Here is a 121896-nt window from a genome sequence, read left to right on the forward strand (position 1 = left end):
TAGCACTGCACTGTCCCCTAAGCACTGCCAAGAGCAATACTGAATCACAGAGTTGGGAGTAGCCCCTGAGCACAGCTGGTGCGACCCCAAAAAACCAAGGTCAAACTATATATACTTCCCCACCTCAGTTGCTAAGGTCTGTATAAATAGCTCTCGATTCTAATAAGACCATGGTACCATGATCCTCAGCTCTCAGTGCTATTTTTCTCTATGCTAAGATCAATCTCATAGTTGCTCAGAGGCACTATGATTAGACTTGGAATGAAGCTCAGAGGAAGAGACCTCGCCTCTATGGACTTGATCTTGGTGCCACAAAATAAAAAAAAAACAACAACAGCAACAACAGACAAATCATCGTGAATTTATTATGCTACAAAAAGAAAAAGAGATATACTATCTATCCAAATGCAACTGCTTTTTGATCACACAGATTTCTCTCTCTCTCTCTCTCTCTCTCTCTCTCTCTCTCTCTCTCTCTCTCTCTCTCTCTCTCTCTCTCTCTCTCTCATTGTTTATTTGTTTTAGGCCATACCAGCAGTGCCCAGACAGGCTTATTCCTGGCTCTGCACTCAGGGATCATTCCTGGTGAAGCTTAGGAGACCAGATAGGGTGCCAGGGATCAAACCTGGCATTTGATCTGGCAGTTGCATTTGGATAGATAGTATAACTCTTTTTCTTTTCGTAGCATAATAAGTTCACTATGATTTGTCTGTTTTTTTTTTTATTTTCTTTTGTGGCACAAGATCAGTTATAAGGCAAGAACTTTATCTGCTATACTGTCACTTCAGCCCCATCACACAGAATTTTTCTTTGATACTAAGAACTATTTTGAACTTTTTTAGACATAACAGGTTTTCAGGCTTTTTTTTTCTTCTTTCAGTGCAATAGTCTTATGAGACCTATAAAAAGAAAACATTATAGAAACGCACAATTAAATCAGTCCTCTGCTAACACTTCTTTGCATTCATGAACTAGGTCTTCCAGATGGCTTTCATTGCTAAGTTGTCAATGTCCTTGTTTTTTCATTGGTGTTAAATGAGGGAAAAAAAAAAACATGTATATTAACATTGTTGAAACATGATATGTGCCCTTGGCAAAACCAACTGACAGAAACAGGAAGAAAATTGCAAAGCAATTGTTTTACAATTTATTTATGATTGTGTCAATATGTTTATTTAAGTTTGACTAACAAATGTATGCCTACGCAAAACATGAGAAACAAAGAACAAATAAAAATCACACTCCCCCAAAAAGTAACAGACTGGAAAGCTTGCTCAATGAGTTAGTGGGAATGATTTTCCAGCAAGAATCCACAGTTGGGTCCCTTGCACCTCATGGTCCCCTAAGCACTGCAAGGAGCTTCTCTTGAGCACCAAGCCAGGAGTATCTCCTGAACAGTACTGGGGCTAGCCAAGTAAACATAAATTAAATTAAAATAAAGAGTAAAGGCAAAAAGAAAGAAACAAACAAAAAACCAGAAGTAAATTGGCCGGAAGTGACTTGAATGTGAGACCCCCTTCTGTGTGTCCTCTCTTTAACATGCTTCATAAAAACTCTCATTGCCTGGGGCATAATTTCAGAGCCTAAAGATAAGTCACATATTTTTATCTCAAAACTGAAACTTTGAAGTTTTGACTTTATTGCGTACAAGAGTTTCTTGCCCCAGGGAAAGAATGACAATGGATCCTCCAGATGGGGTCATTTCATGGCTTTTTTCAACTGTCTGGATGTTGCCCCCTTTCCCTCCTCTACACACACACACACACACACACACACACACACACACACAATCCTTCAGCACACAGTACCCCATGCTGGTTGTAGTATCACCAAATTTTATGCCTGTTTCCCCACTCAGGAGTCTTTAAGACACAGGGTTTGGGAAAGACCAAATATATGCGCAACAGAACATCATGTTCTGACCCTGGTAGCAGGAGGCAGCCCACAATCTTTGGTACATCTTCACATGCATTAACTAGAGGCAGGACCCCTCTGATACCGGCATTAGCAAGTGTTGGACCATTGCAAGTGAGCTCTAGATAGCAGATTTGGTGCCAGGAACCCTGAGGAGGCTCAAGAGACAAACTTCCTTGGGACAGCATGGCAGAGTCAGCTGAGTCACTCTTAGCTGAACCAAAGAGTGGCTCTTGAAGCCTGATCACCCAGCTAGGAGTGGTAACCCCACATTTCTCCAGAAAGGCCAGAGAAGCCACCCCCTTGGGAATCAGTTTTTCCCCCCAACTAAATCTGCATTTCAGCTCTGAAACTGACCAGTGTTGTTCCAGGTGAGTCTGGAACCCCTGCTTCCTCTCCTATGAAATGGTGGAGAAAATAAAACCAAGACGAGGCCAGGAAAACATACAGTAGTCTAGAGCACATGCTGATTTGTCACGGCCTTTTTGTCTGGACACTTCATGGAGTTCTCTGGTCCTCTATGAAAGTGCGTGCAGGGTTCAGCAAATGACGGAGACACACAGTTGTTGTGCTGAATCATAATTGTGTGTGTTTATTGAATGCTATAGGAATGTATTTCAACCATGAATTTTACGTGTGAGAGACTGCCTACATCAGCTTTCCTGCAAGGTTAAAAAAATTGTACTTTCTTGTTAGCAAAAGTTTATCAGTACATACTGTTTGATCTATAAGTTTCTTCACAACAGACAATTCACAGGCCTTTAGTGTGGGTTACAAATCTTCGGAATGAGGCTGGAGCGATAGTACAGTGGTAGGGCCTTTGCTTTGCACGAGGCTGGCCCAGGACTGACCAGGTATCAATCCCTGGTATCCCATATGGTTCCCCGAGCCAGGAGTGATTTCTGAGTGCATAACAGGAGTGACCCCTGAGCGTTACTGGGTGTGGCCCAAAAAACAATTATTTAACCAAAAAAAAAAAATCTTCTAAACGATAAGCTCCAGTTAAAAGACAGAGGGGAGTTAAGCCAGAGGCTTCTCTGGAACCCAGTGGCAAATGTTAACATCTCAAAGTTTTTTACTCCTAGGCTGGAACCTGGGCGTCAATTCTGATATAAATTAAAATATTATCAAGTTTTCCAGATGTTCTTGTAAAGGACTTCTTTCATCTGAGTGAGCAAACTTTAAAAATACAGAACATCTGGGCCAGAGCAATGGCACAGTGGGAGGTCATTTGCCTTGCAAATGGCTAATCCAGGATAAACGCGGTTCAATCCCCCAGCGTCCAATATGGTCCCCCAAGCCAGAAGTGATTTCTGAGCACATAGTCAAGAGTAACCCCTGTGGGTTACTCCCTGTGGTTACACCCGGTGTGGTCTCCTCCCCCCAAAAATACAGAACATCTTTTTTTTTTTTTTTTTTTTTTTTTGGTTTTTGGGCCACACCCGGCGGTGCTCAGGGGTTACTCCTGGCTGTCTGCTCAGAAATTGCTCCTGGAAGGCACGGGGGACCATATGGGACACCGGGATTCGAACCAACCACCTTTGGTCCTGGATCGGCTGCTTGCAAGGCAAACGCCGCTGTGCTATCTCTCCTGGATCGGCTGCTTGCAAGGCAAACGCCGCTGTGCTATCTCTCCGGGACCAATACAGAACATCTTTTAAAAGACTAACTTTACTTTGAGAATTAGAAAGTTACTTTTTTTGTTTTTGGGTCACACCTGGCAGCGCTCAGGGGTTACTCCTGGCTCTACGCTCAGAAATTGCTCCTGGCAGGCTCGGGGGACCGACCATATAGGATGCTGGGATTCCAACTACCGTCCTTCTGCATGCAAGGTAAACGCTCCACCTCCATGCCATCTCTCTGGTCCCTAGAAAGTTATTTTTATGTTCCTCTTGATGCTGATTTTCTCAGTTAAAGTGATATTTAATCAAGGCCATATCTATATGTACTAACTTCATCATCTAGAGGTAAATGCTAAACTATATACATATTTTAGCAGCAGGGAGATTCTTTATTTATTAGGCCAAATAAATGTTCACAACTATTGTTTGCAACTATTACTAAGCATGAGAAATACCACCCTTACTGTTTGTGTGTGTGTGTGTGTGTGATTTTTGGGTCACACCCGGCAGTGCTCAGGGGTTATTCCTGGCTCCAGGCTCAAAAATTGCTCCCAGGGGCCGGAGAGATAGCATGGAGGTAAGGCGTTTGCCTTTCATGCAGAAGAACAGTGGTTCGAATCCCGGCATCCCATATGGTCCCCTGTGCCTGCCGGGGGCGATTTCTGAGCTTAGAGCCAGGAGTAACCCCTGAGGGCTGCCAGGTGTGACCCAAAAACCAAAGCAAAAAACAAAAAACAAAAAAAAAATTGCTCCTGGCAGGCATGGGGAACCATATGGGACGCTGAGATTCAAACCGATGACCTCCTGCATTACTTCCACGCCTTACCTCCACGCTACCTCTCCGGCCCCCACCCTTACTTTTCAAGTCACCTCTTTGAAGTCTTTTCTCAGCCATTTGTGCTGGAGTCCAGCAGACCTTCTGATTTTAACTTTCCTTAAATAATGGCAGCAGTACTAACTTGTTCCATGCCCTGTGCAACATGTCTTCCAAAGAGTCACCAGTTGTAGTCCTATAGTCCCTGAGTCATGCCCTGATGATCCCTGGCACCTGAACCTGAACAGCAAAGAATTCTGAGGCCCGAGGCATGGAATCTCTCTCTCCTCATAGCTGAGTATCACAAGAACTTGGCCCAAAAGACCCCTCCAAAAGGAACTAATAGTAAATTAAAAAACAAAACAAAAACAAAAAACTAAGAAGGTCATTAAGGGCTAGAGACACAGAAGAGGGGTTGAAACATTTGTCATAAATATGGCCAACCCAGTTCAATGTCTGTTTTTACTTGTTGTTTTTGTTTAAAACAAAACAGTTTTGGGCCCGGAGAGATAGCACAGCGACGTTTGCCTTGCAAGCAGCCGATCCAGGACCAAAGGTGGTTGGTTCGAATCCCGGTGTCCCACATGGTTCCCCATGCCTGCCAGGAGCTATTTCTGAGCAAACAGCCAGGAGTAACCCCTGAGCAACGCCGGGTGTGGCACCCCCCACCACCAAAAAAAAAAAAAAACAGTTTTGGAGCCACATCCAGTGGTGCTCAGGGGTTACTCCTGGCTCTGCACTCAGAAATCACTCCTGGCAGGCTCGGGAGACTATATGGGATGCCGGGAGGGGTAGCTGGTGGGGAGGATTGAACCTGGATCTGTCCTGGTTTGGCTACATGCAAGGCAAACATCCTACTTCTGTGCTATCGCTCGAGCCCCCAGCATTTCAATGTCTGGCACTGAACCCAACCAGGACTAATCCCTGAGCACTTCTGGGTGTGGCATCCAAAGAAGAAGAATAGGAGAAAGAGGAGGAGAGAAGATACAGGAGAAGAGGGAAGAAAGAGGAGATTAATAAAAAAAAATTAGTTTGACTACAGAGGCAGGGCTGCATCCAGAAGACTCCACATGACAGTTTCTCTTCAGCTGGTATGTTGGGGGCTCTGGGCAGGACAGCTAGCCATAGGCCCCCTGGGCTGACCACTTAATCCAAAGGACTGAGATCCCCCCCCCACACCAGACGGGTCTTCAGGGCCACACCTGGTTAATCAGGCCCTGGGGGGAGGAGGGGAGAGAAATTCCTCCCCTATGCATCCACAAACTACAGAGGCAGGGCTGCACCCAGAAGACTCCACATGCCAGTTCTTCTGTTTCTCTTCAGCTGGTATGTTGGGGGCTCTGGGCAGGACAGCTAGCCATAGGCCCCCTGGACTGACCACTTAGTCCAGGGGGCTGAGATCCCCCACCCCAGACTGGACCCCATTCAGGAGTTCTCTTCTTACTATTATTCATTTTCAAAAGCACGCGGGCGCATTTACTTTTTAACAACACCCCAAAATATTCTTAATTCTCGACTGTTTTTAGGGAAAAAAATGGAATTCCCTAGATTTGGAGGATAATATTCAAATAGGTCTCTAAAATCAGTGTATATGTAGACGTGACTTCCTATGCAGTGGTCCTCTCTGACTCTGACTGCCAAGCCTAATCCATAAACAATTCATCTATGCAATGTATATAACCCCTCTGATATATTTCCCCTCCTCCACACAGAGCCCCTTCTACTCCCTCATCTCCCAATCTGGACTCGTTATCTTCCCCTCAATTAACCCCCTTTACCCTCAGTTCTTTAATTTGTTAGGCACCAAGACCAACCTCCTGCCCCAACAGATTCTGCCCTTTCGCACACCCCTACAAAGCTCATTATTACTCCTTAACTCTCTCATCCCCAACCATCTGTACCCCACATTTACCCTCTTTAACTTCAGTACTACACAGTTCTAATCACAGACCAAAGTCGTGCATTGGATTTAACAACCCCCAACTATTTCAAAAGACATAAAATGGACACACATGTCTTTTGAATATTTTATGTGTATTTTCTTTAACAGCTATAACTCTTTCTAAATATTATTTTACCATGACGATTCTACCCACTGTTTATCTTGTCTCCTCTTTGTAAGCTGTTCAATAAGGAATTTTGGTGGACGAGCCCCTCAGTTTAATGCTTATGATTGAACCATGTCATGGGAATTGTTGGACTTGTTCTTATGACCCCCATATGCACTGATAACGCCACATGGCATTGTTCCTTGTTTGCATAGGCTCATTAAAATGGAAAAAATACTATACATACAAATAAGTTCTTATCTAATAGAGATTGGAACACACAAATCTCGTAGTGCAATGGGGCCTTACACCCTGAACATTGATATAATGACCTGGCACAGGCCTCAGAAGAATGGGCATCCTCCATTCACCCCTGAACCAAGGAAGCTATCTACGAAACATCCAAGGTTTTTTATAACAACACCTGGAAGCAATCCTCTACCAGGGAAGACAATACCACGGCTCTGACATCGACCTACTCAAAAGAGACTTCCCTTAACACTAAGAAGACTTGACAACAACAACGACCTGCTTACAGGACAGGGTTCTCTGAATTGCCCTTTAATTGTGAGGTGGAGTGAGAGGACGCTCTGCACCATCCTAACTGCAATATAGGATATGCAGATTCCAGGATCTTTAATACAGAAACATGATACCAACAACAGAGACTGTGTGAAAAATAAAAGTGTATTGGCACTACAGACAATGACCTGGATTGGACAAACTAGTTTGCCTGGAGCCTAGAGTTAGTCTTATGCCAGGAAACTTCAGGGGTAGGATCTCCTTGTATTTAGGCCAAGGCTTTTCCTTTCTAAGTCCCTCATATTTTGGTGGGCCTATGCAAACAATAATTGCCACTCTAACACCATTTTTACTGTGCTCTTTTGACTCTAATCCTTAAGAAAAACAACCCACTTAAATCTTTGAGGTTAACTTAAACTAATATGCATGTGCATGGAAATGTAAAAAAAGTACTTTGCCTTCAATGTTTAAGGAGTTACATAAGTTTTATGTCTTTAGATTGCTTTGTGTGCTGCTAAGAAATATTATGTACTACAATCTGAGGGCTTGAGGGACAAAGTAATTGTACATGGGTTCTGTTTTATTTTTCTTAATGTTCTTTGGCTAAAAGTTCAAAGTTAAGATATCAGCAATGGGACTACTGAGAATTCTGTTTGTGGGTGATTGTCCTTCCACTGTAACTTTACCTTGTCCTCTTTCTTTGCATCTTTGTTCTCATAATTAAAAATAAAAAATTAATAAAAAAAATTAGTTTGAGAGTTGAAAGCCAGGAAGAGTTCAAAGGACTGGCATACAACCCTTTATGTGGGAGTCCCAACTCTGATCCTCGGCCCTGCATGACTCCTAAGCATAAGCCAGGAGAGGCTCTGGGTACCCCCAGATGTGCTCCCCGCAAAATAAATAAAATAATAAGCTTGAAAATAGTACTTACAAGGCACTCAGAGCACAGTCAGCACCTGAATAGAGTTTGCACTGAGGCTGAAGGTTAGAAGAGAGTGACGCTGGCCCACAGTTCAACAGGAAGGAAGCTTACAAGAGATGCAAAGTGGATAGGAAGGTTCGTCATTTCCAGCCAGGAGCAATTGGTGCTCTGGAGGCAGAGGATATCATGTACATTTTGTGCATGGCAGATATTATATATAATTAATATATTTAACTATCTTTATTTACTTATCTGTATGACAGAGATGATATTGGGCCTATGACAAAGCTATTAAAGCGTCAAGTGTATATATATACACACTATATATGTATATAGACACACATGTATGTGTCTATATGTGTACATTTTTGTCTGTAATGTCCCCTGCCTCCAACCCAACAATGGGAACAACTGAGCAGTGAGTCCTTTCTGTCTCTTTGCTTAAAGAAGGCAGGTTTCCAGGGACTTCCCTGAGTGATTTTTCTTTTTTCTTAGGGCCATACCTGGTTCTGCTCAGGGGGTATTCCTGACTGTGCTCAGGGACCACTTTTGGTGTGACTCAGGGGATCATTTATAGTATCAGAAATTGAACTCAGATTAGCTGCATGCAAGACAAGTGACCTACCAACTATATTATCTCTCCAGACCCACTAAGTGAGTTGTTGTTTTCTCTGAAAAAAAAAAAAGATAAATGTAGCAAATAAATTTGGGAAATTCTAATTTAGGGCAATATATCCTTAGACGTGTAATATATATTTTATGTATATATAACCATGTATAATAAGTTTATACATTTGCTCTGATGGCTGTATCTATTACAGAAATTTATTTTGGGTCATATCTACATGTGAAGAAAAAAGAATTCAAAACAAGCAGCAAGGTTCACAGAGAATTGTAAGCCTGCATTCCTTGTTCCCTTTTGCTTCAGGCACTGCACGTATCATGCAAAACACAGCTAGATCTAGGACTTCTCTCATTTCACCTGAGAGATCTAGGACCTCTCTCCCTTCAGGTGAAACAGAGGCACTGAGGACAGAGCTGAGACTGGCTAGCCTGGAACTTCAGTCCATTCCTGTACACCAGGGGTTGGTTCTCAGCCTCCCTACGCTAGGACACTTCAGGCTGGACACTTCTATATCAAAATGGGCCTGAGGATGTGGTTTTATTTTTTTTCCCCGCGCCATGGTTGAATGCTTAAGCTCCCATGGAGGCCTCAATCCATCAAAGGCCCTGCAGGAGTTTCAGACTGGAGTCTTGCTTGAGTGGGGAAGAAAGACATAAACATGGCTGGGCCCGCCTCTCCCCAGGGTCCAGAATAAATACATGCAGGCTGCTCAGAGCTCTAGTTGGCTTGAAGTGCTTCTCCACTACTTTATTTTATTTTTTTTATTTTTGAGCCACCCCTGACGGTGCTCAGGGGTTACTCCTGGCTTTGTGCTACGAAATTGCTCCTGGCAATCCTGGGGGATTATATGGGATGCTGGGATTCGAACCAACATATGTCCTGGTGGGCCACTTACAAGGCAAACGCTCTATTGCTGTGCTATCTCTCTGGTCCCCATCCTCCACCACTTCTGTCTGATCCTGCTTCTAGCCGACTGACTGACAGATCAAGGAGAACTTTGTATTTTTTTACATAAATTTCTTTATGTAAAATAAATATTTATGCAAAATAACTATTTATTATTTTATGATCATTATTTTATTGGCATTTATCAACGAAATATTCATTAATTAAATAGTAATCAAGGAGAACTTTTTACATAAATCTATTTATGTAAAATAAATATTCATTATTTTATTCATTATTATTTATCAATTAAATATTAATCATTTAATTATTTAATTTAATTGATTAAATAGAGAGAGATCTACTGGTCTTTCCAATCCCTTCAGGCTTCAGATGGCACCACAGAAGACTAATCCAGGAAGGATAAAAAAGGGGTCAGCCGCCCATCCCGAGGGTAAGTAAACCAGCCAAGCACAGGCAGGCCTGGCCGCGACTTCCGGGGGCGTGGCCACCCGGGCCCCGCCCCTTCCCAACACGCGCTGGACGGAGGGCGGGATGGGCGTGTCCACAAACACAACCACGCCCATCACTGACGTCACAGCACCGCCCCGCGCGGGCTCCTCCCCCCTGCCCGGGCCCGGGCTGGCTCCGCGGAGAGTCCGGGGCGCTCAGAGCCGCCTCTCCTCGCCGCGCCTCCCGACGGTCGGTAGGTGGTCCCGGGGGGCGGCGCCGAGGGTCGGGGTGTCTGCTGCAAGGCGCGGGGAGCTGTCCGCGAGTCGGCCCCGGGGCCCGGGGAGTGCTGGGCCCGCTCGGCTTCCCCACCCCGGGCCCGGCGTGGCTGGTTGGCAGCGGGGAAGGGTGCACGGATTGCGGGGCTCCCCGATCGCCCACCCGCCCTGGCTTCCCCGCACCCCCAGGATGACCCCAAGGCTCTCTCTGGCTTCCCTGCACCCCCAGGCGACTCGGGGAGCCTGGTGGGGGATGGGGGCCGGCGTGTCACCAATGCCCGGAGCCCCGATCTATCTATCCCTTTGCTGGTGCTCCGGGGACCCCCAGATCCTCCCACTTGCTCCGGGCGTTCGAGGGGTGCAGGGGCTCGTGGAAGTTAACTTGGATCCAGCCGTGGAGTTGCGAGGTGTGTCTGGAGTGGAGGCACTGGTGGGGAGCAAGGGCTAGGGGAACTCTTATTAGTGTTTTTTTTTGGGGGGGGGAGCCTAAAGGATTTGGGGGATGAGATCAGAATCTCCTGCCTCACCAAGCCATCACCTTCTGAAAAGGAGGCCCTGGGAGTGGCTGCCAGAGCCCAGGGGGATAGTTATTACCAGGGTTGGGCGCTTCTGGCCTAGCAAAGTGCTTATTAGATGGGACAGAGATCACTGGCTGACTTCCCCCTCACTCTGAGGCCTGGCCTAGCCCCTCCGGATTAAGGAGGTCTGTCTGGGAATCAGAGTTAGAAGGCACAGATGTGGAAACTGAGGCTCATAGCCGTGTCCATGACCCTCGCTCCATCTTACTAGCTAGGCTAGGAAACAGTTGGAATTCTCCCTTGAGCCTCCCTGCCTTCAGGTATCTGGATAATATTTGAGGAACTAGTGAACCACTATTCATCCTTCAAAACCCTTTTATTTTTTTTGCAGAGGACACTTCTGCTAAACCTTCTCTGGCACCACCCAGGCATGCATAGTTGGTTGCCAACCCCACAGAGGGCCTGGCCCCTGCCTTCACTCTCCTTGCAGATCTGGTGCATTCCTCCCCCATCATGACCCATGCATTCGGGTTCCATCAGGCAATGGGACTGACAGTTAGGGTAGGCCAGGGTGGGGACAGATTCCATGTAGACTCACCTGGCCTCAGTTTCCCCTCTGGGGAGTGGATTCTTTCCCTTCATTCCTGTGGCTTTACTTGGTTTACTTTACTTAGTTTTGTTGTTCTTTACTTGGTTGGCAAGGTTGTGAGTAGCTGCTTTTTCAAAGAAGTGTTTTATTTGTACTGCTCTTTGATTCTTCAGTGGGCAGGATTTTTAGTCTCCTCCTAGAATGGCACAAACCATCACCACTATCTCATTCTAGAACCCTTTCTCCATTTCTCCCTGAAAAAAACAAAAAACAAATGAAACAAAACAGTACATCCATCAGTGAACTCACTTCCATTCCTCCTTCCCCAGCCCATCACAACCGACCACCTGCCTGCTTTCATCTTCTTGGTTTGCCAGTGAAATGCTGGGCATTTTTCATCGGGGGAACCAAGCACTGTTTTGTCGTTTGTAACTGACAGTTTGCTTCAGCCGTTTCAAAGGATGGTCTTCTTGAGCTAGAAGTTTTATCAGGACTTTGTGGCCTTCTTTGCACTATCTACTTCCTTTGTGTGGATGAATGATACCCCCCTGGCCTGGCTCTACCACATCTTATTTATGAATATCTTTGCTGATGGGTGTTTGCGCCCCCCCCACATCAACCCACTTTTTAACTGTTCTGAATAATGCTGCCATGTTGCTTTGTGAACACACGTATGCATGGACTAATGATAATTCCCCGTTTGACCCTTTTTTTGAGGACCTGCCAAAGGCTCTTCCGAAGCAACTGGATCTTTTCACAAGCCCAGCAGAGCCCAAGAGGGAGGGTCCTGTGATCTTAGCGCTGTTCTGTCTCTTCTTGCAGTAATGCAGTGGAATGGAAGGTCCAAATCACTTGACTTAGATGTGCTGGCTAGAAATTATTTTTACTGAAGTGTGCGGCCGGGACCTCCCAGGCAGATGCAGGAATCAGGTGGGTCACCAGGATCCTCGCAGGGACCAGCATAGAGGAGATAGACCCCCCTTAGTCTCCTGCTTCTGTCCTTCTATTACTCCCAGCATGCCTTTCCAAGGGCCTGCCAGCAGATGCTGAGGGCCATTAGCTTACAGTGCCCACACAGGACCCAGAAAATCAGGCATTTGTGAGCTGGTCCAAGGGATAGTCTAATGCTTGGACCTTTTCTCTTCACACCCCCAGTGGGGGCCCACACAACTGTGGTTCTACAGAAGCCAGGCTGGGCCCCTAAGAACTTTCTACATCTCAAGCCTTGCCTCCCCGTTCCCTGTTTTTGTTTTGTTTTGTTTTGTTTTGGTTTTTGGGCCACACCCGGTGGTGCTCAGGGGTTACTCCTGGCTGTCTGCTCAGAAATAGTTCCTGGCAGGCATGGGGGACCATATGGGACACCGGGATTCGAACCAACCACCTTTGGTCCTGAATCGGCTGCTTGCAAGGCAAACACCGCTGTGCTATCTCTCCAGGCCCCCGTTCCCTGTTTTTAACTGCTCCATGAGAAGCCCCGAGGACAGACAGTTAGATCCTAGACACATATTTACACATACATGCATGAGCACACACACACACATGTTCATGTGCTCATGTGTCTCTTCTTGGGTCTCATCTCCCCTAGGGCTGTGATCTGTGAGGATCTTTGGGAATGATTCACTCCTAGCAGCCTGAGCATTGCTCGAGCCAACCCCCAGAAATTGCAGGGCTAGTCCTCAGAGAGCAGGGCCCACATCCATGCCCTAGGAAGTCATCGGAGATGTCACAGAGGAAGATGTGTCATGCCCACGCCCAGGCTATAGGCATCATGGCTCAGGCCTGCATGCTTTTTCAGTCAGCAGACTTTTGCCCCAAGGTCCAGTGGCCAGGAGGTGCTTCTGAGCCCAGGCTGTGGTTGTGTCCCCTTTGCTCTTCACCTTGTATGGTTTCTGATTCTGAGTGGGGGTAGTTGGAAGGACAGTTCCATTCAGTCTATCCTTTGTGACCCAAGCCTCCCCAGCAGGCTCAAAGCAGTCTGAGCACATGGCAGCCAAGCTCAGGATGCAGTGGGCATCCATCTAAGTCTACGCTGTGCTGGGTGGTGAGACTCTTTTCCAGGTTCACTCAACTAAGTGCTATGGGAAGGACTGGATTTGAATCCAGAGTCTAAACTCTTAAAGGAACCTCTTCCCTTTCTGACCCTGCCTCGATGGCCTGCATAATGCAATCAGTTGGAGAATGGCAAGGGGCCCTTCTCCCGGCTGAGGACGTGTTACTGATGTTCTTCCTGTCCTGGCCCCTCTGCCATAATGCTTCCTGGGGACACACAACAAACAGGACCTTGGCTCTGAGATTTTACTTCCTGCCAACGGCCCAGTCCCTTTTTCTTCTCCTGAGCAGTGGGAGGCAGGGGCTGGGCCAGAATTGAGAAACAGCCAAGTTCTACCAGTCCTGTTGCCTGTTGCCCCCTAGGCAGGCTTTTGGCTCTTCCAGATAAGAAGCAAGAGGTGAAGAAAGAGTTGAACCCTCTAAGATCTATTACTTAGAGAATGAAAACAGGCCCACAGGGAAGCCCCTAGTCAGAGGAGTCCTGAAGGGGACACAGATGAGAAGTGTTGTCTCCCTGTTCTTAATTTTTTTTTTTTTTTGAGTGACTTGGGAACCCCGCCACCTAGCTGTGCTCATGTGCTCAGGGATCACTCCTGGCGAGGCCATTTGCTGTGCTAGAGGGTGAACCCCAAGTGAGCTTGTGAAGGCAAGTATCCTACCCACTGTGCTATCTCATTGGCCCCATTTCTGTCCTTTTATACTTGAATTTGCAGGGAGGAGAGTGGGTACAGCTCAACATTCTTGTTCCACTTGGGGCAGGCAGAGTGTGACGATGGGACACTTACTGTGTGGATTGCCCTGTGGCTGCCCATTCACTGTGCTTGCTCTCAGGTCACCTCCTTTCTGGAACCTTCCTTAGCCCTGACCATTGGCTCTTGTGTCACCACCCTCAAAACCACTGTGTGACACTGGGCTTTCCCTACTCTGGAAATGGAAGTGGGGAGGGGGGTGCTCCTAGAGACACTGCCCGTGTATGGCTGTACCCACACCTCCAGGAGGGATGTGCTCCTGCTCAGCTCGGTCAAGTGTTCATTGAAACTGGGCCTTGTTCCAGTGATCTTAGAGAAGAACTCCTGCCTCTTGCTTCCTGTGGCAACTCAGGCTACACTGGGTGGGTGGAGGCTCAGTGCTACCCTTTGCATGCTTGGTCCTTCCTACTTTCTGCTGTTTTGATAACCTAAGTTCTGTGACACCACCCCCACCCCCTGGGGCAGGAGGTGGGGGGTGGTGTCACAGAATTTAGGGTATCAAGACAGCTGATCTTCAGGACTCAGTGCACTGGACTTGGTGTCCCTAACATAGCAATGCAGTATCTATAAAAATAATCAGCTCTGAAACCGTGACTAATTGCCCTGCTGTCTGGGTGTCCTGGAACTTGGCTGAGCCCCAAGAAACCTGTCCCCACTTTTTAAGCCCACAGGATTGTAATACACCCACTCAGGTCCTCCTGGCATGCTCACCTGGCCTCTGGTCCCCCTAGGTCCCACTTTCCCTTCCCACCATCCCATCCCCTTCTCCATTCTCACAAGGCATCAAAGAGGCCTTGGCAGTGGACCCTCATGACACCCCCCTATTTCCTGGAAACTGAAACTCAGAGACAGGTGCCACTTCCTGGCTCTTACACAGCCCTCATGTGACAGCACTGGGAGTTGAACCCAGGTCCACTGAATTCTGGAAGCCACCTTGTAGGACACTCCCCTCTGGGTCTGGGGCCCACCTATGTCTTGTCTTAGACATGTAGTGCAGGGCCTAAAGACCACCCCTGAAGACATGAGGCCCCATCCCAGAGCTGGGCCTAAGACTGTCCAAGTCTCACTCGTGGCCCTTCCAAGTTTTTAATAAAGTTTTATTGACACCCAGTTTCACTCAGGTGTTTGCATTTCCTCTCTGCTTCCTGCTAACGTGGAAAGGTTGAGCTGTTGTATCAGCTCAATTTTGTGTGACCCACAGAGCTGGAAACAGGCCACTTGGTGGAATGATCCTATGAGCTGTTGGTTTTCTCCATGTTATCCCATTTTTTGGTCCTGAAGCCTGAGGTGATGTAAAACATGGTCATAGTTAGTCCTTGAGCACTGCAGGGTCAGAGCTCTTTCTGTGCCTTTTTCCTTAGCTCAGTCCTATCATGGTCACATTACTGATTGGTTTTGGGGTTGTATAGGTGAGAATACTGAGGTTTGTGAGGCTTCAGGGCAGAAGGAGGTGACATCTGCTTAACCTGTGCTGTTCTCTGAGACTTCGCCACAAAGCACGGAGGATTTCTATGTAGAGTTTAAGCTGTTCCAGGGAACTTGTATGTGGGATTTGTCTTCATCTCTATATTCCCCCTTTTTGTTTTTGCTGTCATTTCGTTTGGGACCCAAACCCTGTGGTGCTCGGGGGTTACTTCAGGCTGGTACACTCAGAGATTCACCTGATCGTATGTATATAGGATGCCAGGGATTGAACCTGGCTTGGCCGTTTGCAAGGCAAACACCCCTACCTGCTGTGCTATCATTCTGGTCTCTGTTCTTTCATTTTGTTGACAAATGCCTGGGCCATCTAAGTGTTGGGGCCATTCAAGACCTATAGGTTGCAGGGAAATGCTGACACCAAGACCATGCAGGGTGCTTGCTATGTACTGTAGGGGACAGAGGTCCAGGGATGAGAGGTAGTCGGCAAGGCTTCTTGGAGGAGGGTTTGCAAATAGTACCAGTCAGAGCAGGCTGGGCAGAAGAGGCAAAAAGGGTTTCTAGGGAGAGGGAGCCACAGGTGCAAAGGTGTGGAAGTAGGTGAGACCGAGTTTACGAGGCGTGGGTTAGGTGACTGTGAATTGAGTCACAGCATAACCTGCTTCAGAGCCCAGATCCCCTGAGAATGAAGCTTTCCTGTCCCAATCTTGGCTCCTTTTAGTACTCACAGGCCCAGTTGGGGGTTCAGCCAGCAGGATCCATGTCTGCCCAGGGCTTCCTTGGCATCTCTCTCTGCAGTTTATTTGAGTTTGGGCTGGTTTTCCCATTGAGGTCTGTTTTTTGGAGGGGAGGAGAGTTTCCCTTGAAACACCACCTTGCATCCATGTCATTTGAGTTCAGTGGGTGAGAATCACGGAGAATCACGGGACTGTTGCCAGGGTCTGGGCAGAGGTGGGATTTGGGGGAAGCTAAGGATCGAGGTGATGGGGTGCTTGAAGGAGGACGCATCCAACAATGACCTCGCTGTCTGCGTTCTGCTCCTTCCCAGAAGCCTCAGGAGGCTGCTTCGAGGAGTGGGCATGTCTTTCGGGTACTCATGCGTGCCACTCGTGGTCCCTGTATCAGCCACTCCTGGAACATGTCTGTGCCTTTCTTCATTTCTCGTCTTCTCCACGTGTGTCTCGCCTCCCTCTGTTTGTGTCTCACCCCACCGTGCCTGACTCGAACCCCTATCTTCTCCCCCATGCCCCGTGTGTCGTCCCCCCCCCCCCCATCTCCCATTTCCCTGCTCTTTCTCTTCGGCTGCCTGTCTCTCTGGTGCTCCCCACCTACATTACTTCCCCTTCCTCCCTGCTCCCCAAGCCCTGTGAAGCCAGAACTGCCCTTCCTTTCTCTCAGTACAACCTCGGGGCCCACTTCCCCACTTCCTTTGGCCCTGAGTAGCAGCCTGCATCAAGCCCTCTCCGAGCCTTCTCAGCAAACTCCCCAACCCCACCAGCCCCCATCTGTGGCTCAGTGAATCACTCCTACCCACCCACCCACAGGCCCAGGCCCCGCCCCTCCACCCCTAAGACTGGGGAGTGTGGAGGGGACGGAAGCCACAGGGTTGGCAGCTTGAGGGCTGATGCCTCTTTGGTTTGGGTTGGGTTTGAGGTCCTCAGCACCAAGGGGAGCTGGTTACCCAGCCTCCTCCAAGGGCCCCAGCCCACTGAATTGCATGGTGACAGCGATCCCTTTCTTCCCTTCTTTTCTGTGTCATGCCACTGCTCCCCACACACTCTCTCTGCCCAGGCTGCACCTGCTAAACGTTGCCTCCCTTTTATACTCAGCTCAGCTTCTGGGGGGTTGGCTCTGGTTTGGAAGGAACACCTGGCAGCATTCAGAGGGCTGCTCCCAGCTTCATGTTTGGAGGTGGGGCCCCTATAGTGCTCAAGGTGGGGTCCATGCATGCTGGGGAATCCAATCTAGGCTTCCTGCATGCCAGTCATGTGCTTCTTCCTTGGAGCCATCTCTCCAGCTCACCCCTGCTCCTTCATCCAGCCTGAATCATGGGGCTCCTTCCTGATCACATGACTTATGGAGGGGGTGGAAGATTTGGGCCATGTGTGGCAGTGCTCAGAGGCTCACTCCTGACTGCAGTTAGAGGTCACTCCTGATGGGCTTGGGGGGGACCCTTGGGGGAGCCAGGGCTCAAACCCAGGTCACCAGCATGCAAGGCAAGTGCATCCACAGTACTATTACTCCAGCCCTATCACAGGACTCATTAATGCTCCCAGTCAGGCTCTCATTTCTTTCTAGCAGTTATCCAGGTCTTGAGTGTCACTCTTCCAGGCTGCACTCAGAGCTTCTGGGAGCTCACTGTGTCATCGCTGTTGGAAGGCCGATCCACCTGGTCTGGGCACTGGGTCTCAGTGAAGGCTCCCAGGCAAGTGTGGGCTTGTCATCTCAAATCTTGGTCCCTGACCACCTGTCTTTGTGAATTTTCTCCATTGTACCCTTTGCCACTTCTCTTGAAGATCACATAGTAATCAGTCATGGCAAATTAACATGTATTCATTTCGTGATCATTTCATTTGTCATTTTGTTGGCACAGGCAATGTAAAGCAAATTTGTTATGTGCCTGCTAGGGGACAGGCCTGGGAGAGGGTGAGACATTGGTGAAGGGAAGGTGACACTGGTGGTGAGCTGGTGCTGACACATTATATGCCTGAAACAACTGTATTATGAATGAATAGCTTTGTAAATCACAGTGTTCAAACAGAATGGGAAAAAAATTTAATTAAAAAAATTAACATAGGGCCCGGAGAGATAGCACAGCGGTGTTTGCCTTGCAAGCAGCCGATCCAGGACCAAAGGTGGTTGGTTCGAATCCCGGTGTCCCATATGGTCCCCCGTGCCTGCCAGGAGCTATTTCTGAGCAGACAGCCAGGAGTAACCCCTGAGCACCGCCGGGTGTGGCCCAAAAAAAAAAAATTTAACATAGGGTCAGAGCAATAGTATAGCAGGTAGGGCTTTTGCCTTGCAATCAGCTGACCCACATTCAATCCTCAGCACCCTATATTGTCTCCTGAGTCCCCAAGGAGTGATCCTTGAGTGCAGAGCCAGGAGTAAGCCCTGAGCATTGCTGGGTATGACCCTAACACCAAAGTAAAATAAGATAAAAATTTCAAAATAAAATAAAGTAAAAGCAAAACAAAAATTATAGTCTTGGGGTCAAAGTGATACAGCGGTACAGCAGGTAGGGTGTTTGCCCTGTGTAAGTTCGACCGGGCTTGATCTTCTGCACCCCAGATTGCCCCTCGAACCCTACCTAGAATGATCCCTGAGTAAGCCCTGAACATCACTGAGTATGGTCTCAATTCTGTCCCCCCAGATTGTACTGTTGTACATCCCTTTCAATGTGTGTGTGGGGTGAGGTGTGGTGTGGAGAGTGCTCACACCTAGCAGTGCTCAGGGGCTACTCCCTGCCTTGGATGCTCCTGGCAATGCTAGGTACTGAACCTGGAGCATCTGCATCCAAAACTTATGCTCAACCTGTGAGCAGGTCCTGCCCTTGGGGCTGTGGGGCAGATTCTGTGAGATGTCCTGAGTCAGCAAATACTGAGCCACCCCCCATGCAGGACTCTGGGTGTCCAGCAGAGAGAGGACCACACTGTCCCAGCCCCTGGGCATTGAGAAATGGAGGCCCAACGAGAAAGGGATTTGCATTTGCTCAGGAAGTAGATCAAACTCAGAGAAGAGAGAGATACAGATGTGAAAGAGGATTTTTGGTAGGAAATGACTCACCCAGTTCTGGGCACCAAGAAGTTGCATGATTCGCCCTCTGCACTCGAAGTCTAGGAAGCGGCTTATTGTGGTTTATTGTGCTGAGTCGAGCCAGGCTGCTAGCCACAGTTTAGGTGCCTGCGTTGGGGGATCACGGCAGAATCTCGAGGGGATGGGGACAGGAGACTGTGGTGCTGTGGTCCCAGCCCAAGCTCAAGCAGAGCTGACCCACCTTCTCCCCCATTTTGTTCTTTTTGGTTTTTTTGTTTTGTTAGGGGAGGGAAAAGGAGGGGAGGGGAATGGGACCCCCATTTTGTTCTATTCAGGCTCCCAAGGCTTTGAAGAGAACTAGGTACCCCCATCAGTGTGAGGATCCAGTTTACACCCAGGCTGCTAGCTTTGCAGTGGTCACCGGGTGGTCGCTGGGTGGTCTCTAAGTATCTCAAAGCTTCATCAGAGGACACAGAAGATGGTCGGGGAGCTGTCTATGTGTTTGATGCACCCATCTAGCACGGATCAGGCCCCAAGTTGGATCCCTGGTAGCTCCTAGCCCAATGAGTTCCCCCAAATGTTCCCGGGATTGCCATCACTGCTGGACCCAAACATCGACCCGAGAATGACTGCTCATGGCTCCTGGGCTGCTGAACACTGTGTGTGAGGCCTCCTCTCTTCCTCCACATCAGAAACACAGAGATGATAGTGCCCTGCCTCTGGGGAGCATGCTGATTGGGGGTGGTCCCCAAGGTTCATTTGACACTGCAGTCAGCACAGTGTTGGTAGCTGAGATGTGGGGAGAAAAGGGAGGAGGTGAGAGGAGGGACTGTCTTTCCCCTCAGGAAGCATTTATAGATTACACACACACACACACACACACACACACACACACACGCTGAAGTGCAATCCTCCCATCACACACACACACACACACACACACACACACACACACACGCTGAAGTGCAATCCTCCCATCCTTCCCAGGCTTTCTCGAACTCCAATTTCCAGGGGAGACCACATGAGCATTCAACCCCTTATGTGATGAGTCTGAAGGGCGGGATTGAGGACCCAATGGAGGGTTCCAGGAGAGGGAGCGACCAGATTGTATGACCCTGAGGGTATCACACATAAACAAGGATTGTGTCAAGCTCCCCATTTTGCAGATAATAAAACCGAGAGCTCAGGAACCCACAACTTCTGGTGATGACCAGGCAGATCTGCAGGCGGCAGTGCTTGAGACCCAGAACCCTTCCAACACCCCTCTCCCTCGGAGAGCACCCTTCTTCAGGAAGGCCAGTCACAGTCCTACAGATGGGCTTAAGAAGGAGACACAGCTGGGAAAGGCGCCTCTCGGAGCTCCTGGATTCCTTCCTTCAGTTGTTAGTGCTCTTGAAGAACCTCTTGACCCCCTGTGCCTGCTTTGAGAGCTGGAGAGGAGAGGAGAGTAGGGGGTGGGGGGAGTCTTTCAGATGTGACCAAGAGGGAGACAAGTGGGGGACAGGTGAGTCCCATCCCCACCTATGCCCCAGAAACTTGATTCCCAGGTGGGTGCTGGCCCAGAGCTAGGCCTGAAATTTGCTCTTAATCTCCCTGACCCCATCTCATTCCTCACCCCATCCCCCCTTCACCTGCATAGAGGATTATTGGGACGAACCCCAGTGCCTCCTGGAGAAGCTGCAAAATAAGGCTCAGAAACCCAGAGCTGGAACATTGCATTTAGCCAGGAGCTGGCGTCTTTGTTCCTGGTCAGGCCATTTGCAAAACCTCCATAGCAGAAAAGTGAGAGCTTATGTCATCAGGGAGGGCAAGAAACTACAGTGGGGGTAGGGAAAAGGGAAGTTGGCCAAAAGCTTTTCTATGCAAAAGATATCAGAACCCCTTAACTGTGTTTGGTAAGAAAATTCTTACCAAAAAAAAAAAAAAAAGATTTTAGCATCTGGGCAGAAAGATCCATGCTTTACATGTGGCTGCTTCGACTGTGACCCAGGTTCAAACCCCCTGCCCCACAGATGAGCCACTGAGCACCATCTTCTGTGTCCCCCACCCTGAAAATAAATTATAATAATAGAGGGGGATTTTTGTTTTGTTTTTTTTGGGCCTCAGTCAGCAGCACTCAGGGGTTACTTCTGGCTCTGTGCTCAGAAATTGCTCCTGACTCAGGGAACCATATAGGGTGCCAGGGATAGAACCCAGGTCTGCCCTGGGTCAGCCCTGTGCAAGGCAAATGCTCTACCACTGTGCTATCTCTCCTGCCCCCAATAATAGAGTTTTTATAAAAAGAATATTCTAGAGTCAGCTTCCCATGTGGAAAAAGCTCAAACTCATATCCTTGGGAGGGGGGGATGGAAGAGAGGGTGGCGAGCTGGCCCTTTTCCTCACCCCAAGTCTTCATTGGAGATTAAAAACTCATTTTGCTAAGTTTTCACAGAACACACTCAGAGGACAGATCATTCTGGGGCTGGGGAGAAACTTCTCTGAGTAGTGAGTCTACCTGAGGTGAAAAAGAGTCCTTGAGGACAGCCCAGCAGTAGAGCAGGTGGTGCTGTCTGGGATATGGGAGGCCTTGGGTAAGATTCCTGCCACCACGTAGTTCATTTCCCCCACCCTCAGCACCAATGTGTGTGACCCAAGATAAAACAACAACAACAACAACAAAACAAAATGTCCATCAATAAGGGGATAGAGAAATAAAAGTTGTACATTAGGAACAAAATTAAATCTTCTTAGATGCCTGTCATTAGTCTATGGGTGGCTTGAATCCAGAATAATTACTTAACAGAAAAACTCAGGTGCTCATTGAGTCAGGAAATAGTCTGAAATCACATTGCCTTCTGGTCTGGCTGTGTCCATCTTCTCAAACATGGCGGGTTTCAAACTGGAGACAAATACCAGGTAGCACTGGCAGTTGAACTACCATGGCATACACTACTTCCATGTATGAGGACACTATTACTTTGAATCTATCAAGCTGGTAGTCTTTTTTATTTTTATTATTATTATTTATTTATTTATTTATTTATTTATTTTTTTGGTTTGGGGCCACACCTGGTGACACTCAGGGTTACTTCTGGCTATACGCTCAGAAATTGCTCCTAACTTGGAGGACTATATGGGATGCCAGGGATCAAACCAAGGTCCATTCTGGGTCAGCCACATCCAAGGCAAGTGCCCTACCGCTCTGGCCCCACTGGTAGTCTTTCTATGTGGAATCTCCTGAGTCACATCCTGACATGGAGTAAGAGGCCCTGGCATGTGCATATACTTGTGTGTTAGAGGGCAGGGGACCTTGTATGGCCAAAGGAGAGCGAGACAGATGATGTGGAGGTAGAGGCAAGAGACACAGACTGATGCCAGATGGTGCCTGTGCTCTGGGTGCCAGAACGAGCTGTGTTAGGCGACAGGGTGGCTGGAGAGGAAGACAAGCAGACAACGTCACCTCCCAGGCCACTGATCAGAGGGCAGCCCCGCCAGGTGGCAGGTTTACGGGGTGTGGGTTTGAATGTGCTTTGCCAGCATCGGAGGCTGCGGCTGAATCCACCTTTATGTGGGCCCTGGGCACCTAGCCTGGCTTAGGGAGGGATGAATGGAGGCCTCTGTCCCTTGGTGGCCATCTGGAAAGGTATGTGGTGGAAGGACACCCTGCCAGCAACTGCTTTCCTCAGCACTGACCAAGTCTGGCTCTGGATGACTTTTTAGAGGTTGGGGTATTGAGAAGCATGCACCCCCAAGTGGGACAGTGCAGGAGTTTCCTAAGACCAACATACCAGTGAGTAGCACCTGTATCTAGGCCAAGAATCCACCCAGACCTGTTTGTTCCCAGAATCCCATCCTCTCCACAGTGGGTACCCACTGCTCCCAGATTCTCTTTAGTCCCCGATGTGGCTTTGCAATAAAGCGATTTCCTCATCTACCTACCTAAGACCTGGGTTCAGTCCTGGGCATGACCTCCACCCCTGCCTCACCCCAAAAGGAACAAGGGGTTGATTTTCTTTGCTCAGCCTCTTGTCTGGGAGAGTCACCTTTGCTGTTGGATGGAGTTTGGGTATATTCTCACCCCTGGCTTGGGTTCACTGGTTCATTCTTGTGCATGGACATTTAGGGCTGTCCAGTGGGGGCCAGTACAGATAACATAGAGGGGGCACTTTGATGGGTTCCCTTCACAGACATTCAGTGTTTACATAGGGCTGGCATTAAGGATGCTGAGTGTTAAGGTGCACATCCAGCTGTTGTTGGTGCTAAAGTTTCCCAAAGGGAAGGATTTTTCTGAATGAGAGAGAGGCAGAGAGAAAATGCCTTAGAATCTCTGATGAAAGGATCCACAGATGGCTAAAGGAGACAGAAGTGGAGAACTAGTACACAGAACTGAGCTTACCCGGGGATGGCGGGGTCTTTGGGGTGTTGTTGGAAGGAACAGGGCTGTTCTGGTGCGTGTAGTGTTGGAATGACACATGCATGAAATTGCCATTAGCAGGGGTTTTTGTTTGTTTGGGGCCACAACCGGCAGCACTCAGGGGTTACTTTTGGGTCTCTGCTCAGAAATCGCTCCTGGCAGGCAAGAGGGACCATATGGGATGCCTGGATTTGAACCACCTTTGGTCGTGGGTTGGCTGCATGCAAGCAAACATCCTACCGCTATGCTATCTCTCTAGCCCCGCCATGCAGCCTTTATAAATCATGATGACACAGTAGAAATGGGAGGGGAGAAAAAAATGAATTTCATAGGAGGATTTTCTCTCCAACTCCACATTTGGGTTACGATCACCAGCTTCCTTGGAAACACTTGGCCCCTCATTTTTTCTGTCTCTTTGTTTTATTTGGTTTGGGGCCCTACCAACTGGTGCTCAGGGCTTAACCCTGGCTCTGTGCTCTGGAATTACTCCTGGTGGGTTCAGGGGACCCTATGGTTGCCGGGTTCAAACCCAGGTCTGGCTCCTGCAAGGCAAATTCCCTCCCCACTGTGCTCTCTCTCCCACCCCTCTGTGTTTTTATTTTTTAATAAGCTCTTAGGATGCACAGTGCTTCCACCTTGCACTTAGCCTTTGCATTTATTTCCCAGATGGCTAATAAGCTCTTTTCATATGCGCATCGACTATTTAGATCACCTCTGGTATGACGTGACCATGTGGTTGGAGTCATTCTGTTCTTGGGAGCAATCTCGCTCACCTCACTTTGTGTTGGCTGAATGCAGACAACTTGTCTCATGCGTCAGAAATGCCTTCGTTCATCAATAGCCCTTTTAGGCTAAGGAAGAAAATGAACCCAGAGTTCTGAGCTTACAAACACCGGCAAAGCCCATCTGGAGTGTTTGTTGCACTGTCAGGAAGGATACCTGAGTACAGAGCCAGGTGTAAGCCCTTAACATCATCGGGTATAGCCCCCCAATTTTTTGTTTTTGTTTTATTTTGTTTAGGGGCCATATCTGGTGGCCCTCAGGGTTTATTTCTGGCTCTGTGCTCAGAAATTGCTTCTGGCAGGCTCGGGAGACCACATGGGTTGCCTGGGATGGAGCCTGGGTCAGCCACTTGCAAGTCAAATTACCCACCTGCTATGTTATTGCTCTATCATCACTCTCCAATATTTTTTGTTTTGTTTTTTGGGGTTTTTGTTGTTGTTGTTGTTGTTGTTGTTTGGCCACACCCGGCAGAGCTCAGCCTCTTACTCCTGGCTCTTTGCTCAGAAATTGCTCCTGGCAGGATTGGAGGACCATATGGGATGCCAGGATTTGAATCACCATTTGTCCTGGGTCGGCTGCTTGCAAAGCAAACACCCTACCACTGTGCTATCTCTCCAGTCCTCCAATATTTTTTTTAATAATTAAAAAAGTACTAGCCTTTGCACTGTCTAGCACTGTAGTGCTCCTAGCTTCAGTGCTCCATACTCCTGCCAGTCAGGTGTGGGCCTGGCTCTTGTCTCCACCCAGGCTGTATCCACACCCCACTTCCTACTGCTCCCAACATGTGACCCTCTTGGGGGGTGGCAGGCCAGTTTTACCTGGTCTTTCTTATGCTGAGCTAGGAAGGAGAGGTGCTTCTGGCCCATCCACTCTCTGAAAACAATTCTAACAGGAAGGCAGGAAGGTTCTCCTGACCCGAAGCAGCCACAGACACTGCAGGCTAAACATGGGCTCAGAGATGACATCTTGTCCTGGGGCACTCTCTGTCTAAGAACCCAGGATGGAGCAGAGTGGGGTGAAGGGTGCACCAGCCCGCATCAAACATGAGTGGAAGCCTGTGGGTGAGGCCTGTGCAACAGAGCCAGCAGCTCAAAAGTGAAGATGCTGGCTGGAAGGCTGGAGAGATGGAGCAGGAGTTGAAGCACTAACCTTGCCTCCCGTGATCCCGGTCCAATCTCTGGCATCAAATATACCATATTTTTTGTTCTGTAAGATGCACATAGTTTTTTTTTGTTTTGTTTTGTTTTGTTTTTTGGTTTTTGGGCCACACCCGGTGACGCTCAAGGGTTACTCCTGGCCATGTGCTCAGAAATTGCTCCTGGCTTTGGGGGACCATATGGGACGCTGGGGGATTGAACCACAGTCTGTCCTACGCTAACACGGGCAAAGCATACGCCTTAACCACTTGCGCCACCACTCCAGCCCCTGCACATAGATGAGGAAAAACAAGAAAAAAATATATTCTAAAGCAAATGGTGCAACACGAGATGCTGTCAGTGGCTGGGAAAAACCAGCCTTCAAGGCCAAAGTATATTTATAATACACCAGTCCACAGCTGGCTAAACACATTTACCTAACCTTTTTTTTTTACATTAAAAAAAATTTTTTTTTAAATACTCAGGCTTCAGTTCCAGGCGGCATTCACTCCATACGATGCAGACACATTTTCCTCCATCTTTGGGAGGCAAAAAAGTGAGTGCTTCTTATGGTACAAAAAAAAAAAAATACAGTAGTCCCAAAACACTGCCGTGGGTGACTCCTGAGCACAGAACTAGAAGTCTCCGAGCATCACCAGGTGTGGTCTATACTCTCCCTCAAATAAAGAAAGATGCCAGCTGGGCTCCAGCTCAGCCTCCCTTACCCACCTTCTGCACTCTTCAGCCTCAGTTCATTCCTGGAGAGGGAATTACTGTGTCAATGCAGACTGGAGACTGCAAAATCCATGCAGGTGGGTCAGCCAGCAGGGGCCCATCTAAAAGTTGCCAGACCACTTGAGAGACAGCTATCAGCACCATCACTGATCACACTGCCTGGCTGCAGACACACAGAATCTCAGTGCTCTGTGGAGCAAGGGGTGGGGTCTTCCTGAGATCAGCATCACCCCTGAATCTGGGCTGTGACTTCCCCATGAGCTCTAGGGGCTGTTTCCAGCCTGTGCTCTGTTTCCAGTTCCCCCTACTATGAGCAGGGTAGATCTGTGATCAGCAGGACTGGATGAGCCTGGGGACCTGGGTGGAGCAGGGCCCCAAAGATGGGTGTTATCACCCAGTACCCCAGTAACCAGGTAGGTCTCCAGTGCCTGCCCATGTTACCAGCTCTGATTCTAAAACCCACACTGGATTTTCCGCCATGTGGCTGGATTGCTGATTGCTTCTCATTGCCTTCATCATTGGTGCTTTTAGGCCCAGCACTGAGACCTCTTCATGCTTTGCATTATGACCTAATTTTGCCCAGAGCCTGAGGGCACCGAAGCATACCTGGTTGTGTTTTTTACAGATAAGCAAAAGTCACAAGCTACTGGTTAAGCCAGGATCTGCAGCCTGACACCTGACCCAGGCTCTTTTTGAAAAACTCTTTAGTTCGGGGACCACACCCCGAGATGGTCAGGGCTTACTCCTGACTATGTGCGCAGGGATCACTCCTGGTGGGGCTCAGGGAACCCCATTCCCTGCTAGGGCCCTGACCGAACTGGAGTTGGCCAAGTGCAAGACAAATGCCTTATGCCCTGTACTTTCTCTCTGGTCCTACTCACTCAGACTTCAGCCCAGGAGGTCAGCTTGAGGGGATCTTGTGAGTAGAATGAGCAGAAGTGGGGTGTTTTCAGGCTCTCTAGAGAGGTAGGCCGTGGCCTGGCTGCACCACTGCTGTTGCTCTGTGACCTCCTTTACCTCAACTTTTGTTCCTTCCCCGGCCAGCACTGGGCTTTCTTCAGGCCAGCTCTCTATGCTGCAGCTCCAGGTCCCATTACATAATGAACCTAGAAACCACACTGTTTCATTTATCTTTGCCTTTTTTTTTTTTTGCACCCTAGCTTTGATATAAATATATATCCACTGTAGAGAAGTATTATTTTAAAAAAATCCAGTAAGAGAAAAAGATAAAAAGAACCAGGACAAGCCAGGGAATGTGCAAAAGTACATTTTGCTGGAGTTTTGGGGGTTTTTTTGCAACGTGATTATTTACCATGATAAGATCCAAAAAAAAAACGTTTTTCTCATCTGACATCTTGTTGGCTTACAGGGTAATGAACCATTGTTCTTGTTCTTTTCAAAAAAAATATATCCAGGTCTATTCTGGCTGAGTGGTGGGTATTTGCTTAGAATATATCCTCAGACTCGATATGAAATGAAGAGCAGGCTTTGGCTGGGCTGCTGTCAGCAACATATCACTGCTGGCATGAGCAGCTCCCTGGCCCCTCCACGAGTCCCATCTCCTGTGTTCTTGGTGCTTCTGAGGCAGGCAAGCCTGCCAGGTGCTGGGCAAGGAAGGAAACAGCAGCCTTGGCCAGGGGAAGGGTGAGTGTTGAGCACAAGGCTGGTTTGGGCCCAGCATCTCTGCTCAAAATAAAATCTGGGTGCTCCATTGAGTACTGGCCCGAAGCCAGGAGCTTGAAGGGGCTGTGGCCAAGACCTGTCCCCAGGGGTTCTGGACACAGCTACCTCTGTTCCTGAAGGAAATGCAGGGTGCCCTGAGCCTTAAGCCCTCTCAAAACTCTCTGAAGTAGGGGAGGGATGCCGAGGTCACCCACATGGCTCCTGTGCAGGGTTAGAAGGCCTTAACTGGAGCTAGGGACAGTCCCTGCTCCCGTGTGGTTTCTGACAGTTCCCCAGCAGGCCTCAGAAGTGAGGCAGGCACTCCGGGTATGTTGGTTGACAGACAAGGACACTGCCTCTCTCACTTTTAAAGAATGCTCACCTTGACCTCTTTTATCCAGCAAAATGTCACAGGAAGCTTCCACTCAGGCAGCAGCAGATGCAAACAGTTTTTCTAGAAGTTGGAGGTGGGGCAGGGAGGGAGATGAAGCCTGAGCCCTTTCTCTGCAGTGCTGTAAGACTCAGTAATCAAGATTTTCTTTTGATTTGTTTGGGGGCCACACCCAGCAGCGCTCAGGGGTTCCTCCTGGCTCTGTGCTCAGAAATCACTCCTGGCAGGCTCGGGGGACCATAGGAAATGCCGGGAATCGAACCCGGGTGAACCACCTGCTTGGCAAATGCCCTATCTGCTGTGCTATCACTCTGGATCCAATAATCAAGATTTTTTTTTTTTTTTTTTTTTTTTTTTTGGTTTTCAGGTCACACCAGGCAGCTTTCAGGGGTCACTCTTGGTTTTATACTCAGAAGTCGCTCCTGGCAGGCTGGGGGGACCATATGGGATGCTGAGATTTGAACCACCGTCTCTCTGCATCCAAGGCAAATGCCCTATCTCCATGCTATCTCTCCGGCCCAATAATCAAGATTTTTAAAAAGAGTACCAGAGCACCCAGGTTTAATCCCTTATGGCCCCTCTAGCCTACCAGAAGTGATTCCTGAGTGCAGAACCAGGGTTAAGCCCTGAGCACTATCAGGTGTGGCCCAAAAACCTAACCCCCCCCGCAAAAATTATGTATTACTTTTAATTTTCATATGTGCCAGATAGCAGTGATTAAGGCCTGGAGGTTACATCTGGCATAGTGCTTGGAGGTTCCTCAAGGCGGTGGCCAAGGGACCCAGTGGTGCCAGGGGTGGACGTTGTCCTTCTATATGTGATTCTGGTGCTCCTTCCAGCCCACCTGGCTGCATCTGCAGCCCAACATCATTTTTTCTGTACCACATGTGAGTAAGAATATCTGAGATTTGTCCTTTTTCTTATCTCTGCACTTTGCTTAAGAAGACCCCCTCTGGCCGGAACAAAAGCACAGTAGTAGGGCGTTTGCCTTGCAAGCGGCCAACCCAGGACAGACCCGGGTTCAATCCCCAGCATCCCATATGGTCCCTGAGCCTGCCAATAGCGATTTCTCAGCTGGAGCCAAAAGTAACCCCTGAGTGCCACCAGGTGTGGCTCTAAATTAAAAAAAAAAAAAAAGACTCCCTCAAGTTGCAGTAGAAGTTAGGGTTTCATCTCTGAGAGCTGGAGATGATTATCATGTACCCAGCCCCCAGTTTCTGTCCTTGGGGGGTCCGAGTTGTTTCCAAAGCTGGGCGTGTGTGAATGTGCCGCCTGAAGCACAGATATGTACAGATCTTTCCAAGTGAATACTTCTGTGTTCTTGGGAGTGGTGCCGAGGACCCGCATCGCTGGTTCCTATGGGAGCGCTATTTTTACTTCCCTGAGAATTATTTTTTGCAGTAACATTAATATTTTATTTTTTTTTTTCTTGTTCTTGTCAAGTCCTTTTTAGGACATTTTTATTTTATTGAAACCTTTGTGATTTACAAAGTTCTTCATAGTCAATCCCACCACAACTGTTCACCTCCGTCCACCAATATTTCCCAAGTGTATCCCGTACTATACCCCCTTACCTCCCCCAGCATATCAGTATGACAGGCTCATTTTAAGAGGTTTTTTTTTTGGGGGGGGGCGGGACACACATCAGCAACACTCAGGTTATTCCTGACTCTGCTCTCAGAAACTGCTCCCGGCTCGGAGGACAATATGGGATGCCGGGAATAGAATCCAGGTCTGTCCTACTTCAGCCAGGTGCAAGGCAAACATTCTACCGCTGTGCTACCACTCTGGCCCCCCATTTTAGGTTTAGATTGTTAAAGTTTATGTCTCTTGATTCCATTGTTGTTGCCTTGGGCTTGGATATTTAGTTCTGTCCTTTTTCAACACTACCAGTGCACCTGAGACCACTTGGCCGTTGGCCCTCATCCTTTCATACTTGTGTTTCTCCTCTTCCATTCAGTTTCTTTCCTTCTCACTATACTTTAGGGCCAAGAGTGTCCTTGAGAAGTTTTCATCCTGATCTCCTTAGAAGCTGGACCAAAAGTATCAGTATCTCATCAGAGTTTTGGGATGTGTGCATTCTGTGCAGCTGTTGTTGAGGATTGGGACCCCCTTCAGTGATTCACATAGGCTTCTGCCTCTCTGGCTTTCCCCTCATTGCAGAATCCTAACTCTGTAAGATGAAAGAACTCTCCCCATAGCACCTCTTTTTTGGAGAGGGCTTCCTGTACCCTGCAGCAGCTCTTATCGCCTCAGCCCTGGCTTCTTAGCCACCCTGCTCCAAAGAGTACATGTGCCCCCTACCTACACCTGCAGATCCCAGAGAAGCTATGAGTGTCTTGGGTTTCTGGCTCGGATCTGGACTCGCAATGGTGGGACCCATTTTAACAACTGAGCAAACAGAAACCAAGGGCCTCACTAGGGAACTGAGCCCCACACAGGTGTACCCCCTGAGGCCAGCTGCCCTCCACCCCAATAGTTCTCTCTTCCACAGCTGGGGACCTCGATGCAGGACCAGGAAGATGCAGGGCGGGGGAGGGGGCAGCTTTCTTAAGGGCCATAGTGTCTTCCACTCACGGCTGACTTAATTCTTTTGTCTGCTGCATGCAAGGCAAATGCCCTGCTGCTGTGCTATCTCACTGACTCCCCTTTTTTTATTTCTTTAGTTTTTGGGTCACACTCAGCAGTGCTCAGGGGTTACTCCTGGCTCTGCACTCAGAAATCACTTCTAGAGGGCTTGGGGGACCATATGGGATGCCGGGATTCAAACCATCATCCATACTGTGACTTAATTCCAATATGCTGGCTGGACTGATGGCATTTTCATGATAGTCTTTGCATGGAAGTGGGGGTGGGGAGAATTTCCAAGCAGTTCTTAGGGGTTCTCTAAGCCATTCCCAGCCAGATAGACTGGAATGGTTCAGTAGTGGGGTCCAATGTGCTTTGTGGCTGGAAGCCACCAGGGTCGTAGCCTTCAGTCTTGGGCTGGAACCCAGGTCCGTCTGCACACTAGACATGTGCCCCTGACCCGTCTGTCACTGTATCAAAGATCAAAACTCAGAACACCCAACTTGAGAGCGTGCCATCTCCTTTTTTTTGTGTATCAGCGTCTTCCCAGCCTTGGGCTAGAATCAGGGGTCTCAAACTCACAGCCCTCGGGCCATTTGTGGCCCTCCGTACAACATTTTGTGGCCCTGCCCTAGAGGAATCTTTTTTTGTTTGTTTGTTTGTTTGAGTTGTTTGGGTCACACCCCCCAATGTTCAAGGCTTACTATTGACTTTGCACTCAAGGATCACCCCAACTTTGCCTCCTTCGGCCCCAGGTAAATTGAGTTTGAGACCCCTGGTAAGATGATGCAGAACTGGGGAAGAGGAAAGAATTGTGCCTCCAGAATTGCAATCTTTGAGACCTTGGACATGGGTGGGGAGGGGTACAGGATGAAGGAAGGTTAAAGGTCCCTGTGGAGGGGCCAGAGTGATAGCATAGCAGGGAGAGCATTTGCCTTGCATGCAGCCAACCTGGGTACAAGTCCCAGCATCCCGTATGGTCCCTGTAGCACCACCAGGAATAATTCCTGAGTGCAGAGTAAGTCTCGAACATTGCCAAAAACTGGGGAACATTTTTTCCGATGGAATATTTCCTCCAGGTGTTAGCAGAGATTTTAAGCCACAGTGCTCAGCATTACAGCAGGGTCATAGGACCAGTTTTGTGCCCTGATTCTACTTGCTGTCAGAGTCTGGCTGCAGAGTCTGGCTTCTTTGAGACCCTCCACAGGGTCAATTTTGTATCTTTGGGACAAAAGCACAGGTACCATCAGGCTTCCCTGACTCCACACCCAGACTGGCCTCTAATTTGTGTCCTCTGAGCTTGTGCAGTTCACCCCCTGGGACACCTCTCTCCCAGGAGAGAGGTGTGTGGGTGATGGTGGCAGGTTCTAGGCTTGCCAGGGTATATCACCTGCAGTGTGAACACAGCTGAGGCTCCCACATCTGCCAACCTGGTTTGCATTACGGGGCCAGAAACTGTGGTGCCCAGGTACCCAGGGGGTTGCCTGGTGATGATTAGCCTGGCACAGAGGATACATGCTCCCTAGTGCTTCTCAGGGCAGAATGGTGGCAGAATTGACCCTGAGATCTCATGTGCCACCTAAGCCATGTCCTAGGCTGTGTTTAGGCTGTGTTTGCCTCTCCTGTGACTGGGAAGAAAGGGACTCTTTGCTCCCCAACTGAGTGAGGTTGGCCCCATTCATCGTGACAGATATTTTTTGTTTGTTTTTTGGGCCACACCCAGTGATGCTCAGGTTACTCCTGGCTATGCAGTCAGAAATCACTTCTGGCTTGGGGGACCATATGGGATGCTGGGGGATCAAACCTCGCTCCTTCCTAGGTCAGCCATGTGCAAGGCAAACGCACTACTGCTTGCGCCACCGCTCCGGCCCCCATCGTGCCAGATTCTTTCTTGTGTTCTGGCTGAGGCCCCAGTGGCTTGAGACATCCCTGAAGAGCCATGAAGAAGTGTCCCCTCTGTGTCCCCTAAGAACTGGCCACTCGGTGTAGGTGGCTGGCAGGCAGGGCAGGGTGGCACGCAGATCTTTCTGCCAGACTTACCCACATGTCCGGCACCTGCAGAGACTCCCTGACCCCCAGGGGCAGTACTGTGGGTCTGAAGTCTGTCACTGGAGGGTTTGGCTGGTGTCTCCCCTGCAACCTGGCTCTTTAGTTCCTGTGTCCTCTCAGCCTTTATCTAGCCAATGGGGACTGCCACCTTAGCTGCTCACACTCTTTGTAAGTCTATGCCAGACTGGAGAGGCATCACTTGGCTCTTTGCTCTGGGCTGTTCCTATTTCCCAGATGTGAACAACTGAGATTCCAAGAGCTGCCCCTAGTGGGCCCAGGACATCCACTGTCATTATTTTTTTTTTCCCTAATCCCACCTCGTTGTTCTTAACCATGAAAAGGGTTAGGAGAGGGCCAGAGAGATAGTACAGAGGCAGGATGTTTGCCTTGCATGCAGCCAACTCAGGATGGATGGTGGTTTGAATTATTCAACAGTATCCCATATGGTCTCCTAAGCCTGCCAGGAGCAATTTTTGAGCACAGAGCCAGGAGTAACCTCTGAGCGCCAGGTGTAACCCAAAAACCAAAAGAAGAAAAAGAAAAGGAAGAAAGGGAGAGAGGGAAGGGAGGGAGGGAGGGAGAGAGGAAAGGAGGGAGGGAGGGAGGGAGGGAGGGAGGGAGGGAGGGAGGGAGGAAGGAAGGAAGGAAGGAAGGAAGGAAGGAAGGAAGGAAGGAAGGAAGGAAGGAAGGAAGGAAGGAAGGAAGGAAGGAAGGAAGGAAGGAAGGAGGAAGGATTTTTAAGGTTTCATCTCCAACACTCCCTGAGCCCCAGTGGAGGGCTATTTCTTGAGTGCAGAGCCCAGAATGACCTCTTAAGCACAGCCAGATGTGGCCTCAAACAAAACAAACACCCCCAAAAAGCAGAGCAAGTCACGAAAGAGGTCGTGGATGTAGAGCTGGACTCTCGGAGAGACAGACACAGGTTTGGATTATTTATTTATTTATTTATTTATTTATTTATTTTTTTTTTTTTTTTTGGTTTTTGGGCCACACCCAGTAACGCTCAGGAGTTACTCCTGGCTATGCACTCAGAAGTTGCTCCTGGCTTGGGGGACCATATGGGACACCGGGGGATCGAACCGCGGTCCGTCCAAGGCTAGCGCTGGCAAGGCAGGCACCTTACCTTTAGCGCCACCGCCCGGCCGGTTTGGATTATTTTTGAGGGGTGTGTACTGCTGAGTGCTACTCAAGGCTCCCCTGGATCACTCCCAGCAATTGTTCTGTGTGGCTCAGGGCCAGTGGTTCATTGCTGGGACCAGCAGTAATGCCCGGGCTGGCTAGGGTCACCCCCAGGATGCTCAGGGGTCTCCAGGGCTGCACCCAGGATGCTCTGGGAGGCAGGCTGTGGGTTTGGGTGTCAGACCCAGGCCTCCAGCCTGCACAGCTGTGCTTAGCCCTTTGCACCCTCTCCCTGGCCCGGAGTTTGGGGTTCCTCAGATACCCAGCTGTGTGGCCTTAGGCTGGTGTCTTCCTTCCTCCCTGGGTGAGGTGGGTAAAGGAGGGTGGGGATGCTAAGGCCTGAGTCGGTGTTGGAGATAATGTACCTTGTTCTGCCCTGCTGGGCATCTAGCACTGAGTCAGCCCCTGCCAGAGGGGTGTGTGAGCTGTCCTAGCAGTGCCCACCTGCTCTTGGATCTTCTGTCTTCAAGCCTGACCCAGCTACAGCCTGGAACTTGGTCCTCTTCCTCCTGAAGGCCAGAGGTCAGAGGTCAAAGGTCTCCCTAGGGAGCCTCTCAGAGAGAGCAGCATTCTCCACCTCCCCCCTCTCTCCAGTGGGGTGCAGGGGCAGGCAGTAGCCATGGAGACGGAATGTTAGGAACCTGCTTCCCACGGGCCCATGGTGCCGGGCATCCCTCCAAGGCCAGGCTGAGTGCCTCGACCTGCCCACTCGCTGGCTTCCGGCACCCGGGCCACCCCCTTCCTCAATCCTGGGAACCTCATCACGTGGTCCACACAGAGAAGTGTACTGAGCCCTGATGCCTTTGAACCTCCATCGGGTCTCCTTATAAACATCCCTCCTGGGGACCACCCCTCAGCTCCCTGCCATGGTATGGCTCTCCCTATAGATGGGGGGATTGTCTACAGGTCACCCCCCATGTATGCCCTGACATCCAATGGGCCCGATATTTAGTTGGGATTGGTGATATTGGGGGACCCATTGAACCAGGTGTCAAGGAAAGCTAGAAGGCCCTGAGGGGTCGAGAATGGCAAGGCAGAGTCCTTCCTCTCCCTCTCACTACTTTTACCACCATAGGGAAGCGCCAGGCCCTGTTGGGCAATGCTGCCCACACATCTGTGTTACTCTCCGAGCTTCAAGCTTTGCCCCATTCGCAGTGTGGGGGGCAGAGAAAAAGGGCAAGCAGAGGAGGCTAGAATGAGAAACTGAAAATCAGCATGGCAGTGCCCTGGCTGAAGCCCCAGAGCTGGTCTAACATTTTTTTTTCCCTGAACGTGAGGCTAGTTCCATGGCTCCAGCTCCATTTTGGGAGGCATCACATATGTATCTTAAAGGAATCCTCATCAGTTTCTATCTGCAGAGGGTAAACTGAGGCTCGCAGTGGTAAAAGGACATGTCAAAAACACAACCTGGATGGGGCCCAATAGTCCTGCCCCTTCGTATCATTCTGGGCTGGAATGATAGCACAGCAGGGATGGCTTTCCTTGGCATGTGCCGACCCAAGCTCTATCCAGGCATTCCACTCGGCCAGGAGTGATCCCTGAGTGCAGTGTCACGAGTAGGCCTTGAGCACTGTTGGGTGTGGGACAAAATAAAACCCACTGATTCTCCTCTGGCTATATCTTGTGTCGCAAGGTAGACCACGTGAGTGTGGTTTTAGGGGCATGTACGAACCCCTTCCTTCAGGCACCCCTAACTTGGGGACTGCACTCCTGGTATGTCTGTGCAGCTCAGAGGTTCTGTGTTAGGGCTGTCATATTCACCCTTCATATACGTGGCTCTTTTTTATCCACACTTTGGGGAAGAACCAGGGTTCCCTCTATCAGTGGATGAACTCTGAGAATAAAGCCAGACTGGATACTGATTCCCCTGGCATGGTGTTCTGTGCTACCCTGTTTGTTCTGCCCTCCTGTTTGTTCTGCCCCCTTGGGCAGCTAAGTCTGATGGAGCCTACTGCAAGTGATGGAAAGTTCTAGAGCAGGGCACACCCTCAGAATGGTTAGTGTAGGAGGTTTTGTGTTGCCACATCTGCTGTTGCTTCTCCTTTCCCCTTCCCTTCTCCCCCCTTCCTCCTTCCCCTTCTCTCCCTCGCCTTTCTTTAGCAAAAAGTATGCAAGCCCTTCCTAGCTCATGGACCAGGATGTGGGAAGTTTATGTTTATGTTGGGGGGCAGAGTTTGGGGGCATGGCACACCCAATGGTACTCTAGGCTTTTCCTGGCTCTTTTTGGGGATCACTCCTGGGGGTGCTCCTGAACAACACACAGGGCTAGAGATGCTCTCGCTCCAGCCCAGTTCTCAGAATTTAGATTAAACCCCCACAAGGGTCGGAGTGGTGGCGTAAGCAGTAGGGCATTTGCCCTACCTAGAATGAACCGCGGTTTGATCCCCCGGCATCCCATATGGTTCCCCAAAGCCAAGAGTGATTTCTGAGTGCATAGCAGGAGTAACCCCTGAGCATCACCGGGTGTGACCCAAAAACCATTAAAAAAAAAAATCCCACGAAGTCCACTGTGTGTGGGACCCACAGCTCTAAATAAAGGATCTGAAGGGTGGAGCTGAAAGGACCCTTGAAGCTTCCCAGATTTCCAAGGACCGCCTCCTCCCACCAGTTAGCTGGGCCCTGATTGTGTTGGCCTCTGCATTCTCCCATGGCTGTCAGATGTCTTTGGGGAGCCCTTCCCTGCAAGGCTAGGACCTCACACCACATCTCTTCTCTCCACAGAGGCTCCTAGCTGCTGCCTTGGCTGGTGTGAACCCAGGGATGAGCAAGCCCAGGGGAGGTGAGTGCCCAGCACTGTCGCCCCCAAGTCCCGGCACCCCCACCAGCAGAGAGAGCACAGAGCCCAGAAGGCCCCTCTGCAGGACCAAAGTGCCTCTGCAGGCTGCCCCTCCCTGTCCCCCATCCACGTGATCTCCCAGGAAAAGCAGGGTCTTGTGCCAGCAGGGTACTTAGGGATGTCCCAGAGCTCGCTCACTGCCAGCTAGAGCCAGGTCACCCATGGCTGGCCCTGGCATCATTTATAGTCCCTCACTCTCTGCATATCATGAGAACCTTAAGTTTCCTAACAGCCCCCCAACACAAGTTATTCTCTTTGAGAGGCACAGCCAGTAGTGCTCAGGAATTACTCCTGGTGGACTCAGGCTGTTTGGCTGAAGGAACATGGTCCTGAGCCCTCTTGAGTGCTGTTAGGGAACATGCCCCCCCTCAAAAAAAAAGAGAGGAAGAGGGGCCAGAGAGATAGCACAGCAGTAGAGCCATTTGCCTTGCACACGACCAACCTGGGATGGACCCTGGTTTGATTCCCAGCATCTCATATGGTCCCCCAAGCCTGCCAGAAGTGATTTCTGAGTACAGAGCCGGGAGTAACCCGAGTGCTGCTGCCGCCAGGTGTGACCCAACAACCAAAATAAAAAGAAAGAAAAGAAAAGAAAAGAGAGAGAGAAGAAGAATGCCCTCTTCCGTTTCCTTGTCTGTAACTCTGCACCAACTGCTAAGCTGTGCTGGTTTCTACTGCAGTTTCCTCTGTTAGGAACACCACCAGACACCCCCAACTTTCAGTGTGTCCCAGACACACACCTGTTTGTTCAAAACACACCTGTCTGTGTGCCACTTCCTCTAGGAAGCCCTTCCTCATTGATTCAGGCAGAACCTTCCTCCCATCTCCAAATTTGGATCCACTGTATGAGTACAGGTGGGAGGGTAGGAGGGGCTGTTGTGCTGAGCTGAGGTTCTGTCTCTTAGCATCGCAACCCCATCTTCTGTCACACTGTCAGTCCTCCCTAATTGTGGGAATAAGTGAATCCCAGAGTGATGCCAGGACCTAGTGTTTGGCCCTGGAGAGATGTTCTGAGTGCTAGGCGCGGCACTCGAACCCAAACCTGCCTCTCTGCTCCCACCATGGTTGCATGTAGACTGAAGGCTCAGAAGCCCTGTGGGCCCGGGGCTGGGTCTAAAAAGGCTAGAATTCAGCCAGCCAGAGCCAGTGACACACCCTCTCTTCCTGGACACTTTCCCTCTGCATACCTCCTTGACTCCCCCCCACTTCCAGTACTCTGCCTCCCCACACCGAGGCATTTCCTCCAGCCCTTCCCTCATCTGGCATGGCTCTGGTTCTACTGCCCTCTTGTTCAGCTTCTCTAGGGGCTTTGGGCTTTCTAGTTCTCCTGGCCCTGCCAGCACCCAGTCTTGAATAAGGACTTCAGGAGTGGACATGATGGGGCGACAGCCAGACCAAACATGTCTCTGACCAACTGGGGGGAGTCATTTAGAGCTGGAGCCCCTCACTGCTCCCCTCCCAGGATGTCTCAGCTTCTGCTTCCTGCAGCACAGCTGCATGTTCACTCTTTCATTCCAATACCTCTCTGAGACCCTGCTCATTCTACGGTGAGCACTTCGAGGTGCTGAGCCCCGTTGCCACCGAGATGTGGCTCCACAGGCAGATAATCCTAAACCCTTACCACCCCCATGCACTCCGACTCCCCACATTCTGTGGCATACGAAGGACCAGGATTGACCCACCAATCATATGGGGAAGTAGAGGCACGAAGTAGAAGCGGCTGAGGTTCCCCAGATAGGAAGTGGTGACTCAAACTGAGGCTCTCATCCCACAGGGTAATAATAGCAGATTTGAGGGCCTCTTGAACTCGGGCCCCATCACAGGAGGTGCTCTGTACCTGCTGGCCAGTGTGGGGTGCCTAAGTGGGCGCAGGCCCCGCTCACCCCACATGTCCTCCTCTCTCCCCAGATGTGAGCCCAGCACACCTGCCGCTGATCTGTCACTGAAGCCAACCCCAGCCCCTGGCCCCAGCATGCGCCTATCTGCACGAAGGGCGCTGCTGGCGGCCGGCTGTGTCCTGACACTGGTGCTGGCCTTCCAGCTGGGACAGCAGGTACTGGAGTGCCGGGCAGTGCTGGAGGGCTCGCGGGGTCCTCGACGGGTCATGCGGAGGGAGCAGGAGGAGCTGGTGATGCTGGGCATGGACCATGTGGAGTACCGCTATGGCACGGGAATGCCACTCATCTTCGTGGGGGGTGTGCCCCGCAGTGGCACCACACTCATGCGTGCCATGCTGGATGCCCACCCCGAGGTGCGCTGCGGGGAGGAGACTCGGATCATTCCCCGCGTGCTGGCCATGCGCCAGGCCTGGTCCAAATCAGGCCGGGAGAAGTTGCGGCTCGATGAGGCAGGAGTGACAGATGAGGTGCTGGACGCTGCCATGCAGGCCTTCATCCTGGAGGTGATTGCCAAGCATGGCGAGCCGGCCCGCGTGCTCTGCAACAAGGACCCCTTCACACTCAAGTCCTCCGTCTACCTGTCCCGCCTCTTCCCCAACTCCAAATTCCTACTGATGGTGCGGGACGGCCGGGCCTCCGTACACTCCATGATCACCCGCAAGGTGACCATCGCCGGCTTTGACCTCAGCAGCTACCGCGACTGCCTCACCAAGTGGAACAAGGCCATCGAGGTGATGTACGCCCAGTGCATGGAGGTGGGCAGGGACAAGTGTCTGCCCGTCTACTACGAGCAGCTTGTGCTGCACCCGCGTCGCTCCCTCAAGCTCATCCTCGACTTCCTGGGCATCGCCTGGAGTGACACCGTCCTGCACCATGAGGAGCTCATCGGCAAGCCTGGGGGTGTCTCCCTGTCCAAGTGAGTGGTGTCCCCTCCCCAACAGCCCCATGGCACCTTGGTGACAAAGGAGCCAACCCTCAGAGCTGCCTGGCGAGCTGTGCTTCTCCCAGACTCCTGAGCCTTTGGCCCTCGTGTGGAGATGACCTGGGAAGGAGCCGCAGTCTGCAGTAGAAGGTTACTCTGCAGCCTTCCTTGTCCAGAGAAAGCTGAGGGGCTTTCACTGTGTTCTGAGTCAACATGCCAGTGTAGGACACAGGTTGTGGCTGGGTAGGGAGTGGCTCGGTGAGGTTAAGAATATGGGGCTGGGCCCGGAGAGATAGCACAGCGGTGTTTGCCTTGCAAGCAGCCGAACCAAGGACCAAAGGTGGTTGGTTCGAATCCCGGTGTCCCATATGGTCCCCCGTGCCTGCCAGGAGCTATTTCTGAGCAGACAGCCAGGAGTAACCCCTGAGCACCGTCGGGTGTGGCCCCAAAACAAAAACAAAACAAAACAAAAAACAAAAACAAAAACAAAAAAGAATGTGGGGCCAGAGCAGTGGCACTAGAGGTAAGGCTAGCCTAGGACGGACCACGATTTGATACCCCAGCATCCCATATGGTCTCCCCAAGCCAGGAGCGATTTCTGAGCACATAGCCAGGAGTAACCCCTGAGCGTCAATGGGTGTGGCCCAAAAACAAACAAAAAATATCCATTCTGGGGCCAGGGAGAGAGATGGGGTTGAAGGAATTTGCCTTGCTTGTGGCTGAATATGCACATCTAAACATGCAGTTCCATCTCCATGTGGCCCCAAACAGCTCTACTTCTTCCCCCCTCCAAAAAAAAAATGCATATTTTGGAGGCAGGCTGGCTCATTTCAGATTCCAGCTCTGCCACTTGCTAGCAGTGTGACCTTAAGTAAGCGATTCAACCTCTCTAAGCCTGTTTCCTTTTTGTCTTTCCTTCCTTCCTTTCTTTCCTTTCCTTCCTTCCTTCCTTTCTTTTTCTTCCTTCCTTCCTTCCTTCCTTCCTTCTCTCTCTCTCTCTTTCTTTCTTTCTTTCTTTCTTTCTTTCTTTCTTTCTTTCTTTCTCTCTCTCTCTCTCCTTCCTTCCTTCCTTCCTTCCTTCCTTCCTTCCTTCCTTCCTTCCTTCCTTCCTTCCTTCCTTCCTTCCTTCCTTCCTTCCTTCCTTCCTTCCTTCCTTCCTTCCTTCCTTCCTTCCTTCCTTCCTTCCTTCCTTCCTTCCTTCCTTCCTTCCTTCCTTCCTTCCTTCCTTCCTTCCTTCCTGGTTTTTGGGCCATACCCGGCATTGCTCAGGGGTTACTCCTGGCTGTCTGCTCAGAAATAGCTCTTGGCAGGCACGGGGGACCATATGGGACACCAGGATTCGAACCAACCACCTTTAGTCCTGGATCGGCTGCTTGCAAGGCAAACACCGCTGTGCTATCTCTCCAGGCCCTCTTTCTTTCTTTCTTTCTTTCTTTCTTTCTTTCTTTCTTTCTTTCTTTCTTTCTTTCTTTCTTTCTTTCTTTCTTTCTTTCTTTCTTTCTTTCTTTCTTTCTTTCTTTCTTTCTTTCTTTCTTCTTTCTTTCTTTCTTTCTTTCTTCTTTCTTTTTTCTTTCTTTCGTGTTGTGAGGTGAGGTTAGGGGTTACTCCTGTCTCTTTACTTAGGGTATTACTCATGATGTTGCTCAGGGAACCATAATGAGATGCCAGAGATCAAACCAGGGTTGACTGCATATGAGACAATCATCCAACCCACCATGTTATCACTCAGCCCCCTGAGCCTATTTTTTTTGTCACACACATGAACATGCATTTCCACTCCAGAGATGCCTGTTCATAGGACTAAAATAAGGGTGCTTGGATCCCTCTCCTGGTCCTAATTTCTATGACTTCAGTGTCTGTAACTCAGACACTGGTTCAATACTTTTCATCTTCCTCATTTCTTACATACAGTGAAAGCCTGCTATAGCACAGACTGCACTAAACCCCCCACAAATATACCTCCTTTCATCCCCCCAGTCACATAAAGACAGGGACACCCTAACTGTCTCACAGATGAAAGGACAGGGCTTCAGAGAGAAGTTGCTGGCTGGTGGCACCTGTGAAATCAGTATGGAGCCGACCTGACCTTCAGAACTGCTGGGCTCATGCCTGCAAGTGCTCCCCAGCCAGCAGCACCTCCTTTCCTCATCCTCACCCCAGGGCTCACTGATAGAACCTTGACCTTATGGAGGTGAAGCTCTGGGTTTAACCCAGATAGAAGGGGATCAGACTGATAGTACAGCTGGCAGGGTACCTGCCTTGCATGTGGCTGACTCAGGAGAGATTCCTGAGTGCGGAACCAGGAGTAAGTTCTGAGCATTACTGGATATGGCCCCCCAAAAAAACAGAGAAACAGAGAGAGGAGAAGGGGGGAAGGGAGAGGAGAGAGGGGAGATGGGGGAGGAAGGGAAAGGAGGGAGAGGGGAGAGAGGGAAGAGGGAGGGGGAGAGGGAGAGAGAGGGTAGAGGGAGGGGGAGGGGAGAGAAAGAAGGGAGAGGGAGAGAGAGAAGAGGGAGAGGAGAGAGGAGAAAGAGGGAGAGAGGAAGAGGAGAGAGAGAGGAGAGAGAAATGTCGGAGAGAGGAGAATAGAAAACAAGAAAAGAGAGAAATCAAACTTAGAAAAGAGAGAGAGAAGACAAGAAAAGAGAGAAAAATCAAACCTAGAGCAGGGCTGTGACCTGAGCAAACTGGCCATACTCTAGGGACCCCCAGCAGCATAGGCCCATGGGTCCAGCACTGACCACGACTGACCCTGCTTCCTGATCTGGGTTTCCCAGAGAGGCCAGTAAGAGTCGGCACCTTCTGCACCCAGTTCCCACTCATTTTCCTGGCTCTTCCCTGCAGATCCCATTCCTTAGAGCTTTTGCTCACAATCAGAATCAGTGTCCGTACAAGTACCCCCAATCATTTGGTGCCAGAACTGAGCTTTTTGAAATGATTGTGGTGACCAAAGGAATGCCACTGTTAATGTAAAAAACTGGAGAGACATCCAGCAAGAAGGGGAATGGGTCAGAGTGATCGCACAGTGATCACTGAACTTGTATGTGGATGACCTGGATTTGATCCTCAGAACCCCATATGGTCCCCCAAGCACTGTCAGGAGTGTTCCCTGAATGTAGGGTCAGGAGTGATCCCAGAATACCACTGGGTATGGCCCCAAAACCTAAAAAAAGCAAGACTTGGCAACCTCTAATTCCACCACCCACGTTGTGGTATCTGAAGGTCTGCCTGCCCTTGCTTGGCCATGCTGCCTAGATATTTTATCAAAAATGGAGGGTTTCCCAAGCTTCTGGTGCTGCCTGCCAGCTGTGCCAGAGGGTTCTCTGCCCAGCCCAGTGATGCAACACTGCTCATGCTTGGTTATGCTGAGACCACCCAGGCTGCACTCAGCAGTACAGGGCCAGGAATCGTTGAATGAGGCACATGGTACAGGGCATGTCCTGCAGCCCTCTGGGCTCCCTGAAATCCTTTGGGGCATCATTTTCCCCAGCAACCAAACCTCAACCACAGCATCCCTTTGGATGGCTGCCCGGGACTCTGCTGAACAGGGCACTCGTCTGCCACCTCCTTCATAGTTGTGCTTCCGTCGTCTGGTCATTTCCAGTCTCAGGAATTCATGTGGGCTGTGTTCCTGTCATTCTCAGGGTGGGCTCTGTGCCTCAGTGGCAGAGATCAGGCAGCATGGTAAACTTGAGGTGTCCTATTCTTGACACTTCGGAATCTTTTTTTTTTTTTTTGAGGGATGTCAAAATGGGGCTTGGGCCACACCCAGACAGACTTGAGTTCAATTTCTGGCATTCCATATGGTCCCTGAGCCTGCCAGGAGTGATTTCTGAGTGTAGAGCCAGGAGTAGCCCCCTGAGCACTTCCAGATATGCACTCCAAAAAAAAAAAAAAAAAACAACAGAAAATAAAGTGATTTTTCAATTAATTTGGGGTCAGAGCAATAGCACAGCAGTAGAGTGTTTGCCTTGCTTGCTGCCCATCCAGGATGAATCCAGGTTCAATCTCTGGCATCCCATGTGGTCCCCTGAGCCTTCCAGGAGTGATTTCTGAGCACAATGCCAGGAGTAACCCCTGGGCACTGCTGCTGGATATGCCCCTCCCCTAAATAAAATAAAATAAAAAAACACAAGTTACAGGGTCAGAAAGCTAAAGCAGGGGTGAGTGCATGCCTGGATACCCAAGCACCCAAGTTGGATCCCCAACATTACAGGCTCAATGCAGTATCTTATTACTGGGTCCAGTGGTTAACTTCACTGAGTGATATCTCTTGGTCCCCTGAACACTGCTTGAAGACCGTCCCCACCCAAAAAAAGGCAGGAAAGCACTTGCATTGCACGTGTGAAGCCTGGGATTTGGCCCCAACGCCATCCACCTGCTGCAGGTTATCTGCAAACTGGTATCTTTGGCATGTAATTTTTTTTTTGGTTATTTTGTTTTTTTGTTTTGATTTTGATTTTTGCACCACACCCAGTGACACTTAGGGGTTACTCCTGGCTATGCTCTCAGAAATCGCTCCTGGCTTGGGGGACCATATGGAAACCTGGAGGATCAAACCACAGTCTGTCCTAGGTTAGCACATTCAAGGCAGACACCCTACTGCTTGCATCACCGCTCTGGCCCCTGTAGTTTCTGTTTTAAACGCTGCACAATAATAGATTTTCCATCGTGTCCTTTTCAGCATTTGTGGAGACTGGGAAGAGAAAGCTGACAGGGGATCTTACAATGTATCTACCTGGCAAGGGTAATGCTCTGGTGGGTCCCAGAGACTGGAGCTGAGGAAGTAAGGTTCAGAGAGACAAAGGGACAAAAAAAAAAAAAAAAAAAAAAAAAAAAAGCCAGAGAGATAGCATGGCGTAAGGCATTTGCATTTCATGCAGAAGGTCATCGGTTCGAATTCCAGCATCCCATATGGTCCCCCGAGCCTGCCAGGAGTGATTTCTGAGCGTGAAGCCAGGAGTAACCCCTGAGTGTTGCCGGGTGTGACCCAAAAAAAAAAAATAGAGAGACAAAGGGACTGTCTTGGGACCACTGAGTCATGTGGACAGAGCTGGACTTCACCTTAGTGGTCAGCTCCTGGCTTTTCATTCCTCCTTTTCTAAAACCTCCCAGAGTTGGGAGGGAAAGAGCAGGCTGGCTCTGACTGCACGGGATCATGGTACCATTCCACACGTTTCCTCATCACTTTTTCCCCCATCACTTCTAATGCACAGCACCACCACCTCATCACTTGTTTGTGCAGAAATGCTTTTGCACTAGCTGGGAAAGCAAGTTTAAGTATTTCCTTCTGGCATCCTCTGCCTGGCCTCGATCTATTGTATAGAGAAGGGAGGAGGAGGCCATGTGATATATCTTCTGTCTCACTATCAAGAGGCACAACTGGCCAAGGGTCAATACCCTTCCCCAACCTCTGGCTGCCTCTGATGGACAGACGAATGGATGGAGGTGGAGGTGAGAGCTCCATGAGCTCATGGGCCTCTGGGTGTGCTCGGCCCCTCCAGCCTGTCCTCTTTCCCTAGGATCGAGCGTTCCACAGACCAAGTCATCAAGCCTGTGAACCTGGAAGCTCTGTCCAAGTGGACCGGTCACATCCCAGGCGATGTGGTGAAGGACATGGCCCAGATTGCCCCCATGCTGGCTCGGCTTGGCTATGACCCTTATGCAAACCCCCCCAACTATGGCAATCCTGACCCCATCGTGATCAACAACACGCACCGGGTGAGTGGACATGGATGTGACCAAGCACAGCCCTGCCTACCGGCCATGGCACAAAGCCCCAATAGCTTAGTCCCCACAGCTGTACCTCTGCTTCTGAGGGCTGGGTATGGTGGTGGAATGACGATGGATGGATGGGATGAGAGCTGGATGATGAGAGGTGGTTGGCTGAAAGGATGATGGCTAGATGGATGGGATTATGGCAGAATGGATGGGTTGATGACTGGATGGGGCTAAGGATGTTTCCAGGCCATGAGAAAGCACCATGCCAGTTGATGAGCCATGAGCGCCATCGAGTGTGGCCCCAAAACCTAAACCCGCAAGACTTTGAACAACCTCTTAATTGTCACCTGCCTCTGCCTGCATCTGGAAGGTCCTGGGTTGATCCCCAAGACACATAAACCCATATGCACATACAAGCATGCTGCAAACCCATATTTGCATGTAGTTTTCATCTTAAAAGCTATTCACAGGCCAATTATGTCACAAGTCTATCTGATTCTTAACTTTCTTTGCCCTTCTGACCTGCTTATGTTTCTTACACACTTGGGATTGGATATAAATAAATAATTCGTCCCTGATTGTTCCCGTGGGATAGAATGTTGAACTGCACAAATGTGAACTGAAGTCCATTGAAATATCTTTCTTGGGAGGTCGAGGCCTCCCACGAAGTGCCCAGTGGGCCTGGATATCCCTAGAGCAACATTCAGCCAGCCTGGCTTTGTGGTTCAGTTCAAGGGACCCTGCAGTTCGGGAACCACCAGGGCCGGTGTAATCAGCACTTTAAGGCACTCTATGATACCAGGGCTTAAACCAGGTTTGAGCCTTTTCCTGAGCCCGTTCCATTCCTTTGCCCTATGTTCTCCTTCATCATGATAGTCAGGAGAAATGACTTGGCCAACCTGCACTTTGGAATCACCTTTTTTTTTTTTTTTTTTGGTTTTTGGATCACACCCAGCTCAGTGGTTATTCCTGGCTCTGTGAATCACTGCCCATCCTGATTCGGCTGTGTGCAAGGCAAATATCCTACAGCTGTGCTATCTCTCTGGCCCCTGAATCACTTTCAAATTGCAGGCTAATCCCATAAGACAGCATCTGGGGAGTCAGGAAGATAATACAGTGAGTCGAGCACTTGCTTTGCAAGTGGTTGACTCAGTCTTGATCCCCAGCACCCCATATGGTTCCTCAGTCCTTTCCAGGAGTGATCTTTGAATGGAAAGCCAGGAATAAGCCCAGAGCACAGCCAGGTGTGGCCCAAAACAAAACCAAAAAAGGCTCTAGATTCTTTCCAGTGTTGGTTGGCATTGCAGGGCAGCAGTTCTCTGGTGTGATCTGGGGAGTTCTGGTTGCTTCGTTAGTGTGTGGAAAGGACCCTCCTCGAAGCTTACTTCACGCAACTCTGGGATCTGTGGAGACCATGTCTGGTGCTGTTTTGAGGAAGTGGTTTCTGGTCTTGAGTAACACAGGGAGAAAGTGGTTCCTCTCCTTTAATTCTCATGTTGACTCAAGGGTAAAGACATTGATGCTGCCAAGTCTGAACACCTCACTCTTTTACCCTTGCCATCTCTTCATTCATTCATTTTGCTTTTGGGGTTACTACCCCTTGGTATTCATGTCTTCTCCCAGCTCAGTGCTTGGGGGCCACCCTAGATCAGATGGTGCTGGAATCAAACCTAGGGTTTCCATGTGCAAAGCCTGTACCCAGCCTTTTGGGCAGCTCATCTACCCACCTTCTCTTTTTTTGGATGAAGAGTCCTAACCAACCTCTTCCCCTTGAACTCAAATGCTCTCAGTTCATTTCATCCATATTTTATTTGAGAAGAAAATCAGAAATTCAGTGTCAATCTCTAGACTCTAACAGCTGGGATGTTTTGTCACCGAGTTGTGTGAGTCTGTTAGTGTTTTCTTGTTTCTATATAAATACAATTGTTTGCTATTATTCCAAACTAATTTTTCTTCACATTGGATTGATATATTATATGTAATTTTGGGGGGGGGGTTGGGTCACACCTGGCAGCGCTCAGGGATTACTCCTGGCAGACTCAAGGAACGATATGGGATTCTGGAATTCGAACCACCGACCTTTTGCATGAAAGGCAAAAATGCCTTACCTCCATGCTATCTCTCCGGCCCCTATATGTAATTTTTAAGATATATGATGTATTATTTTACAATAAAGTAGTCACTGGGTTAGCAGAGAGATGTTACAACTGGTAGGACACGTGCCTTGCACACAGCTAATCTGGGTTTAACCTGAAATCTCATCTAGTTTGCTGAGCAAAACTAGACATGAGATATAGGAGTAACCTCTGTGCTTTGTTGGGTGTGGCCCAAAATGAAACAAAACTTAAATATATATATTTTTGGTGAGGCTCAGGGATCTCTCTTGGCTCTGTGCTCAGAAATCTCTGTTGACTTGAGGAACAATATGGGACGCTGGGGGATCGAACCACGGTCCGTCCTAGGTTAGTGCATGCAAGGCAGATGCCCTACTCCTTGCGCCAATGCCCCAGCCCTTTAAAAAAAAATATTAACTGGAGCCAGAAGGTGATTAAACGTCAAAGCTCATACCTTCTGTGCATGACCTGAGTTTCTCAGTTCTGCATGAGAAACTAAAATATAATAATTAACTGGATTAAAAAGAAGTTAGTAGGACTGTGAAGTGGGCTGCTGCTGCTTCTCTGAGCAATGGCTGGGGTGACCTGAAGCAGGACTCATTCCATTTCTCAACTGACTTCCAGCAGCTTCTTCTCTGTGCTCTCTATAAAGGGTGGTGAGAAGGCCAGACAAAGAATACCAGGGTTAAGTCACTGTCCTTGCACATGGCTGACTCTAGTTCAACCCCCCAAACCACAGGGTCCCCGGAGCTCGGAGTTTCTCTTGAATAACATGAGGTGTGGCCTAAAACCCCACATCTAAATACATATAAAACATCCAAGAGCATTGAGTATAGCAATCCGGGTTTGATCTCTCATACCCCATATGGTCTCCTAAGCCCTGCCAGGAGTGAGTCCTGTTTAAACAGCCCAGAGTCAGCCATGAAAGTGATTGCAGGGGCCAGAGCCATAGCACAGTGGTAGGGCATTTGCCTTGCATGTGGTTGACCCGGGATGTACCCGGCTTCAATCCCTCACATCCCATATGGTCCCCTGAGCCTGCCAGAGCAATTTCTGAGTGCAGAGCCACGAATAACCTCTGAGTGTTGCTGAGTGTGGCCCAAAAACAAATCAAAAAAGAAAGTGATTGCAGAGTGTGGGCCAATCTAAAAAATGTTTTCAGGTAACAGTTTGCTCTGTGTGTTGAAAATGCAAGCTATCTCTAATCTTCCAAAGTGTATCTTCCCTCGGGACCTGCAGACATGGCAAGTGCCAGACATCTTATGTCATCTTTGCAGTAACAATCTTTGTTGTTTATTTATAGTCTATGTTATTACTGGAAAGGCAAGTCCCTACCTTGAAAGGTGTGAATGTGTGTATACGTACGTGTTCGCGCATGCACACATATGCAAGCATGCTGTAGATAGTTGCTATAAATAACCTCAAGTAGTTCCCAGAGACTGGCAAGACCCCAGGAGAGTGGTGCTTTCCCCCAACCCCCGCCAGACCAGCCAACCAGTCCTTATGGCCACAGAAATGCAACTATTTCAATGGAGAGGTGCCTCGGTTGTAAAACACACTAACTTTGGAATCCAGAAGAAATATGTAAAACTCTCAGTTTTTTTATAATGATTGGAGGTTGAAGTAGCAACTTTTTACTATTCAACGAAATACAGCCAACTAGTAGTATTTATTTTACTTCGATCTTACTTAAATGTAATTACTAGCAAAAGTTCATGCCTGTCTGCAGAGTGACCTGGGAAAAGATCTGGACTTTATATTTTTTGTTTCTTTGTTTTTGGGCCATACTCAGTGACACTCAGGAGTTAGTCCTGATCCTGCATTCAGAAATCACTCCTGGATGGCTCGGGGCACCATATGGGATGCTGGAGACTGAACCTGGGTCCATTCCGAAAGGCTCCAGCCCCAGACCTGGAACTTTCTGGTTTTCACCAGAAGCTCCTTATCCTAGCCTGGAGCACTTTCCCAGAAGTTAGTCAGCCTGGGTTTCCTTGTCACTGAAGTCTGAGCTCAAAGATGACCTGTTCCAATGCCCTTGTTTTTTGGTTGTGTTTGTTTTGTTTTACCTTGGGGCCATAGTCATCAGTGCTCAAGGATTACTACTGGCGATATGCTCAAGAATAACTCCTGGCAGGGTTCAAAGGACCATATGGGATTCCAGGGATTGAGCCTGGATCAGCCGCTTTTACTTGGACCCCACTAAGATTCATCTTGACCACTCATTTAAAAGCAAGCTATGGGGGCGAAGAGATAGCATGGAGGTAAGGCGTTTGCCTTTCATGCAGAAGGATGGTGGTTGAAATCCTAGCATCCCATATGGTCCCCTGTGCCTGCCAGGGGCAATTTCTGAGCATAGAGCCAGGATTAACCCCTGAGCGATGCCAGGTATGACCCAAAAACAAAACAAACAAAAAAAAGCAACCTATGGTCATTCCTAATCACATCCTTTTGTTTTATTTCTTCACAGCTTGAAGTTTCCCATGGTTTAATATACTCGTGTTTATTTGTATTTCTTGTTAGCTGTTTTGTCTGGCACCCCTTTAAGAATGGAAGCTCCAGGGAAATAGGGATTTTGATCTTCTGGCTAAGAATGTACCTCCTGGATCGAAGCGATAGTACAGCGGGTAGGGTGCTTGCCTTGAACCAACCTGGGTTCAATCCTCAGCATCCCATATGGTCCCCCATGTACTGCCAAAGTAATTCCTGGGTGTAGAGACAGGAGCAACCCTCAGCACCACCAGGTGTGGCCCCAAAAGTACTTCTCTCATGCCCTTGTTCTTTCTTGAACTTATATATCTCATTTACTTGTCTCTGTTTCTTTGTTGTTTTTTGTTTTTTTTACTGCAGAGAAATCCATGATCTCTCTGAACACATATTTTTCCTCTTTTCCCTCACATCTTTCTAAGTAAATTTCAGTTAATGAAAATGCTTCACTCCCTCCCCCCCCCCAAATAGAAAAGGTGCCTCTACAACTTAGGATAATTCTGGAGATATCAAAGTTGTCAATAAATGTCGGATGGTTAGGTGGATGGGAGGATGGATTAGTAGATGGGTGGGCATATGAGAGGATGGATGGATCGATGGAAATATGGGAAGATGAGAAGATGAGTAGTTGGATTGGTATATGAGAGGATGGATGGGGGTGAGAGGATGGATGGATGATGGCTGAGTGATGGATGAATAAATGGATAGATAGATGGGAGAATGGATGAGTGAATGTGGATAGATGGGTGAATGAATGGGTAGATGGGAGAATGGATGAGTAGATGGGTGGATGGATGGGTAGATGGGAGAATGGATGAGTAGATGGGTGGATGGATGGGTAGATGGGAGAATGGATGAGTAGATGGGTGGATGGATGGGTAGATGGGAGAATGGATGAGTAGATGGGTGGATGGATGGGTAGATGGGAGAATGGATGAGTAGATGGGTGGATGGATGGGTGGGTGGGAGGATGGATGGGTGGATGCATGGCTAAGTGATGGATGAATGACTGAGTAAGTGTATGGATAGACACAGGGATAAATGAATGGAGTGGAGGGTATATGGGTGGAAATGATGACATAAATTCTATTTTGATCATTTCCATAATCGTGATAGATTTTTTTTTCTGTTTTCTAGGTCTTGAAAGGGGACTATAAAACACCAGCCAATCTGAAAGGATATTTTCAGGTTAGAAATTCCAAAGGGAATTCTGGATTCTGCTTGTGCATCTCTCTGTGAATGATACCCGTCAGACTGACTTCACTTTTCTAAGATGACTGATAGTTTTCCTGCCAGAAAATACTGGGTTTGCAAGGAGAGTTTCTCTGAAATCGCAGGCAGCTCTCCACTTTGGTTTTGGCTTTGGGGTCACACCCAGTGGTGTTTAGAGAAGCCTCCTGGTTCATGGGAGCTCACGAGTGACCTCTAGTGGTGTTCGGGGACCATGCGTGGTGTCAGGGATCCAATCAGGCCCAGCTGTGTACAAGGCATGAGTTTGACCACATCTACCTCTCCAGCTCGTAATAGTAGTGTTTTGGTTTTGGTTTCCCCCCAATTGCACCACAGATAAAATGCCTTGATCACAGCTATGGTCACCTTTGTTGACCACCCTGTTTTGTTTTTCCAGGCTGTGACCCCAGTGGTTTTCAAGGACCATTCGTTGTCAGGGGTCCAGTCTGCTAGTCCTGTGCTCTACCAGCTGAGACATATCCTGGATCCCTTCCTTATTAAATAGCCCAAATGTCACCCATGTCTAGAAGGGATGTGATGTGGGTTTGTTGAACATCCGCCTCCCACCAGGGATATTCTCTGTGTGGGAGTAGGTCACATGCTACTATCCCACCACTGAGCATATACTAGGTGTTAATTATCCAGTGGATGAGGGTTGGCTGACCCAGGAGTGCTCAGGGCAGCAAGAGCTGACATCCCCCCACTGCTAGCCAGCTGTGACCCTGGCTCCCTGTTCTGTCTTCCTACAGGTAAACCAGAACAGCACCTCTTCCCACCTCGGAAGCTTATGATTTCCAGGTAAGCCTGCAGGTTCCACTTCAGGGGACCCAGCCACTCCATTTCCAGGGTAATAGGCCTGAGAGTTAATTAGAGAATCAAGATTTCTGGAAGAAGCTCTGGATGGTGGGGCAGGGACAATGCTGTATCAGCCTAGGAAAGATTCACAGACAAGGAGGTAGGAGGGGGAGTACAGTGATGGGAAGATTCTAGAACCTTCTTTGCGCAGAATGCTGCCTACCCATCCTGTTCTCCCAGTTGCTTCATTATGGATCCAAGTACTATGTGGTCTGTGTGAGCCCAGAAGCTCTGGTAGTAGATTAACCCATTATTGGGCCAAATGTCCCTCCTGTGTTATTGGTTTAACCCATCTCTCTTCCCTTTGCCCATTGAACAGTTCAGGAAAACAAAGCCTAAAAGGAGAATTTTGATTTGACCAAGGCCACAAAGCAAAGGATAGAAACCCCATCCACCCTGCCCCAAGCCACTTGCTTTCCAGGAATGATTTCAAGTGCTTTTGTAATTGATCTCGTTCCACTAAAAGGGGCAGCCCAAGTTTTGAACTTTAAACCCCTGTTTAAAGGAGAACAACTTAGGCCAGAGTTGGTAGCACAGCGGTAAGGCATTTGCCTTGTACGTGGTTGACCAAGTATGGACCTGGGTTCAATTCCTAGCATCCCATATGGTCCCCCACACCTGCCAGGAGCAATTTCTGAGTGTGAGCATCTCTGGGTGTGGTCCAAAAATAAAAATAAAAAATAAAATAAAGGGGAGCAACTAAGTTTTGGACTTGGGAAGTCCAAGATTGAAGAACTCAGCTTCTATTCCAACATTTAGATAAAGACATTGATCCTGGTACACTCTGGAGGCAGGTTCCTGAGGAGACATGATATTGGTGGGGGTGCTGAGCTCTCTCTGTGGGCATCGCAGTAGGGTGAAGGTACTAGTGAAGGACACTAGGTCCCATGGTTCACCTTGATGACCTCACAGGGGAGTTGGAGATAACTTAAGTAGATCTTTTTCTCCTGCTTTCAGATTGGGTAAGAGCACTGGGTCCAGAGTATGATTTTAGTCTCACCTTTACATGAGCATCAGTGACTCCATCTTGCTCCTTACATAGGAGCCTCTCACTCCCTAATCTGGGTCTTGACTCGGTCTCTTAAGCAAAGAGATGTTCTCTTACACTGTGTGTGAAATGTGATGACAAATCCAGCTCTGGATGGGCAAAGGGGGAAAAGAGCAAAGAGTGGGCACTTGGAAAGGACTCTTGGAGGTAACCAGTCAACCCCCCAAGATGGCAAAGTCTTAACTAAACCATATCCCAAAATTTTATGAGGCACGGCCTTCACTATCCCCAGGACTGATGAACCACTTGTGCCAGCCTGGAGCACCTCCCTGATCCACACCTATATATGTCTTTAAACTTGATTTTTTTCAGCCCTAGCCCCAGCATGTATGGGCTGTTTGGACCCAAGATTCCACCATCTTCTCAGGTTTCTAGAATCTGAATAAAAATATTCTCCCTACCCCCACCAACCCTTGTCTTTAAATAATTGGCCTTCTGGCCGTGAGCACCCGACTTTGAGTTTGGTCACCTTTTTATAGTATTTTAAAGTTTCTCCAGTTCCCTTTTCACCAGTCTACAAGACCAGATACATGCATAGTTTGTCTTCATAGCTCCCCTGGGTGCAAAAGTCTCTAAGTTTGTGGAATTTCAGAATTGAAAATGGCTTTTCCCAAACCCTATTCCCCTTATTCATGGTACAGATTCATTGGTAAAAACTAGAACTTCCTGGTTAACCAGTATCAGCTATTTTCCATACCCTTCTGTTTGAACAATTTCATGTGCAGGAACTGGTTAATTCACCCCCACCCCCAGAATGGCCCTTGAATGTGTGCTGATCCTTCCCTGCCTGGCCCCTAGTAGATTGATTGAGACTCTATGCTATTTACTCTCCATAAATGAGGAAAGAGTGTTTCTGAGGTTTGGCTGGTAGGGGTTGAGATTTGGATCAGAACCCCACAACTTTAAATGTTTAGTTAGATTTCCACTGACAATCTGGACATGCAGAAAAAGAATGTCAGAGGCTTTCACAAAAGTGTCACACAAGTAGAAATGGTCTTATGGGGCTGGAGAGATAGCATGGAGATAGGGCGTTTGCCTTGCATGCAGAACGTCAGGTTCAAATCCCGGCATCCCATATGGTCCCCCGATTTCTGAATGTAGAGCCAAGAGAAACCCCTGAGTGCTGCCGGGTGTGACCCAAAAACAAAAAACAAAAAAAAAAAAAAAAGAAAGAAAAAAAAAAAAGAAAGAAAGAAAAGAAATAGTCTTATAGAATTTGCTACTCTGGCCTTACTTAACACTGTCTTCCCACCTCTCAGATCTCTGCAAATGGTTTGGTTGCCAAGAGAAGACACTTCGTGTTTGATGGAAATCGGACCTCTAATCCAAGCATATTGCTTGCTCTTAACCACCACATCAGGACTGCTCTTGGAGAATGCCTTTGCATATGTTTGCAAAAGTTGATCCATTGGGAAAAAACTGAACCCCCTCTCCCCCAGAAACACTCTTCTCTCGGGAACTGATTGAAGAATGTGGAATGGAGTCAGCAACATTGGTATTTTCTATTTCTTCCCCCCTGAAGAACTTTTTTTTAAGAAAACATTTGCCATCCTCATTTTCAGAACTTTCAGGGGGCCTCCTTGGCTAGGACCTCTGCTGTTTACCCTGACTTTTTTTAAATTCAAATAATCTATTTAAGAATTTAATATATGAGGTTTTCTTCAATTCCTCCTCAGTTCAACTCAGTTAGTTGCACAGAGGGCGGGGGACAGTTATAATGATTTGAATAAAGTGAATGGGGCTTCATTTGTCTCTGCCTTCCTTGACAGAGTGACTAGATTGTCTTTTCCCTATGGGCTGGGGGTACAGGGAGGCTGTGCATGAGATACAGATGCCGGAAGGAGATTCATGCAGGAACTTGGGTTCCAAGATGTCCTGGCACTTGGGTCCCTTTCCACACCAAATAGATCTTGGACTCCAGACCAACTTGAATGAATGATGAAAGCTGAATTTTTAGCTAAAACAACAAAATTACTGGAATATTTTACACTCTTTCATGGGACATACTTATACTGAATGAAGACATACTTGTTTTTCTCAAGTTCAGACTTAACTGGACAGCCTATATTTGTGACATGTCGCAACCCTGAGTAGTGTTAAGCATAGCAAACAGTGAGGCATGAGACTTCCTGGTCTAAACCATGCAAGACCTGGAGACTGCAGTCTTACTCTCTTGGTTTGCTTGCTCTGGGGAGGCAAACGGTGCCTTGGGAAAACTTAGCAGCCCTGGGTCATGTGGAAAAGAATAGAAAATTCTGGGGCTGGAAAGCACAGCAGTGTTTGCCTTGCAAGCAGCCGATCCAGGACCAAAGGTGGTTGGTTCCAATCCTGGTGTCCCATATGGTCCCCGGGCCTGCCAGGAGCTATTTCTGAGCAGACAGCCAGGAGTAACCCCTGAGCAACGCCAGGTGTGGCCCAAAAACCAAAAAAAGAAAGGAAGGAAGGAAGGAAGGAATGAAGGAAGGAAGGAAGGAAAGAGGGAGGGAGAGAGGGAGGGAGAGAGGGAAGAAGGAAGGAAAGAAAGAGAAAAAGAAAGAAGAAGAAAGGAAGAAAGGAAGGAAAGAAAGAGAAAAAGAAAGAAAGAAAGAAGAAAGAAAGAAAGAAAGAAAGAAAGAAAGAAAGAAAGAAAGAAAGAAAGAAAGAAAGAAAGAAAGAAAAGAAAGAAAAAAGAAAGAAAAGAAAGAAGAAAGAAAGAAGAAAGAAAGAAAGAAAGAAAGAAAGAAAGAAAATAAAGAAAGAAAGAAAGAAAGAAAGAAAGAAAGAAAGAAAGAAAGAAAGAAAGAAAGAAAGAAAGAAAAGAGAAAGAAAAAAGAAAGAAAGAAAAGAGAGAGAGAAAAGAGAAAAAGAAAGAAAAGAGAGAGAAAAAAGAAAGAAAGAAAAGAGAGAAAGAAGGAAGGAAGGAAGGAAGGAAGGAAGGAAGGAAGGAAGGAAGGAAGGAAGGAAGGAAGGAAGGAAGGAAGGAAGGAAGGAAGGAAGGAAAATTCTGGGGCTGGAATGATAGCACACTGGGTATATTGTTTGCATGTGGTTGACCCAGGTTTGATCTTTGGCATCCCGTATGGTCCCCCAAGAACCAGCAGTAGTAATTCCTGAGTGCAGAGCCAGGAGTAGCCCTGAGCATCGCTAGGTGTGACCCCCCCCCCCCAACAAACAAAAATGAATAGAAGATTCCTTGATCAAGAGAGAGTACAGGGGTTAAGACAGTTGCTCTGCATGTGACCAACACTGTTTTGATCCTCAACACTCCATGGTCCGTCCCCACAGTACCACCAGGAATGGCCCCTTTCCCCCAGCACAGAGCCAGGAGCAGCTCCTGCACGTCACCAAGTAGTGTGGTCCAAACATTACCCCTTAAAAAGCAAATAAAAAAAAAAAAGGCAAATAAAAGGGGCTGGCGTGATAGCACTGTGGGTAGGGCATTTTCTATTCCTGGTATCTCATATGGTCCCCCTCAAGCCTAATAGGAGTAATTTCTGAGCGCAGAGCCAGGAGTAACCCCTGAGCGCCACGGGGTATCCCCTTCCCAATAAAAAGAATGGAAAGTTCATGCTAAAACCCAGTACTGGCCAGGAGGCTTGAGGGCAAAAGAACTGAAAATTGATCATCCAGCCTCAGCCATACCCTTGGATAACCACAGTTCCAGCATATACTATTACAGAAATTCCTACCGAGAGCCAGTGGAAAACAAACAAGTGGCACACTTTGAGATGTGGGAGAGAACTCTATTTTTTCAGGGCATTCAATTGAGCTCATGCTCTGATGACTAGAGCTCAAACAAAGGTGAGAGCTTGCTTTTATAGAATTGGGGGGTGGGGTAACATTTGCAGGCAGCTGGTGAAATAGTATAGAAGCAGAAATTCCCAAGCACGTGTTTTTGCAATGCAGCGTGTGGACCTTCTTAGGGGCACTCAAAGCATAGTCTGCAGTCACAGGACAAGAAGGATTATCTTTAGGATGTCTGGAATGCATAGCCTCGTCGAGATGCAACCATTTATCTTTGTAGCTTTTATTTTCCTGGCAGCTCCACTGTGCATGGTGGGGGGCGGGGCAGGAGGTGAAGAATCCCATTTTCTCCATCATTGGGAAGAATAGGGATCTGTTTTCCTCATAAATATCTAAACCTCAACAGAGACCTGAGTTAGAAGTACATGGCTAGCTGGAGTGGTAGCAAAATGGTAGGGCATTTGCTTTGCACATGGCCAACCCAGTACAGACCCGGGCTCAGTCCCCAGCATCCCATATGATCCCTCGAGCCTGCCAGGAGCGATTTCTGAGTGCAGAGCCAGGAGTCACCCCTGAGCACCACTGTGTGTGTCCCTAAAACCAAATAAATAAAATGAAAGAAGTACACGCCAGACCACCCTTACATTCATTCTTACCAAGGAAACAGTGAGAACTTTCATTGTTGTACTCATGGAATTTGCTACCCAGCTTTCCATCAGACATGGGGACCTGTTCATCGGTAAACAAGTGAACGAATGAGTGATGAAGGCTGGCTCCTCACCTCACCCCTGGCCTTCACAGATCACACCCCAGTCCTCTCCTGTCTCAGCTTTCTGCTCAAGAAGAGAATCTTCGCAAATTCTTCAGAGGCGTGGGGTGGAAACCATCTGTGAAAAAAATCATTTTAAGGAAAACCAAATCTGCCCATCTCAGCGGATCTGGATTTTTCAGCCCCGCGAAGTTCAGGACAATATCTATATATACTTTTTGTGTGTGTGACAAAAATTCAAAAGCAACCGCCGCCATGGGCAACTGGAGAATGTCAGTGTCCTAGAAAAGGCTCTTGTGCTAGACTTTAAATATATCCGCTTTGAAATGCCACTTACGGGCTGTTTCTATGGTACCAACCTATTTAAAGTTGTAACCGAGCAAGGAATTTTTTCCCCCTTGCAAATCTTTTGGAAGCAATCTGGAAAGAGAGCGGTGTGGCACAAACAGCAGCAGGAGATGGGGGTAGGGGGTGGGGTGAAGACTTGGTGGAGAAATCAAAGCTTCCTGCTTGCAGAGGACCATGAACAGGCAGGAATCAAGCTGTGAGCATTGGCTCCCATGACAAGCATCTGTACTGGTGGCAGAGAAATGGGGTGCCTGGGCTCTTGGGCTGCAGGCCTGGCTGTGTCCTTTCTTCTCGCCAGGTAGCCTGTAGCACATCTCTTGTGCCATGGCCCTACATTGCCTCATCTGTGAAAAGAGGGGTGGACGAATACATAGCAGAGGGCCTGTCAGGCTTCTTCTGCCCGAGAGTCTGGTTGCCTGGCAACCCTCCAGAAAGGCCAGTGGTCTCCTAGCAGGTCATTGAAAATCTATGCTTAGGTCTGGATGTTCCTGAGCTCGAAATCCAGGGCCTTTCTGGACATTAATGCGAGACCAGGTTGCATAAGAAATTTTGAGTCTAACTGCCACTTGAGCCCAGATTTGCCCATCTGGAAAGATGTGAAAATGCCTTTATCTGTGAGAACACGAGTCCTTCCATGCAGAGGACTGTCTATGGAATGAGAATAACTTTTCCAAGGTCATTATTTCAAGAGCCTTCCATGCATTTGCCAGTCCATTTTAATTTATTATTTTAGTTTATTATTATTTTGGCTTTGGGGACACATAAATACTTAGAGACTTCTCCTTATACAGTGCTCCCAGGAGCCTGTGGTGCTCTAAATCAAACCAGGGCCTCGAGCTCACAAAGCATGTATGTTAGATCCCGGAGAGATAGCACAGCGGCGTTTGCCTTGCAAGCAGCCGATCCAGGACCAAAGGTGGTTGGTTTGAATCCCGGTGTCCCATCTGGTCCCCCGTGCCTGCCAGGAGCTATTTCTGAGCAAACAGCCAGGAGTAACTCCTGAGCATCGCTGGGTGTGGCCCAAAAACCAAAAAAAAAAAAAAGCATGTATGTTAGCCCTTTATGCTATCTCCCTGGCCTAAGCTCATTAAAAAAATCCTGAGAGGGAGTCAAAGCAATAGTATAGCAGATAAGGCACTTGCTTTGCTCACAGCCAACTCAAGTTCAACACCAGCATCCCACATGGTCCCTTGAACACTACCAGGAGTGATTCCTGACTGCAGAGCCAGTAGTAACCACTGAGCACTGCCAGGTATGACCCCACCCCCCACCCCAAAAAAAAAGCCAAATAGGCAAACAAAAATCCTGAAAGAGGCTAGAGAGATAGTATGCCTTGGTTCAATCCTTGGTACCATGCACAGTTCTTGAGCCCCATCAGAAGTAAACTCTGAGTGAAAAGATAGGAATAAGCCCTGAGCACATCCAGGTGAAGTTCCAAAATAAACAAGCAAAAAGTCGTGAAAGGAGCCTAGAAATAGTGCAAAGATTAAGGTGCTTGCCCCACATGAGCTGTAACCACTCCATCTGGGTGCAAATTTCAGTACCACATATAATCCCCAAAGCACTGGTAGGAGTGATCTTTGAGACACAGTGCCAGGTGTATCCCCTACCACTGCCATATGTGACCTTCAAGGAAACAAACAAAAATTCTAAAAAAGTCGTTTATTTTTAATATTTTGTGTTTTTTGGGGGGCATACATGGTGATATTTAGGGGTTACTCCTGGCTCTGAGCTCAAGAATTATGCCTGGCCGTACTCAGGGCACTATACAGGAAGTCAGGGATTGAACCTAGGTTGATCACATGCAAAGCAAGTGCCTTACCTGCTGTATTATTTCTCCAGCTCCATGCAAGCCTTGTTTAATTTCATTATCTTTACTTTACAGATAAAAAAAAAAAAAGCAAAACAAAACAGAGGTGCAGAGTGAGGTATTGTCCTTCCATCTCCCCACCTCTCACCATCTAAAAAGCAGCAAGTTGGGCTCGGAGAGATAGCACAGCGGCGTTTGCCTTGCAAGCAGCCAATCCAGGACCAAAGGTGGTGGTTGGTTCGAATCCCGGTGCCCCATATGGTCCCCCGTGCCTGCCAGGAGCTATTTCTGAGCAGACAGCCAGGAGTAACCCCTGAGCAATGCTGGGTGTGGCCCAAAAACCAAAAATAAATAAATAAATAAATAAATAAATAAATAAATAAATAAATAAATAAATAAGTAAAAATAAAAAAATAAAAAGCAGCAAGTTGAGATTTGGATATTCAATGTTTTATTCCAGAAACTTTCTTTAATAGAAATAATTTTAACTATGTAGAAGGATCCTTTTCCTTAACCATTTGCTTTAGTGGACATCCATTGGGCCCCAAATACTTTATCTGATGTAACCAGTATAAGCACAGAGTGATATCAAAATCAGGACATTAACATAGAGACATCACTAGCACAGAAACCTCAGAATCTGCTTACAGGCTTGCCTGTTGTCCAGGAGATTATTGGCAAAAAAAAAAAAAAGACCCAGTTTGGAAAATTATATTTAATCTTCACTGCATATCATAGTTCCTTCTTTGTTTTCACCTTGAATCCAGAACTTGCATGATCTTGATGTCTGTGTTGGATTTGTTTGACAAAGCCCTTTGATTTGATTTGGCAGCTGAATCTTTAGCAAGAATTTCACAAAATGGAGTGATAGCACAATGGTTGTACTTCGCCAACCTGGGTTTGGTGCCTTGCTCTCGGTCAACCTGGGTTTGATTCCCGGCTTCCCATATGGTCCTCTGAGCCTGCCAGGAGCAATTTCTGAGCGCAGATCCAGGAGTAACCCTTGAGCGCAGCTGGGTGTAGCCCCAAAACAAACAAGTGAACAGAATGTCACAAAAGCCATGTCAAGGCACACATGCACGTAAAGTGAGTTGGAGGTATTCTCATCTTTGTCTTTTTGGGATTTGGGTGGATGGGGGATGCTCCCAAGTAGCTTGCCCAAGCTGACTGGACAGCTAGGAAAGAGGAGACCGTGATGCCTGGGCCATGAGGTGTAGGGGGGCAGCCTGGGGCTACACCTTGTGTAGCTTGGGGGGCTATGTGATAACAAGATCTGATTGAGGGTGCTCATGCCCTGTACTATCTCTCTACTCCCCCTTTTTTCTATTTTCCAAATAAGGGTTAAATAACCCCAGTGGAGCTTGGGTATGAGCTTTGGGTGCTTAAGCTGGAGGTTCAGCTCTATATCTTTTTTCTTTTTTTTTTTTTTTCAGCTCTATATCTTGATGCTTTTTTTTTCTTGGTTTTTGGGTCACATCCAGCAGTTCTCAGGGGTTGCTCCTGGCTCCATGCTCAGAAATCACACCTGGCAGGCTCGGAGGACCATATGGGATGCCGGGATTCGAACCAATGACCTTCTGCATGAAAGGCAAACGCCTTACCTCCATGCTATCTCTCCAGCCCCTATATTTTGATGCTTATAGCATTATGGCACTGTTGAGCTCTCGGTGCTCAGGGGTCACCAGCACTGCCCTGGCAGATCTTGAGAAATTAGGAGGTGCTAAGGATTAAACTCAGGGCCTCAGGCTTTAAAGGTCCTTTTTGTTTTGTTTTATTTGGGAGCCACTCCCAGCAGCGCTTGGGGGGTTACTCCTGGCTCTGCACTTAGAAATTGCTCCTAGCAGGCTTGGGGAACCAGATGGGAAGCTGGGAATCAAACCTATGTCTGTCCCAGGTCAGCCATGTGAAAGGCAAATCCCCTACCACTGTGCTAATGCTCTAGCCCAGAAGGCTCATGTTTTACCCCTTGAGCTATTCACCTCCTCTGGATTTGTTTCTTTCTTTGGTTTTATTTTGTTTAGGTTTTATTTGGGGGCCCAGGGCTGACAGTGCACAGGGCTTACTCTGGGCTCTGTGTTTAGAAATCATGCCTGGTGAGACTTAGGAATGTTATGCAGTGCCAGAGATTGAATTAGGGTCAGTTGAGGCAAGGTAAGTGCCTTTCCCAATGTCCTTTCTCTCCAGCCTGATTTTTCTCTTTGAGGTGTACACTCCAACCTTAATTAGAACCTAGACCTATGATCCACCACAGTCCACAAAGGTCCCTTCTTCCAAAAGCCATGTGGAGGGGACCATTGGTGAGAGAAATTCACTCATGACCAAAGCTTCATAAGATTTTGCTGTTGAATTCTTTAACTGCATAACTACAGAGATGCCAAGCACACATATTTTTGACTCGAGGCTATAAACAGAACCATATACACTTTTAGGTTGACTCAACTCCAGCATGTCAATGGCATGCTTCCTGTCTCCCCTGGCTCAGTTCTCTAAGGGAACTTTTAAAACTCTCTCCCTCATACTTTTTTTTTTTTTTCTTGAACACATACAGTGTGTCAGGCTCAAGGATCCTCACATCACCCAGGATGTCAAGGTCTTCAAGCTACAGTCTCCATTCCCAAGAATCTGGCATTTAGTTTATGTTGCTGGTGCTTGAACTCAGGGACCTTGCAGTGTGAGATAGAGTCCCCCTGGGTGAACCACATTACCCGCCTGTCGCTTCTCATTAACCTGATAACAACTGTGGGAAACTATATACAAGTCTTGGTTCTCAAGTCTAGTGATCTTTGTTCATCCACTAATGAGCTCTCTTATATTCTTTTTGTTTGCCTTTTGGGTCACACCCAGCAGTGCTCTTCTGGCTCTGCACTCAGAAGTCACTCCTGGCAGGCTCAGGGAACCATATGGGATGCCGGAATTCGAACCAGGGTCCGTCCTGTATTGGCCGAGTGCAACGCAAATGCCTTACCACTGTGCTGTTGCTCCAGTCCCGAGCTCTCATATTCTCACCACACAGAGGAAAGATAAACATGAGCAAACATTAAAAAATCACTTAATTGCCTCATATTCTAAGTTGTTTTAATTGGCTATTTTTTTGTTTCTTTTTTGGGGGGGGGCTACACCAAGTGAAGCTCAGGGGTTACTCCCGGCTATGTGCTCAGAGATTGCTTAGGGGACCTATGGGATGCCAGGAGATCAAACTGTGGTCCATCCTAGGCTAGCACTTCCAAGGCAGACACCTTACCTCTAGCTCCACGGCTCCGGCTCCTTTAATTGGCTTTTAAAATGAATTTTGTTTTGGTTTACAGACCACATAAACCCACCTATTTCTGGCTCTGTGTTCAAGAGTGACTCCCTGGTAGGGATCAAGGGACCATATGCAGTGTCAGAGATCAAAGGGGAGTTAGTCACATGGAAGGCAAGTGCCTTACTCCCCTGTACTATCTTTCTGGTTCCAATTGCTTTTTTTTTAATTTGTTTTTGTTTTAGTACCATCAATATCCAGTGGCTTTGTTGGGATTACTTCTGTCCCTGAGCTGGCGGTTCACTTATAGTAATATCCAAGTTGACCATGTGGTGCAGTGAGGGAATTTGAGATTCTCACATGCAAAGCATTCTCTCCATCCTTATAAATCCTTTCCCCAGCTCCTGCCTTCATATTTTATCCTATTGGACTCTCAACCATTTTACTGAAGATAATTCAGGCTCAGGGCAGGCGCAGTGGTGTGGAATGGTAAGGCATCTACCTTGCCAGCACTAACCTAGGACGGACCCTGGTTCGATCCCCCAGTGTCCCATGTGGTCCCCCAAGCCAGGAGCGATTTCTGAGCACATAGCCGAGAGTAACCCCTGATCGTCACCGCGTGTGGCAAAAAACAAAAACAAAAACAAAAACAAAAAAAACCACCCCAAAATAAAACAAAATATAATACAGGCTTAGAAATATGTCATGACTTGTCTAAGTTCCACAGCTAGTAGGCAGCAGAGCTCAGATGGGATCCCTAGGGCCTGTGTGCTGAGAAAGAATGATTCCTGACAGCATTGGTACTGATTAGTCCGTGCATTCTCTAAGCAGGGAAGTTTGGGCACTCAGCCTATTTTCACTAGATCAGTTCTGAAGCACTCTAGTTGACCTATTCATTCCCTTGAACCTCTGTATAAGCGTCCAAGTCCAATATGGTGTTTTAACAGAGGAAATAAGGGTGTAAAAAATAGACCTAGGGTCGGAGTGATAGCATAGCAGTAAGGCCTTTGCCTTGCACACAGCCAACCCAGGACGTGCTCTGGTTTGATCCTAGCATCCTTATAGTCCTCCGAGTCTGCCAGGAGTTATTTCTGTGCTCAGAGCAAGGAGTAATACCTGAGCACTGCTGGGTGTGGCCCAAAACAACAACAACAACAACAACAACAACAACAACAAAATAGACCTGGCCATCATCGTTCTATTGGACTGTTTTATTCCGGCCTCTCAAGATCTTTTTTTTTTTTTTTTGGTTTTTGGGCCACACCCGGCATTGCTCAGGGGTTACTCCTGGCTGTCTGCTCAGAAATAGCTCCTGGCAGGCACAGGGGACCATATGGGACACCGGGATTCGAACCAACCACCTTAGGTTCTGGATCGGCTGCTTGCAAGGCAAACACCACTGTGCTATCTCTCCGGGCCCTCAAGATCTTAATCTGCAACTACGAAGGCCCAATTCTATGGCATTGGGAATCAATGAAGATATGTAATAATGGGCTTAGAAAGAGCTTTATGAGGATGGATAGTACAGTAGGTAGAGTCAATCCAGGTTTGATCCCTGGCACCATGTATGGTCCCGTAAGTACCACTAAGAGTGATTCCTGGGGCCAGAGAGATAGCATGGATGTAAGGCATTTGCCTAGCACGCATAAGGATGGCAGTTCGAATCCTGGCATCCCTATGGTCTCCCAAGCCTGCCAGGAGGAATTTCTGAGCGTAGAGCCAGGAGTAACCAGGAGTAACCCCTGAGCACTGCAGGGTGTGACCCAAAAACCAAATCCCCCCCAAAAAGAGTGATCCCTGAGCCCAGATCCAGTTGTAAGCCCTAGACCTAAGTACCACTGAATGTGTCCCAAATCATTCCCTGCCACCGGGGTGGGGTGGGGGTAGTTTTAATGACATCAAGCTGGCAGATTAAAGACAAACACATGCTCTCAAAGAAAACATCTTGCAGGTCACAAGAAGTGGTTTTTATTAAAAAACGAACAAGCAATACTAAACAACAAACAAACAAAAAAGGAAGGAAAGAAGGAAAGAAAGAGAGAGAAAGAGAGAGAAAGAAAGAGGAAGGAAGGGGGCCCGGAGAGATAGCACAGCGGCGTTTGCCTTGCAAGCAGCCGATCCAGGACCAAAGGTGGTTGGTTCGAATCCCGGTGTCCCATATGGTCCCCCGTGCCTGCCAGGAGCTATTTCTGAGCAGACAGCCAGGAGTAACCCCCTGAGCACTGCCGGGTGTGACCCATAAACCAAAAGAAAAAAAGAAGAAAGAAAGAAAGAAAAGAAAGAGAAAAGAAAGAAAGAAAGAAGAGAAAAGATAAAGAAAGAAAGAAAGAAAGGAGGGAGGAGGGAGGGGAGGGGAGGAGGGAGGGAGGGAGGGGGAGGGAGGGAGGGAGGGAGGGAGGGAGGAAGGAAGGAAGGAAGGAAGGAAGGAAGGAAGGAAGGAAGGAAGGAAAGGAAGGAAGGAAGGAAGGAAGGAAGGAAGGAAGGAAGGAGAAAAAGAAAATACAGACTGTTAAGACAGAAAACAGGACCAGTCATCACAGGCTGGGTGGTGCTTAGAGTAAGCAGGAATAGCCCAACTGCAATCCAGCCAATCCCGAGCCTGGCAAACCTCATCCATCCCTCTCTTCCCAAGTCAGTACCAAGGCAAGTAGAGCCCGCCTCCCAGCGTCCCTCCGCTGCCATGGCAAACCAAGTGTCATTTCCGGTGCGCGGGCCTGCTCCTTACGTCATTTCCAGCGCGGCGCCACAGGCACTTCCGTGTTCCGGTCGTGTGGGCTGCAGGGAAGTTGACTTGGGTTCCCTGTACCCGGGAAAGGTGAGCGAGTTTGGGGACCGGGAAAGGCAAGCGCGGTGGGAGTGGGATCGGAGGCGCAGGGCGGCGGACCAGCGTGGGTTTCCGTTCGGCTGACAGCTCTGGCGAGACCGCTCCGGGTCCCCAGAACCTGGCCATGGGCCATGTTGGGTACTGAGCCCCCCCCCCTCCCACCACCACCACTAGCACCGCCAGTGAAGTCTGGACAGCAGCAGGTGGAGAGAAGCCTGTTCCCAAACTTTCGAGCCCTGCCAGCTTTTAGGAAACCTTCATAGTCTCCACACCTCGTTGAAAGTCTCGGTCCTTCCTTTACCTTCTCAGATGGGAGCTTCCCACTACTAGGGCTTACTTAGCTCCTACTGGTCCTGCTGTTGCACCCCATTGTGGGATGGCAGGAACCTAGCTTTTGTTCTAATCAGAGCTCGGTGTTTTTATTTTATTTTTATAATATCTTTAAGCACTATGATGACAAACATGTTTGTAGTTGGGTTTCAGCTATAAACAAAGAACACCCCTCTTCATCTTCCCACCTTCAATGTGTGCCCCCCCCCCCCCATCTTCCTCCTCCTTGACCCCCTGCCTGTATTCAAGACAGGCATTCTGTTTCTCTCACTCACTACCATTGTTATGATAGTTGTCAGTGGAGTTATTTCTCTTAACTGAACTCACCATGCTTTGTGGTAAACTTCCTGTTATGGCCAGTCCTTCCAGCCCTATTCTCTATTGTCTCTGGGTGTTATTACAATTATGTCTTTTATTTTTTCTTAAATCCCATAGATGAGGAAGACTATCCTGTGTCTAACTCTCTCCCTCTTGACTTTTTTCACTCAGCATAATAGTTTCCATGTCTACCTATGTATAGGAAAATTTCATGACTTCACTTTTCCTGACGGCTGCATAGTATTCCATTATATGTACCCCAGTTTCTTTAGTCACTCATCTGTTGCTGGGCATCTAGGTTGTTTCCAGATTCTGGCTACTGTTATTATGTTAAAGCCCCACTCTGCCTTAGCAGAATCCCCCGCTACCAGTTCTGAGTTGGTGCATTTATGAATCCCAGAGAGAGCACGATAAATTTTATCACTCAGTTATGAAGAACTGAATTCCCTCTACCCATTAAGGTGGTATCCTTAATTGTTAGCAACAATTAAGTGAACAGTGAAAGTGGTTCACATATGCTGTTAGGGTGAGATATTTTAGGATGTGGACTAGGACAAGGAAATACATGCCAAAGAATCCCACAGATTATCAGGGCAAATCTTTTGTTCCACCTGTTTTAAAGACAGTGGGGTTTTTTTTGTTTGTTTGTTTGTTTGTTTGTTTTTTCGGTCACACCCATTTGACGCTCAGGAGTTACTCCTGGCTAAGTACTCAGAAATTGCCCCTGGCTTGGGGGGACCATATGGGACGCCTGGGGATCGAACCGTGGTCCTTCCTTGGCTAGCTCTTGCAAGGCAGCACCTTACCTCTAATGCCACCTCACCGGCCCCTAAAGACAGTGTTTTATAAGTACTTTTTTTTTTTTTTTATGGAAGATGGAAACACAAACAGGCCATTGTTTATTATTCCAGGTGGTGCTTAGGGGACCCAATGCAGTGCTAGTGACTGATCCTAGATCAGCTGGATGCAAGACAAGTGTTTTAACCCTAGCTCTATCACTTGGCCCCCAAGAAGAAAGTGGCACTGTCTTTTTAATTGAATGGGGGACATAATCCCTGTATGCTTTGAGTTTGGTCGAGATTCTGAGGGCTGCAAGGAGAGGGACTCATGAGGAGAGGGTGTCACCAGTTGCTGGACAATCTTATCACTGATGATGCTTTTCCCCACCTTTTCTTCAGGGACCCACCATGTCTCTGTCCCACTTGTACCGGGATGGGGAAGGCCATATTGATGAGGACGACGATGAGCGGGAGAACTTCGAGATCACTGACTGGGATCTGCAGAATGAGTTCAACCCCAACCGGCAGCGCCATTGGCAGACCAAGGAAGAGGCCACCTATGGCATCTGGGCAGAGCGAGACTCTGACGAAGAGAGGCCCAGCTTTGGAGGCAAACGGTATTGGCGGGCGGGGGGGCTGCTTACCCTTGCTTTGGGGAAGTGGGAGAAGACGGTGATGCTGTGCTACTATATGTATTTCATTCCTGCTCTTTCCAATCTCCCTTAGTGATGCCATCAGAGGTCCAATTTCTCCATAGATAGACCAGTGTGCTGCCTTTTCGCCGATTCATCCTTAACTGAGCAGTGATGTGCTTTAGAATTTGTGCTGTCAGCCTGGTACTTACCATCCAAGAACAGGACAATGGCCCAAGATAGTGCTTCCTGCCATGAATGCTCATAATGAATCTAGGAGCTGGGGCAGAGCCCAACTTGAAAATCTCATCTGTTCTGGAAGATGATGAGACAGTTGTCCCCTTAGCTGATTGAAAATAGATTGTAGGGGCCGAAGCGATATCATAGCGGAAAGGGCATTTGCCTTGCATGCAGTTGAACTGGGTTTGATCCCCAACATCCCATATGGTCCCCCTGAGCCTACCAGAGGTGAATCCTGAGTGCAGAGCCAGGAATGACCCCCGAGCACCACCGAGTGTAGCCCAAAAACACACACAAAGAAGAAAATTGATAGTATCTAGTTAGTGTGGTCGCAGTGGTTGGGAAGGAAAGGGTCTGGATGCCTTGGAGGCAGTGTCAGGGCAGAGCTGGAGGGAGCAGCATGGGAGAAAAGGTTCATAGGCCTGAGTTAGAGGAAGGAGGAGACACTGCATAGTCAGCTCTCAGTCCCTGTGCCAGGGTGCTTGGGATGGGGCCCAAACAGTGGTCCTGCAGAGGTGGGGCCTAGGCTGGGTGGTGGTAGGGAGCTGGCACCCAGACCCTGTGTCTTCTCCTCGGCATTACGACCTGTGTGCATTGGCCTCTCTTCCCTTCCCTACCATGGGTTTTTCTCCTCGTCCTTCCCTGAAGGCTCAGTCCTCAGAAGCTGAGAACACGGATAGAGATCAAAAACTGTCACACTCAGTTGTGTGGTCACAGGATCATCTGGGCAGCCAGCATTTGTCAACTTAAGTGCCAGCTGCTCCTGTTTTCTGACCCTTCTCATCTGTTCTCATTTACCTGTTGAGAAAAGAGACTTTGATCACTGTCCTGTTTCACAGATTAAGACACTAGACAAAAATCACACAGGCTGTGAGAATCTGGGCCTATCAGATTTAGATTTTGTGCTCTTTTTTTTGTTTGTTTGTTTTTGTTTTGGGGCCACACCCGGTGGTGCTCAGGGGTTACTCCTGGCTATGCACTCAGAAATCACTCTTATCTTGGGGGACCATATAGGGTGCTGGGGGATTGAACCGTGGTCCATCCTAGGTTAGCGCATGCAAGGCAAATGCCCTACTGCTTGTGTCACTGCTCCGGCCCCAGATTTTGTGCTCTTATGGAATTTTCATGTATCTTCCAGGGCAGAAAATTCTCTGAATTGTAATGTCCATCAGGATGTTTAATTACAGGACAGTCTCTTATAAAATAGAACAACACCACCACCACCCCCACCCCCCCCCCGCCCCCGATTTTGGACCACTCCTAGCAGTGCTTAGAACTTATTCCTGGCTCTGCACTCACTCCTGTCAGGCTCAAGGGACCATATATGATGCCACAGATCAAACCCAGGTCAACTGCATGAAGGACAAGGCACCCTGCCTGCTGTACTATTGCTCTGGATCCAAATATAGTAAAACTTATTTGGCTCTAGTACCAGGTTTTTTATTGGAATCTTTTTCTCTTTGATCTTTAAGTACAGTTAGAACATTTCTTCAAAAGAGAAATGAGGATAATGACTCTTCAGGTTATTTTTTTTAAGGGATTGGGGGGCCAATTATTCATTTGGCTAATTGGGAAGTTTAGGCCTAGACTTGATTTAGTGCTGTTATACAGTTTGGATTGAATTAGGGTTAGGGTTTGGATTAGGGTTCTGTCATATGCACAGTAAATGCCTTATCCACTGTGCTGTTGCTTTGGCCTTCACCTTCTGCTTTAAATACCCTACACCCTATCTCAATATATAAAAACTCTATACCTAATCTCTAACAAGAACACTAATTCAGGAGTGAACCGGCTTGATCCCTGGCACCACATGTGGTTTCCTTTTTTTGTTGTTGTTTTGGAGGCCACACTGGATGGTGCGTAGGGTGTATTCCTGGCTCTGCTCAAGGATCACTCTTGGTGGGGATCAGGGACCATATGGGGTGCCAAGACTCAAACCTAGTAAGGCAAGCTTGCTCCCCACTGTACTATTTCTCTACTGTGCTCCTCTTTTACAAAGGCCCCTTGAAGAAATGTTTGCACATTAGTGCTGCTCCAGTGGTGTGTGGGGTGACTTTTGTGGACCCCTTGGCCTGTGCTGTGTTTACCTGCAGGGCCCGAGACTATTCTGTACCAGTCAACTTCATCAGCGCTGGGCTCAAGAAAGGGGCAGCTGAGGAGGCCGAGTTGGAAGATTCTGATGAGGAAGAGAAGCCCGTTAAGCAGGATGACTTTCCAAAGGATTTTGGACCAAAGAAGTTGAAAACGGTAACTGCTTCCTAGCGGTCTTGTGAGCTGGTGATTCACCATGGCCCAGAGGTCCCCAGCAAATGCTATGTGGGCAGGGAGATGGGCTGCCCTACCCAGGATCTCTGTGGGTGGAAATAGACTGGTATCTCCTCTTTTTTCCGACACAGTGCTGGGAATCTTAGTTCAAAGGTGTTATGCTTAGTTTGTGATTCTGGGGATTGTCTCTACCAGCCTAACTTTGTCAACTTTTGGCGGGGGGCTGCTCAGGTATCACTCCTGGTAGCGCTCAGGGGACCATATGGGGTGCCCAGTATCGACCACGTGCTAGGCAAGCACCCTACCTATCTATCCACTGTGCTTTCACTCTCTTTTTTTTGGGGGGGGGGGTTGGTTTTTGGGTCACTCCTGGCAGCATTCAGGGGTTACTCCTGGCTCTACACTCAGAAATCGCTCCTGGCAGGCTTAGGAAACCATATGGGATGCCGGGATTTGAACCACCGTCCTTCTGCATGCAAGACAATGCCTTACCTCCATGCTATCTCTTTGGCCCCTGTGCTGTCACTCTTGACCCCCATGGTTGGTGTTTTCTTCCCTTCTCTCTACAACTGTGATCTGATTTTTCTTTTTTCAGGGCGGCAATTTTAAACCCAGCCAGAAAAGCTTCGCGGGTGGAACCAAGTCTTTCATGGACTTTGGCAGCTGGGAACGCCACACAAAGGGAATTGGGCAGAAGCTGCTGCAGAAGATGGGCTACGTCCCTGGCAGGGGCCTGGGCAAGAATGCACAAGGTTGGTTCTATTCCCTGTGCCCTATGCGGCGGAGGCAGAACTTCTTGCGGGGTCTCTCCATCATTCTCGGAACTGGGGAGTCATGTGCACAGGATCTCAGGCTTCATATGCCAGAACCCTGGGTTTGGTCCCCAGAACTGCATGGTACCCTGAGTGCTACTGGGAGCAACCCCCAAGCATCAAACTGAACATGGTTCTCTGGCACTGCTGGGTGGGACCCAAAAGCAACAAATATAAAAATAAAAAACCCAGGCCCGGAGAGATAGCACAGTGGCGTTTGCCTTGCAAGCAGCCCATCCAGGACCAAAGGTGGTTGGTTCGAATCCCGGTGTCCCATATGGTCCCCTGTGCCTGCCAGGAGCTATTTCTGAGCAGACAGCCAAGAGTAACCCCTGAGCACGGCCGGGTGTGGCCCAAAAACCAAACCAATAAATAAATAAAAAACCCATGAAAGTACTTTAAAGCTGAGGATGTAGCTCATTGTTGGAGCCTGGGCATGTCTGAGAGACTCAGGGTATGTATTTCCTGCCACCATTAGCAGAGTGTTCCAGACTTATTTGCCTGTTTCCTCCTTATCAGGAAAAAATATTACTCAGCATTCCCCCTGGAAATAGATGTTAAGTAAACAAAATGCCCTCCCAGCCATCTCCAGTGCTTCCAGAAGGCTTCTACTGCCTTCCCTTGATGATTCCAGCACCCCTAACCCCCTCAGCCAGTAGCAGTATTGGTGGAGATGGCCCTGCTCTTCAGCTACCCTTGACCAAAAGATAAGAAAGAGTTGGCCCAGGGCTGGAGCCATAGTACAGCAGGTAAGGCACTTGCCTTGCATGTACATGGACAACCTGGGTTTTGTTTGATCCCAGCAATTCATATGTTCCCTTGAGCAGTGCTAGGAATAATTCCTGATTATAGAACCAGGAGTTAGCCATGAGTACTGCCAGGTATGACTCAAAATTATAAACAAAAGAAGTGACTGATTTTTTTTTCATTTACTATATATATATATATATATATATATATATATGTGTGTGTGTGTGTATATATATATGTATGTATATATTTATAATGGATTTTTTTCATTTACTATATATATATTTATTTATAATGGATTTTTTTTCATTTACTATATATATATATATATATATTTATTTATTTATAATGGATATCTCCAGGTGGAAATGGGAATCAGTATTTAGAATGTGAATAGTGTCACTATCTGTTCCCTGGCAGCGTCAATACTCAGAAATGTCTCATTATGCTGGTCCAGGGTGGTACCTCCAGGGTAGGGCCCAGTGGCCAAAAGGACCAAGGCAGTAAGGCTGGCTGTTCTCAGGGCTTACCAGGCTCCTGCCTTGCTGGAACCTGACATCTCTGTTGTCTTCTGGCCTGTGCAGGTATCATTAACCCAATTGAAGCCAAACAGCGGAAGGGGAAGGGTGCAGTGGGGGCTTATGGCTCTGAACGCACCACCCAGTCCCTGCAGGACTTCCCTGTGGTCGACTCGGAAGAGGAAGCTGAGGAGGTAACCAGAGTTGGGGGCCTCGGGGCCAGTACCTGGGCTGCTGTAGGTGACTCTTAGTGGGTTCATTCATTTAGTCTGCTGCCTTCCTGGGGTTGTGTTGGAAGCTGAGGCTTCTGCAGGGAACAGAGTCAGGCCCTCTGATCAGAGACACAGTAGAAGGCCACCTCCTGGACTCAGTAACAGGAAGCACCAGATAGAAAGGATCTGGGTTCGGGGGCAGAGGGTTGGCACACTGGTCAGTGCAGTCAGGAAGATCCATCCGCTAGAAAGCTGCATCTCAGGCTATATCGAAGAGTCCCATAAGCCAGGTTGAGTGTCTCACAAGCCACTTGTGAATGATCCTGGGTTCTGGGCTCCTTTATTGTTGGGACTGACTCGTCTGATTCTTGTTGCAGGAGTTCCAGAAGGAGCTGAGCCAGTGGAGGAAAGATCCCAGCGGCAGCAAGAAGAAGCCCAAGTACTCGTACAAGACGGTAGAAGAGTTGAAAGCCAAGGGTAGGATCAGTAAGAAGCTCAGTGCCCCCCAAAAGGAGCTTTCTCAGGTCAAGGTAAGGCAGCTTCTGGCCTGGATTCAGCTGTGGCTCATTTTGAAATGTCCCTGAAGGGATGTGTATGTGCGTTTGGGTCGGGGGGAGGGTTTCAATCTAAGCCAGCTTGTTTTCCACCTGCTCTTCTCCCTCCCTGGTGGCACTCTCCCCCTCACTGCTCATATGCCCACTGACAGTCCTGCTTCTCAAACTCTGCTGGGCTTTTGGCCTGGCATCATGTTGCGAGTTCATGTGTTGGGCCAGTGGCCAGCATTCTTTTTTTTTTTTTTTTTTTTGGTTTTTGGGCCACAACCATTTGACGCTCAGGGGTTACTCCTGGCTATGCGCTCAGAAATCGCCCCTGGCTTGGGGGGACCATATGGGACGCCGGGGGATCGAACCGCGGTCCATCCTACGCTAGGGCTTGCAAGGTAGACACCTTACCTCTGTGTGGTGCCTGTGTCTGATGCTCCTCAGCATTGGCTTAGTTTGGGTTTGGAAAGACTGGTCCGTGAGTGTAGGAAGCTTCGTCTCACACCTCAGTGAGAGCTTGATTCTTAGAAGCACAGTCACCAGTTTAAGAAGACAAGGCTCTGGGCACTGGCCACATATTTGTTGCCATGACTGGAGGTGGCCTGCACACTCAGCTGCCTAGGGTCACACAGCAGCTTGCAGAGGCCCGAAACCTGGCTCCTGCGGTGGCCATGTGTGGATCCATATCTCACTGTGTACACTCGTATGTTATTCGTCAGAGTAAGTATTTCCTGGCTGTGGGCTGCCTGACTTTAATTTAGTAGCAGTGCCCCCCATGTACCTTTTTGTTTGTTTGTTTGTTTTTGTTTTTTCGGCCACACCCAGTGACGCTCAGGAGTCATTTCTGGCTATGCGCCCAGAAATCTCTCCTGGCTTGAGGGACCATATGGGACACTGGGGGATCGAACTGTGGTCCATCCTAGGCTAGCGCGCACAAGGCAGACACCTTACGGACTGCGTCACCACTCCTGTGTACCCTTTTTTTTTTTTTTGGTTGCTCACACATACCTGGCTATAGGTTACTACAATGTCCAGGATCAGACTGTTCTGCTAGGACCACCCTAGGCATGTTTAGGACACCAGAGAGTTGAACCTTTTTTTTGACTTTTTGGTTTTGGGGCCACACCCAGTGACTCTTCAGAGGTTATTCCTGGCTATGCACTCAGAAATTGCTTCTGGCTTAGGGGACCATATGGATGGGACACTGGGGGATCGAACCACAGTCCATCCTAGGTCAGCGTGTGCAAGGCAAATGCCCTACCGCTCGTGCACCACTGGCCCCAAAAGTCGAGTTTTTGACCATCTATTAGTCTCTGTTTCTTTAGTCCTCTGAAAAATACTCGCAGTGGTAGAGCACTTGCTTCACATGAAGTCTCAGGCCATGGGCACTATCTTGACATTGCAAAAATAAATCTTCCTTCTGTAGAGATTTAAAATGTCTGGATTGACCTAAGAGTGCCCTGGAGCCCGAAGGGGCCATCATCTTAATACTTTACCATCCAAGTTGATGCTAAGCAGTGCTGGGCCCTCTGGGGACTGTGCAGTGTCAGGAGGCAGACTTGGCCTTGTACGTGCAAGGCATGTACTTTGACCCCTGCGCCATTTATTTGACCTCCCCAAATATACATATCCTCCCTATATTTCAACACTGTAATATGCCTACTGTAAGATCTTCTGCCTAACGACACGTTTTCTCAGAATATATTGATTGTACCTGTGGAGGTTTTTTTTTGGGGGGGGTGGTTTGGATCACTTCTGGCATCTCTCGGGTGTGACTTCTGATTCTTCACTCAGAAATCGCCACTGGCAGGCTTGGGGATCATATAGGATGCTAGGAATCGAACCACCATCCTGGGTTGGCTGTGTACAAGGCTAATGCCCTACCGCTGTGCTATCTCTCCGGCCCCGTACCTGTGGTTTTGTACTTACTTTGGACTAGCATAGCAACTGCTTTTCTGTAGATCCCTTTGAGTTTTTATTTGAACTATGAATCCTATATTCAAATTTCATCCATTTTCTTTTGAAGTCTCCACCTAGGGCCTAGGGTTAGAGAGATAGTACAGTGGGTAGTACATTTGTCTTGCACATAGCCAGCTCAGTTTCTATCCCTGGGATCTCATGTGGTCCCCCAAGTCCCTTCAGGAATGATCCCTGAGTGTAGAGCCAGGAGCAAGCCCAGAATACCAGTGGATGTGGCCCCAAAACAAATGAAACACACGGAAAAAATCAGGAGAAGGTCTTGCCTCTGAGTGCTTTGTCCCCCAAATCTCCTCTAACTTAGCGCAGCTCTGGCCTCCCTCTGGGAGACCTTTGCCCATCTTCCACTCTGCCCAATTGGTGTTTACACATCTCTAGCTAGCATCTTGGGTGCCTTCCCGGCCTGTGGTGCCTGTGCGGCTCCGTACCAGCGTGCACTGACTGGCGGCCACTCTTGTATGTTCCAGGTCATCGACATGACGGGCCGTGAGCAGAAGATCTACTACAGCTACAGCCAGATCAGTCACAAGCACAATATGCCCGATGATGGGCTGCCCCTGCTGTCCCAGCAGTCCCCGCTGCCTGGCAAAGACACCAAGGCCCCGGGCTTCGCGCTGCCCGAGCTGGAGCACAACCTGCAGCTGCTCATCGACCTCACAGAGCAGGAGATCATCCAGAATGACCGGCAGCTGCAGTACGAGCGGGACATGGTGGTGAACCTGTCGCACGAGCTGGAGAAGATGGGCGAGGTGCTGGAACACGAGGAGCGAGTCATCTCCAACCTCAGCAAGGTGCTGGAACTGGTGGAGGCGTGCGAGCGCCGCCTGCAGCCGCACTGCAGCGACCCTCTGACGCTGGACGAATGTGCCCGCATCTTCGAGACCCTGCAGGACAAGTACTACGAGGAGTACCGCATGTCGGACCGCGTGGACCTGGCTGTGGCCATCGTCTACCCGCTCATGAAGGAGTACTTCAAGGAGTGGGACCCCCTCAAAGTGAGTCCTGTCGTCGGGACCCTGGGACCCATGCTTGCTTTCTGGGCAGAGGGGACAGGCCCTGCACCCTGCATCCTGCGCTCAGTGTTCACGCTGTCCCTTCCCCCCTCCCCCAGGACTGCACTTACGGCACAGAGATCATCTCCAAGTGGAAGCGCCTCCTGGAGAATGACCAGCTGCTATCCCACGGTGGCCAGGACCTCTCGGCTGATGCGTTCCACAGGTGCCTGCCCGGGGCTTTGCACACAAGGAGCCCCTGGAATTTCACTCTTTTCCATCCACACCTGTCCATTATGGGTGAATGCTCCTTGTGTGCAGTGCTGGGTAGATAAGAGGATATCAGGCACTACCTCCGGGCATAGCGACTGGTAAAGTCAGAGGGGATGAGGCAATGGCCTTGCAGCATGGCGCACAGACACAGGTTCAGAAGTTCCTATCGGCAAAGTCACTTTCAATGGGAGGCACGTGGATGGGGTGGCATTTAGGCTGTTGCTCTGGGTGAGGTGTGGGTTGCCTGGGCCCGGGCAGGAAAGCGCACAGTGCCTTGAAGGACCTTTGTGTGACTCCACTGCAACTCTGCCGGAGAATCCTAGTGGGCAGCCAGGACAGGCGGGCAGGGGCGGCTCAGTCCTGACCATCATGAGGATGTCTGCAGGCTACTTGGCTGGCCTTACTCTTCCCTTCTCAGGGCCTAGTATGTGGTGGGGTGCCCTGTGTGCCCAGAACCCATTAGGAACCTCAGTTCCCTGCTCTGGCCCCTGCAGGCTCATCTGGGAGGTCTGGATGCCTTTCGTGCGTAACATCGTCGCCCAGTGGCAACCCCGGAACTGCGAGCCAATGGTGGACTTCCTGGACAGCTGGGTGCGCATTGTGCCCGTGTGGGTCCTCGACAACATCCTGGACCAGCTCATCTTCCCCAAGCTGCAGAAGGAGGTGGGCACCAGGGCTCTGGGGAGTGGCTGACCTCGGCCACCCAGGGATGGTCTCAGAACTCCTTCACCTCAGTGCAGTACAAAGCGCCTAGTGGGATACGGGCTCATCTTTCCGGCCTGCCCTGGTCTGCCCATGTTCACTCTTGCCCTTTCTCTGTATTCCCCCAAAGTTGTTCTTTGGAGGAATTTTTTTTCTTTTCCTTTTTTCTTTTGAACTTTTTTTTTTAATTGAATGTTTCAGGGGAACGTGGGAAGCCTTTGTGTCAGTTCTTGGCCAACCAATCTCGAGGTTCAGTGTGAGGATTTGAGGGTCTGGTGCTGCTGCTGAACCCTGAAATACTGGGGCTGCAGGGCCACTTCAGCAGTGCCGAGGAATCGCACCAAGAGCAGCTACACGCTGGGCACACGCCCAGCCCCTGTACACTCTCTTTCTGATCCCAGAAACTTCTTTTCTTGATACAATTAGGTTTGTGGTCATTTGTGGTAGCACAAAGATGAGAGCACTTGTCTAGCATGTAGCTGTGGCTATGACACCAGTTTGAATCCTGGCACAGTGCATGGTCCCCTGAGCTCCACCAGTTATGGAGCCCTTCTCAAAAAAAAAAAAAAACAGAACTGTGCTACTCCTGCAATTAGGATGACTTTATGGTCATTAGTTGTTGGAGTCATGGTGTCTGGGGGAATGAAGTATGATGCACTTTCGTGGGATTGTGGCTGCTTCTCTGCATGCAGCATCCATAAAAGGGGCTGTGCCCCCACATGCAGGCACACTATTACCCATGTGCAGGGCCAGCAGAGTTTGGGACCCTCTTGCCATGAGCACTGTAGGGAGTCATGTGAGTGCTTTCTGGTCAACCCGCTCTTCCCCACTCCTACAGGTGGAAAACTGGAACCCGCTGACAGACACAGTCCCCATCCACTCCTGGATCCACCCGTGGCTCCCCCTGATGCAGGCACGCCTGGAGCCCCTGTACTCCCCCATCCGCAGCAAACTGTCCAGCGCCCTGCAAAAGTGGCACCCCAGCGACTCCTCTGCCAAGCTCATCCTGCAGCCCTGGAAAGACGTCTTCACCCCGGGCTCCTGGGAGGCTTTCATGATCAAGAACATTGTGCCCAAGCTGGGTAAGCTGCAGGGACTTGCCCAGGGCCAGTGAGGAAGGGAAGGCAGCAGCAGAACCAGCACTGTTGCAGTTGAGTGCCAGGCAAGCTCCCGATCTCACCAGGAGTGGGGCCACCTGTGCACTAAGGCAGAATGGAATCGAAACTAAGATCCTTCTGCAGCGGCCGGCAGGCTGCCAGGGCTTCTAGATGGGTGGCACTCATGCTTGGCTTCCTACTTGGTCTCAGTCACTTGGCTGTCCACAATGATTTGTTTGGTTCTCAGTGTACTGGTGCTTTCTAGGCTAGGGGAACAGGCTCCTTTGATTTATTTTTATTTCATTGTTTTTGCGCCACACCTGGTAGAGCTCAGCGCTGACTCCTGACTTTGCTCTCAGGGATCACTCCTGGTAGGCTCAGGATTGTTGGGGATCAAAACCAGGTTTATGACTTAAAAGACAAACACTCTGCTTGAGCCCCTAATTTGTATTTATTTAATCACTGTGAACTATAAAATTACAGATTTATTCACGATTGGGATTCAGGAATATAATGACCTCCCTCCCTTCACCAGTATCTACTTCCTCCGCCAAAGTCCTGTCTCCCCCCAGGTCCCCAGCCTGCCTCTATGGCAGACATTTCTTCCTTTCTCTGTTGGGCTCTGGGTCCGCAGCACTGTTACTGAGAGGGTATAATCCAGAGTGACCCTTCCTTCATCATTGCCGGAGTGGTCCCCTCCCTGACCTGTCCATCCTCCCCCACATTGCCATGACTTCTAGTAAGAGCTGGTTCTGTAGTCTTCATTTTTGTGGGTGTTAGTTATTCCCCCGCTATGTTTTATTCCCTGCATGAGTGATTCTTTTCTACCTGTACCTCCCCCCTGACCTTTTCCTCAGCACCATACAGTTAGTTCCCTTTAAGGAGGTCCCAAGTGGAGTTTCAGAGGGGCTGTTAGAAGCAGGCTGGAGACAGCGCCGGTGTGGGAGGCCTTTGTGCCATGCATGCCTCAGGCTCAGCTCCAGCTCAGATCTGCTTTTCTTGCAGGGATGTGCCTGGGGGAGCTGGTCATCAACCCGCACCAGCAGCATATGGATGCTTTCTACTGGGTCATGGACTGGGAAGGCATGATCTCTGTCTCAAGCCTGGTGGGGCTGCTGGAAAAGCATTTCTTCCCCAAGTGGCTTCAGGTGGGCTTCATTTGGGCTTGGTTATGTGGGGAGCATACCTGGGGCGGGGTCACCTAATTTCCCCAAGGGGGTCTGCCTCCCCTGGAGTCCTTACCAAGGAGGTGAGACTGCTACTGCTCGCCAAGACTGTTCCCCAGGAGGAAGGAGGGCAGTGCCGACCTCAGCAGCAGCCGAGCACTGGGCAGGCATCCATGCAGGCCTGTTAGCATGGAGTGTATGGGACTAGAACTCAGCACTGCAGGTAGACTTTGGGGTCAGGAGTGTGGTGTCCCTGTCACACATTGCTGCAAGGGTGCGGCAGGTTCCGCTCTGCAGTGACCCTGGCAGGGGCTGCAGCTCAAAGGACAAGGAGGTACAATGAGAGTTTTGTACCTGCTTGTCGTTACCATGACTCCAGGTTTGTGGGGGGTGTTATTGGGAGGTGGTGGGGGTTTGAAGGCCACCCCCTGAGGTGCACAGGGTTTACTCTAGGCTCAGGGTACTGTATGCAGCACCGGGAATTGAACCAGGGTTGGCATGTGCAGGGCGGGGCCTTAACCACTAAACTATCTCTGGCCCACTGAGCTCTGTACTTTTCCCACTGGGCAGGTGTTGTGCTCTTGGCTCAGCAACAGCCCCAACTATGAGGAGATCACCAAGTGGTACCTGGGCTGGAAATCCATGTTTTCGGACCAAGTGCTGGCCCACCCGTCCATCAAGGACAAGTTCAATGAAGCCCTGGATATCATGAACCGGGCAGTATCCTCCAATGTGGGTAAGTGAGGGCACAGATGACAGAATCTGTGAGCAGGATCCGCCGCCGCCCAGTCATCTGTGATGGGGACCGACACCTCTTTCTCGCTGAACTGAACCAGCCTGCTAGAATCACTGTGGGTCTCCTGCCTGTGTCACTGCTCTGTGGGGCCAGTTTCAGGGTTCATTGTGGGACCATTCATTCACCTAGTATAGAATTGCTTTCTCATTCAAACACTTCATAGATTTTTTTTTGGCCCTCAAACACTTCATGGCTTTTAACCTGTAGCTGTTCCCCCATGAGCCAGTGAGACCTGCTGCTTGGTTGGCAGGAGACCTGGAGGCATTGAGTTAGTGGCTGCACAGTCCTCAAGTACCTTTGTAGAGAGAGTCCAGGTCAGAGCAGCTCTCTCAGCTCAGTGGGGCCCAGAGAACTCAGGCTCACATGTCTAATTCCAGAGTCTTTCTTAGGCCAGTCCCTGAGACCCGATTTCATAGGTTTACGTAAGTACTCACTGCCTGACAGGACCTTCTCTGTGGCATTTCTACACTTTGCTCAGCTACTCGCCCATCCCAGACCCATTCCTTACCTCCTAGCCCCTCTCCAGCCCCTGATGGAATTTTCAAGAGTCAGGAGGGGAAGCTATAGCTACTGTGAACCCAGGCTGGTTGCTTACTGGCCCCTCAAAAGTTGCCAAGCAGCAGCTGACCAAGCAGGTCTGAATGAGCTGTGGCTACTGCTGAGGGCTGCAGTTTTCAGTCCACACAGCCTGAGCCCAGCAGATGGTTCACTGCTGCTATAGACTTAACAAGTCCCCTGCTGCCTTGGGAACAACCCAGCAGTCTTTAGGCAGCCATGCAGAGGTCTGGGCCAAGTCTGCCATCTGTTCCGGGGTGTCAGGACCCCTCTCACCCCTGCCCTGCTTTCCCTTAGGTGCTTACATGCAGCCCGGAGCCCGGGAGAACATCGCTTACCTCACCCACACGGAGCGGAGGAAGGACTTCCAGTATGAGGCCATGCAGGAGCGGCGCGAGGCTGAGAACATGGCCCAGAGGGGCATCGGTGTGGCCGCCAGCTCCGTGCCCATGAACTTCAAGGACCTCATCGAGACCAAGGCCGAGGAGCACAACATTGTCTTCATGCCTGTCATCGGCAAGCGCCACGAAGGGAAACAGCTATACAACCTTCAGGCCGCATCGTCATCATAACATCGACCGTGGCGTGGTCTTCGTCCAGGGCGAGAAGACTTGGGTGCGCCACTTCCCTGCAGAGCCTCATCGACTATGGCCAAGTAGGCCAACCAGGCCGGACACCTCATAGGGACTGAGCACACCTTGAACTCATGCCTTCTTGCTGGAGGGGAACCCTTCTTGTCAGCCAGGTTACCCGGAAGGGTGTAAAATAAGGAAAATGCAAAGGTGGAAATTCTTTATTTTTTTCAACTTTATTTTAACCCTTTGCGAGTGGGAGGGGCGCTCCCCCAGCTGTTCTTGGGGGCCCTAGACCCACTTCCAGCAATATTGGCCTGGCTCTGTGGGGGGCCTAAACAGGGGCTCAAGGCCAGGGCTGCTGGGCACTCAGAGGCAGAGATCGAACTGGCACATTGCAGGCATAAGACTCCAACCCCTAAAAAAAAAAAAAAAAAAAAAAAAAAAAGCCCTTACTGGGGGCAATCATCTGGCACTGCAGTGGGGACATGGATATATGGCTTGGAGACCAGGCTCAGGGCCTTCTCCATGTGCTAGGATGTGCTCTTTGTAGTTGGACTCTTTCCCTTAGGCCTAAGTCAGGGGTCTCAAACTCAATTTACCTGGGGGCGCTAGGAGGCACTTGGAGGTGAGGCAGGGCTGCCATCAAGGGATTTCGCTTACCGAATATTCACAATAAAAAAATCGCATTAGTAAGAAAAATAATCGTAAAAAATCGCATTAAACAGAACTGCTTGGGGTAATGCGAATGTTTAATGCAATTTTTTCTTACTAATGTGATTTTTATTGCGATTATTCGGTAAGCGAATAATCGTGAATACTGCGATTTTGAAGGCCAGCCGGCCGGATCGCGGGCTGCAAGTTTGAGACCCCTGGCCTAGTCTTTTTTGTTTTGTTTTGGGGCCTCACCTGATGATGCCCAGGGGTTACTCCTGGCTATGCACTCAGAAAATCTCTCCTAGCTTGATAGACAACCATGGGGAATGAGACGTTGGGGGATTGAACCTTGGTCCGTCCTAGGCTAGTGCATACAAGGCAGATGCCCTACCCCTTGTACCACCACACCGGTCCCAAGCCTGAATCTTTATATCAGGCTTTCTACAATTTTCAGTGCGGGAAGTCGCCCTGGGTAGAGAAGAATGCTCTCTGGGGCCCGAGGCCCACTTCTCTCCAGGCCTTAGCCAACGCCCAGCCCATCACAGTGGGTTCGCACTGGGAGCCAATGGGCCTGATGGCTTCTTCCTGATGATTTCCAGGTCCTCGCAGTCCCCATAGTCGGGCTCTTCCCCGATACGTCCAAGTGTCTGTGGGCAGCTTGCCTGATCTTAGAGACAGGGAACCAGTGGTATGGACGTGTCGTTGAATGTGTGTCCGAGTACTGGGACGTCTCTGGAAATGCGAGCTCCTCCAGCCCTTTTAAGATCTGAGCAGTAAAATTCAGGCTTGAAATGCGCACTGGCCAGTCACAGGAGAGCCCCCCTACCCAGGTTACTCCAAGTACTGGTTTACTGCCCTTGTGAGAGAAGGTGAGACTGCTGCCCTTGATTTTGTGTGCTGAGCTGAAGCCCCAAGGGCACTGGGAAGATTGGGTTGTGAGACAAGGTCTAAAGGGAATTGTTCTCTATGGCACAGAGCTTGTGGGGGGCTCACAGTAGTGCCTGATTCTGCTGTTAGGCCCCAGATGTTTCCTCTACTTTCAGACTGAATTCTTGATTTTACAGGAGAAATCATGACCTCACACCCTTGGCCATCCCAGTCCCTCCTGTTCACAAGATACCTACCTTAGCAATGTAGGGATAATTCTTCTGTAGAACTCTTGTCAACAACCTAGAATAAAAAAATTGGAAACATGGTGTCACAGTTAAATATCAGAAAAGGGCAGAAAGCTCCAAGAACATCCTTTCCTTGAAGGAGAAAAGACCACAGACATGGAGCTTCACGGAACTAAGGAGGAAATGTGGCTGGAGAGAGTTCAGGGGGACAGTGTGTGTGGTGCAGGTGGCCTACCCCAGTTCAGTCTCCAGGATGGCATGATACCCTGCACTGCTGAGTGTGGGCCAACCCCCAAAAAAAAACCAAATAGTTTCCCCCTCATTTTAGATACACACACACACACACACACACACACACACACACACACACACACACTCCCCCTCATTTTAGATACACACACACATTCCCCCTCATTTTAGATACACACACACACAAACACACACACATCCATCCACCATCAGCAAAGGGAGAACTGCAGAGGCTCCTGGGGCTGGAGAGTTTGGAGAGTTCAGGAATATGTCAAGCCCGAGTTCAGTCCCCTGGTACCCCTGCACCCCACCCCAAACACCATTGGTGTGGCCCCATGTAATACAGAGAAAAAGATAGTCATTTCGCCATGTGAGTAGGGCCCTGGCAGGTTATGGGTCAGCCTCTGTCCCGTCCCCAAGGGATGGATATTTTCAAGGACGAAGTGGTCAGGGACCTGTGTTCTGGCAGAGGCCCCTCCTGTCTCACCTGTCCTCGAGTCCCCTAAAGCTGTTCCCAATGATGAGCATCTGACAAGAGGGCGTCGGTATGACCAGTTCCTCCACAGGAGGTTGGTTGTACAGGGCTGTGCCACCAGTGCGGCATGTAGAAGAGGGTCAGCTCCCCCCGAAACACTCCGCTTCCCTTCCTGGGGACAAGGCACGGAGAGGGATGATCACCAGAGCTTTCCTGGGACAGTGTGCTCAGGACGTGGCCACCTCCCCCAAGCACAATCTACAGGGATGGACATGGACCACCAAAACCATCTCAGGTTCAGTGAACATAGGTGTATTTGTGGATCTGGGCAAAACCTGAAAGGAACACAGCTTGAGTGGAAGGGCAGAGAATGACTGCCTCTGGAGAAGAGGTATAGATGTGGGGTGTAGAAAAATCCCTGACATAAACTGGGACTTGGGGCCAGAGCAACAGGGACAGCAGGGGGGGGGGGGTGCCTTGCCACATGGCTGATCCAGGTTCCATCCCAGCATTACGAATGATCCCCAGGAGTGATTCCTGAGTGCAGTAGAGCCAGGACAGCCCCTGAGTACCGCTGGGTGTGGTTCCTTACCCCCCAAACCGAAAGCAAATTGGTAAAGTTTGAAGTTAAACTGTCATGTTCAGAAGAGAAAAAATTCCAGGTTTCATTAACCAATGCAGATTACCCACACCAAGAAAGCTCAGGGCTCACCAAAGGGTTTCAGGGCTCAGAGCAAAAGAGGCGAAGCCCATGTCCCAGGCTTAGGTCATTTCTGCACTCTGACCCACACAAGCATGTCCTCAGGAACCTCATAAAAAAACGTAGGGCTCTAGCCAGTTATACCAGACCACACCTGTCCTGCACCTCCCACCTCCCTCCCTGCAGCTCCCCACATTCAGAGCAGGTAGTGCTTGCTCAAACCTCTGCCTCTGCCCAGGAACCCTCAGTCTCCTCCCAAAGTTGGGAGAACTTCCTTCTGGTTTTTGGTTCCAGGGACTGGCTCCACCTCACCATTCATTCATTTCTGTGATGTTCTTTGGGCCACCAACCAGTGATGCTCAGGGCTTACTCCTGGTTCTGCTCAGGGGTCCAGGCTTTGCTTAGGGTGCCCTGCTTACTGTGCTATCTCTCTTTGCCCTTGTCTTGTATCATGTCCTCCTCAATCCCCCTAGCTCTATGTAATCCCCAGCTCATGAAATGAGTTTGTTTTCCCTGAAGGTCCCAGAATTACATATCATGACTACTCTAGAGGCCCCTGGGAAAGGCTGATGGGGAAGAGCAGCTAATGACACTGGTTTATGAAAAACTCAGCCAGGTGCAGGGCTGGGCTATCACCTCAGAAGAGGAAATGGTCTGTCCCTTTGTTCCTCTCCTGGGATAGGTTCAGTGCTAGCTGAACACACCTCAGAAATCACCAGAGTCACAGAGATGTGTGCATGTTACTTGGGGAGGGGGTGGTGTCAGGGATGCTGTGTTTATACCAGGATGGAATCAGGGCTTCCAACATGCGAAGCAGCCCACCCCCCCCACACTTGTCTTCCAGCCTGACCCACCAGTAATGGATCAGTCAATGCCAACTTAGCAAAGTGGGCACAGGCTTCTCCTCAGCTTCTACACTAAGTGGCTCTGCCACCTGTCTCCAGGCCAGGAGATGGCAAACTGCTGGCTCACGCAGCAGTGACTGCAGAGAAATGTCCCAGTGTAGGGAGGGCCCGGCCCGCAACCACCTACCTCGTTTTCACTAAGAACAGTCAGGCCCAGGGATTGAAGAGCTTCGATCTCACACGGGCTGAACAGTGGGTCATACACGTAGCAGTGACTTGGAGGAATCTAAGGGAAGGAAGAACACTCAACTCCAATGCCTGCACCCACAGGGAGCAGAGGCTCCCCACTTCCTGCTGGAGGAACCCCAGGGTACCTGGTACTTCTCCAGAAAGAGACGCAAAAACGCTAGCTGGTGCCTGGCTATGACGCAGGTGGAGAAGTTCCCAAGGCCGTAACACACACACTTGAGGGGCCTGTGGGCTGGATATGTTTCTGGGAGGGAGTCGGAGGTGGTATTGAGGCTCAGGTTGCCAAGGGCTTCTGAAAGAGGCACCATGTGGGTACTCAGCTGCTCCAGATGTTTCGAAAGACAGCTGTTGATGGTTTCTGAAAGAGCAGGCCACCAACCCGAGTCAGTGGGCAGGCAAAGCACTGACTTGTGAACCGAAGAGCCTGTATAAGCAGCAATAGTAAGGACTTGCCCCTCAGACATGGCAGGAATGAATGGGCCTCCATGCCCACCTCTCGGACAAGACAGGGAGCAGATGGAACAAGTTGGTTCCAAACAAAATGAAAAGCAAAGAGCCATTCATTTCCACAATAAGGTAGCAATGGGCATACGTCAAATTAGCAGGGATCTCTTTAAATAAAACACAGACTTGACAAGGTTGCATGGAAAGCTGCTTGTATGCAGTAGCCCCGGTCTGATTCCCAGCACCACATGGTTGGTTACCCCAAGAACTACAGGGAGTGACTTCAGAGCCCCTGAACATTGCTGGACAAGGCTAAGAAAAACCAGATGGAAACTATATGCAGGCTTGGACTCCAAGCATGACCAGAAGCAACCTGAGCACTGAACCAGGAGTAGCCCCTGAGCACTCGTAAGAGAACCAGGTTGGTCACTATCTTTTACATTATACATAGGAGGCAAAGTCGGGGTGATCCTTGAGTGCAAAGTCAGTAGTAAGCCTTGAACATTGGGGGCTGTGACCCAAACAACTAAAACAAAACAAACAAAAAAAGATTCCTCTAGGGAAGGGCCACAAAATGTTGTATGGAGGGCCGCAAAAGGCCCGGGGGCTGCGAGTTTGAGACCCCTGATCTAAGGTCTGGTTGCTATGCTACACAGAGTAACTAAAAATCAAAGGATACAGACTTCAAGTCCCTCTTTGACAGTAATGGCTACAGTCAAATGTTTCCGCTTCCCAGGAACTATCCTGTCAGCTATCCTAACTCTAATAAACAAAACAAACAAACAAACAAAAACCCAGAGCAAAAAACTAAAAACAAAAAACCTAAAAGAGTAAACCAAGGCTGAAAAAATACAGGATAAAAAACTCTTTAAGTCTGGACAAGAGTAATAGCAGAGCAGTCGGGCATTTGCCTTGCATGCGACTGGGACAGACCCAGGTTCAATCCCAGGCAGCCCATATGGTTCTTGAGCCTGCCAGAAGTGATTTCTGAGCGCAGGACCAAGGAGTAACCCCCTGAGTGTCACTGTGTGTGGCTCAAAAACAAAAAACAAAACAAAAGCCCTCTAAGTCCCTCAACAGTAACCAGCGCTGCAGTACCTTCATGCCGAGTTGTTAATAATAACTGATGGGGGTCACACTATTATTTAGGAAAAGATTGCCACTGCATGGTCCGGTTGGTACAAGTGAAGAACAAGTGCAGGATTGATAAGGATTTCGTTAAAGAATCCACAGAAAAACATTGCTTCCCTTGCAGCTGGGGCATCAATGCTTGCAAGCACCTCCCCAGATGGCCTCGTGTCAGCCTCAAAATCACCCAATAGGGCTTTCTCCATTCTCCAGGAAACATAGGCCAGCGTTAGATAAGGACAACTGCTGGAGGTGGAGGGTGACCAAGTAGAGAAACAGGAACCACCAGAAGGGGCTGCTGATTCCGCCCTCCCCAGATCATGCCCCAGCCAGGCAGGAGGTGCCTACCTAGTGCGGTGCTCCAGAAATCAGAGAGAAGCAGGTCTTCCCTGTGGAGAAAGAAATGTGGGCGGATCATGGCATCACCTTCAGGGCTGCCGAAGGATGCAATGCCCACCCTGAAGTGCTGGGGAGGCCCAGGTGGCAAGCAGGTCTGGAGAATGTCCTGCCAGGGTGGGAAACTGAGAAAGGGGAAACTGAGATACAGTTCTGGACACAGAGAACCACAGAAGCTCCGTTTCATAAAGGATTGTTTGGGTTTTTGTTTGTTTTGTTTTGTTTTGGGGCCACACCCAGTGGTGCTCATGATTTACTCCTGGCTCTGAGCTCAGAAATCACTCCTGGCAGGCTCAGGGCACCATATGGGATGCTAGGGGTCGAACCTGGGTTCATCCTGGGTCCGATTCATGCAAGGCAAACGCCCTACCCCTGTGATATCGCTCTAGTCACTCATAAAGGATTGTTAAATGCACAGATGCAGCTTAGCTGAGCATTTATCTCCTCATCTCTGAACTGGAGGCAACCCCATTTCTACTATGGAGACACAGGGACTCAATAAACAATAAATAAATGAATAAATAAATAAATAAAGCTGGAGAGATAACACAGCAGTAGGGCATGTGCCTTGCAAGCGGCCAACCCAGGACAAACCTGGTTCAATTCTCGACATCCCATATGGTTCCCTGAGCTTCCAGGAGTGATTTCTGAGTGCAAAGCCAGAAGTAATCCCTGAATATTGCCGGGTGTGGTCCCAAAACCAATCAATTAATAAAATAAATATACTGCTTTAAAAAAATAAGCATAATTAAATAAGCTTCTGTTGAGGAGGACAGAAAAGGAAAGAAATCAAGGTGGGAAAGAAGATGAGAAAGGGAAGTAACGGGCAAACAGTACAGCTCTATATCCAAAGCACAGGTTCAACAACACTGAAAATATGAGACCTAAACCGCTACCACCAAACTTTAATGTGCCTGTCTGTCAAGGTGGCAGATGGGATGAGAGAGGTAGAGATGACAGAGTGTGGGAGCACTGGTGATGGGTGCTGACACTGGTGCTGGGATTGGTTTTGAAATATTATATGCCTAAGTCAACTGCCAATAACTGTAAACTGGGGACTGGAATGATAGCACAGCAGCTGGGTATTTGCCTTGCACGTGGCTGACTGACCCGGGTTTGATTCCCGGCATCCCATATGATCCCCCGAGCCTGCCAGGAGAGATTTCTGAGCACAGAGCCAGGAGTAACCCTGAGCACTGCCAGGTGTGACCCCCTAAAAACAAACAAACAATAAAGAAGTAAATATAACTGTAAACCATGGTTCTTTAATTAAATTTTTAAAAAGTTTAAGTATATGAAAAAAATAAATGGGCTGGAGTGATAGCACAGCAGATAGGGTGTTTGCTCTGCATGCAATCGACCCAGGTTTGTTCTCTGGCATCCCATGTGGCCCCTGCCAACCCTGAGGGGAGTAATTCTGAGTATAGAGCCAGTGTAACCCCTAGCATAACCAGTTGTGGCCCCCAAAATAAGAAATAATAAAATAAACAACCCCTCAACTCCTGTTATTTACATAGGATTCTGAGATGAAGGAAAACAAAATATAAACCCAACCTTAATTTGGAATAAGCCAATGCTACCTTGATTTATATATATACACTATGAACATGTTTAAAAATTGTTGAGAGTAAATCTTTATTTTCAGGCCACACCTGGTAGTGCTTGGCACTGCACCTGTCCTCAGCTTTACCCAAACACCCTTTAAAAATTCAGAGAAGGGGCCAGAGTGGTGGCGCAAGCAGTTGGGCATTTGTCTTGCACGCGCTAACCTAGGATGGACTGCGGTTCAATCCCATGGCATCCCATATGGTCCCCCCAAGCCAGGAGCAATTTCTGAGCGCATAGCCAGAAGTAACCCCTGAGTGTCACCGGGTGTGGCCCAAAAAGAAACAAACAAAAAAAACAAAAAGAACCACAAAACTTCAGAGAAGCTGGGAAGACAGTACAGTGTGTTAGGCACTTGCCTTGCATGTGGTTGGTCTGAGTTCAGTGCAGGGCATTAGAGTATGGTCCTTTGAGCATCACTGGGTATGATCCAACAAAATAAAACCAAAAAAAAAATTGCTGGTGGCTAGAGAGGCTCAGAGAGAAGAGGCAGTGGGAGAAAAGCACAAAGGTGGCCTGTAAGCTCCTCATGAAGTGAGAGAGCTGCAGTATACTTGAGCACAGTGCCAGCTGAGGGGTGCTGGCAAGTCTAGAACGGGGCCTGGTTCCTGTCTGCACAGTGGCTCCACACTGTGGATGGCAGGTAGAAGTAGAGAGTATCCAGGAAGATACTCAAAAATTCAGGAGAAGTAACAAGAATAAGGTGTGTGCTGTAAGCAACCTCACAGTGGTTCTCAATTATTTTTTCTTTTTTGGTTTTTGGCCCACATCTGGTGATGCTCAGGGGTTACTCCTGGCAATGTGTTCAGAAATCGCTCATGGCTTGGGGGACTATATGAGACGTGAGGGGATCAAACCGCGGTTGGTTCTAGGCTAGCATGGGCAAGGCAGATAGATGCCTTACTGCTTGTGCTACTGCTCCTCAAACTTTTTAAACAGGGGGCCAGTTCACTGTCCCTCAGATCATTGGAGGACTGGACTATAGTAAAAACAAAAACTATGAACAAATCCTATGCACACTGCTTATATCTTATTTTGAATCGAAGAAACAAAACAGGGACAAATACAATATGTGGCTTGCGGGCTGTAGTTTGAGGACCACTGCTTAAGCAAATGCATTGTCATTGACATTTTCTAGAAAATGTTTTTTCTCGGGTTCTGTCAGCCTTAGAAGAATCACCTAGCCTCTTTTGTTTGTTTTGAGGCCATACCTAGTGGTGCTCAGGCTCTGTGCTGAGAGATCACTCCTAATGAGCTTAAGAGACCACAGAACAAAGACCAGAGATGTCTGGTCTGCTGGGCTGCCAGTGTACAAGGCAAGGATCCTACCTGTTATACTATCACTCTGGCCCCCACCCAGAGTTCAGTACTTCCTGACAGAATTCAGGGGAAAAGAGCCTGTGAAATAGTCTAACAGTCCCAGGTGGGATAAATCCCTCTGCAGTTGATCTTGAGTGCTGACAAACTCTTTCACTGAATCCTTCTGAAAATGAATATAAATAAATGAACTATTATGTAAGACCTAGACTAGGCAGCATTTAGGGAGCACTCCCTGTGTCAGACCCTGTTCTCAGGGCCATTTAAGGTACAGAGTAAGGCAGGACATGATGGTGGGTAGGGAAATAAGCTTTGGATATGGAGACATTTGAAGCTGGGTTTGAGGGACTTTTCGTTTTTGAACTACATCCGGCAGTAGCAGGCTCTGTGTGTGGGGGCTGCTCGTAACAGAACTCAAGGGACTGTGCAGTGCCAAGGATTGAACCAGGTCTTCCTACATGCAAAGCCTGTGCTCAGCTCATCACCCCTGCCTTGAAACCCAGGTTTTGGAATCACATAGGAGTGGGTTTGAATTCCATTTCTTTTCTTTTCTTTTTCTTTGGTTCATACTGAGAGATTAGCGACATTTCTTCAAACTATGGGCGACCACCACCTGTTCTCATAGGACATATGTGTCCATGAACCCCTTGGATTTCAATCTGTGGGTATCAACCTTTCTACACATGTGACTGGCATGGAAGAGAGGTCTGGTGCCGGCACAGAACTGCTATCCTGGTTTTAAAAACTTCTTTTTCGGGCCAGAATGATAGCTCAGCAGTAGGGCCTTTGCCTTGCACGTGGCCAACACAAGACAGAGAAGGGTTCGATCCCCAGCATCCTATATGGTCTCCTGAGCCTGCCAGGAGTGATTTCTGAGTGCAGAGCCAGGAGTAACCCAAAAACAAACACCTGGCCACACCTGGAGGTGCTCAGGGCTTTCTTTTCTTTTTTGGGCTACACCCAGCGGTGCTCAAGGATTACTCCTGGCTCTGTGCTCAGAAATCTCTTGCTCATGGCTTTCTTCCACACTGCACTCAGAGATCACCTATGATGGACTCAGGGTTTAAGAGATGCAACCCCAGATCAACGTATGCAAGGCAAGTATCCGACGGGCTGTACCATAGCTCCCACCTAGATCCCATTCTTCCTCTTTGGGATCAGCAGTACATATCATTTACCAACCTGACTCAACAGCAACACTAAACACCAAGCACTGTTGGGTTAAGTGCCAGGCATTGTTCAAAAAGGCCTAGTGGACTTCGGAATGTTGAAATCGGTACTTTTTTTTGGGGGGGGGGGAGTTGGGGCCACACCCGGCGACGCTCAAGAGATTGATTATTCCTGGCTCGGGTTACTATATGGGATGATGGGATGTCAGGGATCGAACCCAAATAGGCCGCATGCCAGGTCAACGCCCTACCTAGCCGCTATGCAATCACTCCGGAGGGCCCCTGAATCTTCAAAGCCAACTGTTCCCCTTCCTGTGATCGCCTATGCAGTGGACCCAGTCCCACCCAGAGCTCCTGGAACTCAGAAATTCCCCCCATTCCCCCACCCGAGCGCCCAAGCAGGTTCACGCTTCCGTACGGAAGAGGAAGACTGAAGCTGGAGCAGCGCCGTACACCGCCGCCGCCACACTCACCCGGCGTCCCGCAGACGCCGCAGAACCCCCGCGACGTCCGCGTCCGCCTCGCGGGTCGCCTCGGCCTCTCGCACCTTCGGCCGCGAGCGTCGCGAGCGCCGCGGGGCCGCCGCCTGCCAGGGTTCCCGTCCGGCTTTCGCCATCATGGGGGCCGCCATGGGCGCCGCCATCATTCCCGGCGCGCTCGTGACGTCATCACAGACCGCCGACCGGAAATTCCCGCCCAGGGGCATCACGTGACCCGGTGCTGCTCCCAGGCGCGCGCGCAGGTACCAACCAGGTGGGACTCTGGGCGCCCCGCCGCCCGCCCGCCCTCCAACCCATCTTGGGGGTGGTTCACAGTCTGAATTTTGCACCCACGAAGCCTGAAGCGGGTTGCTCCGGAGGATGGGCAGCCCCTGGAGTCGCGGGGACCCTGGCCTTAGGCCGCTTCTTGGCGGCACCCCTGGGCCTCAATGGACTTGGGAAGTGTCGGAAGTGATCCAATCGCATCCTGGACCTGCGTTGCCCTAAGCGCCCCAATTTCTTTCCTGCTTATCCACCCTACTCTGCTCCCTATATATACCCTTGGCTCCCCACCACCACCACCTGCCTCCTTCAGGCCTCTGGTTTGACCCACCATGTCTTCAGGTCTGACCTCCTAGAGAGAAATTCCTTGCCCGCCCCCCACCTGAGAGCCCTTGCTCCCCACTTTCTATCTGCACTGTGCTGAGACAGAAGAGCTGGTTGGGTTAGAACCCAGGGCCCCTGGGAGCCTGGGGTGGGGGTAGAGTTTTCCCAGGTCGCTGGCCTTGACTCTCAATGCTCAGACGACCCCAGATCCCTGCTCCTTGCAGGCATCTAGGATACCCGAACATCACCCCACCCCACCCCACTCCACAGAAGCTCTCTGCAGGAGAAGGGATCCGGTTTGACAGCCCACTGGGACTCTCCTTCCTTAGACTTTCTCTCTCTCTGGGAATTGTGTTTCCACCCAAGGGCCATTACAGTCATCTGTTGGAGCTACCAACAGGATGTTGACAGGTGGGGAGCACATTTCTGAAACAGAAGCTAAGAAACAGTGACAACAGGGAATATAGACACCTGTGGGTGTCTGGGGGTGGGGTGGGGGGTGGGGTGGGGAGCAGAGACTGAGCTCAATGCTTGCTTTGCATGTGGGTTCTATCTCAAGCCATCTGTTGGCTTTCTAATGGGTGTGTGGCCCAAAATACAAGCAACTAAAAGGTTGTCAAGTGGAGGTGTGTTTTTGGAGACTGTGAGGGTGCTACATTTAGTAGGGTGGGTAAATACACCCAACTCTGCTTGACCTGTCTCTGGAGGTTGAAAGCCAGAGCCAGAAGAGATGGTTTTGGAAGGTGTTTGAGATTAAATGATGCCAGGTTCCTTCTGACTTCACAGTTCTTGATTTATCCCTTCTCTTGTGAGAATTTAAAAGTTTCTTGTTAAACGTTCTTTTTATTCTTTGGAAACTTGCCCAGTTCTGGGATCCTGCATGTTGAACTCTCTTCCAGTCTGGCAAGGCGACCTGTTCCCTAAACCAACTTCCATTATTTCTATAGTAACCATCTGCTTTGAATTGCTGCCCAGAGCTTTTCTGCCCTAGTTGCCTCAATTTTTTTCTTCCCCTGAAGCCTAACCATAGGAAGGTTCTTCTATCTTTATTGAAAACATTTTTGACTTTCTCGGAAACTCCTTAGAAGTACCCCCACTTGGTCATTCCCACCACGCCCACACCCACAGGGATCACATGGTTTCTCACGGGGTTTCTGAAGTAATCTCTCCCTTTTGTGTTTGTCTTTCAGGGCAGAGCCCCATATCAATGCAGAACCTTCAGGATGGCCTAAGGCTAAAGGTTTAAGAGTCACTTGAGAGCACTTGCTTGCACGCCTTCTCTGGTGGGCTTTCCTGGCTGGAAGCTTTGGGTGCTGTATAGAAAGCCAGCGAGCCTGACTCCAGGAGCGAGCTCAGTGGAATTGAATTTGCACGACCCTTTGCTTTACTCCCTCTCTGGAACTGCTGAGAGGCCTGGACACACTCTCAACCCTGCTGGGCCTGCTGGGAAGGGAAGCGTCACTTTCAGGCTGAATAAGCCCCAAACCCATGTGTGGTACTTGGGAAGGAGAACTTGGCCACCACTCATGTCTGGCTTCTCTGCATTGTGCCCCAGACGAATAGTCCCTGCTGAGAAAGCAGTCTCTGCAAAAGAAAACCCCAAATAAAGAGAATGTGGGTAACTAGAGAGTAAATGGCCACCCCTGCTTTAGTTGAGAAGAAGCCAGCGAATTGGTGAGTGATTGGCAGCACCTACCAGGGCTTAGTGCCTGCCAGGTTGTGGAGAGGGTATTTGGGCTAACTGGAAATCTACAGCCACTGAAAAAAAATTTTTTTTAACTTTGGTGGAGAGGGCCTTCAGGTTACACCTGCTGGTGTTCAGGGGACTGTAGATGGTGCCAGGGGTTACATGCAAGGCAAGCCCCTAAGTCCCTGAGCTATCTCTGCAGTCCCTCACTTTAAATTTTGTTTGTTTGTTTGTTTTGGGGTCACACCCGGCAGCGCTCAGGGGTTACTCCTGGCTCTATGCTCAGAAATCGCTCCTGGCAGGCTTGGGGGGCCATATGGGATGCCGGGACTCGAACTACCAACCTTCTGCATACAAGGCAAAAATGCCTTACCTCCATGCTATCTCTCCGGTCCCTGAATTTTCTAAAAACAACAACAACAACAACAGAAATGTTTCTCAGCAGCCAAATTAAGCATGAATCCTGAGCTGGTGGGGTCTGTGCGGTGTAAGCTGCAATATAGGGTCACCCCTCTCCACCCACATGTGACCCGGACACCAAACTAAGTAAAACATTATAATAAAAGAAGCCAGGGGAGACCAGAGCTAGTACAGGTAAGGGGCTTGCCTTATACATGGCCAACACGATTTGCTCCTGGGTACTGCAATATGGTTCCCCAGCACTGCCATGGTGGTCTCTGAGTATTGAGCCAATAATCACCTTTGAGCACCACTGTGTGTTATTCAAAACCTAAAACATAACCACAAACCCCCAAACCTAAAACATAACCACATCCTTTAACTCCTGAGCACCACATGGAATGTCTACTTTTGAAAGACTAGAAATGGGGCTTTCAAAATTTACACCCTCAGAAGAGGGTGGCCATGGGGACTGTGGAGGGTATTACACCTCATCTGCCTGTTGCTGGGTCCCCTCCTGACCCCTGCACGCCCTCACCCTTGCTCAGAGTTGACTGCAGTAGAGGCCTTGCCTGAGGAGCTGGGCTGAGCGTGCAGGCTGTACGGTGGAAACGGGTTGTGCAGGAGGTGGGCACAATTGCAGGGGTGGGAGGGAGACCTCAGGTGCAGCAGATCCAGGTGATTCCTAGGGTTCCTTTTGTGCAGAAGCTCTAATTCTTTTCCCCTTGGGTTGGTGTGGGGGTAGGATGGAACCCAGAGGTGGAGTATTGGACCAGTTCCAGCATTTTTGAGGCTTCAGGAGCTGGACTGACTCTGCAGCCAGTACTTAGCTGGCACTGGAATGCAGGGCTGTGCTGGAAGGCAATTTGTATTTGTGTTATCTGGGACAAGGTGGGAGCCAGTGAGGGTGGTGGAGGGAGGGCTGAGCCCAGGAGGGCAGCACAGGTGAGTGTGGTCTCGATGCATTGGGAGGGAGAGAGTATCCTGAGCTGCTGTGCTGTGTCTTTTTTTTTTTTTTTGGGGGGGGGGGCATACCTGGTGATGCTCAGAATTTAACTCCTGGCTTTTGTATGTAAGAATTAACTCCTGGTGGTGCCGAGGGGTGGGGGTGACAGGACCATATAGGATGCCCAGGATCGAACCCTGGTCAGCTGCTTGCAAGGCAAGTGCCCTATCCACTATACTACCACTTTAGCCCCACTTCGTGTTCTTACAGATACACTGCCTGGCTGGCTTGTATCTCGTGGGTGGGTGGGTGGGTGGGTGGGAGTCTAGAGGGCAACTGAGAAGATATTCCTGGGGCCCCAGGCAGGTTGACAGTTGGTAAAGACCTGTGCTTTGACGTGGTGGAAGGTTTGCCTGGTGCAATAGGCTTCAGTGCTGCTCTTTAAACTCGAGGCCCCGTTTACCAGGTAGACTTACTTCTGCATTGAAATAATTTCTTACTATGAGTCTGTTACTGCTGTGGCCTGGGGCTGAAAGCATGAACTGAAAGAAAGGATGACAAGGAGTTGTAAGGGGGCACATGTAAGACGCTCCTTGTGAATGGTGGCAAAAACCATTCAGGACTCCATGTGATGTTGAAGTTGAGGTTCCATATCTCAGATCAGCAACATCTCTGTGGTTGCTAAGTCTAACTCCTCTCCGGGGTTCTCCGGATCAGATGCACCCCTGATACGGTCTGATTGGTTTGTAGTGGTTCACCTCCAGCAGGCTTCTCTGCAGGGCTACAGGTAGTGTGTTTGAGAACCGGTTCCCAGGTGAAAAAGGCTGTTCGCTCACTTGCATTCTGTTCTGCCAGGTGGAATTATTTTTTCCTTTACGATGGCTCGAAGGTGAAGGAAGAAGGAGATCCCACAAGAGCTGGCATTTGTTATTTTTATCCTTCTCAGGTAAGCTTCAGCTATGGGAATGGGTTGGGTCAGGTTCCACATCTATGTGATGACTTTTCACAGCTTTGTAGTTTAGTTTAGTTTAGTTTTGTTTTGTTTCCCCTCACAGTGTAAAATGGGTTTTACAGTGGAAACCTTTGGTTTGGCTCCATCCAGGTATTGAGCATTTCTACTCTTAGTCAAACAAATATTTCACTGTTAGGTCTTGAAATTCCTTTATTTGCTTATTTCTTTGGGTTTTGGAACCACCCAGTGGTGCTCATGACTTACTCCTGGCTGTGCACTCAGGAATCAATCCTGGCAGTGCTCAGGGGACCTTTTGGGATGCTGGGGATCGAAGCAGGGTTAGCCACATGCAAGACAAAGTATCCTGCCTGCTGTACTGTCACTCCCATACCCTCTATTTCTTTTGTTTGTTTGTTTGTTTGTTTGGATTTTCGGCCACACCCACCAGCACTCAGGGGTTACTCCTGACTCAGAAATCGCTTTTGGCAGGCTCAGGGACCAAATGGGATGATGGGATTCGAACCACCACCCTTCTGCATGCAAGGCAAACGCCTTACCTCCATGCTATTTCTCTGGCCCCCACACACCCCTCTATTTTTAAGGTTGAAGTTCCCAGATCATTCTTTTCCCATTTGTCCTGGGAAAGTTTTCCCTTTGCCTCCCTGTGCTTTCAGACTTTGATGAGCTCCTTCACATTAATTTTTGTTCAAATGCAGAAGTAGGGTGTATGTCTGAGCCTCAGTCACAGCTTCAGCAGTGGGAGCGACATTTGGTCTTGTTTTACCTCACCCCAAACCTAACCACCGTTCCCAGCCTTCTCTTTCCTGGGGCATTTGGAAACTGATCCTAGATACTGTGTCACTGTGTCACCTTACTCAGGCTCAAGTAAAAGCTCCAAAGGGAAAGGAGATTTTGGGATTTTTTTTTTTCTTTTGGTTTTTGGGTCACACCCGGCAGCACTCAGGGGTTACTCCTGGCTTTATGCTCAGAAGTTACTCCTGACTCTATGCTCAGAAACCACTCCTGGCAGGCTCTGGGGACCATATGGGATGCCAGGATTCAAACAACCAACCTTCTGCATGCAAGGCAAACACCTTACCTCCATGCTATCTCTCCGGACTCAAGAAAGGAGATTTAAAAAATGATTTTGTAGCTTATTTTTAATTTTTTTCACTTTGGGGAGGAAGTTTGATGCCACATCTAGTTGGGTCTCAGGGGTTGCTCCTAGAGGTACTCAGGAGACCTGCAGGGTCTCAAGCTCTCTCTCTCTCTCTCTCTTTCTCTTTCTCTCTCTCTCTCTCTCTCTCTCTCTCTCTCTCTCTCTCTCTCTCTCTCTCTCTCTTGCTCTCTTGCTCTCTCTCTCCCCCCCTCTCACTTTCTCCCCCTTTTCTACCTCTCCCCCCCTTCCTTCTTTCCTCCCTCCCTCCTGTAGTTTAGGTAACATCATTATGATAGTATTAATCTTCATGATTTGATGTATAGTCACTATACCTTCAACACTTAGGAAGTGCTCAGCCCTGATATCACCTGTCTTGATGTCACCTGTCCTGATATCACTCCTATCCTGATATGACTCCTATCCTGATGTCACCTCTCCTGAGCTGCTATTTTCCTCCCTCACCACCCTGTCTTCCTACTGCTTGGTTGTCTCAGTTTAGTAATACAAACCAATGGTTTGATACTGCCTGTTACTTTGCTTTGTTTCTCTGTGTACCATACCACCGATGAGGGAAGCCCTCTGGCATTGATTTAAAAAAATGAAGAAAGAATACCCAACAAATTATAATTCTAATAATTCCCAATATCATCTGATATTACTGTATTAAAACTTTTATCTTAATTAACTTAGACACCACTGATACCACTTAGTCCTTCTTTCCCACACACCTTCCATTCTGTTTCTAATATTCTTGGTGGTGGCAGCAGAGTTGGGGTGGGTTTGGGGTGGGGTGGGGTGGTGGGGCTCTGGCTGTTCTTGGCTCTGTGCTTAAGGAATGACCTTTGGTGGTGCTCAGGGACCACCTGTGGTACTAGGGATCCAGCCAAGGTTTGCCACAAACAGAGCACCAAGGTTTGCCACAAACAGAGCAAGTGCCTTAACACCTATTCTCTCTTTTTATAATTTAATTATTTAAGCACAGTGGTTACAAACATGTTTGTAATTGTTTTTCAGCCATAAAGTGCATACCCCCCTTCACCAGTGCAACCTTCCTGCCACTATCTCCCTCTCTCCACCATTCCTACCTCCCCCCAACCCCTGCCTGTCTTTAAAACAGGTATTATATTTCTCTATCATTCATTTTTTTTTTTTTTTTTGGTTTTTGGTTGCTCAGGGATTACTCCTGGCTGTCTGCTCAGAAATAGCTCCTGGCAGGCACTGGGGGGGGGGGGGCACACACCATATGGGACACCGGGATTCGAACCAACCACCTTTGGTCCTGGATCGGCTGCTTGCAAGGCAAACACCGCTGTGCTATCTCTCAGGGCCTTCTATCTCATTCTTATGGTAGCTGTTAGTGTAGTTATTTCTCTAACTGCACTTACCACCCTTTGTGATAAGCTTGTTATCATGGGCTGGTCTTTCCAGCCCTCATCTCTATTGTCTCTGGATGTTATTTATTATACTATCTTTTATTTTTCTTAAATCCCACATATGAGTGAGACTATTCTGTGCTTATCTCTCTCCTTCTGACTTATTTCACTCAACATAATAGTCTCCAAATCCATCCATGTATAAGCAAATTTCATTACTTTATTTCTCCTAACAGCTGTATAGTATTTCATTGTATAGATGAACCACAGTTTCCTTAGCCACTCATCTGTTGTTAGGCATCTGGATTGTTTTCAGATTCTGGCTATGTAAATAGCTCTGCAATTTAATATAGGTGTGCATATTGAATATAGGTGTATTGTGTTTTTGTGTTCCTATGATACATCCCTAGGAGTGGTATAGCTAGATCATATGGGAAATCAATTTCCAATTTTTTGAGGAATTCCATATTGTTTTTCATAAAGGCTGGACTAGGAAGCATTCTCACCAGCAGTAATGAGAGTCCTTTCTCCCCACATCCCCTCCAGTATTGATGTTTCTTGTTCTTTGTGATGTGTGACAGTCTCTGTGGCGTGAGATGGTACCTCATTGTTGTGTTGATTTCTCTGATTATTAGTGATGTGGAGCATTTTATCATGCGCCTGTTGGCCATCTGTATTTCTTCTCTACTCTTTTTATCTTTCTTTTTTTTTGGGGGGGGGGGCACACCCAGTGGTGCTCAGGGGTTGCTCCTGGCTCCACACTCAGACATCGCTCCTGGCAGGCTCTAGGGACCATATGGGATGCCAGGAATTGAACCCATGTTCAACCAGGGTCGGCCACATGCAAGGCAAATGCCCTACCACTGTGCTATTTCTCTAGTCCTTTTCTTTCTTTTTCTTTTTGACCACACATGGCAGTGTTTAGGGCATACTCCTAGTTCTAACACTCAGAAATCATACCTGGAGGGCCTCAGGGATCATATGTGGTGCTGAGGATCAAACCCAGGTTGGCAAGGCAAGCTCTTTACCCATTGCACTATTGCCCCTACTGTGTCTTGTTTTTTCTGGGGTGGGGGGATTTGAGTGGTGGTCACACCCAGTCATGTGCAGGGGTTTTTCATGGCTCTGTGCTTAGGAATTACTCCTGATGGTGCTCAGTGGTCCACAGGGATGCCGAGGATTGAACCCAGGTCAGCTGCATGCAAGCCCTACCCATTATAATATCTCTCTGGCTCCTATTTATCTTCCTTCCTTCCTTCCTTCCTTCCTTCCTTCCTTCCTTCCTTCCTTCCTTCCTTCCTTCCTTCCTTCCTTCCTTCCTTCCTTCCTTCCTTCCTTCCTTCCTTCCTTCCTTCCTTCCTCCCTTCCTCCCTCCCTCCTTCCCTCCCTCCCTCCCTCCCTCCCTCCCTCCCTCCCTCTCTCCCTCCCTTCCTTTTCTTTCTTTTCTTTCTTTCTTTTTTTTTTTTTTTTTTTTTTTTTGAATTTTGGGCCACACCAGCAGCGCTCAGGGGTTACTCCTGGCTCTATGCTCAGAAATTGCCTCTGGCAGGCACAGGAGACCATATGGGATGCTGGGATTCGAACCACTGTCCTTCTGCATGAAAGGCAAACCTTACCTCCATGCTATCTCTCCTATTTTTTTTTCTTAATCAGGATTCAAACAAGGTCCTCAAGGGTTGGGGATGGGTGGTAGAGTACTTGCCTTGTCTTTGGGAGGGATCACTGCCTGGCTCCGCAGAGGAAAAGTTATGTAACCTTTATGTCTTTAGATGTACAATGGCATTAAACAAGGTCCACATATCCTGTCTTCTTGGGTGGTGCTTCAGGTTTCTTTACCCACCTTACTCTCTGCACCCACCCACCTAGCCACTTGCCCTCCTTCCCTGGAAGAATCCCTGTTAGATGTGTGTGGTCCCCATTGGAGTGTCTACTTTTTGGGATCAGGACATTACTTCCTCTTGGTGGTGCTTGTTTCTACTTCATCTTTCGTGCCTGTTCAGTTCTTTTCGGTGAGAAGACTTCATTTCCTGGTTTGCCCCCTGGTTACCTGGTGTCTCCACAGTTCATGCTAGAACAAACACATTGTCTCTGCTCTCCTTTTGAGTATCTGGGTTGGATCTGGGCTGCTTCAGCTGCTCTGCAGAGGGTTTGAACAGGGGTGAAAGACTCGTTTCTACCCAGCCACATGCCTGTCATTGGGGCACAACACTCTAGTTCTGTCCAATCATCTGTGGCATACTTCTGGGTGTTCCAGATAACCCAGGAATCTGGGCAGGGCACGAGTGACTTTGTCCTAAGAGCACGGAAGATGAATTGGGGTGTTAGGGGAGGGTAGTGGTTCTGGGGATTGAAATCAAGACCTTGAAGCAGGTGCTCTACCTCTGAGCTCCCTTTGGTGCCAGGAGTGATTAGTGTGTCACCAGCCCCACAGTGCTCCATCTCCCCTTTCCTGTCTGGTCTTGCACCCCATTCAAAGTACAGAACAGTAGTTGTGGTGCCTGGGCCATAAGAAAGCACACAGCACCCCAGATCAATATATCTATCTATGTGTGCCCTACTACCACCCATTGGTGCTCCCGCTCTCCAGAGTGACTTAAACGTTAGATCTTCTCAGTGTCCCACCTGGATCTTGCTCTTTCCTTCCCATAGACTCTGCTGGACCAACAGGAGCTGCTCTGTGGGCAGATCGCTGGCGTCGTGCGCTGCATCTCGGATATTTCTGGCTCAGCTCCCACTCTCATTCGTCTGCGGAAGCTCAAGTTCGCCATCAAAGTGGACAGAGATTACCTTTGGGTGAGTTGAAGGACTGGTTCTGTGATCGCAGGCTCTCCCTGGGAGAATCATCAGTTTGGGTGCTAAGTTCTGTGGAGATGAAGCTCATTGTCACCCACGTCGTGCCCTGAGGTGCACATCATGACAGGGTCATTGGGCTTGGTTTCATCTCTAAGGGACCCTCGTGGCCTGTGACTACCCTCCTGTGTGACACAGACACTCTGCCTGCTGTGAGATTATCTCCATCTTTTCTTCTTTGTGCTCTGGAAAATTCCCTGGCCTCTTTACACTTCCTGGGGAAGTGACCCCAAGCCCTGATGTATGTATGTTTGTTTTTTAACATTCTCTAAAAAATATTTTTAAAATATTTATCTTTTTAGTTGTGTGTATGTGGGCTACATCTGGAGGTGTACAGGGCTTCTTCCTGGCTCTGTGCTTAGAGATCACTCCAGGTGGTGATCGGAGGACTACATGTGGAGATAAGTATTGAGCCTGGGTCGACTGTGTACAAAGCAAGCAGTTTACCCACTGTGTTATCTTTCCAGGCCCTTTCTGTTTTTATGTGAGGAAACATTTATATTCTGTGAAATGCATAGATCTCCATAAACAGTACCTATATAGGATGAAATAGACCTCAAGCTTACCCACATGCATTGACATACATAGATCTCCATTGTACTGACATATGATGAAACACACAGGCTGGAGTGATACCACAGCAGTAGGGCATTTGCTTTGCACACAGACAAGCCGGGATGAACCTGGGTTTGATTCCCTGCATCCCATATGGTCCCCTGAGCCTTCCAGGAGCAGTTTCTGAGTGCAGAGCCAGGAGTAACATCTGTGCACTGCCAGGTGTGCCCCAAACCACCCACCCCTCCAAAAAAAAAAAAAAGGAAAAGAAATCATTTTCAGCAAACCAGCATGATGAGTTACAGAGATGTCCAGTGGACCCTTTAGTATCTCTGTGTCGAACAAGTTCCTGTCAGGAGACAGAGCGTAAGCTTCTGCCTGCTGAAAAGTCCCTTCCTGTCCTGCCCTCAGCAGCCCTCCTGCCACCTCCCCAGATAGCCTTTGTTATGTGTTGTTCCCTTTCAGTCTACCCTGGCTGTCTCAGTGTGCTGAAGGAATGAATTCGTGCATGCACCTGTCCCTCGCAGGCTCAGTGACATCCCCCCCCCCCCAAAAGAGAGGAGACCCTCCTATGGGATCGCATGTCACAGTAGTGCTTTCCTTTTCATTGATGAATACCAGACCCTGTCCAAATGTTGCCCCATCATTTATTCTCCAACTCGAGGCCAGGGACCCCTATACAATTCTTTCCAGATCAACTGGTGCTTCAGTGTAAGGGTCCAAAAATGCCATGCTGTGATGCCCTGGTTGCCAGGGCTGTTCAGGGACCTTCAGGACTGCTCCTGTTACAGTTTGGGGGACCATGTTTTGCCAGGGATTAAACTAGGTCAGCCACATGCAAGACTTAACTCTTTTTTTTTTTCTTTTATTTTTTTTTTGTTCTTGGGTCACACCCGGCGGTGCTCAGGGGTTGCTCCTGGCTGTCTGCTCAGAAATAGCTCCTAGCAGGCACGTAGGACCATATGGGACACCAGGATTCGAACCAACCACCTTTGGTCCTGGATCAGCTTCTTGCAAGACAAACACCACTGTGCTCTCTCTCCAGGCCCAAGACTTAACTCTTATACTCTCTCTCCAGCCCCATTCTCTTTGTCTGAGCATATGAATTGTGTCCAGTGTGGGAAAGCTAAGACCAAGAGACCTGGGAGTTGTCCTCAGTTTGTCCTTTCTGTGGGCTGGGTTTTCCTTCCTTGTGGGTCAGTATCTCGGTGTAGAATTGCTGGGTCATAGTGTCCCTGTGGGCTGATTGTGTGAGAAGTGGCTGGACCTTGCCCAGAGTGGCTCTGCGGCTGTGCCCAAGGATGTGTGCGAGGAGCATTTCAGAGACTGTTGGGCTAATCTTAGTCCTGCTCTCAGCCCAGGATGCTGTGTCACTGTGTCTTTCATTCTCCCCCTGTGACTAATGATACTGAGGTTTTTGTTATTTTTTTCTGCACTTAATGGCACTTTAAGAAGTATCCAAGGCCTTTGCCAATTTTTTTAAGTTGTGTTTTCATTTTTTATTGAGTTGCAAGAGTTCTTGGGGGTTGGCGGTGGTGGTGGTGGGTGTTTCCAAGGTGCTACTCTTGTCAGATAAAATAATTTTTCCCAAGTTTTGGTCTGATTATTTATTTTCTTTTTATTTTGAGGTAGAGGGTGGCCATATCTGGTGGTGCTTGGGCTTACACTTAGCTCAGGCTTTGTGGCTCAGGGTTCACTCCTGGCAAAGTTTGGCATTGTATGTGATGCCTGGGATATAACCTGGGTCAGTCACGTGCAAGGCAAGCACATTAACCCACTGTACTGTCTTCCCCAGCACTATTAGTTTTCTTACTATTGTGTTCTGAGGAGCAAAACTTTTTAATTTTAACTAAGCTAGATATATCAGTTTTCTCTCTTATGATTATGATTTTCTGTATCCTAATACCATTAGGCTAAGACATTCTCTGATGTTTCTATCGGTTTTCAGCTTTTTAATTTAGGCCTGTGGATGGTTTGGATGAACCTCTGTTTGTTATGAAGTGGTGGTCGCGCATTTTTTATTCTCAGGTGGAATAAAGTTGTCCCAGCAAATTAGGAAAGGGGCAAAACATCACCTTTTCCTTGGGAATCCTTTCACACCTCTTCGAAAGATTGAAGACTTACCTGTGGGTCTGTTTCTGGCGTGTATTCTTTTCTTTTCTTTTTTTTTGTTTTTGTTTTTGGGTCACACCCAGCAGTGCTCAGGGGTTACTCCTGGCTCTATGCTCAGAAATTGCTCCTGGCAGGCTCAGGGGACCATATGGGATGCCGGGATTCGAACCGCCGTCCTTCTGCATGTAAGCATGTAAGCATGTGTTACCTCCATGCTATCTCTCCAGCCCCACGTCTGTTCTTTTCAATTGATACATCTGAGGGTTGTCGATACTATTCTGCAGGGCCAGAATGGTAGTACAGAGATAAGGCGCTTGCCCTGTACCCAGCCAACCTCAATTCAGTCCCTACCACTGCATGCGTGGCCCCCTAAGTATCGCCAAGTGTGACCTCTGAACATAGAGCCAGGAGTAAGCCCAAGCAACCACCAGGCATGGCCCTAAATCCTCCCCTGCAAAATGAATTTTACACTGTGTTAAGGTCAGATCATCTAAGTTCTCCAACCTTCTTTTTCAGTTATAGTTGTTGTTTATGGGCCATCCTCAGTGGCACTCAGGGGCTACTCCTGGCTCTTCACTCATGAGTCACTCCTGTCAGGCTCAGCAGACAACATGGGATGCCCGGGATTAAATCATTGTTGGCCTTTGCCTATTGTTTAAGTTGCATTTTCATTTTTTTTTTTTTTTTTTTTTTTTTTTTTTTGTGGTTTTTGTGGTTTTTGGGTCACACCCGGCAGTGCTCAGGGGTTATTCCTGGCTCCAGGCTCAGAAATTGCTCCTGGCAGGCACGGGAGGACCATATATGGGACGCCGGGATTCGAACCGATGACCTCCTGCATGAGAGGCAAACGCCTTACCTCCATGCTATCTCTCCGGCCCCGCATTTTCATTTTTTATTGAGTTGCAGGGATGTATAAGGTGTGTATATGTGTGTGTGTGAGTGTGTGTGTGTGTGTAAGATGCTACCTTTGTCAGATACTTTTGCAAGGCCTACGGTGCTATTGCTCCAGCCACTCTAGCTTAATAAAACAAGTACTTTCTGCTTCCATCTAGGATAGAATGGGTACTTTATAAAGTCGCCCCATACACCATATCTCCAACCCCATGTGAACAATTTTAAAGCAGGGCCACACATGAAATAATCCAAACCAGGCTGAGGGTGAAACACATGTAGACTAATCTAGCAGTCTTCTGTCTCATATGGAGAGCAAGCTGCTGGCCAGAACTGGTGTTTTTATAGAGTACAGACACCACCACTACCACCACCCCAAAGGAAAGGGAGTAAGGACAGATAGTTTAGGCTATCTTGAGCCAGTCCTGCCCAGGTTTACTTTGTAAAATAATCTGTTTTGGAGTAAAACCAAGTTGTAAACAAACAGATAGGAAGGAACCAGGGATGATCTTGTTTTGGGTAAAACAACTTGTAATCTAACAGCACTTCCTGATTCCTTGGAATGAGCTTGTCCTTTCCCAGAGATAAACTGGCAAGATGGTATTGAACTTAAGAACCTTAATCAGCATTTTGATAAATCAGCTGTGACAGAAAGAAATGCTGCGCTAAGTTCTGGGGGCTCTTGATGACATCAATGGAGAAAGTAGAAAGATCTTTGTCTCTAGGGAGCTGAGACTCTGGGGGAACTTTGCTTGCTGTTTTCTGTTGGATTTGTCTAAGGATCCCCTGAAAAGTGTCCTCACGTAGAATTGGGACATGAAAGGATGTGACCTGTCCCTGGTATTTCTGATGCTGCTGGCATGAGTGGACATTTCTCTGCAGTACCACCCATGCTGCACTCCTCAGTGAAAGGATCTAGAACCATCAGATCACTCAGTCAGGTCAGATCCTGACCTTTGAGCAGTCCATCCTTACCATGACATGTGAGGGCCATGTAGAAACAGTCCTGGTCCATGCTTATCGCAGGTCCAGATGAAACTTCCCCATCCACACAGCAACACAGTTGTGTCCACACAACACAAGACCAGGGTCTGGCCAGAGGTTACCATTGTTCTCGTGACCAGAACAGACTTCTAGGCCACACTGGAACTGTCGGAGGGCACTAGGGCAGATGGGCAAGCTATGGATGTCTTGGCAGGCACTTAGGGCGCCTGTGAAGAACACATTGTCTGGCTGCAGGCCACAGGCAGCAGGTCCAGTTGTGTAGGCCCATGAGGTCTGACTTGGAGTCCTGGCTGCCAGAGGTCGATATTTACCTCAGGGACAAGGAGGACCCACACTGCACTCTGTTGTGGAAGGGTCTAGAACCATCTGATGGCACCATCTTGCTGCTTCTTCCCCAGGTGCTGGGATGTGCTGTGGAGCTCCCGGATGTCAGCTGCACGCAGCTCCTGGACCAGCTCATCGGATACTTCCGCTTTTACAATGGACCCATTTCTCTGGCTTACAAGGTCCAAGGGTGGTGGTGATGGTAGGGTGTGGGGGGGCGTCTGACACTGGGTCTCTTTAGAAGCCACTGTTGGCAGCTCACAGCATGTGCTTGGGACTGGGGGTCTGACCCTCCTCTGCACGCATCCACCTCTACCGGGCATCCTGGCGCCTCCCTCAGCAATGCCACTCATGGTAGCACAAGGCACTTTCATTCCCGTTTCATTCCAGTGGGACTGGGGTGGGGAAGTGGAGAGCCTGGTCATGGGCTGCTTCCACTATGCACCCTGGGTCTCGGGGAGGGGGCAGATGGGGACAACTGGCTGTGCCTCGTGTATGGGACGCGCAAAATAGGCCACCACACTTTCATCCCCTTTCCCCTGCGAGTCACTTTCTGTGACAGGTGGGAATCTTGTCATGATATCGTGATGCTGACCTGGGCTTCTCTTTCAGAGTCGCTCGCGGGACGAGCTCAGCTCCGAGTGGGATGTCGTCATCAAGCAGATTCTGAACCACACCAACCATCTCGACAAGATCTTCAATTCCCTCTGGACCCTGGACCCCACCAAGGTACCATCCTCATGCCTAGGGCAGGGCCAGAGCTGCTGCGTGCTCCCCCTTAAAGATGGGCTGGTCTCCAACTGTCTGAGGCCTACAAATCCTGTGGTCAGTCCAGCCCTGACGTGACAGGACAGACCCATGCTTCTGGGCAGCTGCTACCAACTGGTGTTCTAAGCGTACAGTCACCCTGGGCAGCTGGAAGGTCCAGTGAACAGACAGGATTTTGCATGGACTGCAAGCTTACATTAGGGTATTTGGTGGCCGCCACCCCTCCACTGTAGTCAGAAATAAGGCAAAGCCTTGGTGCTCCCCAGTGAGGACTCTGGGAAGGGTGCTCTTCTTTCGCTTGGGCCCCGGGTATTGAACTCAGTGCTCTGAAGGCCCCTTTGTTCCTGCAGTGATTCTCCTGTGATTTCCTCCTTCTTAGTACTACAGATATCTGATGCTGGCATTTTGGGAAACACAGTTACTGAATCAGAATGGTGGGAGACGTCACTGGCCTTTGAGTCTAGTCATTTGCCACAGGTATTCAGGTCCTTGGAGGAGGTGGCTGGCATGCTGGGAGTATACCTCAGTGATGGGTCGCATTGCCCAGAGAGCACCTCCATGGCTTCAGTACCTCCTTCCTGGGGCTGTGGCTCCACCAGTCATGGAGTGGGGTTTCCTGCTCCAGTTTGGGTATGATGTCTGCAGGGCAGTTGGCCAGGACTGAGTGCTGGCTTGAGGCCTCGACATAATGCAGTTGTGGCTCCATTAGCCAACAAGGGCTTGTGGGTTTAGTTGGAGGCCAAGAGACAGCCTTGGGACATTGCTGGACATTGCTGACCAGGTCCAGTCTCTTCTGGCATTTATAGGGGTTTCTGGGTGCCGACTAGTTCCAGGAATATGGGGATGGGAGGTGTCTCCCTGCACAGAGACCATGCGGGGAAGTGATGCGTTCTGTGCTGTAGAGCAGCTTTCCTCCTAGCAGCACTCATAGGGAGGACAGTGGCCTGGGTGCTGTTAGGAACACTCTCTGGTCATTTAAAGAGGGGGAAATTTCAGGGGGCACTGAGAGCTGTGCTTTTTGCAAAGGGGCAGCAGACGTACAGCAATGGGTCAGAGGGAGCTGCTGAGCTGTCCTAGGCTGGAGTGGCAGCAGCTGAGCCCACACAGGACCTACGTTGATGAGGGCACTGTGCTCTGGCATCCCCTCTCAGCACTGCCATATTCTGGCCATCCCCCTCTTAGCACTAGGGCTGCAGCCTCTTACCGGTACCCTTTGCACCTTTCCCAAGAGCGCTGGACATGCCAGCTTCCAAAGAGACTTCCTGCCTCAGCCTTTGGCAAAGGCCATCAACACTAAGCAGAGAGAAGTGACCCAGACCCACTGCAGGACCAGTGGGATGTGCGGTAGCTTCTGGGCCATGACACTCTGGGGGTTCACCCTGCCCCCCCCCCCCCCCCCCGCCTTTTCTCTCATGTTGCCTCAGCCCTTAACTCGAGGCACCTTTCCCTGCAGGTGGAACCCCTGCTGTTGCTGAAGGCCACCCTCATCCTGCAGGCCTGCCAGCACTGCCCACACGTCCGAGCTGGCTGCATCATCTACCAGGGCCTGTGAGTACAGCCGCCCCCTTCCTGGTTGAGCTGGCCCCTGCAGCAGTCAGAGAACTCAGGTTGAGGGGCCGGAGCAATAACATAGCGGTAGAGCATTTGCCTTGCATGTGGCCAACCCCAGAAGGACTCCCATATGGTCTCCCGAGCCTGCCAGGAGTAACCCCTGAGCACCTCCAGGTGTGACCCAAAACCAAAAAATATAGAGAGAGGTTAAGAGTCTGGGCTGGTCCCAAAACAAGAGTTGGGAAATCAGGACCTGCTGTGTCCAAGAAAGAGCGGGGGTGATAAAAGGTGATAAAAGGTTTGAAGCAATCTTCTGCCCTCTTGAGAGGATCCTGCCAACCACAGACCCGCCTCTCTGTGACACCAAGGCTCAGCCATCTTGGCTGTAGTAAGCCTGTGCAGACACCTGCCCACTCCCTGCAAGGCTGCTGTCCTCAGCGCTCTGCTCCTGTCTCTCTGCTCTCTGCAGACCCCAGGTGGCACTTGTGAAGTGCACTGAGCTCTGGGCGGCCCCAGGAATTGCCAGGCTGAACCCACCCTGGGTTCTCTCGCCCTAAAGGCTTTCCCAGTGTGTGCATGTTGGAAGGGGCATAGGTGGAATTCAGAGGCCCGGGGTGGAGGGAATCAAATAGTGCTAGGTTCAGAAACTGCAGCTCCGCAAACAAAGCTTGTGCTACCCATGGCCCAGGGCTCTGGTGCTGTTTGGCCCCTGGGTCGTTTCTGCACCTTGCCCACACGGCTGTGGTGGCAGCAGGCTCCAAAGCCTTTCCCGAGGCCTGCTTCCAGCTCTGCTCATACTGTCCCTATCCTGTGTCTCACCCTAGGGTTGTCAGCACCCAGTTCGCCCCCTCCCTCACGGCTAAGGTCCTGCTTCGCCGGGAGCAGGTATGGTAGAGCTGAATGGCCAGGGGGTAGGGGGACCACTGCTACTGCCTTCTGCTCTCTCATGTCGGGAACCCGTATCTGTGGAGCCTGATGGCAGCAGTGAGGTGGAGGGTTGTTGTGTCTGTGCCTGGGTGATGGGGAGAAGGTTCCTGCAGGCCATGGGGCATAGGGAGGCTCTTCCGCCTTCAGGGCCAGTCAAGAGAGGCTGCAGGAACAGCCCAAGAGAACAGAAACTCAGGGTTCTGGCTCGGAGCATAAGCCTTTGCTCCAGGAAAGAAGCGGCTCAGCTCGTAGGAAGCACCTGCCACCATCTGTCCTTCCTTCAGTCTGACCTGGGTTTTCTGAGCATTTGAAAACACAGTCTTAGTTTCTGGGTCATGCCCACTGGTACTCAGGGGACTGTGTCTGGCTTGGTGCTGGAGCATTGCTCCTAGTAATACTTGGGGGACCATGCGATGCCGGGAATAGAACTTGTGCCCCTGCATCAAAGCAGGCGCCCCTGTTTGAGGCATTTATTTTTTCCCTGGCCCCTTGAAGATATGATTTGATTTTCAGGTTTGGGGCCACACCTGGCAGTGCTCAGGGGGGCATTTGGGGAATTAGCTATAGAATCAGCTCGTACACACGTGCAAGCCAAGTGCCTACCCACTGTACTACCAGGATGGCCCCTGAAGGTAGGATCTGAAATGTAACAAAAGACTAGGTTCAAAGTAGGGAAACAAGTCATTTACCTATTACCAACTCGAACTTTATTAAAGTTTGGTCGGTCACATAAAAGGCAAGGATGTCTTAGTGCCAGCAATTGCTTACTTCAGTTGTAACATTAAAAAAAAAAACCTGTGTTCTCAAAGCACAGCGGGTAGGGCATTTACCTTGCATGCGGCCAACCTGGGTTCCATTCTCAGCATTCCTGGCATCCATGTGTGGTCTCCTGAGCCTGCCAGGAGTGATATCTTTCTTTCTTTCTTTTTTTTTTTTCTTGATTTTTGGACCACACCCGGTGACACTCAGGGGGTACTCCTGGCTATGCGCTTAGAAATCACTCCTGGCTTGGGGGGTCACAGGGGATGCCGGGGAATCAAACCGAGGTCCATCCTGGGTTAGCCACGTACAAGGCAAATGTTCTACCACTGTGCCATCACTCCGGCCCCCAAGAGTGATTTCTGTTTTGTTTTGGTTTTGGTTTTTGGGCCACACCCGGTGACGCTCAGGGGTTACTCCTGGCTATGCGCTCAGAAGTCGCTCCTGGCTTGGGGGACCAGGGGACCATATGGGACACCAGGGGACCAAGAGTGATTTCTGAGTGCAAAAGCCAGTAGCAACACCTGAAAGCTGCTAGGTGTGGCCCACAAACCTAAACAAATAAACAAAGAAAAGGGACAGGCTTGATAAAAGTACCCAGTATCCACTTGGGACTTTTTTTTTTGATAGTTAATTATTATTATTATTATTTTTTTTTTTTTTGGTTTTTGGGCCACACCCGGTGACGCTCAGGGGTTACTCCTGGCTATGCGCTCAGAAGTCGCTCCTGGCTTGGGGGACCATATGGGACGCCGGGGGATCGAACCGCGGTCCGTCTCCTAGGCTAGCGCAGGTAAGGCAGGCACCTTACCTCGAGCGCCACCGCCCGGCCCCATATTATTATTTTTTTATTATGGGCCATAACCTGATGGTGCTCAGGGGCTACTTCTGGCTCTGCACTCAGAAATCTCTCCTGGCAGGCTCCTGGCAGGGGACCATATGCGATGCTGGGAATCGAATCCTGGCCTGCTGCGTGCAAGGCAAATGACCTACAGCTGTGCTATCACTCCAGCCCTGAGACTAGAACTTTTATTGAAAAAACTATTTTTTCTCATAGAATGAAAGTCATGTCATTTTTTTTTTTATGTCATTTCTTAGTAAAAGTCATGCTGGCTGAGAGAATGGGTCTGGAATTTCTTTTTTCTTTTTGGTTTTTGGGTTACACCCGGCAGCACTCAGGGGTTACTCCTAGCTCTATGCTCAGAAATCAACTCTGGCAGGCACGGGGGACCATATAGAGTGCCGGGATTTGAACCATCGTCCTTCTGCATGAAAGGCAAATGCCTTACCTCCATGCTATCTCTCCGGCCCCTGGAATTTCTTTATTTGGGTGAGTCCTTTCGAAACCTTTACATCTAGGGGCTGGAGAAGGTGAAGGAACATGCCCTGAATATGGCTGATACTTGCCAGCCCCTCTCGTTCCCTTAGCTCCTCTAGAAGTGATCCCTGAGCACAGAGCCAGGAGTAAGTCTTAAGCATGACCAGATGTGGCCCAAACACATCTTCTCCCCTCCCAGGTTTTTTGTTTTGTTTTTAAGGGGTTTGGACCACTCTTAGGAGGATATTTCCATACTGGCCGGATCTCACATACCAGTGTGGATTGGATCCTTGGCCATGAGGCTTCCAGGGCCTGCACATTTGGGTTGTACTGGATGTGGTTGAGTTCACTGGCCAGGCAGTGGCAAATGTCATCATCTGGTAGATAAGAAGTTCCTTGAAGGTGTGGGGAAAAACACCCCCAATCCTTGCATCCTGACTTTTATCTCCTGGGGAGATACAGAGGATCTCGTGTCCAGGCAGTTATGCTTGGGAGTCCCTACTTCCCAAGCCAGGCAGGGCAGTGTCCACATGACCTGGGGGTACAGTGGGTAGGACAGTTGCCTTGTACATGGCCTGATCCCTGGCACCACATATGGTTTTTCCAAGCACCACCAGAACTGATTCAAGAACAAGCCATGAGTACTGCTGGGTGTGTCCCTAACATGCCCCACACCATAAAAGGAAAAAAAGTTGCACAACTAACCGTGTTCTGCATCCAAGCATATATTCCTGCTGGCTGGGTCCAGAGGAAGAGGGGCACTCCATACCAGCACTTGTCCCTGCTTCTTTTCAGAAATCACCTCCAAGAGGGCCTGCACTGCAGGAAGGAGGTGAGTAGAAAGTTCTATGGATACCTGTCCTGTGAGCTCCATCATGGGGAAAGTTCAGGGCCCCCATGCCTTTAGTTCATGTGCTTTTGAGGTGAAGCTTCCAGAACAGTTTATGCATCCAAATGCCAGTGGGCAGGAGTGCTTTAGTCCCTTTCCCCAAGGCTTCAGGATCTTGAGACTACTCTGCTTGGGCAGGATCTGGGGCTGGCAGAAAGAAAAGGATCGGAGGAGCCCAGTGCAGGAGATTGGGGACTCTTCTGGGTCCTCTTGAAGTCCCTTCTGGGACTTCCCTTTCTCCAGCTTTTGGCCTCTTATAGGTCCCCCACCTTTCCCTTCCACCAAATGCCATCTTTCTAGGGACTTGAGTCTTTCTCATCCCAGGGACAGCCAGTGCAGGGTTCTGGGTGAGCCTAAGAGCTGCCCTATGGGTTGGTACCTTCCCAAGAGTAGATGCTTCCCCCCCTTCCCCGCACCCCCTTCTCTGGCCCGGGGAGCGCCCTGCTGTGATGTTTTGCCACCCTAGGAATGGATCTCCCTGCCAACGTCCACATCATGCCTGTGTTCCTGACTCAAGCGGAAGCAGAAAGTCTCCAGGAATTCCCAGGGGAGCCAATGCCCAGGTAAGGGAGCGCCCTATCTTTGGTATAAACATGTTTTAAAGACTCCGTCATGGTTTTTTCTGTCCATCCTTCCAGAATGCCACCTTACTCATGCCCCTCTCCCCGCCTTGGAAGAAGCTTCTGGAACACAGTTTGATAAAAGAAGGGAGTGGGTTTCAAATCCTAGGGCTGGACCAGAGGGATGACAGGGAGTTAAGGCACTTGCCTTGAATGTGGCCATCTTGGGTTCAACCCCCAGCAGCGTATCTGGTTTCTTGTGCATAGAGCCAGGAGTAAACCTCAGCACTGCTGAATGTAGCCTTAGACCTGAGCTCCAGGGCTGGCTCTGACCAGCCTAGTAGCCTTGGTCAACTCTGCTCTCAATTGAGCCTTATGGTTTTCTTTTTGTTTGTTTTGTTTGGGGGCCACACCAGCAGTGCTTAGGGGTTATTCCTGGCTCTACACTCAGAAATCGCTCCTGGCAGGCACAGGGGACCATATGGGATGCCAGGAATCGAACCTGAATCTATCCCGGGTCAGTCACGTGCAAGGCAAACATCCTACCAATGTACTATCACTCTGGCCCCAAGCCTCATGGTTTTCATCTGCAAAATGATAAAAGTAACTTCTCCTTTGTGGGATTGTCATAAAACTAGAAAAGTTCTCTGTGCAACCCCAGAAGAAGGTCTTGCCTTGGAGCAGAACTCCAGATGCAGGGGACTGACCAGAGCTGTGGTCTTTCTGTGGCCAGCTGTGCCTGTGCTGCCCGAAGCCTTGAAGGCCAGGCATGGCTGCCTTCTCCCTCCTGGGCTTTTCCCATAACGCCTTCCAGGCTCTGTGTTTCCAGGTACCCCTGTCGCTTGAGCCCTTCCTCACACCCGCCCATTCTGCCTTGTCCACCAGCTCTCCTGCACCTGCAGCCAAACTCCAGGAGTGCATGGCCCAGCACCTGTCTACAGACTCAAGCACATCTGTCTTGGAGAAGTCGATCCTGGACACGTCTGTCTCAGAAGAGACTTCCGCTGTCAGGCCCAAGGACTCCACAGCCTACACACTGGCAACCATCACTCAGCCCAGTTCCCTGGATGTGGCTCTGCTGAGTATCAAGGATAAGAACAACCTGTCTGACCCTGCTCCCAAGACCCTCCAGCCTTCAGGCACGTCTAGCACTGCACAGACCCCAGGACCCACGCTCGACTGCTCCTTGGCCAAGGAATCTGACTTACCAGGGTGTGGAGGGGTGCTGGACCTGTCTAGATCCCACTTTCAGGAGGTGCAGGACCAGGTGCCATCCTCGGCCTATTGTCCCGTCCCTTGTCTGAGCATTCCTGAGGGAGGTGGCGCTGGCCCCAAGGAACCTGTTGTCAGTGACAGTGGCATTCCAGAACCCCATCCACCTGCAGCCATGACAGACACGGCCAACAGGGATCTCTCGTCCTACAACAGTACGGCCCCAGAGCCCCTTGATAACTGTTGTCCTTCAGAAGAGCCCCTTCCTGCAGAACCATGCCGGCCTCTGGCATCTAGGGAGCAGCTCTCAGTGCAGGGTGATGAGGAGGCTTGGGGGACCCTCCCAGGCACGGGCTTGGCTTCTCCAGCATCCATGGAGGACAGCCACTTTGCAGGGGGAAGTGAGGCGAGATGGAAGGCAGCGCCCCCTGAAGGCCTGGTGCCCATGTGCCTGTACACGCACTCTGTGAACAGCCTGCTGCTAGCCGTGGTTGCTGCGGAGTCACTGCAGGAAGATGCGGCAGCCATCCAGGAGGTGGTGAGTGCAAACACAGCGCTGTGTGGCCTCAGTTTCAGGCATCTTGCCTCCCTGTGTCTCTACAGCCCCATGAGGCCTCACCTCCCTGTACATACACTGCTTCCCTGTCCCTCTCTGAGTCCTGGTGTGCACAGTCCCCCAGCTCTCTGTATTCCTGTGTGCACGGTCCTGTGCACCCCAGGGCTCTAGGTACCCAGTCTAGGGTCTCCTGCGTTGAGCTGGGGGTGACCTGAGTCAGCCAGAGGGAGCCAGTACTCTCTCCTCTTTTGTCCCAGACCTGGGGTCTGAGGGGCCTGATTTGGGAGGAAGGGCCATGCAGTGGCCCGTGTCACTCAGGAGCCTCCACGACTTATGCCTGGTGGTGCTCAAGACAGGGCAGGGCCAGGGATTTTAAGCTCCAGCCACAACATTATAGGCTTTTCCAGTTTCTAGGTGCAGGCCTGGGAAGGGGGAAGCCTGAGTTGAAAACCCTGCTCTGGGACCTCCAAGAGCTTAGTGATCCTGCACACAGGCCCCACCACAGCCGCCAGACCTGGTAGCATTGTGGAGTGTGTTACCCTCATGCACACACACACACACAGCAGGAACAACCTTGCACACCGCTGCCTCAGCCTTCCCTCCTAGCCTGGGGTGCTGTGTCGCAGCATGGCAGGGTTCTCGGGAAGCATCACGTTTCTCACCCCGACTCCACCTCTAAGGTGCCTTGCCAGCTGGCCTGTGTGGCTGTAATGCTCTGGTTCCCAGGGCCCCTCAGAAGCAGTCAGAACCTCCCCGCTCCAGCTGGAAGGAGCTGGGCCCAGGCCCCAGTGGAGAGCGGTTGCTATAGTAACCTGCAGCAGGATGGAATTGCTGCAGGGCCCCTGATGTCCTGGGGAAGCCTCAGTTCCTTCAGCCCGTTCATTCTAGCCTGTCTTACGACCACACAAGACTGCAAAGCCGCCTTGGGCTCAGAGGCCGGTCAGTGGGCGCAATCAGCCCCTAGGGAAGAACGTGCTTGGCCTTGGCTGTTTCTGCAGGCTCCCTCCTGCCCACAGACCCCACAGCCCTGCGCCCAGTGTTTGGGGCACAGTAAAATATATGCACCAGCTCTCTCATACCTTCCCTTGCAAAAGAGAAAGAAGAAACTCACCCCAGCTGCTCTCGGGGCAGGGAGCGGATTAAGGCATGTTCTGTGTCAGCTCTGTGCTTGCTCCATCATAGCTGTGGAGCAGGACATGGGCAGGTGTTCTAAGGTCCATTGTCAGAGCAGAGTGGAGAGCCGGTGAAAGTAAAGGCCCCTTTCCGATGCTGGGAGGGGAGCCAGAGTGTGGCTTGGCCCTGTTGTCCCTGCTGCTCTGAGCTACGGGCGTGGTGGGAATTGGAGAAGCAACTCCTGCCTTGTATGGCCAATTTTCTGGGACGTCTCAGCACCTTTTGTCCTCGTGAACACAGTGTATGAACCCTGTGTAACAGGAGAAACTGAGTCCATCTTTTCTTTCTTTTTCTTTTTTTTTTCTCGGTTTTGGGCCATACCCAGAGGAGCTCAGGGGTTACTCCTGGCTTTGTGCTCAGAAATCGCTCCTGGCAGGCTTGGGACAATATGGGATGCTGGGGATTAAACCTGGGTCTGTCCTGGGTCATCCACGTGCAAGGCAGACACCCCACCGCTGTGCTATTACTCTGGCCCCAAGAACCCATCTTTTCTGAATCGAGAGGTACTGGCAACTTATATACATTTGCAGGCTGGTCTGTAAGAGCAGGTCTGCTGCACTGAAGACGGTTTCATAATCAGACATTATTCGTTGCCTTTTTATGCTGCATGCAAAGTACTTGACCTGGTTTCCCTCCAGACCCACTGCTGCATCTAGAACAACAAGGCCCCAGGGGAAGGCGCAGCCAGGGAATCAGGCAGGGCAGGTGCAAGCTGCCTCTAAAGGGCTCCCTGACTAGATGGCACATGGCCCAGGCGCCCTTGTGCCTCTGATATCCCTTCTTCCGCCCCTCAGCCTCTATTCCTTTCTTTGCTTCACTGACTGGAGCACCAAGAGAGGATCCTGTGCAGAGAAGGCTCCGCCAGGGGGCAGCATAGAGCCTTGATAATCTCAGTGACCTTCAAACTCTTAAAATGCAGTTGTCCACTGCTTGGGACAGGACTCGGCTGTCTGTGCGCAGGATGAGACCTGAGGTCATTGCGTGTTAGCAGAAAGTGCTTCACAAACTAGTGTAAAACTGCTGTGTCGTTTCCTACACACTTCACGGGCACAGTTGGCATGCAAGCACGGCCCTGGGCAGCCAGAGGATCCGGGTATCAGGCCTGTTTCCTGTCTCTTAAAAACCTCTGTGTGTATCTACCTGTGGTGACTGTGTATCAGGTGCAAACTTTGAGAATTTTTTGGGTTTTTTTGGGGGGGGGGCACACTTAGCAGGGCTCTAAGGGCTACTCCTGGTTCTTCACTAGGGATCACTCCTGGTGGTGCTCAGGGAACCATAGGTAGTATCAGAAGTGAACCCCAGACCTACTGCATGCAGCCCGTTGAGCATTCGCTGTATAATTTTTACGTGTTTTAACGATGTTTTTCTTAACTACATCAATTTAAAACATCAATTTTTTTTCCCCTTCTTTTTTTCTGGTCTTGTTGCCACACCAGGTGGTGCTCAGGGGCTGCCTCCAGTTCTGGGTCTTTGCAATCCCTGTATTCAGCCCACTGCGCCCCCTGGCCTCCAACACACCAACTCTCCTAAAGTGTATTTTAAATATGTATTTATATTATGAAGATTTCATCTAAAATTATCAAAACCATTTTAGCTCAGGCTGTGCGGAGAAAAACAGGAAAAATCTGAATTTTTTTTTCCCCCTCACAAGCCCCATTTTTCTGACCTGCTTATCCGAAAGCACTTCATTACCAGTAACCAGTGTCCACGGTGGCTCACCCATCCCATCTTCCAGTTGCGCATTTATGGCCCAGGGATTCTATCTCGGGTTCAAGGCCGGCAGAAGCAAAGCAGACTGGCTTGGGCGTGGCTCGCTCTCTCTTCTCAGCCTCCTTTTCCCTGGCACTTACTGACCTGGGAGGGAACCAGTGACTGGCAGACTCCCAAGGGCTTACCAGAGCCTGATAGCTGCAGTGCCCTGACTCCATGGTGCATGCCTGCAGGGGCTTCCACGCCTCCATGTGTTTGTTTCAAGAGAGGCTGGGGTCAGACTGTGGCATTGCCTCCCACCATGCCAGCCACCCCAGCCTCTCAGTCACACACATGCTTCTTTATACTGTAGCCCTGTTCCCTGCAATGTCTGTTAGGAGACACTCAGCAAAGGAAACCTGAAGCTTCTCAGAAATCCACCACTGCTGCGACAGCACAGTAGAGAAAGGAGGTCACCCTCTGTCCACTTCCACTTTCCCCAGAAGACTGACTTTCCATTTCCACCTCTGCACCCCGCATCTACGCCCACCTTCTCATACCACTGGGTTTAGGGAAGCAGGCAGCCCACAGCCATGTTTTCTCCCACTTCCTCTCAGACTTGGCTGGTGACACAAGCCCCCTTCTCTCTGGGTAGTGCTTCAAAGTTGGCACAGGCTAGCTCTGAAATCTCGGCAGCTCCAGCATTTCTGGATTCCAGGTTTAATAAGTATAGGAAGATACTTTCGAAACCCTCAAGGGGGCCAGAGAGATAGCACAGTAAATAGGGCATTTGGTATGCATGCAGCTGATCTGGGTTTCAATCCCTGGTCTGAACCCTGTCAGGAATGATTCCTGAGTGTGGAGCCAGGAATGATCATGAACATCTTCAAGGTGGCTCCAAAAGAAAATAAAGCAAAAACCATAGATACAGGAGGCTGGAGGGATAGTTCTATGGACTGGAGTATAGGTTTTGCATGCAGGAAGCCTGAGTTTTCTCTCTGGCAGCAGATGGTCCCCTAAGCACCACCGGAAGTTACCCTTGAGCACTGAGCAAAGAGTAGCTCCTGAGTGTCACTGGGTGACCCAAAATCATCAGAAAGTGGAAGCACAGGAAATTGAGCAGTTTGTCAGACCAGGAAAAAGCTGAGCCAGGAAGTCTTTTCTGGGGAGCCATCTCTATTCAGGACAGGGTCTCATGAGGCATGGACCCCAAGGAGGCCAGGTCATCCACTCCATCATTTGGTGAAGCTCAAAGCTAAGCTTAGAGAACACCACCTGTGCCACTAGGGGTTGGCTTGGCATGAGCACAGTTCACAGGCTGAATAGACTGTACTATGGGGATTGGCACTGACCTGGCATACTGCTGATCCAGATTCCATCCCTGGTACGCCCTAAGATTCCCCAAGCACTATCAAGGTATGACCCCAAAACCAAACAAACAAAAAAAGCATCAGCCATGGTCTATGAGCACCATCACTGGGGTCTGTGGCCTATGGAACTCACTTCTCTCCTGCCTCCTTCAGTACCACAGCAGCCTGGCATCCCTGAATGGACTGGAGGTACACCTGAAGGAGACACTGCCCGCTGCCACAGCCATCGCCTCCAGCAGAGCCTACACCTTCGCTCACTACGACTGTGTCCGGAATGTGCTGACTGGTAAGGAGACACTGCATGGGGATGCCCACCAGGTGGTGGTCTTTGCCTCCGCGGTCCCGGGTGGCTGCTGGTGCTTTGCCCAGTGCTGCCTGCCAGTCCCAAGACTGCTGCCTCTTTAGGAGCGAGCCTGAGCGTGAGCGCGGCTCCCACTGAGTTTAGACTCGCTTGGCAAACACTTCCTTGCTCATTTGTCTTTTTCGGGTTGTTTCTCCAACATTTTGAGAGAAGCACACACATGTTCAGTTATCTGTGCCGAGGAGCCCGGGAGGGGGCGGCGTGCATTGTCGAAGATATGGCATGCTCCTGCTCCGTCCCTCACTGGGTGCTGGCTGCAAGGCCCAGCCTGTGGCCTCACTCAGCTTCACTGTGCTATTGGAGAGAGAAATGCTGGCCGCCCACTGCTCACTTACAGCTCCTGTGCTCTCCCTCGGCAGCCCACCAGCCGCAGGCAACAACCTTCCAGGAACGCCATTTCCTCCAGGCCGTCAACCTGATGCACTCTGACTTCGCCCAGCTGCCCGCGCTGTCTGAGATGACCGTGAGGTGAGGCTTCCCCACAGTGCTCCACTCTGAACTCAGTGGGACGAGATCCAAGTGCTCCCCACGGACCGGTGCCTTCTCGAACTTCTGCCCCGCCCATCTATCCTTGCAATGGTTCTCCCAGCCCAGGACCTTTGCTCAGAAGCCCCAGGCCACGGTGGCCCCAGTGGACTCCAGAGGAGAGACCAGAGAAAGTTGGGGTGCTTCTTCCCACTTGCTGAAGTGACAAGGGAAGCCTGGTGGCCCCCAATGTCAGGTTCTGGTGCTGGCTTTTAGGGGATGGCTCCTGGCCCCGAGTTGGCTCTGCTCAGATGGGCGGGGTTATGTTTGGGGCCTGAGAGATAGCACAGCTGTAGGACATTTGCCTTGCACGCAGCCTACCCAGGATGGATGGTGGTTCGAATCCTGGCATCCCATATGGTCTTCCAAGCGAGCCAGGAGCCATTTCTGAGCGCAGAGCCAGGAGTAACCTGAGTACCACTGGATGTGACCCAAAAACCAAAACAAACCAAAAAGATGGGATTCTGTTTGCTGTCCCCTACCCTCACCTCCATTTCAAGTGTTGTTTGCTGGCTTCTGTCCCCTCGCTCCTCACCTGTCACCTGAAAAGAAGCAACCCTGACTTGGGTCATATGAGGCTTCTAGGTATACACACAGCACCACCTGTCACTGGCCCCAGAGCCTGTGTGGGCCTGAGTGAAGCCTCCAGCTGTGACAACTGCTGTGGGGACAGCAGTAGAGAGTGCCTGGTGCAGGCTCAGCTCGGCCAGAGTTGGATCTCAATTTCTCCCTCTCCTCCCCCCTCTTTCCCCTTCTCTCTCCCCACTACAGAAATGCCTCCACGGCTGTCTATGGCTGCCGAAGCCCCGCACAGGAGACCTACTTCCAGCAGCTGAACTCGGTAGTTCGGGGCTCCGGCTTCCCCAGCGCCCAGGACAGTGCCTTCAGCCTTCCGGGCAAAGCTAGGCATCGACTACTGAAACACGGGGTGAACTTACTGTGAGCACCACCGTGCCCAACCCTCTCCCCCAGATGGACAGATGGTGGTCTGCGCCAGGTTCCCACCCAGTGTGCCACTTGTTCAGGGAGGAGGGAGAGTGGGGTGTTTGCTCCTCAGTGCACTGCTAGGAGGGAGTCACTTTGGGCCACTACAGGTCACACAGAACCCAGTCACCGGGACCAGGGTCACACAGGGACCAGAGTC

At 49.5% G+C, this 121896-nt stretch overlaps 4 protein-coding genes across 4 annotated transcripts; 3 read left to right on the top strand and 1 right to left on the bottom strand.

The window, feature by feature from the left end:
- Positions 1–38804: 38804 nt before the first annotated feature.
- Positions 38805–54932, top strand: TPST2 (tyrosylprotein sulfotransferase 2). Its single transcript, XM_049788836.1, has 5 exons — positions 38805–39706; positions 45235–45433; positions 51169–51219; positions 52011–52059; positions 54424–54932. Exons 1-4 carry the CDS (start codon positions 38865–38867, stop codon positions 52050–52052), a joined length of 1134 nt encoding a protein of 377 aa, XP_049644793.1. The 5' UTR covers positions 38805–38864; the 3' UTR covers positions 52053–52059; positions 54424–54932.
- A 10871-nt stretch (positions 54933–65803) lies between these two features.
- TFIP11 (tuftelin interacting protein 11) lies at positions 65804–81407 on the top strand. The gene is made up of 13 exons (XM_049788782.1): positions 65804–65870; positions 67706–67923; positions 70272–70425; positions 71039–71195; positions 72590–72717; positions 73113–73265; positions 75722–76249; positions 76366–76472; positions 77014–77182; positions 78060–78303; positions 79324–79466; positions 80055–80220; positions 81133–81407. The coding sequence occupies exons 2-13, from the start codon at positions 67715–67717 to the stop codon at positions 81405–81407; spliced, it is 2433 nt and encodes an 810-aa protein (XP_049644739.1). The 5' UTR covers positions 65804–65870; positions 67706–67714.
- A 1152-nt stretch (positions 81408–82559) lies between these two features.
- On the bottom strand, positions 82560–92372 carry SRRD (SRR1 domain containing). Its single transcript, XM_049788844.1, is given in 10 exon segments — positions 82560–82693; positions 82695–82721; positions 82723–82830; positions 83189–83234; positions 83916–83971; positions 83974–84075; positions 85636–85734; positions 85823–86055; positions 87618–87658; positions 92230–92372. Coding segments are annotated over 10 exon segments (945 nt in total). The 3' UTR covers positions 82560–82603.
- Positions 92373–94122: 1750 nt separating this feature from the next.
- On the top strand, positions 94123–121695 carry HPS4 (HPS4 biogenesis of lysosomal organelles complex 3 subunit 2). Its single transcript, XM_049788793.1, has 13 exons — positions 94123–94515; positions 96729–96819; positions 102007–102150; positions 107169–107276; positions 107707–107823; positions 109316–109410; positions 110238–110298; positions 113213–113249; positions 113773–113869; positions 114752–115616; positions 120020–120152; positions 120587–120695; positions 121524–121695. Exons 1-13 carry the CDS (start codon positions 94475–94477, stop codon positions 121693–121695), a joined length of 2070 nt encoding a protein of 689 aa, XP_049644750.1. The 5' UTR covers positions 94123–94474.
- The last annotated feature ends 201 nt before the right edge of the window (positions 121696–121896 follow it).

The sequence above is a fragment of the Suncus etruscus genome, chromosome 15 (genome assembly GCF_024139225.1).
Source record: "Suncus etruscus isolate mSunEtr1 chromosome 15, mSunEtr1.pri.cur, whole genome shotgun sequence".
NCBI lineage: Eukaryota > Metazoa > Chordata > Mammalia > Eulipotyphla > Soricidae > Suncus > Suncus etruscus.

Excerpts from the sequence above, each read along its gene's own strand:
- TPST2 (XM_049788836.1), top strand. The coding sequence starts at position 38,865 with ATGCGCCTATCTGCACGAAGGGCGCTGCTGGCGGCCGGCTGTGTCCTG. Across the intron at positions 39,707-45,234 it reads GGGGGTGTCTCCCTGTCCAA|GATCGAGCGTTCCACAGACC; the intron begins GTGAGTGGTGTC and ends CTCTTTCCCTAG. Across the intron at positions 51,220-52,010 it reads ATCTGAAAGGATATTTTCAG|GTAAACCAGAACAGCACCTC; the intron begins GTTAGAAATTCC and ends GTCTTCCTACAG.
- TFIP11 (XM_049788782.1), top strand. The coding sequence starts at position 67,715 with ATGTCTCTGTCCCACTTGTACCGGGATGGGGAAGGCCATATTGATGAG. Across the intron at positions 70,426-71,038 it reads GACCAAAGAAGTTGAAAACG|GGCGGCAATTTTAAACCCAG; the intron begins GTAACTGCTTCC and ends TTCTTTTTTCAG. Across the intron at positions 77,183-78,059 it reads TCCCCAAGCTGCAGAAGGAG|GTGGAAAACTGGAACCCGCT; the intron begins GTGGGCACCAGG and ends CCACTCCTACAG.
- HPS4 (XM_049788793.1), top strand. The coding sequence starts at position 94,475 with ATGGCCACCCCTGCTTTAGTTGAGAAGAAGCCAGCGAATTG. Across the intron at positions 109,411-110,237 it reads TGCATCATCTACCAGGGCCT|GGTTGTCAGCACCCAGTTCG; the intron begins GTGAGTACAGCC and ends GTCTCACCCTAG. Across the intron at positions 110,299-113,212 it reads TCCTGCTTCGCCGGGAGCAG|AAATCACCTCCAAGAGGGCC; the intron begins GTATGGTAGAGC and ends GCTTCTTTTCAG.